At 52.8% G+C, this 121896-nt stretch overlaps 3 protein-coding genes across 9 annotated transcripts; 1 reads left to right on the top strand and 2 right to left on the bottom strand.

The window, feature by feature from the left end:
* Positions 1 to 322: 322 nt before the first annotated feature.
* Positions 323 to 45725, top strand: RAB17 (RAB17, member RAS oncogene family). Of its 6 annotated transcripts, none has more exons than XM_027538011.1 (6): positions 323 to 430; positions 23546 to 23705; positions 30397 to 30548; positions 30918 to 31043; positions 35110 to 35203; positions 35474 to 36361. In XM_027538011.1, exons 2-6 carry the CDS (start codon positions 23549 to 23551, stop codon positions 35584 to 35586), a joined length of 642 nt encoding a protein of 213 aa, XP_027393812.1. In that variant the 5' UTR covers positions 323 to 430; positions 23546 to 23548; the 3' UTR covers positions 35587 to 36361. The 6 variants fall into 6 exon arrangements, with proteins under 6 accessions (XP_027393812.1, XP_027393810.1, XP_027393809.1 ...); XM_027538009.1 differs by lacking the exon at positions 35474 to 36361 and adding an exon at positions 45612 to 45725 and having other exon boundaries at positions 342 to 440; XM_027538008.1 differs by lacking the exon at positions 35474 to 36361 and adding an exon at positions 36807 to 37498 and having other exon boundaries at positions 342 to 440.
* PRLH (prolactin releasing hormone) lies at positions 42323 to 43726 on the bottom strand. The gene is made up of 2 exons (XM_027538012.1): positions 42994 to 43726; positions 42323 to 42522 (listed from the first exon to the last, which is right to left on the bottom strand). The coding sequence occupies exons 1-2, from the start codon at positions 43091 to 43093 to the stop codon at positions 42326 to 42328; spliced, it is 297 nt and encodes a 98-aa protein (XP_027393813.1). The 5' UTR covers positions 43094 to 43726; the 3' UTR covers positions 42323 to 42325.
* Positions 45726 to 51253: 5528 nt separating the features above from the next.
* Positions 51254 to 97505, bottom strand: MLPH (melanophilin). Of its 2 annotated transcripts, none has more exons than XM_027538005.1 (16): positions 97354 to 97505; positions 90391 to 90524; positions 75786 to 76007; positions 75536 to 75648; positions 73423 to 73461; positions 72676 to 72779; positions 70754 to 70873; positions 69613 to 69817; positions 67383 to 67522; positions 59722 to 59910; positions 59343 to 59498; positions 57604 to 57696; positions 56815 to 56892; positions 55016 to 55073; positions 54259 to 54359; positions 51254 to 52780 (listed from the first exon to the last, which is right to left on the bottom strand). In XM_027538005.1, the coding sequence occupies exons 2-16, from the start codon at positions 90498 to 90500 to the stop codon at positions 52754 to 52756; spliced, it is 1755 nt and encodes a 584-aa protein (XP_027393806.1). In that variant the 5' UTR covers positions 90501 to 90524; positions 97354 to 97505; the 3' UTR covers positions 51254 to 52753. The 2 variants fall into 2 exon arrangements, with proteins under 2 accessions (XP_027393806.1, XP_027393805.1); XM_027538004.1 differs by having other exon boundaries at positions 51265 to 52780; positions 72676 to 72800.
* Positions 97506 to 121896: the final 24391 nt, after the last annotated feature.

Here is a 121896-nt window from a genome sequence, read left to right as displayed (position 1 = left end):
AAACTTCAGTTTGCTTTTCTCTTGTTACTCTGTCTTTTATTTCAGAGATTTTAGCCAAGAACTGGGAAGGGTAGAGAGAAAACTGTGTTTTCTCTCCTGCAGCCATCTGTCTCTCTCCAGGGAAACCCTCATCCTATTACACTGAGAAGGGGACTCAGGACCTTTGCTTGGCCCCAGACCTTAACTGTTGACCAAAGCCACTGTCTGTCCTGACAGGACAGAGATGAGCTGCCCACTCCCAGGAGGAGGGCCTCTGGCCTTGAGGAAGAGGAGGACGTGGGAGGCAGGGACAGGGCTGAGGTTGGGCTGGGGCCAGTCCCAGAAGGACGGACGGACAGCCTCCAGAACAAGCCCAGATAAGGGGACAAAGACATGTCTGTGCGCGGCTGAGAGGGAGCAAAGACGAGGCCGACAGGGCCACCATGTACAGGTCTGCTCGTGTGAGTATAAGTGTGTATATGTTTGTGCGTGTGTTCGTGTAAAGTACATTCCTAACTCTCCGCTTCCCAGTCTTGAGCAAGACCTTGCTTTTGTCTGATGGTTGATAAATGTAGGGAAACCATCCATTCAGATTGCTGCAACATATTCAATGCTCGGATGATTCCGTTCCTAAAGGAAACGGGGTGTTCATCACTCACTGATTCCTTCATTCACGTGGCCCTTTCGTTCTGTGCGAGGCCTCGCCTCAGATGAAAAGCCGGACTTTGTTTTTGTGGTTTTCGTTCACCCGCTGGTCACTCGCTCACTCACCAGTTCAGTGAGTATTCCTGAGAGTCCCCTGGGAACAAGGCGAGTGGGCCTCCTCCACGCTTTGGAAGCGTCTGGGGTGAAGCCTTTTCTGGTGTCCTCGAGATGTCCTCTCTCACGTTCGATAGCAGCATTTCCTGTGCTTATTGCGGCTTCCCAGTTTCCTTTCTTGCTGCAAAGAATTTCCCTGCAGACTTGCCCCCCCTTTCAGGTCCTGGGAAGGCGACTTGCACTCTGCTGTGCTTGAGGAGGACCGCTGTGTCCTCAGGCCATAGGACTTAGGGAGAAGGGTCCCCTACAGCACACCTGGAGAAGGGAGCCAGGGTCCAATCAGACGCGTCTTCACGAGCGTGACCCTCCAGGCTGGCGGCTCCTCAGTGCACCAGGTGCACGCTTCTGGGTGGGTGAGGGTGGGCGCCGCGTGTTTCTGATGATTCTGAGTGTCTTTCGTACTCCCGGGCGCTGACCCGTATACTCTTACTGTGCAGCTGACACGAATCTTTTAATGTTTATATTGGTACTGAGTTTGTGAAGTTTTCTTTGGCATTCCTCATTCCGCAGTAAGCTCCCTGAGGGCATTTCTAGGGGCCCTTGTAGGTCTTGGCACAGTTCTGGGGACATGGGATGGGTTCTGAGAGGCGCCGAGTGGAGGATAAGTTTTGAGATCTATTGTGTAAGAGAAAGGATGTGTCTGCTCCATCTCGTGCTGGTCAGACTGCTCTCGGGAGTGTGGTCTGGCTCCGGGAGGAAATGTGGATTGGACACAGACACAGCATCCAGAAGGGCAACCGGGAGGCCTGGGCGCTGCTGGGGAGCTGAGCAGAGTGGACCGTGGCGGCGCTGAGGGCCAGGGGGCAGGCGTGGGTGCAGGTCACAGGGCAAGCGGAGGAAGAGGCTTCTCGGCGTCAGGTCCCAAGAGAGGCTGGGGACCTCGTGGCAGATGCAGAGAGCCTCAGACTAACCTCCTGCCAGAGAGACCCCTGAGGAGGGCTAGCTTCAAGCTGGGCAGGTTTCCCCCCACGTCCATTTCCTGGACCACTAATTCCAGAACATGCTAACAAGTAGTCTGTGAAAATGTGTCTGGGCTCCAGCAAATGGGGAGCTGAGTTCAATAAACCTGAACAGCTTGCAATGTGGGGGCTTCTGTGTACAAATGCGCCTTGACTCTCCGAGAAGGGATCACAAGGAACCATCACTTCAGACCCATCTGACCTCAGACCTTGTCTTGGAAACACATCACACATCGAGAATCCACAGAGCCCACTTTGGAGATAACAGAGAACAGTGTGTCTGATAAGACCAAGGCCAAGGGCCCTTCCGGCTGTGAGATTGCAACAGGGAGGATCATCCACTGAGCTTTGTGCTTTACTGGAGCTTTGCGTGGCTGCCGTGTCCACTCGGGCTGTCACAGAACACCGCAGATTGGGTAACTTATGAATAATAGCGATTTACTCCTCACTGTCCTGGTTGGCTGAGAAGGCCAAGATCACGGGCAGTTTCAGTGTCTGGTGGGGTCTGCTTCCTGGTTCACTGTGCGCTCTCAGGGTGGAGGCGATGGGAGATCTCTCTGCAGTCCCTTTTACAAGAACCCGAATCCTATTTGTAAGGGCTCTGCCCTCATCACCTATTCCCTTCCCAAAGACCCCACTCCTAAAACGATCACATTGAGGGTTAGGCTTCAACATGTGAATTTTTTGGGGGTACAAATATTTTAAAAACTTAACATATGGCATCCAGTCCCATCATTTCATGGCAAGTAGAAGGGGAAAAGGTGGAAGCAGTGAGAGACTTTATTTTCATGGGCTCCAAAATCACTGCGAATGGTGACTGCAGCCATGAAACTAAAAGACACTTGCTCCTTGGAAGGAAAGCTGTAACAAATGTAGACAGCATATTAAAAAGCAGAGACATCACTTTGCCAACAAAGTTGCATATAGTCAAAGCTATGGTTTTTCCAGCAGTCATGTAGGGATGTGGGAGTTGGACCATTAAGAAGACTGAACACTGAAGAACTGATGCTTTTGAACTGTGGTGCTGGAGAAGATTCTTGAGAGTCCCTTGGACTGCAAGGAGATCAAACCAGTCAATCCTCAAGGAAATCAACTCTGAATATTCATTGGAAGGACTGATGCTGAAGCTGAAGTTCCAATTCTTTGGCCACCTGAAGTGAAGAACTGACTTGTTTGAAAAGACCCTGATGCTGGGAAAGATTGAAGGCAGGAGGAACGGGGGACAACAGAGGATGACATGGTTGGATGGCATCACCAACTCAGTGGACATGAACTTGGGCAAACGCTGGGAGATGGTGATGGACAGGGAAGCCTGTTGTGCCGCAGTCCACGGGGCTGCAACGAGTAGGACAGGACTGAACGTCTGAACAACAGCAAGGAGCATTCAGTCCATCAAAGTGGCTTTCTGAACAACCTGGAATCAGGATGCATTTTAGGTATATCTACCCTGAGGAACTGAAACAATACAAGACAGATTGGTTTTGAGTTCTGGAGTTTGTAGACAGTTTAATGATAATTATTAAAGTAACAGGCATCGCTCTACAGGGAACCCACGTGGCTCAGGATGCTCCCTTCTGCTCAGAGCTTCCTCTTTCCACCATGTTTGTCATGGTCCCCCCACCTCCTCCCACCTCCCCCCACCTCCTCCAGCTTCCTCAGCAGCTGATGGGCTGTGGGTGACTGTATGGGAAGTCAGGGTTGGGGCAGGGGCGGGACTGATGGTCAGGCAGGACTGCTCCCTTGTCAGTTCCAGAACCATGGGCTGCTGTGAGTGCTGAGAGGCAGAGCAGCAAACAAGAGATGGGGGACACACAGAGGACCCCTGAAGCGGACAGCTCGTCCCTTCCAGGGCTGGCTGCCCTCTGTTTTGTCAGACATGAGTAGATGTCTAACAAAATCCTTTTTACTCCAGTAAGCTTGAGTTGGTTTGGTGACTTGCAACCAAAAGAATGTTTTCAAAGTCTCCTTGTGAGTGCCTGCCATTTCAGGCTCCGTTCTGGGTCTTGTCCACACCTGACATTTTTGTACTCACAACTTCACGTGGCTAAGGCCCAAATTTATTCATCGTTTACAGATGAAGTGGGGTTCAGAGAGGCCATGTGACCTGCGAAGGTCACACAGCCAGCAAAGCTCAGAGCAATCTCCAAAACCCAGTCCGTCTGACACCACGGCCATGGCTCAGCCTCTCTCTGCACTTGCCAGCTGTACTCTTCTCTGCAGTGGGGAGGGCAGGGTAGGGGCCCGGTGGGCCCCAGAATGGCCCCTAGGGGGAGCAGGTGATGGGGGTTCCAGCTTCAGGCAAGAGCCCCATTGCTCTGAGGGTTCCCCGGGATGGCATCCTGTCTGCAGAGTGGGTGGAGGGGGCTGGGTGGCCGTGAGGAGCCCCACCCCGGCTGGGGGGTGGGAAGCTGATCTCCAGGTGAGGACTCCTGCCTGGTCTCCGGGCTCTGCACCCACAGGTGACTGCCGAGGTCCAGCCCCGGCTGATCCAGGGTATTCAAAGGGGAGACGGCGTTGGCGACTATTTAAATATTCATCAAAGATAGAAAGAGTAATAGAATGAGGATAGCTCAGTAGAAAAATTCAGTGGAGAAAAGAGGCTGAGTAGCTTGGTTTACGCGGAAAATCAATATAACCTGTGACACCAGGTTAGCTCTGACCACGGAGGCCGCAGGCGACCTCTCGAATAGCGGAAGGTGCCCCACCTTAGACACCTTCTCAAGTGGGTCTTAGAAGCCCAGGCAAATAAATGGTCACAGAGGACCTCCGCACTCCAGATGGAGACTCAGCTGGAAATTGAGGAGAAGAATGACATGGGGAGACCAAGCTTTGGTGAGCAAGGCCCGTAGCTTTATTTTCAACAGGGGCTTTTATACCCTAAGTTACACATAGAGGATAATAGGGGATGTGAAATTATGCAAAGTCAGCAGTCTTTGATCCTTATCAAAAACCAGGGTTTCTTTCCTGCAAATTTATTGCATACAAATGATTTAGGTGATTTACATCATCTTCTGGCCAGAAGGCCTATTAACATTTTATGACTCTTGACAAAGGTTTGTCAACCGTAAGACTTATTTTCTCTAAGAGTAATTATTCTAAGGTTTGGCGCCATCCTCCGAAGGTGTTAGATAAAATTTCATTCCTATAGGGCAGAGGTGTAATGGGTTTACAACAAAGGAAAGAATTTATTACCTTAAGGGTCTAAAGTTGCTAGCACCAAGGCCACTACTTATTTTTTCTACATACCAACTATATTAATTAATACACATTCAAGGATACAATACAGGGGATGTGGAAACTTGGCAGCAAGCATTGGCTCATCAATGAAATCTTTTACTAGTTTTATTCTGACAGTTTCTAACTCTCTGAGAGGCTCTAAGCTATTTGAGTATCTTAAGCTTCCCGTGCCTCTCGAGGCTGGGAGACTGTAAACAATCGTATGCATAGCTGTAGGAGTCCGGGTAAACTTGTCAGGCGAGTTAGAGAGCTATCTGAGGGGTCTGGATTTAAACACTCCTAATTGCCCAGGAACTTTATTAATTGGAGCTGTAAGTTAACTCTTTGTCAGAGAGAGCGAGATGGTGGTGGGGGACAGCCCCCAGTAAAGTCAGAGATGAGAGCACAAAGCAATAAAGTAGGCAGACTCTGGTTTTTTTTGGGGGGGTAGATGCTCGAGAATATCCAGGGGGACTCCTGAGGCTCGATCCGCCTTTGCATATGCCGGGCCTCCTTCCTCATGACCTTTGTCATGAGTGGAGTGCCTCTCGCAGGCTCCCGGCAGGTGACTACACTCTCTCAGCCCCTCGTTCCTGGGCTGCACCTCCCCCATCGCCACTGCCCCGCCTCTCCCCCGCCCCCTCCCCGCCTCCACCCCCTTCCTACCACCCCCACTTCCACCCCCCACCCCCTCTCACCCCCGCCCAGGCCCAGTCCAGCAGGGCAGGGACACTGTGTTGCCAATCCTTCAGTTGTGAAGCGTGACAAGCACGCCAGCCACAGGGAATTCTGACCACACAGCAGGTCTCACAGGAGCTAGACTGAAGCGATTCAAGACTCTGCAGTCCTGGGGACCAGATTGTAATCCACCACCCCTCTAGAGGGCCACCGCTGTCACAGCCCCACGGGCCCGTTCCGTCTCTGTCTGCCTTCTTGGTTCCCGCTGTCGTGGCCAAATGCTTAACCAGAGAAGGTAACTGTCCCAGTCCCTTGGAACTAACAGGCGACATGCGCATGTCCCCAGCATCACCTCTGCTGGGGAGACCCTGTGCACAGCGCCTGCCGCCTGGAGCCCAGGCGGGGCTCCAGAGTGTGCCCTGTGCAGACATTCAGGGCCGTGCCCAGGAGGGCCCCGGACTCGGGCTGGTGCTCTGTGTGGGTCTACTAACCTCCCGAAGGGCATAGGTTGGTCTAAGTTCTGTACTAGTGTCCTGGGAGAGATGTGACAAGTCACCACAGCCTGGAGGGCTTAAACCAACAGGCGTGTGTAGTCTCGTGGTCCTGGAGGCTTGGAAGTCAAGGTGTGGGTGGAGTTGGTCCCTTCTCGAAGCTCTGAGGGCATCCATGCCTCTGTCCTGGCTTCCAGGGGTTACTGGAAGCCCGTGGTGTTTCTTGGATGTGAATCTGGGGGACACTCTTCAGTCATGTGGAGTCCAAAGGTCTCCTCTTGGTTCAGGAACCCCCAAATGACCAGACCTGAGACAAATGCCCTAGCTGCTCCTCAGAGAGACAGATCTACACAGAAGCAAGTGGGTTGACCTTCTCATGAGTATTTATGACATCCATGGTATCATGAGTTGAATTGTGTCCCCCCAGAACTTGCATGTTGAAGTCCTAAGCTCCAGCCCCCAAAATGTGACTGTATTTGGAGTTCAGTTCAGTCACTCAGTGATGTCTGACTTTTTGTGACCCCACAGACTGCAGCATGCCAGGCTTCCCTGTCCATCACCAACTCCCAGAGCTTGTTCAAACCCATGTCCATTGAGTCGGTGATGCCATCCAACCATCTCATCCTCTGTCGTCCCTTTCTCCTCCCGCCTTCAATCTTTACCAGCATAGAGTCTTTTCAATGAGTCTGTTCTTTGCATCAGGTGGCCAAAGTATTGGAGTTTCAGCTTCAGCATCAGCCCTTCCAAATTGGAGAGAGGGTCTTTACAGAGGTCGTCAAATTGCAGTGAGGCCATTAGGGTGGGGCCTGGTCCCATATGACTGGTGCGCTTATCAAAAGGGAAGGGTGGACACAGACACACTCTCACGGGGAGAACCCTTGTGAAGATAAAGGCAGAGGTGGAGGTGGTGCTTTTATGAGGTGAAGAGTGGCGAAGGCTACAGCAAACCCCGCAAAGCAGGGCAGAGGTTTCAAGCAGCTTCTTTCTCTCAGCCGCAGAGGGAACCAACATGCCCACACAATGTCTGGGGGGAGAAAGTGCTGTTTCTCCACTTTTTAAGGAGATGGGTTTTCCATACATCTGGATCTTCCCATAGTCCTGCCTGGCTCCCTCTGAACATCACCGAGAGCACCCCTGGCTGGGTCCCCCTCGCCACCTACTCCCTTGTCCCGGCTGAGGATGTGGACACAGTGGTCTGCAGCCTCTGTGGTGGTCATGCCACCCAAGGCTTCTCTGGTGTGGACCGTGATCCCTGCAATGAGCCTCGGGGCTTGGGAGGGTCCGGGTGTGTGGTTGCTGGGGGAGGTCTACTCCACAGCTTCTTCCTTAGGGAGGGCAGCCAGGGAATCTCAGCGGAAGCTGAGGAACCACTGGGAAAGGAGGAAATCCAATGGTCTGTGGCTCAGACAACTCTTAGATTTAAGTACCCCACGTCTCAGTCTCAGAAGTTTATCTAAATCGAGCTGAAGTCCCCCCTCCTGCCCTTGTCCCAGTTTCACATTTCCCCAAGGCTGCCTCTTGTGCCCCACGGCCGGCCAGGCAGGAGGCTGAGTAATTTCACTGTCAGCATGAAGTGTAGCTAAAAGTAGCCGATGAGCTCAAGAACTGAATCATTTCCTCAGTTCTGCCCTCTGGATTCTAGGTGCTTTCTGCATGTGGAACTGCAGCTGAGACAAAGGCCGCATTATCATCAAGCCCATTGAGAAGCATTCCCAGTTTGTCTTCCAGAAAAACAAACATTCTCAGTAGCAGTTTCTAGAAGTGTCTCGACTCTCCTTAAGTGAAGGAGCCTGTGTGTGGAGCCAAGCTCCCAACTGATAAATTGATGTTGAAACCAGCTTTGCATATCTGGGGATAAATCCCACTTGGTCATGGTGTACAATTCTTTCTATACTTTGTTGGAGGATTTGATTTGAGAATATTTTGTTGAAGATTTTTGCATCCATGTTCAAAAGAGTTATTGGTCTGTAGTTTTCTTTTTTAAAAAAAATTAATTTATTTATTTTAATTGGAGGCTAATTACTTTACAATATTGTAGTGGTTTTTGCCATACATTGACATGAATCAGCCATGGGTGTACATGTAGTTTTCTTATAATGTCTTTGGTTTTGGTATTAGGATAATGCTGGCCCCATAGAATGCATTAGGAAGTATTTCCTCTGATTCTATCCTCTGAAAGAGACTGTAGAAAACTGGTGTAATTTATTTCTTAAATGTTTGGTAGAATTTACAAGTGAACCCATTTGGGCCTGGAGCTTTCTGTTTTGGAAGATTATTAATTATGGATGCAATTTTTAAAATAATAAATATAGGTCTATTCAGATTGTCTATTTCTTCTTGTGTGAGTTTTGGCAAATCATGTCTTTCAAGGAATTGGTCCTTTTCATCTAGGTTACCAAATCTGTGGGCAAAGAGTTGTTCATAGCAGCATTTTATTATTGTTTAATGCCCATGGGATCTGAACTATGTCCTTATTTTCATTTCCAATATTAGTAATTTGTTTCTTCTTTCCATTTTTCTTAGCCCAGCTAGAAGTTTATTAATTTTATCAATCTTTTCAAAAAACCAGCTTTTGGTTTCTTTGACTTTTTCTATTGAATTCTTATTTTTAATTGCATTGACTTCTATTCTAATTCTTGTCAATTTTTCTTCTATCTTTGGATTTAATTTGTTCTTTTTCTAGTTTCCTAAGGAGGAGACTTAAGGTTATTGATTTTAGATCTTCTTTTCTAATATATATATTCAATACTATAAATTTTCCTCTAAGCACTGCTTTTACCACATCCCACAATTTTGATAAGTTGTGTTTTCATTTTTAGTTAAAAATATTTTCAAATTTCTCTTGAGGGTTCTTCTTTGACTCGTGTTTTTTACAAGTGTGTTGTTTAATCTTCATAAATTCAGGGATTTTCCAGTTGTCTTTCTGTTATTGATTTCTAGTGTAATTCCACTGTGGTCAGAGAGCAGACATTGTATAATTTCTATCATTTTAAATCTGTTAAGGTGTGTCTTATGGCCAAGAAAGTGGTCTGTCTCAGTGAATGTTCCACGTGAGCTTGAGAAATGTGTGTTTGCTGTCGTTGAATGGAGAGATGAAATCTTGAAAAACAAGGGAGCCCCCAAACATTGTACCCTAATGCTCCTCAAATCCATAGCGGTCCCCTCAAGAGCTCATGCACAGGTGAGGTTGCCAGAAGCCCAGAGGAAGGCAATGCCTGAAGGTTTAAAGAGCTGAGCAGTGATTTTCACTGCCACCCACTCACTTCAGGGAACAGTGAGTTTGAAGTCTAATTTCTGCTGTGTAGAGGGGCCTGGTGGACCCTTCAGACTTTCCACTGAAGTCTCAAAAGGTCTTGAGCTTAGGAGCAAAGACTGTGTCCCAGGACTAAGGTTCACCTTAGGACTGAAGGCAAACAAAAGCAGTTTCCACCCCAAAAAAGTGTAAAGCACACTTTCCGAAATTTAAAGAGGACCCACCAGTAATTTAACTGCCTTCTAGAATCAACTCAACACTTTTCACAGGGAAAGAATCCAGAGTCTCAGCAACACACCGTTCACAATGTCTGACACACAGTGATTCCCAGACATACGGAGAATCAGGAAAATGTGACCTGTGGTGAAGAAAAACACAGAAAAGTCAGTCAACAGACCCACAAACCAGAACTGGTGAATAAGGAGCTTAAAATGCTACGATAAATGAAATAGACAATCTATAGGGAAAGGTGCACATCATGAGGAGAGAAGTGGCAAATTTCAGGAGAGATTTAGAGATGCTAAAACAGAACCAAATGGAAATCATAGAACTGAAACATACAATAAGCTACTTAAAAAAACAGTAAAGAAGAGAGACTTTAAAGGTACTTCATTAAATCAAAAGGAGAAGGACAGAGGAACAGAGAGAACAAATAGAAAACAAACAAGATGGTAGAAAAGAGAAAGCGAAAGCTGGTTGGATGTGTCTGACTCTTTGTGACCCCAAGGACTATGTAGTCCATGGATTCTCCAGGCCAGAATACTGGAATGGGTAGCCTTTCCCTTCTCCAGGGCATCTTCCTAACCCAGGGATCAAACCCAGGTTTCCCACATTGCGGGCAGATTCTAACTGTATCAACAATTGTATTAATGGTAAATAGGGCAGAGACTAAATTGGAAGGCAGACAGGATGAAAAAGTTAACACTCAACTCTGTATACTGTTTACAAGAGACACACAATAAGCATAAAGGCAGGCTGAAAATTAAAGTGTGGAAGAGATAATATTGGCTCATTTGGCTTGGTGGTGGCGGCGGGGGTCCTTACCCATTTCCTTCGTGTCCAGTCGCAGACCTTGCAGCCAAGAGAAGGAAGGGCTTTCTGAGCTCCAGGAATACTGTGTGCACATTGTGAGGGCCTGGAACTGTGCCCTGGGGGGCGCCAGTGAGTGCAGGTCACCGTGAGGGCCTGGAACTGTGCCCTGGGGGGCACCAGTGAGTGCAGGGCCTGCAGTGGGTGGCCCCATGAGGCTGGCCTGGAGAGATGCCCCGTGGATGAAGACAGTTCTTCATTTATCAAGCCTTTTTGTGTCTCCGCCTTCCCTGGTGACTCAGCTGATAAAGAATCTTCCTACAGTGTGGGAGACCTGGGTTCGATCCCTGGATTGGGAAGATCCCTTGGAGAAGGGAAAGGCTACCCACTCCAGTATTCTGGCCTGGAGAATTCTATGGACCATATAGTCCATGGGGTCGAAGAGAGTTGGACACAACTCAGCAACTTTCACTTTCACTTTCTTGCGTCTCCAACCACACTGCCTCCTGGCCTGGGTGCACACACTGGTTCGCTTTGCTGGGGGGTAGGGGTACAGGCCAGCTCAGAGGCCTGCGGGGAGGTAGGCTTGGGGCTACTGGGGAATTCTCAGGATCTAGAAGTCGGGGGTGACACAGGTTTTAAGTAGGTGCGTCCCTTGGCCCCATGGACTCTTCCTCTGTGACAGCAGGCTGGAAGAAGGCCAGCAGAAGGCCCTTGGGGAGTGACCCACAAGCTGGGGTTGCTGAGGATAGGGGTGAAATCAAAGATTTCAAGTTAAGGGCTTAGCAGAGGGCCTGGTGAATAGTAGGTGCTCAGTAAAAAGAAGCTACGTTGGTTTGTGGTCTTCTAGTCTTTGTGGAATTGGACAAGGCTTCTCCCCACTCACCCTGCAGGCCCTGCACTCACTAGCGCCCCCTAGGGCACAGTTCCAGGCCCTCACGATGTGCGCACAGTACTCCTGGAGCTCAGAAAGCACTTCCTTCTCTCGGCTGCAAGTTTCTCATCCATCTGTCCATCCATGTGTCCATATTTCCTCCTGCAGATACCCTTTCCGCTTCACTCTGGTCAAGCGAGGGGCTCTCCTCTGCCTGCGCCCTCTGCCCCTCTTGGACCTGGTCTGAGCCAGGGCGGCCTCTCTCTGGATGCCTCCCTCCTCCCGTCCTGCAGTCCCGGGCGCCCCGGGGCAGCACTTTGCTTCATCTGCACCTCTCCCCTCTGCTCTGCCCAGCCTGGCAGGCGGCCACGCGCCGAACTGATTGTTGAGCTGAGGAATGTAACTTAGTGCTCAGAAACCCCTGTTGGAATTTTCCATTGAGATAAGCAAGGGTGAAGGTTTCAAGGTGAGGCTGGAGGTCATGCCTGCTTATCTCAAGGTCCTTAGGAGGTAAGAACAGCCTGGAAGATCTGTGTCTCAGATCTCTATCACACTATGAGGTTGATTCTTGCCTAGAGTCCTCCCAGGAGGCTCCACGGAAGAATGGGAGCCTCGTCTCCCCTGCAGATGTCTAGAGCAGGTCACTAGGCACGTCTACCAGAAAGCAGTGTGGATGATCTGGGCCCCGGGGTCCTTTTGCAAGGAGCAGGGGCTGGGGCGGGCAGTTGGCAGTGTTTGCTACAAGCCCTGAAAACTTCAAAAATCTCAGAAATGTTTATTCAGAAGAGGGTCAGGCATTTGCCAAGTGACCCCAGGAGGACACGAAGGCAGAAAGTTACAAAAAGCTGATGTTTGAACCATCTCAGGATGTCGAATCCTAAAATCTAGAATCCACATGGATATTTGAGCAGAGACTGGAAAATCAGTGGGCAGTGCTAATGGTGTGTTCTTCAGCCAGTGGGTGCTTAGGCCAGATGGTCCCCAGGGCCCCTTCAACTCCAAAATCCTGTAGTTTTGCATATTTTTTGAAAGGGGAATGTGCCCATGCATGCCTGTATCTGTGGCCTGATTAATCGGCATGGCAGAAAATTTTCCCTGGTTAATGTCCATACAGGAAAGTTGATAAATGCAAAGAGAGAAAGTTAAAAGTTTGTATGGCCATATAAAAATAACATTAATTAAAAAAAATAACATTAATTATGGTCACATAAGTAAATTTGTTGGGCTTCCCAGGTGGGATAAGAATCCACCTTCAATGCAGGAGATGAGAGTTCAATCCCTGGGTCAGGAAGATCCCCTGGAGACAGGCATGGCAACCCACTCTAGAATTCTTGCCTGGAGAATCCCATGGACAGAGGGGCCTGGAGGGCTATAGTCCATGGGGTCGCATAGAGTCAGACATGACAAGCAACTGAAAACACATGTGTACAATTGCTTATGTACAAGTTTTGACTAATTTCCACCACAAGCAGTGATGACTGGCCTACAGGTCTCAGCGAGGTTAGCGGTCAGAAGGTCTGTGTTCTAAGTCTCCACCTGCCCACCAAGGACTTTACTTGTGCCCAGGCCTGACTCCCCACACCCTCACCGGAAGCCCTCCCCCGGTTTAAGTGTGGCTTCTGGGGGCTGAGATCAAGTCACAGAGGCCAGAGGTGAAGGGAGATCTGGAGCCGTCTGATCCAACGCCTCACCTTAGAGATGAGGAATCGGCCGTCGAGAGGGGGAGTGACTTGCCGAGGTCTATGTGTGAGGAACCTACAGATTTCAGGGAAAAGACCCACTGAGATGACAGCCGTGCAGGGTGACCCCAAGACCACAGAAGCGATGAGCCCCCAGGCCCTCCTGAGCATGTGAGTCTTGGCCTCTCATGGCCTTTTGAGGTGAGAACAGGTCAGTTGTTTGGGGCTAGCCTGAGTCCAGGCCCCGGGGGTGGTTCTCCGACACCCGCCAGTGGTCACTCAGCATCACCTGGGGAGTAGGGGTGCCCCACCCCCGTGTGCTTTGGCTCAAGTCCTGAGACAGCCAGGACTCTAAGTGGTTCCTGAGATTCCCACCCCAGGTGTCCACACCCCAGATACCCCCTCCCCTTGAGGGTGCCCAGGGCCTGGCCGCAATGATGGCACCCTTGAGATCAGGTTGCACTACATGGCAAGGTGAAGGCATTTTCACCGATGGAACTAGGGCCCTCATCAACTGACTCCGAGTTAAGGAAAGGGAGATTGTGTCTGGTGGGCCTGGCCTGATCAGATGAGATGGGACGGGCGTCTGGAAGTCAGAGAGAGGTCCTGATGGCCTTGAGAAAGCAGTCATGTGTGAGAGGGCCTGGGGGTTCTGGCCAGGAGCCTTCTGTGGGGGCTTCTGAGAGGTGAGACTGGCCCTGACAGGGAGCTAGTAGCAAAAGGGGACCCCAGTTCTGCACTGGGAAAGACTGGATTCCACCAAGACTACATGAGCATGGGGGGACCTTGAGTTTCAGAAAGGACGGAACCTGGCGGGCATCTTAACTGCAGCCTGTGAGACCCTGGGCAGAGGACCCCGGAGGCGCCCAGGCTCCGCTCCTGACCCTTGGAAGCTGTGAGGCTATAAATGTGTTCTGTGAGCCTCCGAGTTGAGAGTTGCTTGTTACACAGAGACAGACGGACACACAGGCCCTGAGCCCCCGTCCACCCAGAGGTGCTGTGTTGGCCCCACTCCAGGCTGCAGTGGGAGCACCATGGATTTGGGGCTGTTCCCTCTGCTCCTGAGCCAGTCACTGGGGGCTCTGGGGCCATAGGTCACAGAATTCTAAATGCAGTTTTATTTTATGTTGATCATTCGTGAGGCTTCCTCTGCTGGGAAACGGAAGCAGGGATTCTCCACGACTTCAGTCCCGTCCAGGAACTTGCTCCCCGCGGGCCTGGAAAGACACAGAGCCCCCCCCCACCCCACCCCCTCCCCTGGCGCTGGCTCCTGGCTGTTGGTGGCAGCCGTGAATTCTTCTGACCCAAATACTTCCTGCTCTTCTGGGCTACTAGTTTCATGCACAACAAAGAGCCCCACAGCTTGAGGAAGGCGCGGAGGGAAATAAATCTGCAGCGCAAAAATGAGACTCACAACAAAGCTGAGAAACTAGGCGGGAGCCGGCGGCTGGGGAGGAGCGGGACTTCCGGCAGGGGCAGGTGCTCCGGCAGGTGCTCAGAGGCTCCCGCAGCCCCCACGCTAAGGGCCAGGCCCCCTGCCCCAGGTGATCACGTGACCACGGCGCACCTTGCCCCGGGAGCTTCTCTGGAAGGGAGGAGGCCTGACCTTGGGGAGGCTGCCTCTCACCTGTTTTCTGTCGGAGCCGAGCCTCTGCCCTCCTCTGCCCGGCCCGGCAAACAGCCACGCCCAGCCTGTCCGTGGAGGGAGCAGGCCTTCCCCGTGACCAGAAGTGGAGGGAAAGGGGGACCCAGGTCGGGGCCCTGGGGGACCCAGTGATGACCGGCTGTGAGGCTTGCTGGAAGTGACCGGGCCTGGGGAGCACGTGAGTCAGGGTTTAAACTCCTGAGTGGTTTGTAGTGTGTGTGTGTGTGTGTGTGTGTGTGAGTCTGTGTGCACATGTGTGTGTGTCTGTCGTGTGTATCAGTGTCTGGGTGCATGTGTGTGGATGTGTGTATATCTGTGTGTCATGTGGGTTTGCACCTCTGTGTCTCTGTGTCTGTGCCTGAGCCCCCGTATACGGAATCAGAAGTGGAAACTGCGGGGCCAGGAGTGTGTACTCCTGAGCGCCAGAGGTGTCCTTGCTCGTCCCTGTGGTTTGCTGGGTCAGGGTTCCGGCAGGAGATTCCAGTGGAAAGAATCTCCTTTAATCTCTCTGTTGTTGTTTAGCCACTGAATCCTGTCTAATTCTCTTGCGACCGCCATGGACTGTAGCCCGCCGAGCTCCTCTGTCCATGGGATTCTCCAGGCAAGAATACTGGAGTGGGTTGCTCTTTCCTTCTCCAGGGGATCTTGCCAACCCAGGGATGGAACCCATGTCTCCGCTTGGGAGGTGGGCCAGCAGGGCAGCTGGTTTAAAGAGTGGCCTCCGGGAAAATTCAGTTCAAATCTTGAATCCATTTCCAACGGATTTCGGATCAGGACACCGACTGTCCTCAGGGTAGACAGCTGCGCTGTAATCCTTGCGCGCTGGGCGGGGCCAGCCAGGGAGTAGGCCTTGGGCAGACTGCAGACCGACCCTCCCTGGGGTGGCTCCTCCCCAGGAAGGCTGGTTTGGATTTCCCACCCTCTCCTTTCTCCCTCGGTGGAGGGATGTGAGCTTGTAAGAAAGAAAAGCCCCAAACTGCAAGGTTTGAGAGGGTGTCCCTATTGGCCTCAAGCATGAAAATGTCTCTGCATTTAGAGACTTCAGTCACCCCAGTTCAGTTCAGTTTCTCAGTCGTGTCCGACTCTCTGCGACCCCACGGACTGCAGCACGCCAGGCTTCCCTGTCCATCACCCCATCTTCATGAAATTCCAGAGGCCGAGTCAGCAGTCACATTTTTGATTCTCTCCCTGAACAAAGGGCTCCAACCTTTGATTATCAAATGCTTATGACATGTAATCACACAAAAAAATCATACAGGAAAATGCTGACTGCAGTCTTATTTATTACAGAAAAAAAAAAAAAAAAAGAAGAAGAAAGCCAAGTAAACATCCGGTAACGGAAATAGTTCAGCAAACTGGAATCGTAGGGATGTTATGTGGTCATTAAACACACACATGTCAAATGCATCTGTAACATATATAGCAATGTGGAAAACTACTCTTGATACAGCTTTTTTTTTTTTTTAATGTTAAAACGATTGTAAGATTCTGAGAAACAAACTAGAAGAAAGTAGGCAACATCTTGTCCCTCGTGTAAAGGGAATGGGATTATGGGTAAAGAGATTTTTTCATGTTGACAATTATGTGTTTATGTTTATAGCAAAATAATATTTGTAGATAAAGAGGTGGGTTACCTGTATGTTTATTTATACTCCACCGAGTTTGGTTAATTCACAGGTTTTGGACTAAAGATTTTCTTGACTTGAGTTTTATTAGTTTGTGCACATAAATAGAAAAGAAAACTCAAAGCGGTGTCTTTAAATACTTGAGAATGCCTTGTTGTCAGTGTGTTAGAAAGTTCTCTTTATGTAGAATTATAGCACAGATCAGTGGAATACCTGCTTCTCAGCAGGTGCCTTAGGTACTTAGCAAGAAGCAGGGCATTAGTGCGGGTGTCACAGAAGCTAGGGAGTCCATTCTCAAAAGCGTTGCTTTTTCTGAGCTTTATTGAGACACAGTCGACATAATAACATTGTCTATCTTTAAGGTTTGTTATGTGCTGACCGGATATATTTGCATATTGCAAAATGATAACCATCATAGCTGAGCCAACACCCCTACCACCTCACATAATGACTGTGTCTTTTTAAAAATTTCTTCTTTATTTATTTTAACTGGAGTATAATTGCTTCACGATGTGATACTGGTTTCTGATGTTGGTTTCAGCTATGTGTGTGCGTATATGCCCTCCCTGTAGAGCCTCCCTCCCACTCACCCCCGTCCTGGCCCTCTCGTCATCACAGAGCTGAGCTCCCTGTGCTGGATAGCAGGTTCCCGCTAGCTGTCTGGCTCACACATGGTGTCAATATGTCGGGGCTACTTTCCCCGTTCATCTTCTCCTCTCCTTCCCTCACTCTTTCCATGTGTCTATTCTCTCCAGGGGGGTCTCTATTCCTGCCTTGGAAATAGCTTCATCCGTACCATTTTTCTAGACTTCACATATATGTGTTAATATATATTTGTTTTTCTCTTTTTGACTTACTTCACTCACTCTGTGTAACAGGTGCTGCTGCTGCTAAGTCGCTTCAGTCGTGTCTGACTCTGTGCGACCCCACAGACAGTAGCCCACCAGGCTCCCCCGTTCTTGGGATTCTCCAGGCAAGAACACTGGAGTGGGTTGCCATTTCCTTCTCAGATAACAGGCACTAGGTCCATCCCTATCTCTACAAATGACCCTCTTTAGTTTCTTTTAATGGCCGAGTAATGTTCCATTGCATAGACGTACCAGGTGGGAACATTTAAGATCTCTCTCTCGGCAGTTTTCAAGTGTGTGATCAGTATCAGCTCTAATCATTATGCTATACTCGAGGTCCGCCCAAATTCGCGAATCTTACAGCTGAAGCTTGCACCCTTTGACCCTTATCTCTCTGTTTCTCCCACCCCAGCCACTGGTCACCACTGCGCTACAGTTTCCCCACATTTAGCCAAAGAACAGGTGGTTAATAAGCGAGGGCTTGCTACTGAGCTGACCGTCTTTAGGGTGGTGAGCTCAGGCTGGCGGCTCCCTGGCAGGCTCCTCGCACCAGCGGTTCTAGACGTGGACGGAACACAGGACCTGCTGCCTCTGTAAGTGGTTGAAATGATGCTCGTGCCTGGTGAATATGGTGTGGACATGAAGGCAGCCTGCTTTGGCTTTAAAAAATTTTTTTTCTTTTGAAAACAACTTTGTTTTATTGAAGCTGATCTACAATGTTGCATTCATTTCTTCTTTATAGTAGAGTACTTTAATTATATATGTGTGTGTATCTATCTATATATAGATATATATATATAGATAGATATATTCTTTCTCATACTCTTTCCATCATGGTTTGTCCCAGGATAGCGAATATAATTCCCTGTGCTATACGGTAGGACCTTGTTGTTTATCCATCCTATATATACCAGTTGGCATCTGCTAATCCCAAACTCCCAGTCCATCCCTCCCCCTTGAGCCTGCTCTGACTTTGAATCCCAAATCTTTGTCTTAGGAAAGCTTCTAATCTCTCTGTAAGGTGAGGTAACACCGGCCCTGGAGGCTTCTTGCTTGGCTTCAACAGAAGCCTGTGTGCAGCTGAGCCGTGCAGGGCCCCAAGCCTGCCGCCCCTGCTCCTCGGTGGACACGGCCTGTCCCTTAGCCTTGGTGTCCTCCTCCCCTGCTGTCTTGTAGGGTAAGGGCTCCCTGCCCCACACAGAGAAGCTAACACTATGGCACTGGCTTTTGAGAAAAGACAGAGTTTTAATTCGAGGTTGACCAGAGAGGAGATAGGAGACAAGGCCCCCTTTCTGCAGTCCAGGGTTGGGGCCACATTTAAGGGGCTCGGGGAATTTTAAACTCAGAAGCTAACTAGTTTATCTTAGATCAGTCCATTTAAGTGTTCATTGGAAGGACTGATGTTGAAGCTGAAACTCCAATACTTTGGCCACCTGATGCGAAGAGCTGACTCATTGGAAAAGATCCTGATGCTGGTAAAGACTGATGGCAGGAGGAGAAGGGGACGACAGAGGATGAGATGGTTGGATGGCATCACCGACTCGATGGACATGAGTTTGAGCAAACACCAAACTCTGTTGGTGATGGACAGGGAGGCCTGGCATGCTGCGGCTCATGGGGTCACAAAGAGTCGGACACGACTGAGTGACTGAACTGAACTGAAACCAGTCTATATAAGTGACTTGCACAGCTGGAAGTTGTGTTTTCCTTATTAAAGAGCTTTTCACATGGTAAAGGGCTCTGATGCCAGCACTTCCGTCCTTTGCTTTCCGTAGTCTGAAACTTCTTGGTCCGGAGTCATCCTGGAGGCGTGGCTTCTGCCTCCATGTACAGCACTGTCTCTGCACCGTGACTCCAGGTTTGATTAGTCAACCAATCTGTTTGAGGAGGCAAGAGCTGTTCAAGTTGGTCAAGGTTTTACGTGCTGTTTTAGCAGCTTCATCTGAATGTAGGGTGATCCTAAAGGCAGTTCAGTTCAGTTCAGTCGCTCAGTCGTGTCTGACTCTTTGGAACCCCATGGACTGTAACACGCCAGGCCTCCCTGTCCATCACCAACTCCCGGAGCCTACTCAAACTCATGTCCCTCGAGTCGTTGATCCAACTTTCAGTAACTTTCTGCTTTCCTTGGTCTCTCAGGCTGAGCTGCCTGGCAGAAGCTGGTCTCAGGGCCTGCTGGAGGCCCCCTCCTCTGGTTCTCTTTCTGCAGAGACCCCAGCCCACTGCTTGACAAGCTACCTGGCGTAGGGCTGGCTACACAAACGATGTCTGACATGCTGGCTTCTTGCTAAGCCAGCCCCACGTTCACTCATGAGATCTTAATTGAGCACCTACTGTAGTCTCAGTGGTTAGATGGCATCACCAACTCAGTGGACATGAGTTTGAGCAAACTCCAGGAGATAGTGGAGGACAGGGAAGCCTGGTGTGCTGCAGTCCATGGGGTCACAAAGAGTTGGACATGATTTAGCAACTGAACAACAGCAGCAGTCTCAGTGAACCCTTGGCTTTCATGAGAGGTTAAAGCCCAGCGAGAGAGATAAACAATTACCATCAAAGTAACTGAATTAAGATAGAATTAGACACCGAGATCATTTCAATCAAGAAGAGGAATAAGGGGATGTAGGCCGGGCGATGGCAGGGAGCGTTGTCTCTTTTTTGAGCTGCTATTTACGGGGACTGGACACAGGATGGGATGGGGCGGTGGGTACCAGGGTCGGGGTGATGTAGGAGTGGCAGCTGTGAGAACAGACGGGAAGGTGCGGCTGGAGAGGGATTTGCATCAGCGTGAGCAGAGAGCAGATGTAGCTGCTGCACTGTAAGGCAAATTCCCCAGCTTATTTGGCAATGTGGTTGACAGATAAGCAGCTCTAGCAACCCCTGACCTTTGAGCCTGTGTGTGTTTGTTATCTCTCCTGGGGCTTCAGGCTGCTTTCCGGACTCTGGTTTGCCCTTTGACCTGCAGAGGGGAGTTACAGGCGTCATTTTATCCGTGGAGGGCCAGCCGCTTCCGGGGCTTCCCGTTTGTCCTTACTGTTTATTTTACTGTGTCTTTTTTTGAAAAAGTGTTTTAACTTTTTATTTTTTTGGCTGTGGCGCTCGGCATGTGGGATCTTAGTTCCCCAACCAGGGATTGAACCCATGTTCCTGCCACGGTAGCTCAGAGTGTTAACCCCTGGACCACCAGGGAAGTCCCTATTTTACTTTGCCTTTGAGTTTCATTTCTATCCGTGGGTCAGGAATCTGCAGCAGGACAGCTTTGAGTTCTTGCATGGGTGGTGGGTTCTGGAGAGAGGGCTGGCCCTTGTAGAACCCATCCCCCAACCCCAGGCAGCTGTGAGTCTGGGGGCTGCAGAAGAAGCTGCAGCGGGATGTCACCCACTGACACCGTTAAGTGTCCTGAGGAATATGGGGTTCCAGACGCGGTCTCCGGGAACCACTCAGCTCTGCTGAGTCCCTGTCCCCGGGGAGCAATGGGCCTGTGAGCATCACCAACTCGATGGAGATGAGTTTGAGCTGTCCGCATCGAGTTGGTGATGCCGTCCAACCATCTCATCCTCTCTCATCCCCTTCTCCTCCTGCCTTAAATCTTTCCCAGCACCAGGGTTCTTTCCAGTGAGCTGGCTGTTCACATCAGGTGGGCAAAGTATTGAAGTTTCCGCTTTAGCATCAGTCCTTCTAATGAATATTCAGGACTGATTTCCTTTAGGATGGACTGGTTGGATCTCCTTACAGTCCAAGGGACTCTCAAGAGTCTTCTCTAACACCACAGTTCAAAGGCATCAATTCTTCGGCTTTCTTTATAGTCCAACTCTCACATCCATACATGACTACTGGAAAAATCATAGCTTTGACTATACGGATCTTTGTTGGCAAAGTGATGTCTCTACTTTTAAATATGCTGTCTAGCTTTTTCATAGCTTTTCTTCCAAGGAGCAAGTGTCTTTGGATTTCATGGCTGCAGTCACAATCCACAGTAATTTTGGAGCCCAAGAAAATGAAGTTTGTCACTGTTTCCATTGTTTTCCCATCTATTCGCTGTGAAGTGATGGAACTGTATGCCATGATCTTTGTGTTTTGAATGTTGAGTTTTAAGCCAGCTTTTTCACTCTCATCTTTCACTTTCATCAAGAGGCTCTTTAGTTTTTCTTCACGTTCTGCCATAAGGATGGTGCCATCTGCGTATCTGAGGTTATTGATATTTTTCCCGGCAATCTTGATTCCAGCTTGTGCTTCATCCAGCCTGGCACTTTGCATGATGTACTCTGCATATAAGTTAAATAAGCAGGGTGACAATATACAGCCTTGACGTACACCTTTCCCAATTTGGAACCAGTCTATTGTTCCATGTCCAGTTCTAACTGTTGCTTTTTGAGCTGCATACAGATTTCTCAAGAGGCAGGTCAGGTGGTCTGGTATTCCCATCTCTTTAAGAATTTCCCACAGTTTGTTGTGATCTACACAGTCAAAGGCTTCGGCATAATCAATAAAGCAGAAGTAGATGTTTTTTCTGAAACTCTTTTGCTTTTTCTATAATCCAACAGATGATGGCAATTTGATCTCTGTTTCCTCTGCCTTTTCTAAATCCAGCTTGAACATCTGGAAGTTCACAGTTCACATACTGTTGAAGCCTGACTTGGAGAATTTTGAGCATTACTTTGCTAGTGTGTGAGATGAGTGCAACTAACTGTGGGGTAGTTTGAGCATTCTTTGGCATTGCCCTTCTTTCAGATTGGAATGAAAACGGACCTTTTCCAGTCCTGTGTCCACTGCTGAGCTTTCCAAATTCGCTGGCATATTGAGTGCATCACTTTCACAGCATCATCTTTTAGGCTTTTAAATAGCTCAACTGGAATTCCATCACCTCCACTAGCTTTGTTCGCAGTGATGCTTCCTAAGGCTCAGTTGACTTCACATTCCAGGATGTCTGGCTCTAGGTGAGTGATCACACCATTGTGGTTATCTGTGTCATGAAGATTTTTTGGGATAGTTCTTCTGTGTATTCTTGCCACCTCTTCTTAATACATTCAGCTTCTGTTAGGTCCATACCATTTCTGTCCTTTATTGTGCCCATCTTTGCATGAAATATTCCCCAGGTATCTCTAATTTTCTTGAAGAGATCTCTAATCTTTCCCATTCAATTGTTTTCCTCTATTTCTTTGCATTGATCTCTGAGGAAGGCTTTCTTATCTCTCCTTGCTATTCTTTGGAACTCTGCATTCAAATGGGTATATATATTTCCTTTTCTCCTTTGCCTTACACTTCTCTTCTTTTCTCAGCTGTTTGTAAGACCTCCTCAGACAATCATTTTGTGTTTTTGCATTTCTTTTTCTTGGGGATGGTCTTGATCCCTGCTTCCTGTACAATGTCACAAACTTCCATCCATAGTTCTTCAGGCACTCTATCAGATCTGATCCCTTGAATCTATTTGTTACTTCCACTGTATAATCATAAGGGATTTGATTTAGGTCATATCTGAATGCTCTAATGGTTTTCCCTACTTTCTTCAATTTAAGTCTGAATTTGGCAATAAGGAGTTCATGATCTGAGCCACAATCAGCTCCTAGTCTTGTTTTTGCTGACTGTATAGAGCTTCTCCATCTTTGACTGCAAAGAATATAATCCATCTGATTTCGGTGTTGACCGTCTGGTGATATCCATGTGTAGAGTCATCTCTTGTGTTGTTGGAAGAGGATGCTTGTTATGACTGTATGTTTTAAGGCTTTCAGTACAGTGGGAAATACTAAAATGTTTTGAGATCCTTGAAACACTAACCATTTTTGTAAATAGGTTTTCTGGAACCTATTTACCAGCCAGTTTTAATCCAGGACTTCCCTGGTGGCTCAGATGGTAAAGCATCTGCCTATAACGCGGGAGACCTGGGTTCAATCCCTGGGTTGGGAAGATCTCCTGGAGAAGGAAATGGCAACCCACTCCAGTATTCTTGCCTGGAAAATCCCATGAATGGAGGAGCCTGTTAGGCTACAGTCCATGGGGTCGCAAAGAATCGGACGCAGCTTGAGCGACTTCACTTCTTTAATCCAGGAACCACAACTGAGAGAATGCCATGCCTCTCGGGCTTTTCAGAACATTTTTGAAATAGCTACGGATTGTTCAAAAGTGAGAGGTGACAGGAGGAGGAAGCGAGCCGGTCGGATGGCTGGCATTCAACGGCTACCCTGCAGGGCTTGAAGATGTTCATATGCGTTGGCCCTGCAGGGCCCTGGGGACATGCTTTCCAAGCACATCACAACAGACCTATGTCATAGCTATCGTTACCCCGATTTCCAGATGGCAAGATGGGGTGCATAGTGGCCCAGGACTGGCAAGCCAGGCGCCTCTGACTTAGAACTCCATTCCGTTCAGGGCTGTCTGTGTTTGGTCAGTGTCCCGGGGGTGAGCTTGCTGAGATCATTTGGCATCATTCAGCCTCCTTGCATCGCTGTCTCTCTGCAGGGCATGGCGCAGGTGAATGGGGTCCCTCGTCCCGGAGCCGCCCCGGGCCAGCCCTGCATCTTCAAGCTGGTTCTGCTGGGCAGTGGCTCTGTGGGCAAGTCCAGCTTGGCTCTCCGGTATGTGAAGAACGACTTCAAGAGTATCCTGCCGACCGTGGGATGTAAGTGATGGGACAGGGCACCGCTTCCTTAGTCTCCTAGTGGGGAAGCCAGAGCTGCTGACCCGGGTGTGGGGCACTGGGAACCAGCCACCTGGGAATTCTCATGCCCTCCTGGAGCCTCAGGTGTGCTGGGGGCACAAGGTCCTCCATGGGCCAGCAGGCACGCACACGGAATCCAGAACTCAACCAGGCTTCAGCTCAGCTGGAAGATTCTAGGGCCGAGTCTGGCACCAAAGGGTTGGGTATGTGAGAGATTTTGTTGGTGAAGGGGGAGCCCAGAAGAAGCACCTGCCCCCACGCTCTGGCACCTGGCCCCCTAGACAAGCCAGCCTCTCACTCTGGATGGTTTCCCTCCTACTAAAGCTATTCCTTTTCTGCCCGGACTCAGTTTACCCTCCTGGCTTGGGTTGGAGGGGGGATGGGTGCTGTTGGAAAGGTTGTCAGGGAGGGAGGCCCCTCTCACTGGGCTGGTTAAAGAGGCTAATGGATCACAGCCTTCAGAGGGGAAAGACTTTGGAGCATCTGTGGGCAATCAGCCTCCTTTACATCCTGTCCAGGGGTGAAACCCCCCATTTCCCACCCAAAATAGGGAAACCCAACCTGTATTTTGTGTCAGTTTGCTTGGGAGGCAGCCCAACGTGCTGGAAAGACACCTAATTTGGAATGAAAGCTTTGGTTTCAAATTTGGACTCGGTTATGCAGAGTCCCTTGGACTGCAAAGAGATCCAACCAGTCCATCCTAAAGGAAATCAGTCCTGAATATTCATTGAAAGGACTGATGCTGAAGCTGAAACTCCAATACTTTGGCCACCTGATGCGAAGAACTGACTTATTTGCAAAGACCCTGATGCTGGGAAAGATTGAAGGTGGGAGGAGAAGGGGATGACAGAGGATGAGATAGTTGGATGGCATCACCCAAGCAATGGCCATGAGTTTGAGCAAGCTCCGGGAGTTGGTGATGGACAGGGAGGCCTGGTGTGCTGCAGTCCATGGGGTCGCAAAAAGTGGACATGACTGAGCAGCTGAACTGATACTGATGGATAAACCTTCCATTTCTCTGCATCCATTCATTCATTCGCTCATCTGTCCACTCCCTCTCTCACTTAGTAAGTACCTGCTGGGTGTGGCCTCTGTCCCAGGTCTCTAATAGGTATGGAGGATTTTCTAAATGCCAAGCAGGCACACCGACATAGAAACAAAAATTCAATGAACAGCCTTTGGGGGCCCTCAGTCTTCTCAGGACGGTGGTTCCTGAGTCCCTGAAGCATGCAGGGTCAAAGGGACTGGCCAGGGCCAGGCTCCTGGAGTCAGTGGTGGGAAGGGCGGAGCAGGGCCAGGGGCTGGCCATGGAATGGAGCCATGGGGAGAGGACTGTGGATTCAGGCCTGCCGAGGGTGCACAGGGAAACCTCTTCTCCTTCAGCGGGAAAGCTGACCCCACTCACCTGTGATACTGGACTGGGCCTTAAAAGAAAAAATACAACGAAGTGCTAAGTCTGGCCTCCAGGTGGGTTTGAGTCCAGAGCAGAGACCATAGAAGGGGCCAGGCTGAGCTGAGATGTGAGGGGTCATGTGCCGGGGTGTGACCTAGATCTGGACAAGCCTTCTACGCTGGTCTTTGCTGTCTCCTTGCCCTGAATCCGGATCCAGGTTCACACCCAGGCACACAGCCCTCCATATCCCAGCCCAGCCAGAGGGTTGAGATCCCACCTGTGAGCTCACAGGGCTCTGCCTGTTTTTGTGAATAAGGTTATCTGGGAATACCTGCCCATACCTGTGTATTCTCAGTGGCCCACAAACCTCTGGCTGAGGGTGTGTGTGTGTGTGTGTGTGTGTGTGTGAAGTTGCTTTAGTTGTGTCTGACTCTTTGCAACCCTACGAACTGTAGCCCACCAGGCTCCTTTGTCCAAGGGATTCTCCAGGCGAGAATACTGGAGTGGGTTGCCATTTCCTCCTCCAGGGGATCTTCCCGACCCTGGAATTAAACCCGTCTCTTTAATATCTCCTGCCCTGGCAGGTGGGTTCTTCAGGGACGTCTCTGGAGGGGTGGTGACATCTAGCGCTTGTGTGCGGATTTGCCGGTGGAACCAGTTTGGACCAGCTGGGGCTTGTGTGAAGCAGGGGAGTCGCCAAGGGTGCGGGGTTTCTCCCCCCTCTGCCCCCTCCCTGCTGAAGGAAACGTTGCTGGAGCCCAGGCGTCCCTGAGGAGTCACCCAGGTCCTGTTCCCTTCAACCCGGAGGCAGTTCATGACTTTTACAAAAAAAGGGAAGGCTGCAGAGAGGGCTTGAGTGAGCTGGAGCGGCTGTTTAATTAAATTAAAAGGTCAAAAAGCAAAACCTTTCCTTGTGTTAACGTTTAGCCGAGAGTCCTTCGTATTGGGGGCCACAATATGCAAGTTGAAGGAAAAACCCCAGTGAGTTCTTCGGTCATTCAGTGTCCGCAGGGGGTCCATTCAGCTCAGCGAGTGGAAGCCACACCTGCTTCCAGAGGCTGGGGAGGGGGCCGGGAGTGTCCCCAGGGGTCCCTGCCACTGGGGCCCCCTTGTTGAATCTGCAGGGGGCCAGCGGGGGTCGGGGCCCTGCTTTGCGTCACCAAGGAGAGCGGCGTGCCACGTGGCCCGGTTCAGACTATCGGCCGATGAAAACATGAAAACGCGCCAACGTGTCGTCTCCCCCAGCACAGTCCAGAAACGTGAGAGGCTCCTGGCTCTTGGTCTGATCCTGCCCCCACACCCCGGCTTGCTGCCAATAGCATTTTAGGCAAAATCTCCGAGTCTGTTTGCAGATCTTGGAAGTTTATCTCTTAATCACTCTTCCTCTTTACCTGTGAACAGGTAGAAAATGTGGTCAGTAGTTTTCTGAACAAGGTACATGTGGGGTGTTTTCTGGAGCCAGAGAGTGCAGGGCAGGGGGTGGAAGTTGGCATCAGTTACCAGCCCAGAGGGCCCCCTGGGGGCCTGTCTCTCTCTCTCTCTCTCCCGGGAGACGAGGTGCTGTGGTCTGTAAACAGCCAGCAGCCTCTTGCACCACATCATTGCTCCAACTGAAAACCCTGCCCTCCTTGGAAATTTGTTAGGATTTTATTAAATACTTTGATTTACACTCAACCATGACTTGTCATTTTCAGAGTATGAAAGGAAAATCTCAGAAGCTAAGACAGCTAAACAGAGGAAACAAACCTGAGTTTTATGCCCACCTGTCAGCCGGCAGTGAGGGTTTTTAGGATGAAACCAAAATTGAACTCAGAAGTGTGGTGTGACCTGACAGCAAACAGGTGAAGCATGTGGGCAAAAGGCTGCTGCTCCCGGCTGAGGAGCCAAGGAGCCAGGGACAGGGGAGAGGGAGGCCGGGGAAGGGATGTCGGGTGTCAGACAGGCGCCTCCTCTCTTTTCTCATGGGTTTGACAACATGCTGGGAAGAGGGCAGTGTTGACTCGTGGTAAGGAAGGAAGCTGGGCTTTCGAAGGTTTAAGGAAATCAGCAAATTTCTTGCAGCGGGTAGGCCTCTTTCCAAGGCCTGTGTGAGGCCATCACCCTTGTGACATCAACAGTCCTAGTGTGACTTCATCCTGCTCAGGCTTCCCTGGTGGCTCAGAGGGTAAAGCATCTGCCTACAATGCGGGAGACCCGGGTTTGATCCCTGGGTCGGGAAGATCCCCTGGAGAAGGAAATGGCAACCCACTCCAGTACTCTTGCCTGGAGAATCCTATGGACGGAGGAGCCTGGTGGGCTACAGTCCACGGAGTCGCAAAGAGTGGGACACGACTGAGCAACTTCACTTACACTTTTCTCTCAGGCCCCACAGTAGCCTCTTAGGAGCCGGGAGCTGTCAATCCTGCTGTTGATCTGCAGACGGCAGCTTTGTTTGACCTGGTGTCGTGGTCTGCTGGGCTGTCACAGCAGAACAGCACAGACTGGGTGCCTTAAGCAACAGAGACTTATTCTCAGGTCTGGAGGCTGGAAGTCCAAGCATGAGGGGCTGGCAAAGTAGGTTTCACTCGGAGCCCTCTTTTCTTGGCTTATGGGTAGCTGCCATCCTGGTAACTGGCTGTGTATCTGCACGGCCTCTTCTTTGTGTTTGCAAGGGATGGAAGAGAGAGAGACAGACAGACAGGGAGAGAGACAGAGAGACGCACAGAGAAACAGAGCAAGATGGGGGTGCATTCTTACAAAGACACCAACCCCGTTTTGGGGGCCCCACCCTCGCTCGACTTCCCTTGTAGCTCAGTTGTTACAAAGAATCTGACTGCAGTGCAGGAGACCCAGGTTCAATCCCTGGGTCAGGAAGATCCCTTGGAGAAGGAAATGGCAACCCACTCCAGTATTCTTGCCTGGAGAATCCCATGGACAGAGGAGCCTGGCGGGCTACATAGTCCATGGGGTTGCAAGAGTCGGACGTGACTGAGCAACTAATGCACCACCCTCAGGACCTCATCTAAGACTCATCACACTGCAAAGCCTCCATCTCCAAATACCATCACGCTGAGGGTTAGGGCTTCAACCCACTGACTTTGGGAGGACACAGGCATTCAGTGCATAGCACCTAACAAGTGTATATGACTCCAGGCCTGTGGATGAGCAGAAAAATGCAGGCCATGCAGGCAGAGGCCCCGTCGGCAGCTTCCATTTAAGAGTTGCCCCGGACCAGGTTCTCGTGAGAGAGAGTGGTGATCTTCCCCTTTCTGTGCTAGAATCTCAGCCCAGATGTGTCTCTTACCCTCCATCTGTAGTGGATTGAATCGTGTCCGCAGTGATACATCCACATCCTAATCCCCAGTACCTATGGCTTTACTGGGGGAGAGGGTGTTTGCAGACATAACTAGTTAAGGCTATTCCCGGGTTTCGGGTGCACCTGAAACCCATGACCAGTGTCCCTGGAATAGGAGAATGCAGAGGTGCAGAGGGGACAGCCCTGTGAAGACAGCGGCAGAGAGGGGAGCGCCTTCAAGCCAGGGCCACCCATCACTGCCGCCCCTACCGGGAGCCGGGAGGGGGCGTGGGACAGAGTCCCTCCCAGAACTTCTGGAAGGAACCAGCCCTGGCGACACCTTGATTTTGAACCCCTGACCCCCAGAACAGAAATAATACATTTCTGCTGTTTTAAGCCACGCATCTTGTGGTTATTTGTTCTGGCAACCCAAGGACACTCACATGCTGCCCTTGGAGTGAAAGTTTTCATTTCAAGCCCGAAGCCACCTCTGCAGAACCTCCCAACAAGCCCCCAGCCCAGCCCGGGTCTGAGCAGGGCAGCAGCTTTACCTGGAGCACCCCACAGGCTCCTCCGCAGTCTCTGGTTCAGTTCTGTATGTGACACACCCCATATGCTACGGGGCCAGAACACCTTTTTTTAAAATAACATTTATTTTATTGAAGTACGGTTGATTCTCAGTGTTGTCTTAATTTCTTCTGTACAGAAAAGTGACTCAGTCGTGCCTGCGCCTCCCCTTGGCAGCCACAGGCTGCTCTGTGTGTCCTTGTTTCCTAGATGAGCTCATTTGTGTCGTAGTTTCGGTTCTGCATTATGATGTCATGTAATGTTGGTCTTTCTCCGTCTGACTTGCTTTGCTTAGGATGATCATCTCTAGGTCCATGTTGCTGCAGATGGTATTATCCCATTCTTTTCTATGGCTGAGTAATATTCCATTGTGTGTATGTACCACATCTTCTTTATCCATTCGTCTGTTGATGGACATCTAGGTTGCTTCCAGGCCCTGACTATTGTAAATAATGCTGCTATGAACATGGGATGCACATATCTTTTCTAATTAGAGCTTTTTTCTTTTCTGGATACATGCCCAGGAGTGGGATTGCTGGATCATATGGTAGCTCTATTTTTACTTTTTTGAGGAACCTCCACACTGTTTTCCACAGTGGCTGCACCAATTTACATTCTGGGGACAAAACGTCTTGGTGTTACTAATTAGCTCCCTAAGTCACGTCACTTGGGAAAGCTCTGTGAAGGGGAAAAGCAATCTTCACGTGAAAGGTGGGTTGCCCAGGATGTCAAATGGAAGGTTTGGGGTAGCTCTTTCATTGTGTGTGATCATTAAGCAGAGACATGGATGCATAAAAGTCCAGGTGCTCACTGCCCCCAGGGGTGACAGGTAAGAGCACAGACGTCTCCCTGCAGTGAGTGTGTGCAGAGCACAGGATAGGCTGCCATAGACTGCCTCCTGGGGAAGCGGGGCCCAGCGGCACCCCGAGGGCCGACACTCAAAGACCCCAGTGGGCTTGTCGGGAGGTGGGGAAGAAAGGATTCTAAGCAGAGTTGTCAGTGGCGATGGGAGGTCGGGAGGCAGAGGTGTGGATGAGGCTGGGAGGTTAGCAGGAGGCCAGGAAGGATTCAGGGGAGGAGATGGGTGACCATCACTTGCATTGCTGGACACCCACGGGGACGTGCGGAGCCCTGGTTGCCAGAGACCCTTCCATGCCACACGTGGTCCAGAGGATTTGAGTAGGACCCTAGAGTCCATCTTCCCACACAAAGCCTCTGTGGACTCTACGAGCAAGTTCCTTGTAACTCTGCTTCTTCTGGAAGCTGCCACCTTCCAGAAGAGGTGTTTGCTGAGCCTCGCCCACAGAGGTTGCCAGGGAGCATGGGCTGTCTGTCTCCCACTGGTGAGCTGAGCCCCGGCTGAGCTGTGGATAGGACCTCGTTCTGCAGGTGAAGGTCGCTCTGGGCCTGTGTTTCAGGTGCGTTCTTCACCAAGGTGGTGGACCTGGGGGCCGCGTGTCTGAAGTTTGAGATCTGGGACACGGCTGGTCAGGAGAAGTACCACAGCGTCTGCCGCCTCTACTTCAGGGGTGCCAACGCTGCGCTTTTGGTATATGACATCACCAGGAAGGTGAGGCTCACCTGGGCGTGTCCCCGCCCTCCCAGGCATGGGGAGGCTACCTTCGGAGGCATCATGTGACTGGCCTGGGCTGGTCCTTTATATTAAAATCGTGACAACCAGTGGAGAACCCTTCAGTGAAAGTTGGTCACCTCCTCCAGGAAGCCCTTCCTGACCACCCCTCTTCCTGCTGCACAGTTGGGTTTGTGCCGCTCCGTGGTCCTCTTTCTGGAGCATCACTATCCATCATTCATGATTCTTTGGGGGGGGTCAGTTGGACCGTGTTTTACACGGGGTGGCCACTGACACCTGCCTTGTCTTTTCTGGGACGGCTGAGGAAGAACACCAAATCTTCCTGACAGTCCCGTTTTCCTTTTTCAGGATTCCTTCTGCAAAGCGCAGCAGTGGCTGAAGGACCTGGAGGAGGAGCTCCACCCTGGAGAGGTCGTGGTGATGCTGGTCGGCAACAAGACAGACCTGGAAGAGGAGCGGGAGGTGACCTTTGAGGTGGGTCTGGAGACTGTCATCAAGTCTCAGTAGGGGAGATGGGAGGGACCTCAAACACGCGTGACCACCCACTCGCACAGCCACATGCGCACACACAATTCCCAGTTCAGTTTCCTTCCTGGGCCAAGGTTTCTGATCTCTCCTAGGAAGGTCAGACCCAGAGATGGTGGCTTCCAGTGTGGGGAGAGCCCTGAGCATAACCTAGACCCCACACCCCCCTGGGCACTGAGGCTTGGCAGGGGCAGGCAGCACCAGGAATGAGGAAACCATGGCCCTCCCCACCCTTCCCCTGTGAGTGATGTGGGTTTCAGGTCTTCATCTTTGTGTTCAACAACCGTTCAAGAAGTACGTGCTAAAAGAAAAAAAAAAGGAAGTATGTGCTAAGTTGCTCAGTCACGTCCGACTCTGTGAGACCCCACGGACTGTACCCAGCAGGCTCCTCTGTCCGTGGGATTCTCCAGGCAAGAACACTGGGCTGGGTTGCCATTTCCTCCTCCAGGTTCAAGGGGCAAACCCAAATTTATTTGCTAGGAAATTAGCAAGGAACAGAGGACCCAGAAGCTGTAGTTCTTCTGTAAAATGACCAAGAGCAGAAAAAGTGCCCAGGGAGGTGAGCCTGTGAAGTGTTGGGAGCCTGGAGCAGGATGCACGGGTCTGTGTGTGTGTCTCTGTGTGTCCAGGTGTCTCTTTGTGTGTACAGGTGTGTGTGTCTCTGTGTGTGTGTATAGGTGGTATCTGTGTGTGTATGGGAGAGTGTGTGTGTATAGGAGGTACAGGTGGTATCTGTGTGTATAGGTGTGTGTGTCTGTGTGTGAACAGGTGTGTGTCTCTGTGTGAACAGGTGTGTATGTCTCTGTGTGTGTACAGGTGTGTGTGTGTCTAGGAGGTAGGGTGGTGTCTGTATAGGTGTGTGTCTCTTTGTGTGTACAAGTGTGTGTGTCTCTGTGTGCATGTATAGGTGTGTGTGTGTAGGAGGTAAGGTGGTGTCTGTGTCTACGGGTGTGTGTCTCTGTGTATGTACAGGTGTGTGTGTGTGTGTGTGTGTGTGTAGGAGGTAAGGTGGTATCTGTGTATAGGTGTGTGTCTCTGTGTGTACAAGTGTGTGTGTCTCTCTGGGTGTGTGTATAGGTGTATGTGTGTAGGAGGTAAGGTGGTGTCTGTGTATAGGTGTGTATCTCTCTTTGTGTACAGGTGTGTGTGTGTCTCTGTGTGTGTACAGGTGTGTGTGTGTAGGAGGTAAGGTGGTGTCTGTGTACAGGTGTGAGTGTCTGTGAACAGGTATGTGTGTCTCTGTGCACAGTTGTGTGTGTCTGTGTGTGTAGGAGGTAAGGTGATGTCTGTATGAACAGGTGTGTGTGTCTGTGTGTGTGCAGGTGTGTGTGTGTAGAAGGTAAGGTGGTGTCTGTGTGTACAGGTGTGTCTCTCTGTGTGAACAGATATGTGTCTCTGTGTGAACAGGTGTGTGTCTCTTTGTGTGCACAGGTGTGTGTGTACAGGTGTGTGTCTCTCTGTGTGTGAACAGGTGTGTGTGTCTGTGTGTGCACAGCTGTGTGTGTGTAGGAGGTAAGGTGGTGTCTGTGTGTGTGGGGTGTGTGGGGTGGGTTTAGGAGAGGTGGAGGAGCAGATGAGGGGTGGCAAGGGGTAGGGAGGGGAGGGAGGCTGGAGGCAGGGGGCTGCCAGAGAAGCCTCATGCTGCCCTGGGGCTCAGTGGCACAGCCCCCCGCAGTGGTGGTGGGCTCAGGGGCGGGGATCTGATGGATGACTTAGGAAGAACATGCGGAGGACAGGTCAGGCTGTGGGGGAGATGGGACCCGGGTGGGGAGACCCTCAGGGAGGCCAGGGGTCCAGTTCTGGTGCGGACGGGGTCTCCTCTCTGCTCCCCCAGGACTGCTGCCCTGGGCTCGGCCTGCCTGTGGGTGGGGGACCCCATGGCTTAGACTGCATGGGAGCCGCCACCCCAGGGCTGTTGACCCTGGGACCCCAGACCCCACCCTGGCCTCTTCTTCACTCCGAGCTCCCACCAGGCTGGGCCTTGGGGTGGGGGTGGGGGGACAGAGTGCACAGACCCCAGAGCTGCAGGTGCCTCATCTGGGCAGAGGCCAGGCTGACCAGCGGGCGGTGAAGTTTTCACAGTAATTTGGGGGCTTTTCATCTTAAAATAATTGCAGCATTACAAAACTTGTTGCAGAAATAGTACAGATCCTGTCTGCCCTTCTCCCAGCTTTCCCAGGTACGAACGACTTACTTACGTAAGCACAGAAAGTGAAAGTGAAAGTCGTGCCGACTCTTTGCGACCCCATGGACTATACAGTCCGTGGAATTCTCCAAGCCAGAATACTGGAGTGGGTAGCCTTTCCCTTTTCCAGGGGATCTTCCCAACCCAGGGATCGAACCCAGGTCTCCCACATTACAGGCAGATTCTTTATCAGCTGAGCCACATGGGAAGCCCGAGAATACTGGAGTGCTCCAGCAGATCTTCCCAACCCAGGAATTGAACCGGGATCTCCTGCACTGCAGGCGGATTCTTCACCAGCTGAGCTCTCAGGGAAGCCCTTAAGCACAGAATGACGAGCAAATCAGGAAACGAACAGCCACCCAGTGCTCTTAGCTCAGATTGGATCACTTTCCCACTATGGTCCTCTCCCTGGTTCAGGGAGCTCTGCTCCTGGATCTGGCCACTGAGAAGTCCCCCACCCCAGTGGGCCTGGTCGCTCCTGCCTCTTTGAGGTCTTTCTTCCTTCCTGGCTGGCCAGGAATGGCTGGCCAAGTTATTCCTGGTTCATCTTGCCCTTTCCCAGCCCCAGCCCTGGAAATCATCTCCCTGAGGAGCACTGGTTCCTTGTGTGGGGGAATGAATTTAGGAGCCAAGATCTCTGCACTGGATGTTCTCATTCCACGGGCAGTGAGATAACCATTAACCCCATCCTGGGGGACCTCAAGGACAAACTGGCAGACGGGAGGCTGGGGACCTGCAATTTACAGGCTAGAGGCCCATTGCACTGAGAACAAACCCTTAGAGTGACCCCACCTGGAACCCTCAAGCTAGTGGGGGAAAGGCAGATATTTGGGTTTCGTTCAGATGACCAGGGGCTTCCCAGGTGGCGCAGTGCTAAAGAATCCCCCTGACAATGCAGGTGATGCAGGAAAAGAGGGTTCGATCCCTGTTGGGAAGATCCCCTGGAGGAGGAAATGGCAACACACTCCAGTATTCTTGCCTGGGAAATTCCATGGACAGAGGAGCCTGGCGGGCCACAGTCCATGAGATTGCAAAGATTTGGACATGACTGAGTGACTGAGCATGCATGCAGATGTGACCAGATGTGAGCTACCTGAAGTCACCAAGTCTTCCTCTGTACCAGGTCACGTTGTCCTTTAAAACACAGATGATAATGGGCCATCTCTGTGTCTGGGCGGGGCTGAGAAGCTTGTGGGGGGCGGGGGTGGAGTGCAGCTCTGTGGGCCAGGTGAGGAGGGTGGACGCTGCTGGGTGCGATGCTGCAGGCCTAGCTGGCCCAGCCCCCGGGGCCCGCTCAGCCTCAGGCAGGACCATCTGGGGCCCAAGCTCCTCCTGGGAGGGTCCGGAAGTGAGGGGCCTGCCCAGGTCCTCCTTCGTGGACCCTTTTCCCCTTCTCGGCCACACAAGCAGCCCTGGAGTTTCCCAGCCTCCCTTGCTTCACACACCATCACTCCATGCAGGCCTGACCCCTGTGACCAGCAAGGAGGGGGAGCAGAAAAGGGCCCAGGGGGGCTCCCACCAGGCTGGCCTCATCCCCCTTCCATGTCTCCTCTGTTCTTGCTTGCTTTCGGAGCAACCCCGTCCCCAGATTCCACGGTGGGAGGGAAGCCTCCCCACAGACCCCACTGGGGGTGCTAGGCTCCCCTTCCAGTGAGCGCCACACGCCCCTCCTGGCCCCGCTGCCCAGTCCTGACCACCTCCCCCAGGAGTCCCAGTAACAGGACATGAGGAATGAGGTTCTCCACTGGTGCAACTGTCCCATGGTCTTTCTGGGTCTTCTCAGTACATTTCTGATGATTAATGTGGACTTTCCACGGTCACTTCCTCCAGGAAGGGAAGGAGTTTGCAGAGAGCAAGGGGCTGCTGTTCATGGAAACCTCGGCCAAATGCAACTACCAGGTGGCCGACGTCTTCAACGCCGTCGGTGAGTGACCAGCCCCCCGCCCCGGAGCCAGAGGTGGGGTGGGGTGTGTGGGAGGGTGCGCCTTCTTCAAGTGGGTCTTCTCTGGCCTCCTGAGGCCCAGCCGAATGTTGCCAGGGGCCTGGAAGGTGGACATGAGTCAAGGGCGCCTGTTTCCTGGTTCCCGGAGAGCATGAGGCAGGGGGCGTCTCCAGGGGCTGCCAAGGGTGCAGGGTCTGCGCTGGGCTGGGGGGCTTCCCTCCCAGCTGGGCTTCCCCCTCCTGTCGTCCGCAGCCCGGGAGCTTTCGTGGAGAGAAGAGAGCAAGGAGGGCCAGAGGCAGCGGAGAGACGCTCCGCTGACTCTGAGCGAGCGGCCCTCGTGGCGGGGCCGATGCTGTGCCCACTAGAAGCGGCTGCTGCGCGGGCAGCTGCGGGGACCGGGACTCCCAGCCTGCGCCCTGGCGGTCCTCCGAGCGAGCTACGGCCAGCTCCGTGGTGACGGCGGTGCTGACCCCGATCCACCGTCGAGTCCGGCGCGTGCCTGAGTCCTCGAGGTGCAGGAAGCCGGCATTCCTTAGAATAATCGCCTCCCTACCCACTCCAGTGTTCTTGCCTGGAGAATCCCAGGGACGGGGAAGCCTGGTGGGCTGCCGTCTATGGGGTCGCACAGAGTTGGACATGACTGAAGCGACTTAGCAGCAGCAGCAGCAAGCTCGTGGGAATCCTTTGGGAGACGTTTGTGTGTCCAGGGGCTCCACGTCCCCAGATGTCAGATTCCGCCTAAATCCCGGATGTCCTGGGGGTGGGCACGCCAGACCCTGCCTGGAGGTGCCCCCCTCAGCTGCCTGGCCACCAGGCACCGAAGGAGGGGAAGTCAGCCGGCAGGCACTTGGTTCTGGGCAGGAGGCTGCCCGGGGTGGGCTGGGGGGTTTCACCTGCTCCCGGGACGGGGGAGAGGGGTCAGCAAGCCCCGCTGGAGTGGACCACGTCATCCCTGGACCTCTGTGAGGGTCCCTGAGGGGGGTACCTGGGGGCGGGGCCGGGCCCCACAGTCCACTTCTCGGGGTGACTATGAGGACAAGACGCTTGGGCCCATAGGCTTGAGGACTCGGATTTCGAGCGGAGGGATACCTTGTTCTGCTCCAGTGAGTTTTTCGCCTAAAAGTAAACCCCTTTCTCGCACGTGCTCTCCGGTGAGTTTGTAGGTGGGGGTTGTTATGCACATCTCCGGAGGGGCCCCAGGCGGGGCGGCGATGGCTGCGGTGGGCACAGGGCATCTTTCGGGTGGAGAGAGATCATGAGCTTGCCTGGTTCCTCCCTTTAGAGAGGCCCCCCAAGACCCTTCTGGGAGGTGAGCCAGCGGCCACATGAAGGTAGTTCAAAGGCGGCTACTTGGGGGGGAGGTGGTGATGCTGGTTCCCCTCTGGGACTGTGATAAGCAGGTGTGAAATTTTAAATAAGATGCCACTGTCATCCTCTCCCCGCACCCCCCCCCCCCCCCCCCCCCCCCCGCATAAGTGGCTTCACTTTGCCAACTGTAAGGATCAACAGAAGGACAAACGTAAAGCGGCCCTCCTTATTGATGCTGAGCCCCTTGACGTCCCCCAAACGCGTGTTTCTTTCCTAGACAATTTCCGGGTGAAACCTGCGGCTTACTGCTGCGAGCCCTGCAGATTCTGGCTGCAGTGAAGTGTCTTATACGGCTGTTCCCTTGAAGATGGAGCGTGTGGGACGCGAGCCCTTGCTGGGTCAGACCGTTTCCTGTGCGCTGTCTCCTCACTCAGGGTAGCAGGGCTGGGTGGCTTAGTCGCTATGTCCTGTCCGACTCTGGAGATCCGGTGGACTGTAGCCCACCAGGCTCCTCTGTTCCTGGGATTTCCCAGGCAAGAACACAGGAGGGGGTTGCCATTTCCTTCTCCAGGGGATCCTCCGGATTCAGGGATTGAACCGGGGTCTCCTGCGCTGCAGGTAGTCTCCTGCATTGCAGGCGGACGCTTTACTGATCGAGCCACCAGGGAAGCCAGCTGGGCTGGTTTGGACTCCCCCAGCAAAGGAGGAGACCACTTTGGAGGTAGCTGGAGGCTGAGGTTGCCTCTGGCCACTAGATGGCACTCCAGCCTCGCTGAAGCAAACCCCACTGCTCCAGGTCCGGAGAGTTGCTTTGCTGAACGATAGATGTCTTTCAGAGGAGTATCGACCCATCCATGATGAAATAGGAAGTGGGGAAATCATGCTAGCAGTAGGATGCCTATATATGTGATTGCTTTCCTCCTGTCTTCTCAGGCCAGAATTTATTATTAAAGCATATTCTTTGACTCATTGCCACCTCCCTCCTTCATGCCTCCCTCCCTCCCCGCAGGATGGGATGGGGTGCATGGTGACCCTGGAGCCTAGGGTCCCCATTGCCGGGTGTGATTGCCCCTTTCCCTCACCTTCTCCCCCACGAGGCAGGTGGGGCTCAGCCCTGGAATCACCTGGAAGCCTCTGTAGGCAGTATCCCTGAGCCCACCAGCTCCGTGTTAGATCTGCCTGCAGGGCGGCATGGGCCCTGGGAGGTCTAGACCCACTCAGTGATCTAATATTCAGACACGGGGGAGCTTTGCGGTAAGGGCAGGGGTTCTGTCTGTCTGTCCTCACATGGGGCTCCCAGTGCCTGGTATGACTCTGGCATATGCCAAGCACTCAGCAAATGTGTCCCAGGAGAGGACTGAAGCTATTTTCCCCAGCATTGTAAAGAAAAGCCAGGTTTTTGCTTAGAAACAGCCTCCGCCACACCCAGGGACAGGTGTTTCCGGAGCCTCTCTGTGTCTGCTGCACACACCTGAGCTCAGCCCTCCCTGGACCGTGAGGTCGTGGTGGGTGTGGAGCCTGGAGGGAGATGAGTCCCTGGGATTGCGGGTGTTCTGGGCACAGATTCTCCAGGGTAAATGGTCCTGGGGGAGGCCAGTATGTGAGCTCTCTCCTGTCTGCAGCTGAGGAAGCCGCTCCAGCCCTTTTCACGAGCCAGAGACTGTGTGTGTGTGTGTGTGTGTGTGTGTGTGTGTGTGTGTGTGCACGCACGTGTGTGTGCTCGTGGTGGAGGCAGGAGGCACAGCAGAGCTGAGAAGCAGCCTCCGGGAGCAACCCTGCTTCCTGCCTGTGGTCCTGACCTTTCCCCTCCCACTCTGTTTCTAGCTCCTCCTCCGTCTCCCCTGGAAGAGCCCCCTGTGCCTGGAGGGGCTGACTCAGGAATCCATTCTTTTCCTTTTAAAATAATCCCTTTTTGGAGGTCACATTTAGAACAACTTGAAATCATCTTACCATTTGTAAGATGTTGAATGAAAAGAAAAGAAAAAAGGAAGAAAGGGAAAAAAGGAGAAATACCTCCTTTAGAAGAATCTGCTCAGGAGGAAAGAATCAGAGAATCAGCATCCTGCAGCCCACGAAGGACAGCTGGTCTCAGCAAGGGTACCTGGGGGCCCGAGTCCCTGGCCGGGAGCTCTTTGGGAGACAGGCTGCTGTCACAGGGCCCCAGGACTTCTGAAGGTCGTTTCTGAGCAGACGGGAAACCGAGAGGGTCTTACAGTCTGCAAAGGGTCAGGCTCGGCTTCTATCGGAGTGGGACCTGGAGCCCACCATCAGATACCATGTTGTAGGACAGACACGGAGTGTCCGTGCCTCAGCGATGGCTGAGCCCCACTCTGCCCTTGGACCCAGCTGCTCAGATGACAGGAAATACAGGGCAGGACGGAAGGAGGAGGTCAGAGCACTTGGGGGAGCAGGCGCCACGTGCTGTGCGTGGATCATCCTACCAGGTAACGCATCTAGGCTCTTGTAAGAGTCGGTGTCATGACAAAATCAGATGATGGGGGATGAACGGGAAATAACTAACCGTGACCCTGAATCTAGACTGGAGTCTGGCTTCCAAAAAAAGAAAAAAAGGCAGCTAAGAGTTCCTTGCCTTATTTGGGGAGTGTTGAGTATGGATGAAAAACTATGATATTATGGAATTCTTACAAAATGTTTGAGGCATGATAATTTTGTGGTTATAGTGGAGATTGCCCTTTGTTTGAGGAGAAAGACACGGAAATGTCTAGGGGAAATATGATATCTATAACTCACTTCCAAGGGGTAGAGAGAAGAGGGGAGAGTGCGGGAGAGAAAGTAAATGCAGTGATAATCGTGGATGCTATTAGTATTTTTATTGAGATGGCACCCCACTCCAGTACTCTTGCCTGGAAAATCCCATGGACAGAGGAGCCTGATGGGCTGCAGTCCATGGGGTCTCGAAGAATTGGACACGACTGGGCAACTTCACTTTCACTTTTCACTTTCATGCATTGGAGAAGGAAATGGCAACCCACTCCAGTGTTCTTGCCTGGAGAATCCCAGGGACGGGGGAGCCTGGTGGGCCGCCGTCTCTGGGGTCGCACAGAGTTGGACACGACTGACGCGACTCAGCAGCAGCAGCAGCAGCAGCAGCAGCAGTAATTTTCTGGTGGAACCTTTAGGATTTTCTACGTATAGTGTCATGTCATCTGCAAACAGTGCGAGTTTTACTTCTTCTTTTCCGGTCTTGAATCCTTGCCCTTCCATCTTAAACAAGCGGAACCAAGCCCTTTCCTCTTCCCTCCCCTTCACTGCTATCTCCCTCTCCTTTCCCTTCACAGACAAGCCTTTGAAACAATCGTCTTTACGGACTCACTTGCGATGCGATTCTCAGGGTGCTGGAATCGCCCACCACGATCCAACATTGGATCGTTTTGATCTCCTTATCAGATTTTTACTCTTGACCCATTTCCTCCTTTTTATATGTTCTTTAAGGACTGTGGGCTTCCCTGGAGGCTCAGTTGGAAAAGAATCCACCTGCAATGCAGGAGACCTGGGTTTGATCCCTGGGTTGGGAAGATCCGCTGGAGAAGGGATAGGCTACCCACTCCAGTGTTCTTGGGCTTCCCCTGTGGCTCAGCTGGTAAAGAATATGCCCGCAATGTGGGAGACCTGGGTTCCATCCCTGGGTTGGGAAGATCCCCTGGAGAAGGGAAAGGCCCCAGTATTCTGGCCTGGAGAATCCCATGGGCTGTATAGTCCATGGGGTCACAAAGAGTTGGATACAACTGAGCCACTTTTCACTTTCACTTCTAAGGGCTTGTTACATTTTCTCAGACTCCAGCTATTATAATGGAGGGTAGGGACTTCCCTGGGAGTCCAGTGGTTAAGACTCTGTGCTTCCAATGAGCCAGTTCGATTCCTGGTCAGGAAACTAAGAGCCCACATGCCTTGCAGCCAAAAAAAAAAAAAAATTAAGTGGAGTATATTAGTTATCATCATAATATTTTTGAACTTTCTTGTGTGTTTAAAACTTCCATAGTAGGAGTTTGGAGAATACATAAAATCTCCCGTCTCCCCGACTCTCTGGGCTCGGGAGGTGTGTTGCAGGGGCTGCCCTGACTGGGTACCAGGTGCTGCGTGGCTGGCATCCGGAGCCCTTTGCCACACTGCTGTTTCCACGTCTGCAGCACACGGGGCTGTGAGTGCTTCTAAAGTGTGCAGCTGAGTGGCGTTTAGCCTGGTTACCACCTTGGCCAAGTTCCCAGACACTTTCAACCCCTAAAGGAAGCCCTGCATCCATGAACAGCCCCCGGCAGCCGCCAGACCACTTTCTGCCTGTGGACTTGCCTCCCTGGACCTTTGTAAATGGAATCATGCGCGAGGGGCCTTTGGTGCCTGGCTTCTGTCATGCTGTGTCCTGTGTTCACGATTCCCCCACGTGGCAGCATCAGGCAGAGCGTCACTCCTTTCCGTGGCTGAGTAATAAGCCATGGTACGTGTGCGTAGACCGCGTTTTGATATCCATTCATCTGTTGATGGGGGTTGGGGTTGTTTCTACCTTTTTTGGCCGTTGTGCTGCTGGGAACTGTCCTATATAAGTGTTTGTTTGAACAGCGGTTCTCAGCTCTTGGGGTGTGTCCCCACGGGTGGGAGGGGACCATGTGGTCGCTTTGGGTTCTGGGCCGGGCCAGCACCTGCCTGCCCTGGGAGGGGACTGGCCGCACTCCTGTTCCTACTTGCGCGTCCAGCCTGGGGTGGTGCTGACCGAGCAGGAGCTCTCCTTGGGAGGGGACTGGCCCCTGCCCTCCCTCCAGCCTCCCTGGGGCTGGGGAGGGGGCAGCCCTGACCCAGCCCCATCTGGGCGGTCTGGGCCAGTTCAGCCTCCTCCAGCTGGTCAGTGAGCATGGACCCCCGCCTTCCTCTATCTGGGCAGGGCAGCCGGGCCGGGGTCCTGCAGGCTGGCCCTGTGTTCCTGCCCCTGCTGAGTGTGGACGGAAGGAGTCCCGAGGCCTAGGGGTTCCTGAGATCCTGCAGGCAGGGTGCAGGCAGATGCCTGACGGGCCTGAGCTCTGGGTTCAGAAGCAACTGGTTAAACCTGCCCGCCTGCTCCTGGCCCCAGCGCTGGAGGGGTGGGCACACCTTGGGGAAGGGGGTTTATGCTCACAGAGCATCCACAGCTGTTGGCAGGTATACAGGGGCCACGCCACCCAAGCTCAGGACTGAGGTGGATGTCCCCAGGCCCAGGTTCATGTGGGAACTGGGGCCTCCAGAAGGTGGGGATGGAGCTCAGTTGTCCCATCAGTGGCCATGTGCCCCCAACACCAAAGAGAGCTCTGCCTGAAACAGGACGCAGGGGCATCCCCATGCGATTTGAAAGGGACACAGGTGGGGTTGAAATACTCGAACCCAAGAGTACTGGAGACAAACACCCCTGTTTCTTTCTCTTCCACAAGTACCAACAGGGAGGCAAAAAGAACGGCAGCAGAGAGCAGGGCAGGTGAGGCCGAGGGGCCGTGATGCCCTCCCTGGGGCCCCTGCACAGCGGCCTCGTGCAGTGCGCAGCCTGAGCAGCTGGTCAGGGCGGCTTAGGGGCGGCACAGGCTGAAGGTGGCCAAGGCCGCCCCAGCCCCCTGCTCAGTGCCGGCTGCCCCTGGGCGAGTCCCGGAGCCTCTGGGCTGCTGGGCTCTGAGGGTCCTTCCAGGCTAACGTCCTGTGAGGGAGAGTACCGTGTGCTCTGTCACCACGCAGACACGTGTGAACAAGCCAGCTGCTTTTATTAGGACTGGAGGGAAGGTGGCTGGTGGAGGAGGAGGGGTGGGGGGCAGGCTCCCGCTGTTATTCCTGGACCAGCTGGGCCGTCAGCCGCCCCGGGAGGGCTCGGGAGGGCTCAGCGCCGCCTTCCAGGTGGAAGCAGGCCGGCACGCGCCGGGGGCCAGGCCTGGGTCCGTCCCCCGGGGCAGCTCTTCGCCGGCCGAAGCGGCCCACGGGCCGGATCCCACGGCCCGCGTACCAGGCAGGGTTGATGTCGGGGGCTGGAAAGAGCGAGAAGAGCGCATGGAGGCCTGTGCCCTGGAGCATACAGCCCTGGTGGCCGGGCCGGGTGTGTGTTCAGCTCATGGCTGCCTGTCGCCCAGGCCATGCCAGGACCACCCACCCGCACAGGAGGTTCACCCGGAGCGCCCATTTCTGGTGCTGGGGTGGCTTTGGGAAGTAGGATTTCAGACTCACACCAGGACACACTCCCCTTCCTTTCCTGTCCCCACAGCCCTGTTCTCATGGGTGACGTGCACTCAGCCCCAGGCCACCCGTGTGGTGAGGAGTGACCCTCCCCCGTGTGCTGGGCCGGGACCCTTGGGAGCACCTGTCCGGGCCACCTGGGGGAAGGGTCTGGGGAACAGGAGGCCAAACCCCAACCCCGGGATGCTTAGCAAGGATGCCCCAGCCCAGGAAGTAGCCAGGCCCCCCTGTGACCCCTGGGGGCGGGGGCGGGGCTGGACACTCACTGCGGATCTCCATGGAGTGCTGGTGGGCTCTGCTGGCAGCCCCCTGCAGGGCCAGGCCCAGCAGCAGCAGGCAGAGGAGCCAGGCCCCCACCGCCTTCATTCCACTCACTCCTCGAAGAGGCCCCGCTTGGGAGGGTGCAGCCTAGGGGCAAAGGTGAGCGCACATGAGGGCGTGTGTGGGCAAAGCGGGGCGCCTCGGATAACGCCTCACACACTCTGTGTGTGTCAGAATGGGTGTGCGTGAGTGTGTGCACACATGCATGTACACGGACATGGGTGTGCACAGGTGTACGGCAGGTGTGCGTGGGGTTACACGCGTGTGCACACCCAGTCGGGCTCCAGTGTGCACTTCTCTGCTGGGATGGCAGTGAGCCTGGAACAGCAGGTGTGCCTGGCTGTGTGCACAGTCCCTTGCTCCCCCGGGGACCCCAGTCTCTGCTCTGTACAGTGAGCGTTCGATGAGGTGACCACGTGTGTATTGGCCTCTCATGGGCTCAGTCGTGTTTACAAGGACCGTCTGTCGTCAGAAGGAACCCTGGGGGAATATGAGCTGTGGCTGCAGAGAGCTGGGCTGTCTTGGATGTGCTTCAGTCTGTCTGTCTGTCCATCTGTGTCAGGGAGCCAGGAGTGTGGGAGGCCTCTGCTCCACTGGGTGTGCACACTTGGCCTCGGCAGGGTGGTGGTGGGGGACAACAGAGGCGAGCAGGTTGGTGGGGACCTGCCAGGAGGAGCCAGGTGGCTGCTGAGGTGGAGGGGGTGGCCTAACCTCAGCCATCAGCCAGGGGTGGGGGCCTGGGGGGTGCTGAGCCCGGACCTCGCTCAGGGTGGGGGACCCCGCTGCAGGGCTCTTTCCCTCCCTCAGCCCAGTTCCATCCTGCCCCCTGCCCACTGACCCTGTAGAAGGGTCGTCATTCACCATCCCTGCCAGGAGAGCTCACCAGCCCCCGTGACCCCAGATCCAAGCCGCTGAGTCTCCAAGATCAACCGGCAGCCCGTGGGGACCTGCCCTCATGCAGCAGGACAGCCTTGTACAGGTGGGGGAGAGCTGTGGGTGACAGATGCACCCAGAAATCTGCCTCTCACCCTGCTGGGCTGAGCCCGAAACAGCGTCCACCTTGCAAACCTGGCAACTCCTTCCGCAGGCGCCCTCATCTCTTAGGGCTGGCTCCTTCCCCTGCTCCCCCTCCCCCAGCACTCAAGGAACCAGCAGAAGACGCCAGAGAGCTTGTCTGTTTCAGGGAAGACCCTTCTGCTGACCTTGGCTTTCCAGCCTGTCCCTGAGCCCAGTGGAAAGTGAAAGCATTAGTCCCTCAGTCGTGTCCGACTCTTTACAGCACCGTGGACTGTATCCCGCCAGGCTCCTTTGTCCCTGGGATTCTCCAGGCAAGAATACTGGAGTGTATTCTTAGGGTTAGGTTAGGGTAGGTAGCCATTTCCTCCTCTGGGGGATCTTCCCTACCCAGGGATTGAACCTGTGTCTCCTGCAATGCAGGTAGATTCTTTACCGTCTGAGCCACCAGGGAAGCCCTAGCCCCAAGGAACATGCTCTCCAACTGAGATTTAAAATGTCCACCTCTTCCTTTTTTAGAGACCTGTTGGCAGGGGGACTCCACCTTAGAGGAAATGGAGGTACCATCATGAAAGTAGACTGATAAAGAGGTGCTCCCAGACCGGCTGGGCTGTTCGCTGTCCCCTGGCTGGGACCCCCGCTGGGTGCAGGGCGCCTTAGGAGAGCCCTGGCGGAGCTTGTCTCCTGACCCTCAAGGTCCGGCCTCCTGAGAGCCGGGGGCTCGCTGTCTCCTGGCTGGTGGGACTCCTGGTCTGTGTTCCCAGCGGAGTTGCCTGGACGGCTCCGCCTTTCGTTTCCACCACAACAGCCGACTGGACGGGGGTCCGGACAGGCAGGGGTGGCCCCTGGATGCACAAACGGGGTGGGGTCCCCACCAGAGCTGGTCCTGGCTGCCAGGACAGAGCCCTGCCCGCATAGGGAGGGAAGGGTGGCAGGGGAGGAGACTGGAGCGTCAGGGACCCCTGCCCTCTCCAGCGCCCCGCAAGTTACTCACCGAGGTTCCCAGCGGCTGGCGAGTGCTGTGGACAGGAGCGGGGACCCAGGTGGGGCGCGCTCGCCCCTTTTATGCGCCCCGGGAGGAAGCAGCTGACCCAACCCCCTCCCTCCCTCTCCGCCTGCCTCCCTCACTGGGCCACATCGGAAGAGTCATTTCTTTTTTCTTTTCTTCTAATTTTTTTTTTTTTTTTAACTCTCATCACCGATGTGATGTGTCCTTTCCTGGGTTATATAATTTCATTTGGGCTGAGTGGTTTAAACACATTAGCTTTCCTTCTGCTCGCTTTGGGAAGACTGCAGAGCCAGGCATCACTAGCCTGGGTGCTCCGAGCCACAAGACGGCTGACACAGAGCTGACCCTCCAGCCACCTCCCTGCTCCTTTAAGTCCCGCTTCCCGTGCAGAGTCACCCGAAGAGGCCATCACAGCTGAACGACACCCTCCTAACCCTTCCCTGACCGGTCCGTCACCCACTTGCCTTTTCACAGCTGCATTTATTACATACAAACCACTTTAGTCCTGTTTCTACCACTGAAAAATTATGTTTATTCCAGCCCTTTCCAGAGTCATCATAATTACAGCTGAAAGAAGTTTATTATGATTATCTGGTGAAGGGAATGGCAATCCACTCCAGTATTCTCGCCTGGAAAATCCCATGGACAGAGGAGCCTGCTGCATTACAGTCCATGGGGTTGCAAAGAATCAGACACGACTGAGCAATGAACACACACACACGTTATGATTATAAAATGAATGAGTACATTTCTATTATAAAATAAATAACATATGCTAAGCTGCTTCAGTGGTGTCTGACTCTTTGCGATCCTATGGACCATAGCCCGCCAGGCTTCTCTGCCCATGAGATTCTCTAGGCAAGAACACTGTAGGCAGTTGCTGTGCCCTTCTCTGGGGGATCTTCCCAGCCCAGGGATCGAACCTGTGTCTCCTATGTCTCCTGCATTGGCAGCAGGGTTCTTTACCACTAGCACCACCTGGGAAGCTCTGATTATAAAACAAATACCTGTATTTCTATTATGAAATAAATAATGAAGAGGCTTATTTTTATTATAAAAGCAATTTACATACACTTGGATAGAATTTAGCACATACAGAAAAATAGGAATCAAAGAACACCCATGTATCAGAGAAGTCAACCATTGATCCCGTATGACGCACTTCCTGTTCATAGGCTTTTCACCTATATTCTGGGTAGGTTCATCAGATTCATGCATTTTTGAATCTCATTATTTCCATTTAACCATCATATCCTCAAGTTGTGAAAAAATCTGTACACTCAGGCCATTTTCAATAACTACACCCTGTTCCCCATTTCACTTGGGCCTCATATTCTGAATAATGATAGGAGGCCAGCCAGTCCGTCCTAAAGGAAATCAGCCCTGAATGTTCATTGGAAGGACTGATGCTGAAGCTCCAATCCTCTGACCTCCTGATGCGAAGAGCTGACCCATTGGAAAAGATCCTGATGCTGGGAAAGATTGAAGGCAGGAGGAGAAGGGGATGACAAAGGATGAGATGGTTGGACAGCATCACCAACTCAACAGACATGAGTCTGCGTAAACTCTGGGAGTTGGTGATGGACAGGGAGGCCTGGTGTGCTGCAGTCCATGGGGTTGCAAAGAGTCGGACACGACTGAGAGCCTGAACAGCAACATAGCAAAGGTCATTTACACCCCCCTGAACATCAACCCGAGGAGCCCATCCTGGGGGACCCCTCCTGGCTGTTCCCCCCAGACACGTGCAGGGGCCCTGCGGTCCTTCCCCAGCCTCCATCAGACTTTGAGGAAAGTTCCAGAGCAGCTCCCAGCCCTCAGAGGGTCACGTGTGCTTCTCTTTCCTCCCACGGCTGCCCATTCCCGGTGAAGAAGGTTTTGCGGGGGGCAGGTGGGCTCCCTGGGGGTCTGGAGTGGAGGTCGGGGGGAGGGGTGCTGGTGAGGGGGGTGTCCACGGAGCGTGAGGGGCAGAGGAGGGGCCCAGCCCACACCCCGGCTGCAAGCTGAGGCCCCTGGGATGGAGTCCGTCCGGATCCCTGGGGAGCACCGGGTGAGCGGGGGTCAGAGTGGCTCTGCTGAGGAGTGCTGCTGGAAGCAGCACTGAGGCCAGCCCCCGTCTGGAGGGTCCTCTCCTCCTCTCCCTGCAGGGCTGCCCACTGAGGCCAGCCCCCGTCTGGAGGGTCCTCTCCTCCTCTCCCTGCAGGGCTGCCCACTGAGGCCAGCCCCCGTCTGGAGGGTCCTCTCCTCCTCTCCCTGCAGGGCTGCCCAGCACCAGGCCCTCAGGGGAGCAGACTTCGTGAGACCAGGGCAGCTGGAGGCAGCTTCCTGGGCAGACCGTTGGGGGAGCATGTGCTTGTGTGCGTGTGTGAGTGTGTATGTGTGCATGAGTGTGTGGGGTAGCAAACCCTCCCCTTTCAGCCAAGCATCTTCGCCACAGTGCAGGGTTGGTGTTGATGAAAGAAATGTCCACATACTGAGGCCTGGGGAAGTCATGCTGGCTTATAGGGGAAAGGGAAAGTCGCTCAGTCGTGTCCGACTCTTTCCGACCCTGTGGACTGTAAGGAATTCTCCAGGCCAGAATACTGGAGTGGGTAGCTGTTCCTGTCTCCAGGAGATCTTCCCAACCCAGGGATGGAACCCAGAACTGGGATCTCCTGCATTTCAGGTGGGTTCTTTACCAACTGAGCCATCAGGGAAGCCCCACTTGTATGTGAGTTACCCTGAATTTGATACCAACTAGAACAGCCTGTTTGTGGCCCATCAAACATACTTTGTGCAGCTGCTTAAACTCAAACAGGAAAAGGCTCACCGCCCACAAGGAAAGAACGCCACTGTTGCGCATGCTCAGCCGTGTCCCACTGTGCGACCCCAGGGACTGTGGCCTGCCCGGCTCCTCTGTGCGTGGGATTTCTCAGACAAGAATACTGGGGTGGATTGCCATTTCCTCCTCCAGGGGATCTTCCCGGCTCAGGGACTGAACCCGTGACTCTGTGCCTCCTGCATTGTTGGGGGCTGGGGGTGTTCTTTACCACTGAGTCGCCTGGGAAGCCGCCCAACTAAGAATGTCCATGTTCAAAATAAAGATGAGATGCCTCCCGTCCTGGGACCCCAAGGCTGGTCCTCCTTTGATAAGACTCCCCTCCCAGGGGCCAAGGCCTGCTGACCCCCGGTGCACGGGCTGATCTGTTCTGCTTTTGAAACCTTGAAGGGATGTATCCCTGACTTGTTTAATGTTTTTTTGTTCTGGCGAGACATGAAACTGCTGAAAGCCTGCTTCTCTGGAGCGGATTCTGAGTGATCTGAGAGGCCATGTCTCGGGCCGTAGCCCTCAGCTTGGCTCAGATAAAGCCCTTTCCCATTCCCGCCGTAGACTTGACTTCACTTTCCTGTTGCTCGCTTTACTCGGGGCTCCACCAGCCCTGCCCCCTCATCGCAGAGCAGAGAGCTCGGCCCAGCTGACAGAGCGGAATGATGCCCCCCACCCTGTGGTCTCTGGGGGCAGTCATCAGAGGACCCAGAGTGACTGAGGGGCCCTTGGGGAGCTGAAGATGTCATGGCAGCTGGTGGGGCAAACGCAGGTGAGATGCTCTGCTGCTCTTGCCAGGACCCCTGAGCCCTAGGGAGTGCCTGCAAGATGTGGTTTTTTTTTTTTTTTTTGGCAGGGGGTGTTCACATGGCACGTGGGATCTTAGTTCCCCAACCAGAGATCGAACCTGCGCTCCCTGTATTGGAAGCATGGAGTCTTAGCCACTAGGCTGCCAGGGAAGTCCACACGTGACCTTTTCCAGAACAGGGTCTTTGCTTGTGCGATTGGGGTAAAGATCTTGAGATGAGGGGACTGTCCTGGAGAATGCAGATGGGCCCTAAATCTAACAATGAGGGTCCTTGTGAGAGGCGGGCAGAGGGAGGTTTGGGGCAGACAGACAGGAGACACAGGGATGGAGCCTGGGTGGCAGTGCAGTCGCAGACTGGAGGGAGGAGGCGGCCGGCCGGGGACAGCGGGGGCCGCCAGAGCCGGGCAGGGCCGCGGGCGCCTCTCCTGGGGCCTCCGCAGGGAGCACGGCCCTGCACGCACCTCGCTTCTGGACTTCCGGCCTCTGCCAGAGAATACGCTTCTGTCGTTCTAAGCTGCCCAGTTTGTAGCAATCTGTTCAAGCAGCTGGGGGCCCATGGAGGTCAGGCTGTGTGTGGTGTGTTTTCCAAGACACAACATATTCGGTTTTTTTGCTGAGATGGTGAGTGAATGGGAGATGCTGGCTCCTTCCTCCTCTCCTCATTCTGGCTCCTTTGGGGTTTCCTGGTGGCTCAGATGGTAAAGAATCTGCCTGGCAAAGGGTTCAGAGGGTCCTCTGGAGAAGGAAATGGCACAACCCACTCCAGTATTCTTGCCTGGAGAATTCCAAGGACAGAGGAGCCTGGTGGGCTACAGTCCATGGGGTTGCAAAGAGTCAGACCAACTGAGTGACTAACTCATCACTTATTCCTCGCTTCTGGCTTCTTAACCAAACAAAACTTGCTGTAATTATAAAACAAGAGAGCAAACAAGGCCGGACTTTGAGAAGAGCCTCAGGGGGGCAGACAGGCACCTGGGAGGGAAGGTTTGGGCGGTGGTGGCAGAAGCCGGGGTGCGGGGAGGCTGGGGTGAAGATGCAGGAGGTAAGCATGGTCTGGTCCTTCCTCCCTGCTTGGCGCTGCCTGGGACGATGCTTGCCAGCCCCTGCTGCCCAGGTCAATGCCACGGGCCCGGACCAGGGGTCAGCACAGATTTCCCGTATGCACTCAGCTCTGATTTTGTAGCACAGAAGCAACCACAGACACAAGGAAACACAGGGACGTGGCCAGATCTGCTGACTCGACGCAGGCTGCTGGGGTGGGCGGCCTCAGCGGGGAACAGGAGCAGAGGGGCTCTGGAGAAAAGGGAAGGGCTGATCTGCCTTGGATGTCGTCCCTCCAAACCGACAGGACCGTGGGGCCCAGGCCAGGGGGCTGCCTCCTCTCAAGGCTCCCCGGGGCTGCAAAGGCAAGGTGCAGAGGGCTGGCAGTGGGGTTCTGGTGACCTTTCTGACGCCCCAAGTGTGGCAGGCAGCAGCCAGTGGTCCCGGGAAACCCAGGTCCACAAGACACAAGGATGCTCTCGAGAGGACAATCACACACTGGACCACAGGTCGCCCTGGAAACAAAAGCACAGCATCCATGCAACACAAGCTGGTATAAAACAAGCACAGGAAGGCACTGCGGGCAGAGGCCAGGGGGCTCGTGAGACCAGGCCTGGCATCCTGGAAACAGCGGCGTGCACGTCTTTGGCATAAAAATGTATCCCAGGGATGTCCCTGGAGGCTCCACTTTCCAATGCGGGGGGAGCAGGTTTGATCCCTGGTCAGGGAACTAACATCCCACATGTCTCGTGGCCAAAAAAAACCAAAACATAAAACAGAAGCAATAGTGTAACAAATCCAATAAACACTTTAAAAGTGGTCCACATCAAAAATAAATCTGAAAGAAAAATCCCGAATCAGTGACACAGCTGCTGAGGGAGTGGGAGGGCGGAGGTGTATGCAGAAGGCAGAGGCCAGCTTTCCCGACAGAACGTGAGGTTGAAGAGAGGGCAGAGCCTTGGCCGGGGAGGATGGAGCTGATGTGAGTGGGTGCAGCAGGGTGTGGGAGATGAGATCCGAGGTCAGCAGGACGGGCTGACGTTGAGATGCTGGAGGAAGGGGTGGCTGGTCTGTGCAGGGGACCTTGGGGCGTCTGGGCGGCAGACCAGCCACGGGCACCTAAAGCCATGGTCCTAACAGGGAAGGAGAGGAGGCAGGAGGGGCCGGGGAGCCAGCACAGGACCGGGAGAACTCACATCCCTGACGACCCGGCCACGGCCACGGATGAACACAGATTCCTGGGCTGTGCCACCGTCAGGTGATTGAGTGAATGAGTGAGAACAGCTCTGGACCTAATCGGAGACCCCTGCGAGGGGGCTTTGGAAAGAAGGACCAGTGTGTTTCCAGGCTGGAAGCTCTCTGCACTTAAGTTAGCCGTGGAGCGAAGTGGCCACTCTGGTCCTCGGTGGGCCTGTTACCCTCACCTCCAGGGAGGGCTCCAGGCCAGCCAGGACCGCCTCCCCCCAAGGCTAGGAACTCACAGCGACCTCCCGTTTACTTTGTGAATAAGGAGGACTGCACATCACAAAGGACCGACCCTCTTCCACGTACAGGCGTCTTTAATCATTTCCAGCACTGAATTGAGGAGCTGCCTATTTGAAGCAGCTTTCATTCGGAGAAGGAGGATCGCCTCCATCGTTTCCACAAACCCCAGCACGCTGCCAAAGCCCAAGTCATCTGGATCAACGCAGAAGCCAATTCTGAAAGTCCCCCTGGAGCAGCCATGGGCCAGCTTGTGGGCAACGTGACCCCTGCGGGGACTGAGACCCTGTGGGGTCAGTGGGGATGGGATCAGAGCTCGTGGTGCAGAATCCGTAAGCCGTGGTGAGACAGTCAGGTTGGAAGAAAATCTTAGCGGGCAAGGCTCTTGGGCATCACAGATTCACCATCTCCTTTCAGTTGCCACTGAACACAAGCACCAAGCATTTGCGAGAGGAAAGTGAAAGCTGACCTGAAGTCACCTCGAAAAGCATTACAGGGTCACGAGGTGACTTCCAGCCCAGAGGGAGGCTGCTTTACCCTCGGGGCTCCACTCTGCAAAATGGGCTGCTCTGATGGTCAAACAAACAGGTCCCCGTGAGGCCCCCAGCCACACCTGGGAGGGGGCGATGCGGTTACTGTGCCCAAGGCAGCTGCAGAGGGTCCCAGGGGGCTCCCCTTAAAGCTGGACCTCACTCTGACTTCCAGATTGTCCGAGGTGGAGGAGGACTCGGAGCTCGTCTACGGACAAACGGCAGGTGGCCGGCGGGTGTCACCAGCTGGTCCTTTGCCCCAGTGGATCCCACCACAGTGAGCGGCAGTGCCAGGCTGGAGCCCAGCCTTCTGCCCGCCCGTCCAGAGCGCCTGACACCTGGGCTGTGAGTAGACACCACCTGCTCCCCCTGCACGCTCTGTCCTCAAGCACAGGGTCGTGTCTCCCAGCTTGCGAAGCACAGGTGTACTTGAAGACAGGGTGTGTGTGTAAGGAGATCTGACAGCCTGCCCCCCTTCTCGTTCAGAGAGACAAGAGTCCAGTCACTGTAAGGAGATCTGACAGCCTGTCCCCCTTCTCGCTCAGAACTTGTCCCGACGTCCAGGAGCGCTCACACATCCGGCAACGCTCAGGCAGACACACTCAGGAGTACACAGACAGCCGGGGCGGTCACTGCATCCTCTCCTGTCCATGCCGGTCATGAAAGCAGCCTTAGGAAGCCAGCAGGGAGGGGGTAAAAAATCACACTGAGAAAGATTTTTGTGCTCTTCAGAAAGCTTAAACCACAGCGCCCTGGAGGAAAGACGTACAGCCTAGATGCCTCTTACGAATCAGAGCAGCCTCGGACCAGGGGGCCCTGGAGGCGGTCTGTGAACTTGGGTGAAGAGCTGACGATCTGAGGATGGCTGTCAGCTCGTGGGCGGGTTTCCAGCACGGGCCGAGGTCTCTTCTTCCTCCACTGGGCTGTGTGCAGCGGAAAGCGTGGGGCAGGAGCGGGGACGCGGTGACCGAGGCGGAGGGGAAGAGGGTGGGTGTCCCGTTCAGGCGAACCTCTCCTCTTAGGGCTGGTGGGTCATCACGGGTTTCTGTGAAGCACAAACACACATGGACACACCATATGCACAAGTGGGTGTGAGATACACAGCCATACACGTAGGCACACACAGGCACAGAAACTCACAGGCGAGGACAGAGGATCATGGAGACACACAGGTGTGCACACGAGTAAAGACGCGCTTAGCTATATGAGTGTGTGCACATAAAAACACACGGGCATGAGCACAGACGCACACACGCACACACGCAGGAGGGCACACAGCTGCACACAAACCCATGGACCTGCGGTCAGAAGGCATCGGTCAACCCCCTGCCGGTTTTTCACTCAACCCCTCTCTGCCTCCGTCTCCCCAGCTATGAATTTGGGTCCGTGACACTGGCCCTCATCAAATGGGCTGTGAAGATGCAAAGTATTTTGACAACTGGAAGCGCTGAAACACAGGAAGGTGTGTTCTCATTTGGAAGCACTTAGATTTTCAAGGCCCCATTGGCGATTTCATTATCAGTCTCCTGCAGTGAATGGCCCTGCTCTGGCCACGGCCCAGGCGGCCTTTGCCCGGCTCACGTGGGGCCAGGCGGGGAGCCTTGTCTGGGCTGGGGCTGACGCTGGCTGTGTCGGACCTGTGGGCCCCACCTGCCTGCCCGTCTCCCAGCCCCAGGCATCAGCAGTGAGTGTTGTGAAATCCTTTGAAATCCGTTTAAAGATGGAGTCCGTGGAAATAACAGAGAGGGCACTTCGTCTTCTCGGATAGCCAAGGCATCGGCTCAGACTTGCGTAACCAGGATGAAGTCAGAATTGTTGCTGGGTGGTTGCAGCTGGCAGGTGTGGTGTGGGTGTGGACAGCGGTGGGGATCCAGGGTGTTGGGACCCTGATGGTGGCCACTGAGGCCTCCTGCCCATCCCTGGGCTGTGGGCGTGACTCTGGTCCCTCAAGGTCGGCTGTCTCACACTGTGACAGCACCGTGTGTGTGTGTGGGCCGCTGTGGGGGCTCCAGGAAGGCAGCACCTCCATCAGAGAACCCGGCGGGATCTCGTGTGGCTGGAAACACCAGGGACCGTGGTGTAGGAGAAGGCCTGACAGAGGTGCTCCTGCAGGCGTCAAGGCCACAGCCGCTCCCGGGCCAGCCTGATGCTCCCTGGGCTTGGGGAGGAACCCCAGGCTCCTTCTGCATGGAGGTCCCTCCCAGAGAAGGAGGGGCACAGCGCCTACCCTAGCATCTGCACTGGTGGCTCAGCTGCACGACCTTTAGGCATGCGGGGCTGGGCGGGGAGTCCCCACTGCCTCGTGGGCTGTCCTGGATCCCAAGCCCAGACCCCCAGGGGAGTGACGCCCCTCAATCAGCCTGACACTGGGGTACCTTTAGATATGTTTTCCATTTTCCTATAGATCTTTTGTTGATCTTACTTTGCTTGTGAGTTTATCCCAGTTCTTTACTTGGAAGACTTCACGTGTCAGCCGGACAGGTCACAGAATTTTAAAAGCCCCAGTGAACAGAGAACACTCACTGCAAAGCTGTGGTTGGCGGCTCTCTTCCTGCCGTTGGGGTTTCTCTGGGTCAGGGACCCACGGTACATGGACTTCCGACTGAAGGAGTCATCATCTTTGTCTTTGGGGAAGACAGAAGGGGGCTTGTTTACTAATCACACGCTTACCTCAAACAAGCGTCTTTGCCTCCTAAGAAATTTTAAAAGGAGCATGAAAACAAATGCACCATCCAGGACGAATGCCGTCCTTGTCACCACCAAGACATCAAGAAACTTTGTCCCACGCTCTGTGGAGGTCTGGAGCTGAGCACCGTGCGAGCGCGTGCCTGCTCAGTGATGTCTGACTCTTTGACACTCTGTGGGCTGTAGCCCCCCAGGCTCTTCTGTCCATGGGACTTTCCAGGCAAGAAATACTGGAGTGGCTTGCCATTTCCTTCTCCAGGGGATCTTCCCAACCCAGGAATCGAACCTGCGTCTCCTGTGACTCCTGCACCGGCAGGCCGATTCTTTACCAGTGGTGCCACACCGTGTCGGTACAAATCGTATCACAGACACAGACACCACACCTCCACTTCTACGTGCTTAAAGTAGCAAATTCCAGGGGTCCAGGCGTCAGCTCCCTGCAACAGTCCCGGGGGGTGGCCAGGGACACTGGGGTGTCCTGTGGGTGTCAGGGCATGAGACGCTGGGTCCCCTGGCTTACTTAGAAATCTGGGGCCCTGATCGGTCATTTTCACGCTCTCTTAGGCCTGGGGAATGAGGGGAGCAAGTGACTTACCTTGGCTTTTGGGGTAATTGCTGAGCTCCCTCCTCACGAGACAGGGCACAGCCTCCACCTAGGAGAATGACAGTCTCTGGGTGTCACTATGTCACTGCGATTGTAGGGGCACCAGAAGCTAAACGCAAAGTTCTCATCATTCAAGCAAATTCTGACAAGTGAGGGTAACTGTCTTCTGTTCTTTGGCAATATTAGAACTTTAAAGTACTAAAATGCATGTTATCAATAAATCACCAAATACCAGAATATAAAAGAGATGTATGCCTTTTGGAGAACTGCACATTTTGGGAAGGGATTCTTAAGAGTCTGTGGTCTTGGAGAAGACTCTTGAGAGTCCTTTGGACTGCAAGAAGATCCAATCAGTCCATCCTAAGGGAAATCAATTCTGAATGTTCATTGGAAGGACTGATGCTGAAGCTGAAACTCCAATACTTTGGCCACCTGATGCAAAGAACTGACTCACTGGAAAAGACCGTGATGCTGGGAAAGACTGAAGGCGGGAGGAGAAGGGGACGACAGAGGATGAGATGGTTGGATGGCATCACCAACTCAATGGACATGAGTTTGAGTAAACCCCGGGAGATGGTGAAGGACAGGGAGGCCTGGTGTGCTGCAGTCCATGCGGTTGCAGAGTCGGACACGACTGAGCGACCGAACAACAATGATACATGCCCAGCACCCACGGTTGCTGACTCACACCTTCCCTTCCCTCGCCCTTTCCTGTCGCTCAACTCTCTACTCTGGGACAATTCTTTCCCCCTCGTCAGGGGGAAGTGAGAGCCAAACAGCCTGACTTCCCCGGAAGTCCTGCCAACGCCGGCCCCCTGGGATTCAGCCCAGCTGCTCTGGGGCTGTACCGGGGGCCTGGCCGTGGACGCCTCCAGGGCCGGGCATCCCGGGACACGTCAGGGAGGTCTGGCCCCAGGAGAGGCTGGGGTTGGGGCCAGGGGTCCTGCCTGAGACCCTCTAGTTTGGTGGTCTGTGTGGTCTCCTCCCTGACCCCCAGTCTCCCCATCACTTTAACAGGGGTGGCGTCCGCCCCGGCTCACCAGGTGTTGTAAACCTCAGACGAAGGGATGGAAAAAATACTGTGTTTATTGGAAAGAGCGACCCAGTGCTGCTGTCATGAGAAGCAGAAGCGACTAGATGGTCACTCGAGATCCCCAGAAGCTGGCAGGACATGGGGCAGATGCCGCTCTCCATGGGGCCCTGGGAGGCGCTGCCTCCTCCCTCCCACGCCACCCCGTGTCTTCCTGACGGGCAGGCTGAGGGGTGTCGCCCCCCTGCCCCCGACCCTGTCTACCCTTGTGCTGCTGCCTGCACGGAGGCTCTGTGCTCCCTCCTACGGGCTGGACGCGCGGCTCCCAGAGCAGGGCCATCCCCAGACCCTGTGCCAGTGGACACGCGTCCCCCGTGACCGGTGAGCACGCAGGGGGCACACGTCCAGCACGTGGTCCAGATACAGGACGGCTCTCCTGTGACCTGCAGTGTCTCCGGGGCTCTGGGTTACCCTGAGCCGGGTGCCCTGCCCGGGGGTCTGCCCGCCTCCTCCCCAGCCCCTACCCCAGCCCTGCCCTCTGTCCCACCCTCCCACTCCCCTGCTGGGTTTTCCAAGCTCCCCCCTCCCCGCCCCCGATAGACACCCTACCCCAAGCCGTGCCTCTGGGGGAAGCCAGCCTGGGAGGCTCGCCAGGCTTATTTCAGCTCCACCGCCCACCAGCTTGTCCTGCTGCTAGAAAAGTCAGGCCAGTCGTTTACCCTCTCCCACCCCGTCGAGCCTGGGTGCAGTGAACACATACCTCGGCCTCATCCGAAGAGTCTGCGTTTGGATCCTTCAGACTCTGGCCAGATTTCCTGACAAGCCGGGGGAGAAAGATCTGGAGAACAAGGAAGGCGTCTGGGCATCAGGATAGCCTGTCTGACCTCCAGCCGCAGGGCAGGTGAGCGGAACTAAGGACGGACGTGCTCTCTGATACTCGGCCTGTAAGGCTGGGATGGCCTGTCAGCCCTCCAAACACACCACTGCAGTGCTGTGGGGTTCAGCAGGTTAAAGTACGGAATGCCCAGCTGGCTCTGACTTGCAGATCAGTCATGAGTGAACACTGTAGTATACGCAGGCCCCGAAGAGCGCACAGGGTGTACTTATACGAGGAAATGACTTGTTGCACATCTGAAGTTCAGGTTCAACTGGGGTGTCCTAGGGCTGCCCCTGGGGCTCTCCTGGGAGCACCTGTCATTCTTCTGCCAGATTCCCTCACAGTGTGGTCTGCCTGGAGATTCCCGACTTGCATCGGGGAGGAGGATGCCACTCTCAGGTCTCTGCTGTGGGCGGATCTCCACCCTGACCCTCCATCGCACCCGCTGTGAAGTGGAGCTCTGTTAAGCCTGTCCAGGCCCCCTCACTCTGCCTCCCCTGGGTAAAGTGCTCTTTATGTTAGAATCGGCAGTAACAGATGAAAAAGAATCCCATCCAGGTCACTGACATCAGGGGAGGCGGCTGGTGGGGGCCATTGCTGCCCCAGGCCGCTCCGTGCCCCTCCCAGGGCTCTGGGCACGACCCCCCAGGGCCCCGAAGTCCCTCCACTCACTGGGAGGTTAGACTTCCTCTGGGGCGTTCCCGAGGGCCGCACCGTGAGCCCCGCTGCCTGCAAGGCTGCAATCCTGGACTTGATATTCGAAACCTGGAGGAACGACAGATAGACATCACTCGGAAGTCCCTTCTCAATGTCGCGGACCAGGAAGAGCAGCTGCTCTGGCTTCATCAAATTTGCTAACATGATACTCCCCCTAAGATGGGTGTCGCGACCAGGGGCGCTTCCTGGGGACCTCATTTTCACCCATCTTCCATGGTCATTGGAAGGGTCACCCATCCCCAGGGGTGAGGAGAGGGGTTCCAGACATTGTCTGGAGGCTCATCCTTGAGGGTTGGAAGGAAGACGGTAGTGACTAGGGGGAGAGTGGGAGGAGGAAGCTTCCAGGAACAGGAACCAGGGCCCATCAGCTCCATTCAGATGCCTCCTGAGGCTCGCCATCATTCCTGAGGTCCCCAGGGTTCTCTGGAATCGGCCCGCCCCTCACACCTCAGGGTTTCACTGTTGATCCCTGAACATGCCTCGTTCACACCCATGCAGGGCCTTTGCACACGCTGCCTTCTTCTTCTTTTTAATCTTTGCTTATTTGTCTGCACCAGGTCCTAGTTGCAGCGTGCAGGACCTGTAGTTGCAGCATGTGGGAGCTAGTTCCCTGACCAGGGATCGAACCCAGGCCCCCTGCATTGGGAGAGCGGAGTCTTAGCCACTGAACCACCAGGGAAGCCCCATGCCTTCTTCCAGTGTTATCCCTTCCTGACCACCCTTCTAAGCGGCCTATCCGAGTACTCCCTTGGGCTCTCCTCTCCTCGTGAACCGAGATGACCTCCTTGGTCATGGACTTGCTCTCTGTCTCCTCCCACTAAGGATGTGAGCTCCACGAAGGCAGGGGCTTGGTCTGAGGTGTTCACTGCTGCATCTGTGTGTCTACATGACACCGGCTACACTCGGGAGGTTGAGGATTGTCTGCCCCACAAGAAGGAATAAGTGAACCCAGAGTTCCCAGGCTAGCTTGCTCCCCATAGCCTGCCCAGCCTGGCAACACACTCCTCTTCCTGGGGATGGAAGGGCACGTGCTGGAGAGAACAGAAGCAGGAATGAATGGGCAGTGGGGGCTGGGTTCCCCCAACTCTGAGGGCTGAACCCCTATTCTCCAGGGTCCCCTGGAGGGGGCAGGCAGAGTAGAGCCCAGGCTCCTTCACTGTCTCTGGAAGCCCCTGCTCCATCCTTTGATCTTTGCACACCACTGACCCACCCCCACCCCCAAACTCAGGCCCTGGACCCAAGCACACAGGGTGACCCTCGGTCAGAATTTGAGCCCTGGGGCCGTCCTAAAATCTAAGCCTCCTTCTGGACAGCCCTCCCAGGACAGGGAGGGAAAAGGTCAGCCTCTTCCTCCCACACTGCCTGTCTCTTGCCGACCTGAAGGGGAACAGGCAGGGCTGGGGTGCTGGGGGTGGATGGAGGGTGGCTCCCACAGACACCCCCAAAGTCCTGCTCTGGAGCTGACAGCGTGGGCTCCGCTATGCGAGCTCTTCAGGGCCCTTCCCAGGCCTTCAGGGCCCCCACCACCTGTCTGGGGCACCCTTCGGTCCCCGAGGAGAAGGGCGTGTCTCTAGGCCATGCACGTTCCAGGCGGCAGGCCAGCCTGGGGACTCCGGCTTCACTTATTCCTTCTCGTGAAGCGAACAGTGCTCCATCTCCTGAGCGGGGCAGGCATCGCGCGGCCAGCCGCCTACCTGGCTCTCCGTCCGCCGCACCTCGCAAGTTGTGGCGGCCACTCGGCCCTCCAGCTCTGCCAGCTCTGCCTCCGTGGTCCTGCTGGGCTGCTCGGGGTCCCCAGGACTCAGCGGGTCCTTTCCCCGGCTGGGCGTTTGGCCTGCAGCCGTGAGGACCTAGGACAGGGAAGCCCCAAGTGTGACCACGAGGCAGAGAGGCCGCAGGGCTCTCACTGACGCACCTCCCGTCCTGACGATGCTTCTCTCTGCACTCCAGGGGCGGCCGGGCACCCGGGGCCCTCAGGACCCACCAACGGTTGTGTCTGGTGGCTTAGTCACAAACTGCTGATCCCTGGCCCTGCCTCCCCGTCTCCTGCTGAGACCGCTCGGGGGACCTCACCTCCCGGGTGGCCCCAGGGTGGTCCTCGACGGTCTTGCTTCTGCCCATCTCAGCCCCTGCATCCGTGCCCTCCTCCTCCTCCGCGGATGAGGCCCCTTGGTCACTGATGTGGCTGGTCAACTCCTCCAGCTTTCTCTTGAGAGCTGCCTCTTCTGCGTCGGCATCTGTGGGCTCGTCACCACCTGGATGCTGAAATGGACAAGCGGGTGGGTCTCACTCAGCAGGTCATGTGGAATCACCGTGCTCAGAGGCAGGGCTCCGGGAGGCGCCCTGTCCTCCGCCCCCCTGGGACTCGGCTGGAGCTGTGGTCTCATCCACCCTCCACACGAGCATGGCCAAGGTGCTGCCCACCCCAGCCTCCAAAACCAGGCAGGGTGGGGCGTCCTGAAGATCCTAACAGCATCCAGGCCATTGGAGAGGCACCATTTTGAATAGCTCTCTGTCCCCAAACTGGGTCCCCAAGCTATTTCCCAGGGCTTAGCATCATTGTTAAGGTGCCAAACCAAGATCTCGGCCTGGACTGTTTGGAAGTGGTTGGCTGAGGCCCAGCGAGTTGACACGTTCTCTGGGTTTTCCTCTGTCCGCTTCATGTTTATACTGAAGTAGGGCTCAGGGGTGGGTCCTGAACTTGCATAAGAACAGTGGCATTCACGTGCACTGACCGCGGCGTGTCTCTGCCTGCCAGGCTCTGTGCCCACGCCTCCTGTCGGCTTTGCAAGGGGAGTCAGAGTCGCAGATGCCTGCCTGGAGCTGAGACGTGTCCACAGCATATCTGTGACTCTTGTGTGAACATTGCAGGCGTGTTTTCTGTGACACCGTGAGCAGCACCTTTGCCTCGAGTCCCTTCTTGAATCTAGAGCCAGGGAAGTTTGTCATCTGGCTTGGATGAGATTCATACAACCCAGAATGTCTACTTATCTGCCTCAGCTGCTGAGAAACACGGAGGAAAATAGTGCTTGTATCTGGCAATCTCTGCTCCAGGCTCTTATCTGTGTATGTGCTTCTCAAAACTAATTTTCAGGGTGAGATTATTTGGTCAAAATTGTTAAAATCTCTGTTATAAATGCAGTTGCGATTGCAGCATAAACAGGGGCTGGAATAGAAGGGAACCAACATGTATGGATGTGAGAGTTGGATCATAAAGAAGGCTGAGCCCTGAAGAATTGATGCTTTCAAACTGTGGTGCTGGAGAAGACTCTTGAGAGTCCCTTGGACTGCAAGGAGATCCATCCAGCCCATCCTAAAGGAGATCAGCCCTGAATATTCATTGGAAGGACTGATGCTGAAGCTGAAACTCCAGTACTTTGGCCACCTGGTGCGAAGAGCTGACTCATTTGAAAAGACCCTGATGCTGGGAAAGATTGAAGGTAGAGGAGAAGGGGACGACAGAGGATGAGATGGTTGGATGGCATCATTGACTCAACGGACATGAGTTTGAGTAAACTCTGGGAATTGGTGATGGACAGGGAGGCCTGGCGTGCTGCAGTCTGTGGGGTTGCAAAGAGTCAGACGGGACTGAACTGAAATGACTGAGACTGCACCCCTGCACGCCTCTGAGTTTCCTGCACCTTCTGCTGGGCCCACTGAGGCACAGGCTCTAGGTACAGCTGATGGCAGGGGGCCTGATGGGGCAGGGGACCCCACTCGCACCACCACCGCCCCCACCCCAGCTCTCTAAGCACCAAGCATAAGCTCACAACCCAGGAAATCTCAAGAGATCTGGGTGGGTGCCTCAACCTCCCTTAACAAAGGGGCTTCAGCTCTCTCTCCTTACTTGGCTGGGACCTTCCTGGCCCCTGCCTGGCCCCTGGGGGTCACCTGGCTCCAGACGCATGACTGTATCAGCAGGAAATCCACAGCTGACACCTGCATATCCGCTCACAGATCTGGAGCAGAGGGTGGGACTCAGTGGTTGGAAGATGGAGCCGCACCCGCCATCAGGACACTGACACCCACCACCCTGGGAGCTCCAGACGCCAGTCGGTGGAAGGAGAGCTAAGCGCGCCATCGGGGACATGGGCTGGGAAGGGAACTGGGAGGCCTCTGTTCTGACCAGAGGGCTCTGGGGCGCCAAGCTGCAGCAGGAGCAGGCAGCAGGGCCTGGGGAACATGACTAAAGCAGGAAAGGTGACACGTTCGGCGTCACTGCCGTGGGCAGTGGACACGTCACCACTGATCGTGAGCCATACAGGAAGGTGGGAATTGATCGCGCCAGCCTGATGGAACGAAACGGCCAGTGCCCCGGGTCACCGTGGGCCAGGAGGCACCAAGGTAACGACCTGAAGTGACTCAGTGTACGGCTTCCTCGTCCCTGAGTCACCAGCTCTTGAATCTTGAGTCACAGTCTATTAGCTCCCAGGCTGGGACAGAGGAAATCAATTCTTCCATTTTCCTGCGAGCCCAGCAGATGTATCTTTCCTGCCATTATCTTGTCCGTGGGCCGCCTTGTCTTAAGAGGCAAATGGCGCCAGCGGGCTGGGAAGACTCTTCCGCGTAGTTTCGTAGGTAATTAATTAGTTTGATCTTCACAGCAGCAAGGGCCCTGAGTGGGCAAGTCTGCCCAGAGAAGAACACGAGCTGAGAAACTTAAGCATGAAGGTTTCAGGCAGGAGGGGCCCTGCCGTCACCTCAAGTGGCTGCTGGCAACTGGAACCAGCTCTGGTCGCACGCTGTGTCATCTGAGAAGCAACAATCAATCCCTGGCGGGGCGGGGCGGGGTGCTCAGGGGACAGCCTTGTGTCCCCAGGGAGCATGGCTGGCCTGGAACACGTGGCCAGAGGGTAAGAGCTGAACCAACCAGAGCCCAACACAGGCACAGTGAAATGTCACATCCAGAGTGAAACAGAAGGAAGCACACCCATGATGAGAATCAGGAAGTTCTCATCCTGACAGAGAGGGGCTGGGGGGCAGCGTGGAGCCACAGGGAGGCCACAGTCCTCAGTCCAGGAGGTGAGCTTCAGGCTCCACGCTGCTCTCTGGGCGAGGACTCGGCCATCCGCCTCCTGGACGGCACGGACACGATGCACAGAGCACTGTCCTGCTTTTCCACCTGGGATCAAGAGCTGCTGGCCCCATGTGGACTCCCCCCTCCCCCAAGGCACACCTGCCTCTCAGGTGCTCAGGAACTCAACGCTCTTGGCCCTCCCTTCTGCAAGAGCGGGAGTCACTCTGCTCCGTGTGAGCTCTGTGTCGAGGTAAATCACACGCTCCCGGGACACACGGGTGGCAACTCGGAATAAACTCCTAGTGTTCTCAGCTCCTTTGCAGCAAAACGTAAACGAACAACTTACAAATACAGTCCAGACAGACACAGGCCGTGGAGGAAAACAACCACTGTCGCTTGCTGCTGGTGAGGCCCTTTGTGGGGAAACTGAGTCAGGTCCCCAGCGCTCACCACCCACCACTCGGGGTGGGGTGCGTGCCATGGCGTGCCATCTCAGGGCCTTGGAGCATCCATCCTCGGTACCACTGCACCATCTTCGGCTGCCTCTCGGCATGAACGATTGTTTATACAAAGTCTTTGCTGAGTCCCTCACCCAGAAAGTCCCGACCATGAGTACAGACTCAGACAGACAATAGGTCACAGGAGGACCATTCAGATGGACCCCAACAAAAGATTATTCTTGAGAACTCTTGCCCTCCCACAGGCATGTCTGTGAGACCTGGTTTAGAAGAGCTGCTCTGAGAGGTGGGCGGAGGCAGAGACCTTCCTCCAGGGCCCTGCAGCAGCTCCTCCACGAAGACCCTGTAAGGGTCGGCCCTGGGTCTTCACTGACACTTGGGGATGCTGCTGCCTTGGGAGGTCACTCGTCGTCCTGCCCAACTCCCTGTTCATAAAGATGTGGAGGACACCCTGCAGGCGAAATGTTAGTCGGAGTAAATAAAGTCAAGAGAAAGAAATGGAGAAGAATTCCAGAGACAAGGTACAAGCATGAAATTCAAGGAGGCAAGAAGGATTGGTGTCAGTAGGGCAAATACCGGGATCTGTGTTTTCCTGAAAGTCACTGAAGTTGCTAAATTTAAAACTTGCTGAAAATAGACAGTTTAATTCTAGTCTTCATCCCCTTGTCCCTGGGAACTGGGAACTGCTCTACCAGATGTATTCTGCAACCCACGGAGGTCTCTGTCCTGGGGAGGTCTCTGTCTGGGGAGGTCTCTGTACGGGGGAAATCTCTGTCTTGCAGTGGCCTTTCCCTCCACCACCATCCTCCCCCACCCTCCTCTGCCTGGGGAGGTCTCTGCCTAGAGAGGTCTCTGCCTGGGGAGGTCTCTGTCCTGGAGAGGTCTCTGTCTGGGGAGGTCTCTGTCTTGGGGAGGTCTCTGTCCTGGAGAGGTCTCTGTCTGGGGAGGTCTCTGTCCTGGGGAGGTCTCTGCCTGGGGAGGTCTCTGTCTGGGGAGGTCTGTGTACGGGGGAGATCTCTGTCTTGGAGTGGCCTTTCCCTCCACCACCATCCTCCCCCACCCTCCCCCACCCTCCTCTGCCTGGGGAGGTCTCTGCTTAGAGAGGTCTCTGCCGGGGGAGGTCTCTGCCTGGGGAGGTCTCTGTCTGGGGAGGTCTCTGTCCTGGAGAGATCTCTGCCTGGGGAGGTCTGTCTGGGGAGGTCTCTGCTTAGAGAGGTCTCTGCCGGGGGAGGTCTCTGCTTAGAGAGGTCTCTGCCAGGGGAGGTCTCTGTCTGGGGAGGTCTCTGCCTGGGGAGGTCTCTGCTTAGAGAGGTCTCTGTCTGGGGAGGTCTCTGCCTGGGGAGGTCTCTGCCGGGGGAGGTCTCTGTCTTGGAGTGGCCTTTCCCTCCACCACCATCCTCCCCCACCCTCCCCCACCCTCCTCTGCCTGGGGAGGTCTCTGCTTAGAGAGGTCTCTGCCGGGGGAGGTCTCTGCCTGGGGAGGTCTCTGTCTGGGGAGGTCTCTGTCCTGGAGAGGTCTCTGCCTGGGGAGGTCTGTCTGGGGAGGTCTCTGCTTAGAGAGGTCTCTGCCGGGGGAGGTCTCTGCTTAGAGAGGTCTCTGCCAGGGGAGGTCTCTGTCTGGGGAGGTCTCTGCCTGGGGAGGTCTCTGCTTAGAGAGGTCTCTGTCTGGGGAGGTCTCTGCCTGGGGAGGTCTCTGCCGGGGGAGGTCTCTGTCTGGGGAGGTCTCTGCCTGGGGAGGTCTCTGCCTGGGGAGGTCTCTCTCCTGGGGAGGTCTCTGTCTGGGGAGATCTCTGTCTTGGAGTGGCCTTTCTCTCCCCCACCATCCTCCCCCACCCCCCAGGGGCCAGCCAGTGACCCCCGGTCTGAATCAAAGCATGCTTCCTTTGTGTCAGCATCTACCCAGCTGTTCCCCAAAGGAAGTGAGACCCCCCTGGGTCGCACGGCAGAGAGAGACCGCTCTTCCCTGCAGGCCTTCTCAGGGCCTCTCATGCCCTGCTGAGCTCAGGGCAAAGGGTTAGTGACACCTCTCAGGGATGGAGGTGGGAGCAGGAGGAATGCCCGGCCCCGGGTCGGACGACACCTCCAGGTGGTGTTACAGGAACGAGGGCCAGCGGGCTGAGGGCACGGACTCCGGAGAGGGAGACACGCAGAGCTGAAGCCGCGCATCTGCCCCACTGATGCTTTAGCCCAAACCTGACACTGATTCACCAAAGAGCCAAGCAAAGACAGGCTCCTCCTACAAGTCAGGAGCTCCACAGGCCACCTTCCAGAGTGCAGTCACGAAGGGCCTGAGGCTGGAAAGGCCCCTCGCCCGTTCCAGGCCGGCTTGGACGGAGGACAGGCCGGCACCCCACGCTCCCTGCTGGAGAAGGGCAGATCTCCTGCTGTCAGCGCTGGGGCAGGGGGCTCAGCGAAGGCCCTACCTGCTGGGCAGCCCTACTTCTCATCCCCAAGGCCCTGGGGAGCAGTTGGTAGCCTGTGACGCCAGGCTGGATGAAGTACAAGCTGGAATCAAGACTGCCGGGAGAAATATCAATAAGCTCAGTTATACAGATGACATCACCCTCATGGCAGAAAGCGAAGAAGAACTAAAGAGCCTCTTGATGAAAGTGAAAGAGGAGAGTGAAAAAGTTGGCTTAAAACTCAGCATTCAGAAAATGAAGATCATGGCATCTGGTCCCATCACTTCATGGCAAATAGATGGAGAAATAATGGAAATAGTGAGAGACTTTATTTTTTAGGGCTCCAAAATCACTGCAGATGGTGATTGCAGCCATGAAATTAAAAGATGTTTGCTCCTTGGAAGAAAAGCTATGACCAACATAGATAGCATATTTAAAAGCAGAGAATTACTTTGCCAACAAAGGTCCCTCTAGTCAAAACTATGGTTTTTCCAGTAGTCATGTATGGATGTGAGAGTTGGACTATAAAAAAAGCTGAGAGCCGAAGAACCAATGCTTTTGAACTGTGGTATTGGAGAAGACTCTTGAGAGTCCCTTGGACTGCAAGGAGATCCAACCAGTCCATCCTAAAGGAAATCAGTCCTGAATAATCATTGGAAGGACTGATGCTGAAGCTGAAACTCCAATCCTTTGGTCACCTGATTCGAAGAGCTGACTCACTGGAAAAGACCCTAATGCTGGACAAAATTGAAGGCAGGAGGAGAAGGGGATGACAGGCTGAGATGGTTGTATGGCATCACCGACTTAATGGACATGAGTTTGAGCAAGCTCCAGGCCAACTCCTGATGGAAAGGGAAGCCTGGCGTGCTGCAGTCCATGGGTTTCAAACAGTTGGGCATGACTGAGAGACTGAACTGAACTGAAAGGCTTTGGAATAACAGGTTGCTTCTTCCTCTTGTGAAATATATATATATATGTCTTAAGATCCCCAACCACTGATCGAACCCGAGTCCCCTGCAGTGGAAGGTCAGAGTCCTAACCCCTGGACACCCAGGGAATTCCCTAAAGACACAATATTTGATAAAGTATAAAATAGATATTTTCATTACAGGGGATCAAGTACTGATACCTGCTATAACGTGATCAACCTCAAGAACACTGCTCTCAGTGAGAGAAGCCAGGAACAAAACGTCACAGATTGTACGATCGCATTTATGTGGACTGTCCAGAAGAGGCAAACCCGCAGAGACAGGAAGCAGGCCGGTGTTTGTGGGGCGGGAGGGTACAAGCTTCCCTTTGTCGTGACAAAGACGGATTGGAGCTGACAGAGGTGGTGTTTGCACCACCTTGTGAATCTGCTAGATGCAGATTGGTTATTTTGCTAAATGTTCATTCTGCTAAATGCGTCGTTTATTTTATTTTTAGAATTTTATTTATTTATTTGGCTGTGCCGGGTCTTCACTGCTGCACGGGCTTTTCTCTAGTTGCAGTTCCCGGGCTCCAGAGCACAGGCTCAGTATTTGTGGCCCATGGGCTTAGTAGCTCCGTAGCACGTGGAATCCTCCCAGACCAGGGATGGAACCCGTGTCTCCTGCACTGGCAGGCGGATTCTTCACTACCGAGCCACCAGGAAAGCTCTGGACTGCTCACTTTAAAATGGTTAATTGTGTGCTATGTGAATTTCATGTCAATAAAAAATATATTTTGAAGACACTGCATCTCTGTTATGTGGGCTTGCCAATCTTGTAGTTTAAAAGTTCTGAAAGCTTTAAGCTCTCAGAGGTGAACTGACGTTAAGGTAAAAAGACCTCAGACCCAAAGAAGCAACCAGAATGTGTTCTTTCCGTCCCCCTTTACCTGGCTCTCAGAGGCAGTCCAGCCTTTCTGTCTGGGATGGTGAGAGGCCACTCTCTGAATCCAGATGCTTTCTTCATCCGAGGTGTCCACGTCGGCCAGATACTGGGAGGGCAGCTGCTCATTCCTGAGGATGTTTGTCCCTTTGGAGTGAGAATGGGGTTGTGTTATGTGGGGTGAAAAACTGAAGGTCAGTGGGCATTTTATCCAATGAAGAAAAATGAGAGATCAAAGACAATGGAGACATGGTTCTACTCCACTGACGATACGGGGCTGAAGATCCCTCAACTGAGATAAGAAGGGAGCGGAGTCCTTGTCCCCCTACGAGGAACTTTGGGGACAGAAGCCCCTGGCCCGGCCGGGACTCACTGGGGGCTCCAAGCATTGGAAGCTAGGTGGTGCCTGGTGTGACAGACGTGGGTCCCGGCAAGTTTCCACGCGTGGGCATGACTTTTGGAAGTCTTTCCACCTTAGTCTCTGGGGCTGGCTTTCCTGCCAGACTAGTGATTCCCAGACTCATGGGCATGGGTCACCGATGGTGTCACTTCAGAGGCTTATTCCTGGGCCCTGGTGGTGGCAGATCCCCCAAGTCCTCACCAGAAAGTACCCTCCAAGCTCTGGGTTGGCCTGGAGTGCACCATACACAGCCATGCTGGGACAGGGAGGGGGCGAGCTTGCATGGGAGGACACATAGGAGCCCATGTCCCGGGAGTCAGCGTCCACAAGCTGCTCTTGTGTCTGACCTGCCACAGGGCTCTGCTGACACCTTGCATGGCCTGGGGGCGGGGCTCTGAGCTCGGATGAGGCTCCGGCCCTAATGACCCTGTGGTTGCAGCCCAGGAGACCTGTGCTGAGGACCTGGGGAAGCCGTGCCAGACACCTGGCCCCTGTGGGCTTGTCAATGTGTGTAGCTTTAAGCCAGTACGTTTGTGATAAGTTGTTACTCAGCAATAGCTAACAGATACAACCATCCCATTTAAAGTCCCCAACAGTGTGGTGAGTTAGGTGCTGGCCCTGGTTTACAATGAGGACACTGAGCCCGGTGGTTAAGGGGTTTGATCAAGCACACACCGTACTCCTTTAAAGCTCAGACCTTGTGACTTGTCTGATACATTTATTGAGACGGCACTAAGGATCAATCTCCCACACTTGCTGTAAGATGCTCCCGATTTAAGAGGCGAGGTGACAGAATGTGTCTTAGAGTCCAGGAGATAGGGTGGTGAGTTGGTCAGCAGAGCTGGGCTTGGTACTCAGAGCTGCCTGGCCCCCCAGGCACCTGCCCCAGCTCCACAGAGTCTGTCTTCCCCTCCCCTCCCACTGCCCCCGCCATCCACGTGCTGGGGGTGATCAGGGATCCCGGGAGGAAACGTGCTGATCTACGTCTTCATCCAAAGACTCAGTCAATGTAGATTCACTTACCCATTGTTTATGGGGAAATAAAAGTCCCCTCCCCACCCCCCAAATGCCTCCAGCATCTTAATGGGCGTGTGGATCATGAGATTAGAGTCCCTATAATACAATGAAAAGGGAAAATGGAAAGAAGGCCCATTTCCTGGCAGACACTGTCTTAACTACATTTCCCCGGGAGCTGGCCCCACTGTGGTCAGGTCAGGTGGGAGCACATTGTGGCGGGCAGCCTGGGCTGTCTGTGGTCTCATTGGCTTCTACATCACTCGGACACCTGACCCCCCCGGACCCCGGAGCCCACTCCCACAGGGCACAGAGACAGACAGTGGTTCGAGATTTCATCTCTAAGCCACTGATAACAAAATCAAACTGAGCGAACCCAGGGTCTCAGCACGAGCAGACCTCCCGGGTCACAGCAGGCAGGCAGGCAGCCCAGATGGACCTGCGCCCTATCTCGGTCCCAGGTTTGGAACTGCCTGGTCCTGCGGCCAGGAAGGTTGGTCCAGGTGACCGGTGACCCTAGTCATTTCAGGGACACCTGCGTGTCTCTATCCCACTCCCACTCGACATCCCCCGTCACGGGTGGCAGTGAGGTGTGACCAGCCAGGGGGTTGAGCTGGTACCTCTGAGGGTTACGGGGAGGCACCCCGCCCCAGGGAGCTCCACTGACAGCGGCGTCTGCCAGGACTGCACACGCTGGACAATCCCAGGAAGGAAGGGGCTCCTGGCAATCAGCCAGTGTCCCAGCGTTGCGAGGTGCCGGGTTCCAGCCACCCCCGACTCCCATGTGGAGCCTGTGTGGAAGACCACGGTCAAGCGCACTCACCAGGAGTGGCAGTGACCCCTGGGCCTGCAGTGCAGGACTCTCCCGGCAGGCACAGCTCCGAGAGCTCGTCTGGTCCGGCAGGTGAGAGGCTGATCCTCTGCTCTTCTGGACGGGGGTGGCACCCAGGGGCCCTGGCATCAGCCTGGTCCAGGATCCCGGCCTCCTGGGAGGTGGTCTCCTCCGCGCAGGGGTCATCTGTGAGGGCCTGAACACACGGGAATGGTCAGCAGGTTTCACTAGGAACAGGCAGCTCCTTGGAATGTCTTTCCAGTCCAAGGACTGAGAATTTTCAGGTATCATTTGACCGACCAAACACAAGTCACCCCTCCTCTCCACCCCAGCAATTCAACTCCCTTTCATTTCAAAGGGCTGGACTTGCCACCAGAGCAGGACCGTGGACCAAAGACCTGATGGGTGCTGGGTCCCAGCTCTCTTCCCTTTTGGACCCTGCACCCAGGGGTCCATAGATCGCCCTGGGTGGACCCCATCCTGGGCTGGCACCACCAGAGCCAGGGCACTGAGATGTCAGGGCTCCAGCTGGGGCGCCGTCACTCTGGGGATGGGGTGCGCCAGGCTCAGTCTCCAGTCCCTCGTGGAAGGGATTCCGTGAGGCAGAGATCACTCCTTTTCCAGATGAGGTGGGAGGCAGGGAGCCTCACACAGGTTGCCCAGACCAAGGGCACAGAGCCAAGGAGCCGAGGGACCACATGGCCGGGCTCTCCCTGGCAGCCCTGCGGAGGCCCCGTGTCCTGGTGTGATTACTAACAGCCTCTTCCACCACAAGACCATCCTAGCTTGGGCAATAAGGTACAGGAGCCCTGCGGATCAGACAAGGGGTGTGGGACTCGGGGACCGTCCGACTCCTCTACCCTGCACTCCTGAGTCACGGGGGGTTTGCCTTCATTAGAGGACAGACAACCCAGGCCCCCGACTCATTGGCCCTGCACCCCTCTTCTCAAAGCAGCCCACCCAGGCTCTCCAGGACAGGAGGGTGTGAGGCCTCTGTACCCCGACTCCAGTTGCCTCCCCCCGATGCTATGCCCACAAGCATAGCAGACTGTCCCCCAGAATGCTGTCCTTTCCTGGGGCCCAAAAACCTGTCCCCCAGGTTAACTCAGGGGCGAAAAGAGAGCCCACTGACCTGCAGGCCGTCTGTGGCCCCTGAGACCGAGGACAGGCTTGGCGGGTGACCACAGAATGGATCGGAGTCGTCTGAGTCGGCCTCAAAGTCCCAGCCGTGGATGGGGAGGAGGCGCTTTTTCTGAGCAGGTAGGGATTTCAGGGAGAGAGGAGGGAGGGTCAGCCTGATGGTGGGGGCCAGACATCCCAACCCCAGGCAGCAGGGGGTCGGGAGGGAGGGCTCCTTCACGGGCCCATCTGCCTTCTGTGCTAGACACGAGCAGACTCCAAGGAGGCTCCAAGGGCTGCCCAGAGCCCACCCCCATCACAGGATCCGCACCCCCATCCCCTCTTAGAAGAGCAGGGGGAAACACCCGCTGGGCCTCCGATGGGCACCTGGCTGCTCAGAGGCACTGAGGTCACAGGCCTGGGCCGCAGCCTTGGGGGGGCAGGCAGGATTTCTTGGGCTAAGGGGGGGGGCCTCCCGGCCCTCCCCCTTTGGTGAAGGAGGGGAGCCCAGCATGGGGAGAAGGTAGGGAACGGGGCCCCCAAGAGCTCCTTCACCTCTAGATGCTAGAGCAGAGCTGAGTTCCAAATCCTTCCTTCATAACGGTTTCCACCTTTTGAATGTATTTGCAGGGAATATTTCAGACACTAGAGAGTGATTCGGGAGCCCAGTAAATAGCACGAGTACAGTTCTATTTTCATAAGAAGATGCATGTGCTCCCCAGGGAGCAGCTGGCAGAACTGCCAGTGTGGCTCTCAGAGACTCCCTGACTCTCCAAGGGTCTCCATCCAGCACCACCCACCCTGCCCCGCCCCTGCCCCCATCCCCTTGTCGTCCCGCCCAGACCCCCAGAGGCTCTCTCTCCTGCCTTTATCTCCAAAAATAAGTTGAAAACTACGTGAAAACAGACTAAGGGAAAACGGGGCTTCCCTGGTGGCTCAGTGGCAGAATCCACCTGTCAATGCAGGAGACACGGGTTTGATCCCTGGTGGGAAGACCCCACATGCCAAGGAGCAACTAAACCCAAGCACCAGAATCACTGAGCCTGTGTTCTAGAGCCCGGGAGCCACAGCTACTGAGCCCATGTGCTGAAGGTCCTGAAGCCCGTGTAGCCCAGAGCACGTGCTTTGTAACAGCAGTGAGTGAAGTCGCTCAGTCGTGTCTGACTCTTTGCAACTCCGTGGACTGTAGCCCACCATGCTCCTCTGTCTGTGGGATTTTTCAGGCAAGAAGACTGGAGTGGGTTGCCATTTCCTTCTCCAGGGGATCTTCCCAACCCAGGGATCGAACCTAGGTCTTCCGCATTGCAGGCAGACGTTTTACCGTCTGAATCACCAGGGAAGCCCTTGCAACAGCAGAGGCCCCTCCAGTGAGAAAGATGAGCACTGCAACTAGAGAGAAAGCCCCGCTCGCTGCAACTAGAGAAGGCCAACACGCAGCCGCAAAGCCTGGGCAGGGCCAAAAATAACTAATAAATAAAATAAAGAACACAGCCTTGAAAAAACAGGTGAAAACAGGCATAAACCAATAAAAGCAAGACTCATGGTTGGCTATAAACAAAAGCAAGAAAGTTGACAGAGGAGAGCTGGAGGGGGCTGCTTCCCTGAAAGGTACAAAGGCTCACTCGGGGACACTGGTGCCCTCAGGACAAGCCCCAGGACTCTTGGCTGGATGGGCCAGGCTGGAGGTCCAGGCAGGCCCTGCCCTCCGCTGTGTGCTCTGGGTTCCCACCGGGATACTGATGCTGAGAGCTGAGAGGACATCTGGATTTGGTACCCAGCCATCTCAGAGACCCCGGAGCATGGCGGAGGTGGCTGGATCTCCGGGCTCCTGCCAGGTTAGCTAGTGGAGGCACGCAGAGCCTGAGGTTTCTCCGGAATTCAGAACAGAGGCTCCAGCTTCCGGGGGGAAGTGGGCGAGGTTGGCGGAAGACCTACTTGGCTACCAAGGGGCTGGGCCTGGGCCGCTGTGTCCCCTTCTCCATCCTCATCAGTCTGCTCTTCCTCTCCACTTGGGTGTCCGGGCATCTGCTCAGGCCCACCTGCAGTGGATGCCTGCGTGACTCCACCAGGAAGAGAGACCGGGACAAACCATTCATCCACCCACCCACCCACGCATCCGTCCATCCCCCCACCTCCACCTGCTGTGAAGCTACCGGACCAGGCCCTTTGCTGGCCTCCAGAGCCCTGTCAGAGCATCGCATAGGGCTGGCCTGAATCCACAGCAGGAAACCAACGCCCCGCATCACTTTCACCAACAGTCGCCTTCACTGACTGCCTCCTAGGGATCTGAAGACACTGCGGTGCGGTGGTCGAAGGGGCCCTGGAGCTGTCATGCTCAGCCCAACAAACCTCTTCACCTGCAGTCCATTCACCTCCTTCTCAGCAGCCCCCGAGACTGGGGGGTGAGGCTCAGCCCCTGGCGTCCCTCCCCGCCTCTCTCCTGACCCCGGTGTTTCCTCACCTGCGTCCCCAGGCCTGGACCCCCATCCCCTGTTATCCCCACTGCAGCCTCATTTTTCCCTCTTTTCTCCTGTTCGCCCTGGCCTGGCCTGGATTCTTCTCTTAAGACACTACCAGGATGACCCCGTGAATTCTGGGGTTCAGTCAGGCAGCCTCGGGGATCATCCCCCCTGCTCAGGGGCAGAGGGCACCCTGGCACCTGTGTGAGCAGGAAGGACTTACTGTGGACGTCGGGCGCGCTCCGCACTCCATCAGGTAAACCTACGATGGAGGAAAAGGCGCTGAGGGGACCGGCATTCTCCAGGAGCCACCTGCCCGAGCCGGGCTTCCTTTCCTGCCCCCCGACACTGCCTGCCCGTCCTGTTTCGGGGGCGGAGGAGGGAGGCGTGGGGAACGCGCCCACCGCTCTGAAGCCTCCCACGCAGGGAAGACCCCAGCGGGCCCCCCACCTGCTACCCTGCCTGGGCCAGGTTTCAAAACATTCACTTTGATCCTTTCTTCTCTGTAAGTTTGAATACTTTTTTTAAAGGCAAGACTTCCCCATTTCGCGCTCGCTCCCGGCGCGCTTTCTTGTCTGCTGCACTGACAGGGGCCAGCAGGGAGAAGGCAGCCCCCCGGACCATTACCCGGCCTGGGCCCGCCGCACTGCCCGCCGCCCCCCACCGGCAGCGGCCGGAACCAGGACTTTGATTGCTCCGCAGCGCCACCTCATGGCCGGCAGCGTTGACAGTTCGGAAACGGGAGGTTCCGGGTGGTACCGGCTCCCGCAGCTTTGGGCCCTGGCTGGGCCGTCAGAATCCTCCTGGCTTTTTACCTAAGGCGGATTCCTGAGCCCACTCGGGTCTCTAGAAATAAGCGCCCCCCACACCGGGGCGAGGCCCAGGTCCTCAGGGTTGTGATGTGGCTGTGGTTTCCCACCACGAGCGGGGACTTGAGATTCTCAGATGCTCCGCAGGATGGCTTTTCCCACGTTGCCTGTGGTTCCCACGCCTGAGCCCTGCGCAGAGGGGCCCCTAGGCTGGCCGACCGAGCCGGCATGGGGATTTACTGATAAGCTCCAGCCGAGATAGAGAGATGGGTCGTGGAGAAGCAGCCCAGGGAGGAGGTGGGGAACCCCCCCCAAGAATAGGGTGACGGCGCCTCCCTGCGTCCCCAGGGCACACTTAGTGATGCTGGCTGTCTCAGCGTGGTTCTCAGGAGGACTGCTCTACTCTTAAAAATGTCCTGAGCGTGGTTCTCAGGAGGACTGCTCTACTCTTAAAAATGTCCTGGTTTCAATGATTTACCACATGCCCCCACAGCCCCGCCCAGGGAAGGTCCCTCACCCCACGGTGGTCTGCTCCTCCAGGTGCTAAGAGCTATTCCAGGTGAGGGTGCCTCTGGGTGGTCTGTGCTAAATTCAACAGTGCCCTAAGGGACTGCCCTAGTGGTCTAGTTGGCTAAGACTCCAAGCTACCAATGCAGGGGGCCTGGGTTCAATCCCTGGTCAGGGAACTATATCCCTCATGCTGCAAGGGTTCAGATGGTGCAACGATCCCGTGTACTACAAAGACCTAGGACCCCAAGTACCACAACTAAGACCCTGGGAAGCCGAAGAAATATGAACAAATACAATAAAAACACACGAGTGTGCTGAGACCCCTCTGAAACCTGTGCCAGGCCCAGTGCGTGTGCAAGTGCCCTGGGGGTGGCCATGCCCCACTTCTGCATCCTCCCATTAACCTGGGGCTTTAAGGGGCACAAGACACAAGGCGGCACCTCCCCAGAAGGCCCAGGGCAGACGGCCAGGCTGGGCGCAGTGAGGACACCGTCCGTCTCAGGAGCATGGCACCTTTTCTGGACCTGCAGGGGATCCAGACCCGAGGGAACTGGCCTTGGTCCCCCAGGTAGAGACAGTCAAGATGCTGAGCCCCCAGACAGCGGCCTAATAGCTCTCGTAGCCTGGATGCCTGGCCAGGTGTAACGGCAGAGCCTGGGGCTCAGGTGACAGGGTGACAGGCTAGTGCTTCCTGAAAACACTGCTCAGTTCTCCCCATCCAAGTTTAAGAGGAACTTTCAAGTTCAGGCAACCTCAGAGCCTTCCCTGAAATATTCATCTACCCAAATGGCTTCAAGGTGCACAACACAGGTGAACACACGTGGAGTGTAAGAGCACAGTCTGAATTTCAAGTTCTTCATGGAATAAATACTTAGATTCAAAATATGAAAGCCACTGACTGAGTTATAATCCATCTCTTCAAGTCTTGATTATCATCAGACTCAACGGGAAATGTTTGTTGAAAAGACAGGGTCTAGGTGCCAAATCAGACACCTAGGGAGGAGGCCCACTCCTTACCTGCTCCCTGCAGCCGCCCGCAGAGGGACCGGACCACCTGGGCGCTCCCGAAGCTCTTGAAGCGGGCTCTCACGTGGCTGTAGTACCACTCCAGTGAGCCCATCTTCACGACCCTGCAGGCGGGGACACGGAGCTCAGGCCCACGCCTTGCCCTGGGGGGTGCACACACACACACACACACACGAGTCCCTGGAAGGGACAGGCCAAGCCCCTCATCTGCAGGACCCTCCGACCTCGAGGTCCCACTCACCTGGCCAGGTGGCAGGGGTCACAGAGCCAGCCTTGCTCCTCTGGGTGGGGGTGGCCGCAGCCTCTGCAGGTGAAGAGGTGGCAGTCCAGGCATTGCCTCTTGGGGGTCTCAAGGAGCCGGTAGGGCTGCAGGCAGCGGGCGCAGTGGGTGTTGTTCAGGTGGGCCGTGTCTGAAAGCAGCTCCCTCTTGGAGTTTTCCTTCTTAATCTTGCCCTTCAACCCCCTTTATTGGAAACAAGAAAATATTGCACCCCTTGTTTTTGCAACAAGCTTTAAATGTGTACACACACAGAGAGCTATCAAATTCAGAGATTCAGACAATAGCGACCCCAAAGTCAGGTAATGGCGCCACAGGCAGGCCTTACTGTCCACAGCACCGCCCTATCCCACTCCAGGGAAGACCAGCAGGCTGGGTTCAAACACGTGCCGTCCAGGTAGGCTGGAATCGAAACCCGCTACGTTCATAAATGTGAAACTGCATTCCAGCACTTCTGTGACTCTCTATGAGGTTATGTTTCCCCAGGCACTATGCCCATGACTTTCTTTCATTGCCAAAGGGGTGCAAACCATACAGATTCAGCCTCGTGGGAGGGGCTCCCCACCACGGCCCGCACAATCTCACGTGACTCAGTGTAACGTGAGGGGGATGGCAGAGGTCCTGGAGCCCGGGTTCATTCCCCAGCTCTGACCCTGAGCCCAGAGATTTTCTGATGCAAAGCCCACAGCCTGCAGGCTCCACCCAGGCACCCTGTGCAGCTGGACGAGCGTGCACCAGTGGCCACTAGGACCCAGGGTCCAAGCTCCCTCAGACCAGGTGGGGTCGGTGGCTCCAGGAAACTAGCAGAGATGGAGCCAGGGGGGATCCTGGAGGGGTGCACCCTGGTCAGGCCACCCTGGTCAGGTTATCTAGAGTAAATCTGTTGCCCAGTTTCATTGTTTAAGAGGAAATTAGATCCCATAGGCCGCAACTAAGATTTTACATGCTCTAACTAAAGATTCCGAGTGCTGCAAACGAAGATCCCTCGTGCTGCAACTAAGACCCAGCACAGCCAAATAAATAAACAGAAGAGGAGGTTAGAGAAGACAGAAAATCCAGGAGGTCCTGGTCTGGTCGGAACAGCAGCAGGAGTCAGAGAGGACGATGTGAGAAGCCTCATCCAGATGTCTGGGTGATGCTGCCTTCTCCAGGGCCCGGCCGGCCACACCCGCTCTGCCTCCCTGGCCTGAGTGAATGGTGCAGAGCTGGGGACAATACTAGGTAAGTGGAGGTCAGGTCGGGACCTGATTGTGAGAGTTGAGAAGCTCAACCCAGACCAGGTTAAGGGAGCCATAAAGGTTCAGAGTCACAGTGGTCCCACTGCTGCCTGAATGTGCTCAGTCCCTCAGTCGTGTCTGACTCTTTGCGATCCCACGGACTGTAGCCCGCCAGGCTCCTCTGTCCATGGGATTCTCCGGGTGAGGATACTGGAGTGGGTTGCCATTCCCTTCTCCGGGGATCTTCCCAACCCAGAGATCGAACCCTGGTCTCCTGCATTGTAGGCAGATTCTTTACTGTCTGAGCTGCCCGAATAACCTCCTTAAAAAGGCGACACAGAAGAGTCCTAAGGGCAAAGTCAGACAGTATTTCCTCCTGGAGCAGGTTGAGTTGACTCCCCAAGTTGGTTCTCCTGAATAAGACTGAAGAGTCCCGGGCAAACCAGTTCTTCACACCAGCAAGCGTTCAGTCGCAGCTTCCCGGTGAACTTGCCAAGTGGAACCGACTGGAAAATGTGCCCCCAACAATGAACACACTGCTCTTGTTCTGGCTGCAGAGAATGTGTGCCAAACGTAATATTTTTAGTTTTAGATGAGATAAAATTAATCCATTCTTAGCGACAGAGATTAGCCAGACACTAGATGCCATTGTCTCCAGAGAACTCCGCAGAAACTGTGGTTTCTGATGGGGACGCCCCAGAGCAGGGTGGGGGCCTAAGACAAGGCAGTGATTCTACGGAGCTCTGGGAACCTCCTGATCGAGCTAAGCGTTGGCTGCGCTGCGCTGACTTCCCTCTCCCCACTGTGCACTAAAGTACGCATGAAGACAGACACAAAATAAGACTCTTGGCCCCCCAAGCCAAGAAACACAGTCTAGAGGTAGCAGGAACCTAAAAATACTATCATTCACTGCCAGTCTAGATAAAACTGCATTGACAAGGCAAAGAAAGTGTCTGCCTCAGGCTTCCCACCTGGCCCAGCGGAGCACCTGGGCCCGGGGAAAGGGCCTAGTCTTCAGGTCCACTCTTGCTGTCTCTACTTCAGCCAGAGAACCTAGAGGCCACGCCTTGGCTCGGCAGGGCCGTGTCCAGCTTCTCTCCATAAGTGTCCTCGTTCTCCATCCAGGTAGAGTCAGACCCCCTGGGAAGAAAGATCAGGATATGGGGAGGTAGGGGGAGCTCAGGATGTGAAAGTGCAAGTGCAGGGCGTGAGGTCCTCTTAAATAAGAGCTCATAGAGTCCACAGGAGGTGGATGCATTTCAGGTGTTGAATTTTGGGGGGAACAGATAAAGATACTCTGCTTTAGACTCTTTAAAACATAACTTCTCTTCTTCACAGCTGGAGAACAGGAGGGCGGGAAGAGGGGGACCCCGTGTTGGTCCATAAGAGTAACACCAGATGCTGGCCCGCCACAGAGCATATCCACCAACCTGGAGAATCCGAGGGGCCAGAGATATCTACAAGCTGCTGACAGCAAACATGGGGTTGACCAGATGTCCCTGCACTACAGGCGCTTCAGTGGGCAAAAGCCCAACATGAAGCTGCAGCTCAAGGTCACCTTCAGGAATATAGATGCCTGAATGAGATGTACCACCAGAAACAGAGGAAGGCTTGAAGCCATCTGTGTGCTGTGCTGAGTGGGCATAAGAGGGAGGAGCAGGAGGTAAGAAGAAGCCAGGCTGAGATGGAAAGACCACAGACCACATCCACTGAGATGGAGAAGACTAGGCTAAAGTGAAGATGGAAAGGAACCAAAGTTGGCGACGAGGAGGGGAACGGGCAGAACATCAAGTCCAGTGATTCAGAATAGTGGTTCTCAAAGTGTGGTCCAGGGGCCACCAGGGGTACCCCAGACCCCTCGACAGGGGCCATGATGTCAAAAGTCTTTTCATAATAACACTAAAGTTTGTCTTTTCTGCTCTTGGGCCCCTGCACTGGCAGTGCGAAAGTGGTGGTGGGTGAAAGTTCTGGGCTCAGAACACATCAAGCCAGAGGAGCAGACTGTCCCTCTGCTCTCAGAAAGAAAAGCAAAGCGTGTCTTATGAAGTGTGTCTTTGATTGACAGCATGCTAAGTGGGACTTCCCTGGTGCCAGGGGTTAGGAATCCGCCTGCCAACAGGGGACACGGGTTCTTCCTGGGCCTGTGACGATCCCAGATGCTGCCAGGCCATATGGAAGCCCGCCTGCCCTGTTCAGTCACTCAGTCGTGTCTGACTCTTTGCAACCCCATGGGCTGCAGCATGTCAGGCTTCCCTGCCCTTCACCATTTTCCAGAGCTTGCTCAAACTCATGTCCATTGAGTCGATGATGCCATCCAACCATCTCATCCTCTGTCACCCCCTTCTGCTCATGCCCTCCATGTGCCCCAACATCAGAGTCTTTTCCAATGAGTCGGGTCTTTGCATCAGGTGGCCAAAGTATTGTTGGAGCTTCAGCTTCAACATCAGTCCTTCCCATGAATATTCACGGATGATTTCCTTTAGGATGGACTGGCCCTAGAGTTCTACAAGAGAAGCCATCGCAATGAGAGGCCCTCATACGGCAATGAAGAGTAGCCGCTGCTCACTGCACCTGGAAAAAGCCTGCATGCAGCAACAAAGACCCAGCAGTAGCCGCTGCTCACTGCAACTGGAAAGAGCCTGCATGCAGCAACAAAGACCCAGCACAGCCAAAAATAAACTAATTAATTAATTAAAGAGTACGTCAAGTGATGGTATTAGTTGCTGGTGACAAAATCCAGGCTTTCAAGCTCAGAGAAGCCTTTTGGAAAACTTATATGTCTCTGCTGCCCTGAGCTTCAGAGTTTTCTGTCGCAGAGAGGTTTCTGATGAGATCACAGCGATAATGATAAATGTGATTGCTTTGGTTATGTATAATGTAACGTACTGACATCGGCAAAGTCTGCACAGGTGTCAGCAAAGCACATGTGGATAGAAGAACCATTCCATGTGCAACACGGACCAGTGGATTTTAATGTAACAGGGAAGTTCATTGACATGGCTTCAGATTCCACATTACAACTTTAAGAAACTACCAGTCACAGGGTTTTCATGTATTGTCAGAACATAACACCCACAATCATCTGGAAAGGCTCCTCCTTCTTTTTCCTACTACATCTGTATGAAGTCCAATTTTCTTCAACAACACATTAGAACAGCCTGAGTGCAGAGGAAATATCAGAATTCAGTCATCTCCAATCAAGCCAGACATGGAAGGGGTTTTCAAAAAACACAGAACAATGCCATTGTCTTCATTTATGTTTTTGTTTTGGAAAAATTTATTTTTCATAGCATTTTTATTATGTTATAAGGGGGCTACTATACTTTAAATAAATGAACAACTACTTTTTAAATGCCCAGTTTCAATTTTTGATGAGTAAGTATACACAGATATAACCCAGGTAAGCAAAACCTCTTTGGAGTTTTCAAAAATTTAAGAATCTATCAGGTCCCTCAGGGCAAAATGCTTGAGAACCACTTATTTTGAAGCCACACGTTTACTCTCCTGAATGCAGAGGAAAGGGCTGAAGAGACAGGAGTGCGGAGAGAAGACGATGGCCAGGGCAGAGAAGGGCAAACACCTGGCAGGTAATTCAGGCACACCTCGGAGTCACTGTGGGTTTGCACCAGACCACCACAATAAAGCGAGTATTGCAATAAAGTGAGTCACAGGAATTTCTTGGTTTCCCAGTGCAAATAAAAGTTATGTTTGCACTATACTGAGGTCTAGTAGGTACGCAACAGCATTATGTTTGAAAAAACAATGCACATACTTTAAAGTACTTAAGCATTATAAATTGTTAACCATCTTCTGAGTCATGTTCTGTTTGATGGTGGGGGGACAGCTCTGTGCTGATGGCTGCTGACTGATCAGGGAAGTAGTTGCTGAAGGCTGGGGTGGCTGTGGCAACTTCTTAAAATAAGACAATGAAGTCTGCTGTGTGGATGGACTCTTCCTTTCACGAACAGATTTTTTGTAGCATGCAATGCTATTTGACAGCACTTTACCCGCAGTAGAACTTCTTTCAAAATTGGAGTTAATTCTCTCAAATTCTGTTTTTGCTTTGCCAATCAAGTTTATGAATATTCTAAATGCTTTTTTTTTGTCATTTCAATAACCTTCACACCATCTTCACCAGGATAGACCCATCTCAAGAAACCACTTTCTTTGCTCATTTGTAAGAAGCAACTCCTCATCTGTTTAAGTTGGACCATGAGATTGCATCAATTCCCTCACATCTTAGGCTCCACCTCTCATTCTAGTTCTCTTGATACTTCCATCACATCTGCAGTGATTTCCTTCATTGAAGTCTTGAACTCCTTAAAGCCACCTGTGAGGGCTGGAATCAACTTCTTCCACACTCCTGCTAATGTTGGTACTTTGACCTCTTCCCATGAATCACGGGTGTTCTTTAAAGCATCCAGAATGACAAGTCTCTTCCAAAAGGTTTTCCATTTATTTTCCCCAGATTTATCCGAGGAATCACTACCTACAGCAGCTATAGCCTCCTGAAAGAGATTTCTTAAAGAATAAGACTTGAAAGTCAACATTCCTCCTTGAACCATGGGCTGCAGGGTGGACATGTGTTATAAAGTATGAAAACTCTATTAATATCACTATTCATCTCCATAAGAGCTCTTGGGGGATGTTTCCCATTGTCACTGAGTAGTAATATTTTGAAAGGAATCTTTTTCTGAGCAGTGGGTCTCATCAGTGAGCTTAAAATATCCAGTGAACCATATTGTACACAGATGCGCTGTTCATCCAGGCTCTGTTGCTCCGTTTACAGAGCACAGGCACAGTGGATCTGGCAGCTCTTCAGGGCCTTGGGATTTTCACAATGGTAAACGAGCACTGGCTTCAACTTAAAGTCATCGGCTGCATTAGCCCCTAAAAGAGGGTCAGCCTGACCTTTGGCACTTTGAAGCCAGGCATTGACTTCTCCTCTCTAGCTATGAAAGTTCTAGATGGCACCTAAAATCAAGGTGTTGGCAGGAGTGTGATCCTTCCTGGAGGCTCTGGGGGAAGGTCTGGTCCCTGAATTTTTTCCAGCTTCTAGAAGGCACCTGCATTCCCTGGCTCACGGCTCTTCTTCCATCTTCAGAGTCAGCAGTGGTGGGTTGAGTCCTTCTCACAATAAATGACACTTACACGTTGTCCTGTCTCCCCCTTCGTTTATTTATCAGGCTCCTTGTGATCACACTGACCTACCTGGTTAGCCCGATTGTGCCCCTGCATCCAGGCCCCTGACTAGCAGGTTTTATTGCATCTGCAGTTTTTATTCCCCTTTGCCACATAGCCCAACATACTCATAGATTGGGGGATTAGGAAATGGGCATGTTTTGGGGTTTGTTATTCTGCCAGGATTCAGAGGGGAAAGTGTGTGAGCAGAGATCTTACTCCCAACCGAGAGATTTCAAGTATGAACTTCCTACCCCCGTCCTTCCTGAGAAAACAACTTGAAGATGTGCTCCAGAGGACTGAAAATCGAATCTCTAGTATGACCCTTAAGAATGAGTGCGAAAGAACCAATGGGGCACAGAACTGAGGGACAATAGTATTAAAAGTATGTCAACCAGATGAAACATAAGTGTCAGAGAGAATTGCTGAAAGAGGACAAGCATCAAGTAGTAAGGATCAAAAGAAAGTACATGATCTAAGGTCCTGACTATACGAATAAGTATCAGGAATTTTAATGAGGGAAACGGAAACTTGCTGAAGTTCAGTGGTTTTTCCAGCAGTCATGTATGGATGTGAGAGTTGGACCATAAAGAAGGTTGAGCCCTGAAGAGCTGATGCTTTCAAACTGCGGTGCTAAAGACTCTTGAGAGGCCCTTGGACAGCAAGGAGATTACACCAGTTAATCCTAAAGGAAATCTACCCTGAATATTCATTGAAGGACTGATGCTGAAGCTGAAGCGCCAGCACTTTGGCCACCCAGTGCGAAGAGTTGACTCATTGGAAAGGAGCTTGATGCTGAAAAAGATTGAAGGCAGGAGGAGAAGGGGCAGCAGTCGATGAGATGGTTAGATAGCATCACCGACTCGATGCACATGAGTTTGAGCAAGCTCTGGGAGATGTGGAGGCCAGAGGAGCCTGGAGTGCTGCAGTCCATAAGCTGCAAAGAGTCGGACACGACTTGGGGACTGAACAACAACAGCAAAGTTCTTCGAAGTCTTCTGAACAGAGTGAGCAAATGATGAAAAAAAGATAAAGAGGAATTATATAGTGATGTGTGAACGACAGACCGCTGAGAGGGAGCCTCACCGAAATCTCGTAAGTGATCTCAGACCAAAGTTAATCTCCAGGCTTTGCTGGCAGCTGACTTCCTGGTTCAGCTTCTGTGTTTCCAACCCTGGAGCTGTCTGTCAGTGGTGCTAAGTGGCCCAGCAAAGGGCGACTTCAAATTCCTTATTATTGATTTATTTTTAGAGCAAGTCATGGTTTGCAAGCCATGCCTCACACCAGAAGCTCTTTCACGGATAATCTCAGGCATTTGGGTTTGTTTGCAAAGATTACAAATCCACATCACCACCTGTTTGCCTTTCTGGGGATGGTTCACAGCCTAATATTTGACTTGTGGGCTGTGCCCTTGAAAACAGTGTTCTATGTAGGAAAATTCGGGTCCTCACCCAGCGACATGAGTCACCCATGCATTCTCATTTACCCCTTTCCTTTTTGAACATGGGGGTTTCTGTGTTTTTCTAATTTGGAGACTTCTTTATCATTCTAATTTTAAGACTTTCTTTATAGGTCAAAGATGTAACTCATTGCCATTTCTGTTAAAATTTTCTTCTAATTTTTAAACATTAAACACTGTCTTTTAAAATTCAGATGTACATGTTTAGTCAATACTTATCGATATGCTGTGATTTCCACCTGTCTTGTCACAGGTAGGTTTCCCACCTCAAGATTAGGTACATGTTCATCTATATTTTCTTCCAGTAATTTTCATAGTTTCATGCTTTACATTTTTAATATATCAATTAGAAATTGAACTTAGGTCACACTCCCTCCCCAAGTCTTGTACTCACGGTCAACTGTCCCGACACTCTGCTTTAATTAATCCTTCCCTTTCTCACTGATATGAAATGCTGCCACTGTACTGGAAACTGTTACACACGCTTGGTCGCATTTTAGAACGTACAGGCTGGTTCACTGATTACTTACATGTGTGAAAGGCCCATGTTATGCTAATTAATGTGGCACCAAATACGTTTTGTTATCTCCTGGAATACGGCCCTGCTTATTAGTCTTATTTAAATTGCTGTGTCTTACGTCTTCATTTGCTATAATGTTTTTTTCATATTCCCCAAATGCCTTAGGAATTTGACACTAATTCCTCAAGAGCCAACATCATTGCAGCATTCTTCCCATACAGAGGATGGGATACCATCTGTTACAATTGACAGTTTTGGTATGTTGTTTAGTGATGCTTTATACTATTCTTTATTGGCTATTACATATTTCTTTTTTTATTGGAGTATAATTTCTTTACAGTGTTCTGTTGGTTTCTGCTGTACAATGAAGTGAGTCAGCCGTACGTCTACATATAGCGTCTCCCTCTTGGACGTCCCGCCCACTCCCCCATCTAGGTTATCACAGAACATCGAATTGAACTGCCTGTGCTATTCAGCAGGATCCCACTAGCTAGCTATTTTATACATGGGAGTGTACTTATGTCAAAGCTACTCTCCCAATCCACCTCACCTTCCCCTTCCTCCTTACGTACTTCATATTTTCTTTTTATAAATAGGATTTTTCTATGTACATTATGATTTGTTACCTCTGATGTCTACAAAGGGGACACTGATTTTATTTTATATTCTTGTATCTTATATAGCTAGACTACTAAATTCTCTCTCTTTTTTTTTTAATTTTGTAGGTAACTATCTTAGTTTTTACCTTCTGCAGGTAATAGTTTTGGCTTTCCCTGTCCATTGGTAACTATGTATTTTGTTACTTTCTCTAAGTGCATTGGCTAGCACTAATAGACGGAGAAGGCGATGGCACCCCACTCTAGTACTCTCGCCTGGAAAATCCCACGGACGGAGGAGCCTGGTAGGCTGCAGTCCATGGGGTCGCTAGAGTCAGACACGACTGAGCGACTTCACTTTCACTTTTCACTTTCATGCATTGGAGAAGGAAATGGCAACCCACTCCAGTGTTGTTGCCTGGAGAATCCCAGGGACGGGGAAGCCTGGTGGGCTGCCGTCTATGGGGTCACACAGAATTGGACACGACTGAAGCGACTTAGCAGCAGCAGCACTAATAAAACATTCTAAATTGGTCATGATAAGTGGCAATGAAAGAAATTCTTTTCTTGTTTCTAGCATTAATGTATCATGATGGCTATTGTTTGAAGCATTTTTTCGTCATGTTAAAAAAGTATCCTTTAATTTCAATTTTATTACTTAAAAAATCATCAAAAATAGTGTGCTACCAAACACTCTTCCACAGTACTGAGATAAGCATAAGTTTTGTCTCCTTAGCCGGTGACGTCCGATACAATTTCAGTGATGATGGAAACGTTCTATATTTGCTAGTCCAGTGTGGCAGCCACTATCCATGTGTGTGGCTACTGAAAACTTGACATCTGACTGATGAGACAGAAGAACTGATTTTTAAGTTGCGTTCAATTAATTTAAATAGACACACGTGGCTAGTGGCCTCCATGACAGCCTTAGGCATATTAAAATGGTGATTTAACTGAGCTGTATTTTTCCTCCTTTATCTTTGTTAATATAGGCTATCAGAGTGAGCCTAATGAACTTTTTTTTCCTGGTCTGAAGCGGTTTAAACAGCGTAGGAATTCTTTGTCCTTTGGGTACGTGAAAGATTAAAGATCTGAAGGGGTCCAGATGCTTTCATGGACTTTGAGAAGACATGTCTTAGGCACCTTGTCCCTTTAATGCGCCAGAAGAAGGAAGAGGGGCCTTCAGAGTAACCACAGAGAAAAGCAGGAAGGTGTGGGAAAAGAAACACCAGTTACAGACACGGGATCGGTGAGGAGGGCAGAGTCCAAGGTCAGGGAAGACTAGGGGCTGAGAAGGGGCTGAGAAGGGGCTGAGAATGGGCTTCGACTGGGCCCCGAGGCGTAGCTGCCAAGACAGACCAATGGGCCGTGAGGCAGATGGAAGGATGTGCAGCACTTGGATCATCTGAAATGAAGGGAGCAAGACGTGCCAGCATTTAGCAGGGCGCTGGGGCCAAAGGAAAGGCTTTCCGTGTTTTTTGTTTGTTCTTGGTTTTGCTTTGTTTGTTTCAATGTGGTGCTAGACCCTACTGACAGTCCAAGCAGAAGCCAGAGGACAGAAAGGGAGTAGCTGAGGCAGCTCCAGGAGCGGGGAGCAGAGGAAAGGTCCAGAGTGCCGGTGAGGACCCGGAGAGGGAAGACAGGGTGGATGTGAATATGGTAAGTGCAGGGGTCGGGGAGGTGGTGCCTGGCAGCCTTGAGCCTTCTGTGAGGAAGCAGGCGAGCTCATTCCAAGGCCCGGGGTCTTGGAGGGGAGTGAAGGCTTGATGAGGGGCCTAAAGGTTTCTGTGCATTTTGGGGTTTGGGGTCCTCTGGAGTGCAGCCCTGTGTTCTGAGGGGAAGCCAAGAATAACATCGCACTCCGCCCAGTAAATATCCCACTCCCCAGTCTCTGGTTGCACAAGTCAACTTCAGGGAGACATTATATCTGCCTGGGGCTAAATCAGAGGCTATATGGCCTCCCCCTTCCTCCTTAAATTCCCAAAATAGTCTGCAGGGAAAGCTGTTTGGAAGCTCCACAAGGCCTCCGTCACTCAGGAGCTAGCCTCCCAGGGACATCCTCCTGGTCAGTTTGGAGGGGAGCTGTCTGAGAGGTCTACCAGCAGGCCTGGTGGTCCCTGGAACAAATGTGTTCTATGCAGGACATCTCGTTAGGAGGCTCGCAGCGAACACAGACCAAGATGCTCCAGCCTGTGCCCTTCAACACTGGCTGGCATCCGTCTTCCCCACGGGGCCGCAAGTGTCCCCCACAAACGGCAGGAGGTCAGGCCTGGCCGAGGGGTCAGAGGCTTTCATGTTGTGGGGATGGTCTACGGGGCATTAGGCATTAGGGTCAGGGCCTGGGCCAGCTCGCTGGTCACTCACTTTGGCAGGAGAAGTCAAAGTGCTGGCCCTGCCACGTGGGAGAGGGTGCTGGAACCTTCGCCCAGGCCCTGCCCCAGTATCCTTTACAGGGGGATGCTCCCACTTGGGGAGAAAAACGGAGCAGCAACCCATCTAACACACACTTCTGTTCACTTTGTAAATATGAAATGAAACGCATTTTTGTTTGATTGTTTCCTAATGGGTATATTTGGTGCATCGTCTCTCAGTAAATCGACCTTGCTGGTGGTGAACCGACGTTGAGCGCACACACTGTGTCCATCTGATGTGATGGGAAAGTTCTTTCCGAGTAATGAATATGTTTGGTTCTTGGTTTCACAGTTTTTACCCCCCTATTGACTTTGTTCTCTCAATGACCTTGGTAAGGCTTTGAGCTGGCCCATCCATTTGGCCTCTCTTTTGGAGTGTGTCAAAGACATCAGAAACTCATCTGATTGCTGTACATTTGAAACTAACACAGCCTTGTAAATCAACTATATTTCAATAACAATTAAAAAAAACCCTGCTCATCTGAACAACCCCCGAGCCACTCAGTTTGTTACAGGCCCCGCTCAGTGCTCAGCTGAGGGCCAGTGCCTGCATTCAGGCCGTTGTTGATTCAGAGATTAGAGACCCAGGAACTGGGAGCACCATGAGGACCCCAAGGGACCATGCAGAAACCGCAGTGTGCTACAGAGACTGGGATATTGTGGTTGCAGGAAATGGATGGTTAACATGGAAATTGGTTAAATGCGGAGATTAACATTGAGATAAGGCCAGGAAGAAGGAGGTTTATGATTTTTTAAATGTCTTCAGTTTCGTAACAGACTGCTGGTATTTTAGCCGATGCACTCACTCTACAGGACCAGCGTCAGTGTCCACACGCCGAATGCCCTTCACTCAGCCCCGCGGTTTATCTTTCCAAGCGCATCACCAGCGGGCCGGTGCGCACAGGAGGAGCTAACAGAGGAGCACTCCCGGGGCGCCAGCATCCTCGCCTTGGCTCTGGCGTGGATTCTCCCAACCACCACCTCTCCGCACGCGGACACTTCCAGGGACCACGTCCTGCGCTGTTGTATTTAACAAGCTCACCCCTGATTGTCACATGTCTGGCCGAGAAGACGCTAAATTCTGAGCAGGAGGCTTCGGGGCCTTCTGAACAAGGACGTCACCCTGACCTTAAACGACTGACCAGGGACCTGACCTGATCCACCGGCCCCCCCAGGAGAGGGGTGTCACCAGCGGGATCCTTTGGAGACTTCCTTTCTAGCAGTAACTGGAGGCTACCAGGTTGTGTCTCCCCTTTGCAACCTGAAATGGCTACAAGAAATATGGAAAATAGGGTGATGGGGGTCAGCAGGGTGTGGTGCTCCCTATAGGCAGGAAACAGGAATTTCTGCAAAACTACCTGGGTTCTGCCTGGACAGAGGGAGGGGCTGACGCCCTCAAAGGTCTCCCTGGAGAACTGGGATCCCCCGCCCTCCGATCGATCTGTGCTTCTATAAAGGCATGGAATGGGAGGGTCTGAGCTGCCATTAAAAATAAGAGTGACAAGAGCTGGGCTTCCTGGGGGGCTGTGATCCCCAGACAGGAAGGACCAGGCGGGCTCGGTCACTAACAGCGTGTGGCCGTGGTCCCAGGCTCAGCTTCCAGGTTGAGGCAAAGACAGGAGACACGAGGCAAGGCGGGCGCCTGCCCCAGTCAGGACCGGGACGACGCCTGAGGCTGGCTCTGGGCCCTGGTCCTGGGGTTGTGGCCACTGATGGGAGTCAGGGCTCCAGACACCAGTGGGGTGAAAGCTGCTTCGTAATGAAAACCCTGGGGGTGACCTGCAGCCCAGGACAGAGCAGAGGGGAGGGGGGCTGTGCAGAGAGGCAGCAAGAAGCCTCCTGGTGCTGCCCCAGACCCTTCCCCACCATCACCAAGGGGTGCTGGGCTCCACTGAACTTGTTTCACTGGACAGCTTGTCAACACCTTGACTCCTAAGCTCCAGGCCCAGAAGAGAGTTGTGTGCTTGCTTTAGGCCACGGGATTTGGCTTGATTACAGTAGCCATGGCCTCTGTAGGTGGATACTCCCACAGTCCTGTCTTGCTGGGCTCCCGTCTGGTATGTGGGGGGCCGCCCTGTCCACCTCACATCTAATGGGCCACCCAGCGTCCACAGATCTGTGTCCTGGTTCCCTCCATACCTGTTCCGTCCTCAGCTTTCCCGGGTGAGGTGAGGACCCCTCCACAGCCACAGTTACTCAGGCCCTGACTCTGGAGTCATCCGTGACCTCAACGTTGCCCCTAAAATCAAGACCCCACAGCCAGCCCTTCAGCAAACTTGCTGGCTCCCCCTTGACAGCTCACCTGACCGCTTCTCAGTAGCCCGCCGGCTGCAGAGCAGAATCTGGGTCTTGTTACTCCCTCGCCTAAAGGCCTGCGGCCACGCAGAGAACAGCCAGTCCACGTCCCTGCTGGACCCTCGGCCCCCACCCCAGCTCTGACCTCCTCTCTGCCCTCCACCGCCAGGAGCCTTTCAGGCCTTTCCCTTGGCCACTTCCCACCTGCCTTGAGTCTTCACTTAACTTCTCCTTTGCAATAGGCCTGCAACCCACAAAATACCCCAAGGCAACAAGGGAGCCCAGGAGACAGCTAAGCCTTGGAGGTTTGGTGGAGGAAGAAGCAAAGCAGAGGAAGAACATTTAACACCAAGGGGGCTTTAGTTCAGCCCACGGGAGAGACCTGCAAGATGGTGCTGGGCCTCCACAGTGAGGATGGAGTGCCCCCAGTTCTGCTGGGAAGACGTAAAAGCCCGCCTTTGTCCTGAAAACCCTTGATCCTGGCTTCTGGGTGTTGCAGATCAGCATCAAGACTTTCCCTCTTCATCACCTTTACTCATGCAAGGCCGTGGTCTTAGCATTAGCAGAGAATGTCACCCTGGCGCTGGATCAAGTTGAAATAAAACTATTCAGGGAACGTCTGACCATCAGGAGGGAAGTCAGAGCTCCTGGTTTTAATTAAGGGGGAACTGAGGCCAGAAAGCACGTGACTTTCATCCAGTGTCCTCCACCGAGTTACTGCTGTCTGCCTGCCCAGAGGCCCCCAGGGATCCCCTCCAGAGATGCTAGGGCCAGCTGCACGGGCCCCAGCTGCATGGGTCCCAGGTGTGAGGGTCCCAGCTGCAAGGGCCCCAGCTGCACAGGTCCCAGCTGCACGGGTCCCAGCTGCGAGGGCCCCGCCACACACTCACTCTAGTCTTTCCTCTTCTTTCCTCCGAAGGTTGAAGTCCCGTTGAACCACCTCCCAGACATGCTTGGCCTCTTCATCCGTGAGCTTGGAAAGATCCAGTGTCTTCCCCATCTCTGCTGCTCGTCAAGGTCACACCTGGAGTAACACAGGGCCCAGCAGTCAGCCCAGGAAGCCTGTGCGGGTGCCGGGCGAGTCACAAAGGAAGAGACAACGCAGAAAACACCAATTTCCCAGGAGCTGGAACCTGGGTTAGGTCGTTTTTGAAAACAGGCAAACATGTGTCTGGAAACACACACAGTCAAAATAAGGGAACCCACGTGTAGAGTCCCCACAGCTCAGAGTCAGAATTCAGATGACACTGCCCTTTCTGGACACTGAAGATCTCAATTCACACCAAGAGGACAAAGGAAGGAAAACCCAGCTGTCACAAACCAAGAGAAGCAGAAGCAGAACCACCTTTCTCGCTACTCAGGGTGCGCTCCGTGGACCAGCAGCATCTCCCGGAGCCTGTGAGAAATGCAGACTCCCAGGCCCGGGCCCTCCTGATTCAGGATCTGCGTTCTGACAAGGTCCTCGAGGGGTCCTCCACCTGTCTCCACCCCCCACCCCCAGCACGCCCACCCCTTGAGCGTGTCTTCACACCTCCTAACAGCTGGTGGAGCATCATTTCATATATCGTGATGACCGTGACCTCCCCCTGGCACTCGGGGACACATTCTGGTGCCCCCACCTCTCTGGTCTGTGGCAGGTGGACAGCTGACCCTTGGCCAGAGACCACGATTGCTGCACTCAGTCCAGCTCTGTTCTGGCAGGAGGGGGCTGGGGGGCAGATTCTGTTTGGGTGATGGGATCCTGGTGGGAACTGAAAGCTCAAGAATCTCTGTGCGACTTCAGCGAGTCTTCATGAAGGACCGAAACCCGCTTTTCAGGAATATCAGAGAAGGGACCCAGTCTGTCTGGTCTCACTGGGAAGCCTCAAACACCAACCAAAGACGCAAATCTGCTTCTGAATTCTGAGCAGCATCTCCATTCACTGACGCTGACCTCCTGAAAGTGATCTCTGTGCAAATGCAAGCAACACTTGCTCTGTGCTAGAAAGCAAGTTTGCTCTACAAGAGGTTAATTATGAAGAGTGTCATTTTCTGAATAACACTCTGATACCACTTGAAATGAAAGTGGCCACAGAGATCCGGTGGCTGTCAAACTATGCCTTAAAATAGGTGAAAAATAATTTCTAATTTTTTTTTTGCACTGACCCTCTCAATATTTCCAAACTCAAGCACTGCACTATGCATGTTGTATTAATAGGATGCCCTGATGGGTCAGAATCATTCAAATTATTTTCTTTACACTTGAACTGAGATTTTTGGACATGAAAAACATTAAACCCAAACTGACTCTTGATGCTTCCCCAGAGCATATAGCTTCTGTTTGTCTTTAAAAAATGGAACAAAAAGTCATTTGATGGATGCCTGGGGTTTATTCCTCTTTGCTTTTTACTGTCGTTGAGGAAATTCTATCATAAGAAGAACATTCATTTGAAATTCTATTTTCAGAGCAGATGAAAGCTGTGACTATCAGCTGAGTAGTCAGCATTCTCTCTCCTCTCCTAAAGGAAAAGTCACAATTTCAGGCTTCATTTCAAGAAACTTAACTTGTGAGGTGTGAGGGAGAAAAACAAAACAAAAAGAAACCAGTATATTTTCCTTGCCATGCAAGCTTAACTGTCTTAGAGTGGGTCAGTGACTGATGACCCATGGATGAAGGACCCACTGGGGGTCAGAACGCCTGCCTGGAGGCTTCGCACCCAGAGGACGCACCCCGTGCCCCTCTCAAGCCTGTCTCTTCTGTTTGATGCTTCTTTCTAACGAGGATGGCAACTGGCTTCCCTGCGCAGACAGCAAAGTCGATCGCAGCCTAGGGACTGGCGATACTGGGCCAGGGAGTCACCTCCAGAGAGCAGGGTGCCTGCCAGGGACGGGGTGGGGAAGACACCCAGGCTGGCTGCCCGCTGCCTGGAGTGAGGCCGGGCAGAAGCTGCTGAGACGTGAACAGAGAGATGGCCAGGGCACAGTGCTTCAAGGGAACCAGGGCATCATGACTTAGCACCAACTCAGAGGTGCCAGGGTTGACCCTGAGTTATTAAGTGAAAGTGTTCATCTCTCAGTCGTGTCCGACAGCTTGTGACCACCCCCCACCCCCTACACCCCATGGACTGTAGCCTGCCTATGTCCATGGGATTCTCCAGGCAAGAATACCGGAGTGTGTAGTTATTCCCCTCTCCAGGGGATCTTCCTGACCCAGGGATCAAACTCAGGTCTCAAACACTGCAGGCAGATTCTTCACAGTCTAAGCCACCAGGGAAACGGATGTGTGTTCATGATGCTGTTTGGTGAAGCCAGGAATGAGGTGATACAGAGTTTGAAGAACAAGCATCCCACGTAGCTAACCCAAGAGCGGACTGTCGGTACTTCATGGGGTAGACATAATCTGAAAACTTTTACTCTGGTGCCTGTTTTTAGCTCTGGCCCAACTTCTGGGTGAGCAGGCGGTGCTGGGAGAGGAGGGGAGGAGAGTGATTGCAAACTTCAGACCCACCCCATCCATCGGACCCTATGCCATGCAGCCGGGAGGTGATGCCTCCCAGGGAAGCAGGTTCCCAGGGCAGCCAGGGGTCAGCAGCCTGTGGTCCCCGACACGGGGCTTTATTACGGTGACCAACCTTCCCATTCAGTGAGTTGATGAAGTGCAGAGGCTTAAAGGTTTTAATTATTTTTGTTAGTTTACTTTGGTGGTGGTGGTGGTGGTGATGGGTGGGTGGAGGTGGTAGTTTTAAAGCTTTTTTTTTCCATCTTGGACCCAGTTGGTTCTAGCTAGTTTTTTTTTTTTTTAACTTTTAATTTTTCATTAGGGTGCAGCCAATTAACCGACAGTGTGATAGTTTCACGTGAACCGCCGAGACTCAGCCATACATACACATGTATCCCTTTCTCCCCCAAACTCCCCTCCCATCCAGGCTGCCACATAACATTGAGCAGAGTTCCCTGTGCTATACAGTAGGTCCTTGATGGTTATCCATTTAAAATATAGCAGCGTGTACATGTCCGTCCCAAACTCCCTATCCATCCCATTCTCCTATCTTTCCAAGGGCAGTGGTAAGTTCATTCTCTTTGAGTCTGCTTCTGTTTTATAAATTCATTTGTATAATTTCTTTTTAGATTACACATATAAGGAATGTCAAACCATATTTCTTCTTCTCTGACAGACTTTGCTCAGTATGACAATCTCTAGATCATCCATGTTGCTGCAAATGGCATTTCAGTTTTAACGGCAGAGTAATATTCCATTACTTAACCAACAAAGTTCTGTCTAGTCAAAGTTATGGTTTTTTTCCAGTAGTCATGTATGGATATGAGAATTGGACTATAAAGAAAGCTGAACACTGAAGAATTGATGCCTTTGAACTGTGGTGTTGGAGAAGACTCTTGAGAGTCCCTTGGACTGCAAGGAGATTCAACCAGTCCATCCTAAAGGAGATCAGTCCTGAATATTCATTGGAAGGACAGATGCTAAAGCTGAAACTCCAATACTTGGCCACCTGACGTGAAGAACTGACTCCTTGGAAAAGAGCCTGATGCTGGGAAAGAGTGAGGGCAGGAGGAGAAGGGGATGATAGAGGATGAGATGGTTGGATGGCATCACGGACAAAATGGACATGAATTTGAGCAAGCTCCGGGAGTTGGTGATGGACAGGGAAGCCTGGTAATGCAGTCCATGGAGTCGCAAAGAGTTGGACATGACGGAGTGACTGAACTGAACTGAATATTCCATTGTATATATGTACCACATTTTCTTTATCCATTTCTCTGTTGGTAGACATTTAGGTTGCTAAAGCTTTTTAAAAACTATCTTTAGAAAATAACCTTAAACTGAATGGAGAATATGCTTGATTTCAGAAACCAAAGGGCATAAACTGAAAGACACTGGCAATTGGGCCATGAGCTGTTAGCACCCTTCCGGCTTGTGTCAGGCTGGTATGTTGATGGGGCACTTGGGATGTGGTAGAAGGGCCTGCCAGATGCTCTGTCAGGTATGGCCACACGTAAGGACCCTGGATTCATGGAGGGGGCAGCCTTTCAGCCATGGTCATCTCTCCTACCACTCCCCTCTTTGCTCACCAAGACCCTGGTCTCCACCAGGTATCCCTCCAACCACCACAGTCAGGGGGGAAATGTGGGAGCAGAGCCTGACCTGGGTCTGCCTAAGTGCCCTGCTAACACAGGTCATTCCAGACCCACAGAGCGGACAGGGTTCTGACCTGCCCTGGCCCGGGGGAACCTCCCAGGGTGTGCGTGCTGGGGAGGGCAGACTCCCCAGGCTCTATCTGCCCCTGGTTCCACTCGGGTGTAGATAACACCTAGTCATGAGCTTCCTGAACAAAACACTTTCAATTTGTGCCTGGTCCAGGGCTCAGATTTAATCACATTGTTAATCTTTGAGACTGTTAGCCCTCCCCAGTCATTTGTAAGTTGTAATGGAGGAAAAAGAACCTTACATGGAAGTTAATGAGTTGGAAAGAGACAGTGGAACTGGTTTTACAAAGCGGGTAGCCTAAACCCGGATCACTGCATCTCAGTCGTGGCTCATCTGTGTCTGTTAAAGATTTGAGTTCATATTTTGACCCCATTAAGGGGAAATATGGGTGGGGGTTCTTCCTACACACAACTTGGGCTGGAGGGGCCCCCTGAGCCTGGGAACAAACGCAAGAATGAGTCCTCACGGCCATCACCGCCTGAGCTGATAAACTTTCCAGCAAGCCCAAGTTCCTCTTCAACACCCTACTAACAATGGCAGGAATGCGCTCTGACTCAGAACCAGGTGGGTGACCCTTACCGATAAAAGTACAGGCACATTCAGGGGAAAGGCTCAGGTGCTAGCTGGGGGCAGGGGGGCTGTGCATTAACCCTTTGTGGCTGCTTCCCAAATGCTGTCCTCAGAGTGGGGCTGTGAGGTTACTTCTGCAGGCAGGGCTGGCTTCCCAGACACGCAACCAACCCCTCAACCTTCCTCAGCAGCAACATGAGCACGTTTCCATCCTGCCCCTGCAGGTGCTCTGAAATCACCCCAGCAGCTCGGGCCCTGCTGCTTGCCTCCCTCTTGCTCCATCTCTCCACTCTCTCAGCTCCCTGGGGAGCTGCTGGAAACCTTGTTTCTACACGGACATCCTTCCACACTTGCACGAATCCTCAGCTACAGACTCCAGAGCAAGGATGGAGCCCCAGGTGATGCTGCAGGACAAGGATGCCCTGAGGGTCAGGGGCTGGGCTCCAATCCTGGTTCAGGCACCAGCCAGTCCCCATGACTGAGGACCAGTCCCCTTCCTCTGCAGTCTCAGCGTTTACAGCTGTGCCATGACTTCTCCAGCTCTCTCTAGCTTTGGGTGACACCAGGATGTCAGAATTAGAGGGAGAGGTCATAGGGTGGGTGCAGGGGAGGGGGCCTCATCCTCCAGAGATTGCTTCTGCAGAGACCTAATGGCAGGGGCGGGGGCCCCCATAGGCCATCACCATGCTGCCATCCGAGGGCCCCAAAGCCACCCTTCCGAGTAGCCTGCAGGGCTCTGGCTCCTCTTCACCAATCCCCAAGCCTCCCCCTGAGCTGGCCTTAACGTTTCAGTCACTAATGCCTTAATCAATAAGGTCCCTTGCCTGCTAGTCTGTGTGCCTGGACCAGTCCTCAGTCACTCCTGCGGGGCACCTACCACTGCGTCCAGAGTTTGGACGTAGGGGGAGCGCAGGGACCTATGACTGGTGCTTGGATTCTAAGGCATGAGGCCCTGGAGGCCCAGGTACGGGGCTTTTGCCCAAGAAAGCTGGGTCTTGCTGAGGCCTAGTGGAGTGGCCAACAGAGGGCTAGATGGTAAAAGATGGACGTGAGTGGCTGAACCCAGGTGCCAATGTCACTGCTCCCCCACCATGGTCTTTAAGCCTGACCATCTCCCTGGGCTTCATGCCGATGGGCATTGCTGCCTTCGCACCCAGTGGGCCAGTGGGGCCTCGCCACCCCCTCAATCACTCCAGCCTCTCAGAAAGCAATATGGAACTAAGACGGAAAAAATCAAACACAGAAAAATGTAAAGGTCCCAGCCCAGCTGAAAATGGAGTGGGGTTCTCAACACGTGGTTAAGGTGTGCAGGACATAGGTGTCTGAGCTCGGGAGACTGGAGGGCCTTCGTAGGCAGGGCTGGCTCGGGCTTCCCAGGAGGTGCTCGTGTAAAGAGGAGATGCCAGAGACAAGTGTTTGATCCCTGGTGGGTTGGGAAGGTCCCCTGGAGGAGGGCATGGCAACCCCCTCCAGTATTCCTGCCTGGAGCACCCCATGGACAGAGGAGCCTGGCAGGCCACAGCTGAAGCGTGCCTCACTTTCTGGCTTGGGCAGGGGCCTGGGGCCAGTGGCCACTACCTGACTCCCTTCACCTGCAGACCCGTCCCCTGGGCCCTGTGGGCTGGTCTGCGGGCCTGTCAGCAAACACAATTCCAATACGAGTGGGGCTTTCAGGGGCCCCAAGTCCAGGACACCTCCTCCCATGCCAGGACGCCCTAGGGCTCTCTTTCTGGCAGGACTCGCTCCCCAAACAGCCTCCGCCCGAGGAGTGACCTGCCCCCACTTAGTCTCGGAGCGGCAGGCTCAGCCCTGTCTGCAGAGCCATCGCCAACAGGACTTCTGATGGAAACCATCGATTTGCCCAAAATGGGCTCCTGAGGACCCAGACCTCCGGTTAGGCTTTCCAGGTGAAGCTTGGCTTTGGGGTTCGGGGAGGGGGGATGGGTGGGGGGCTAGGAGCGTCCTCCTCACCAGTCAGGAGGGACCGAGGCCTGGGGGGCTGTTGGGGGCGTTTTCACACCGGCGGGGCTGCAGCCAGCACCGCGGACCCGCCCCACGCCCGGGTTCTCCCTGAACTCACCGACTCCGTTCCCAGGGGTGTCGGCCCTGACCGCCGGGACTCCGGGGTTGCCCGCTCCGGTCCTGCCAGGGAGAGCGAGGCGACCGGGCGGCGTCGGGGCTCAGGGCTCTGAGGCCAGGCGGGCCGATCGGGCCGGGCAGGGCGCAGGGCGGCGGGAGGGCGAGGTCCGGGCGCCCGCGGGGATCACGAGGGCCGCGCCCGCCCCGCCCAGCTCCGGGAGCAGCTAGCACCTCCGGGTGCGGGCGGCGAGTGGGGCGGGCACCCGGGCGCCCGCGCGGGAGGCGCCCGCGCCAGGCAGAGACCATCGCTCCTCGCCCACAGGCCGCTTGGCGGAGGAAGGCGGCGGCGGCGGCGGGGAGGGCAGGCCCGGGCCCGCACCTGGGGAGTCGGGCCGGTAACGCGGCCGCCGCGGTAGCCCTCGGCGCGGAGGGACCGGGGGGCCTTTCGCGCCCTCGGACCGCACGCTTTCTGACTTAATTCCCATCCCAGCTCTGCAGTTTACTCTGCTATTCACTCCGGCTTCACAGAAGGGATACCGAGGCTCAAGAAGGCGCCTTCCCTAAAGCCTCCGACTAACGCGTGGGAAAGCCGGCGGGTAAGGGGGACTTTGGGCGAGAAGCCTCAGCCCCAGGATCGCCGCCGCGGGAAGGGTCCCGAGACCTCGCCCATCAAGAAAAGTCGGCGTAGTCAGCATCCGCACGCAGACCGGGCGGGAATAGACCGGAGGGTGCCCTCGGCGGGGAGAGCGGAGGGCAGCCGGGGAACCTCCTCCGAGCCTGCCGCCGCTTCTCTCTCCACGAGCTCAGTTCAGTCGCTCAGTCGTGTCCAACTCTGCGACCCAATGAACTGCAGCAGGCCAGGCCTCCCTGTCCATCACCAACTCCCGGAGTTTGCTTAAACTCATGCCCATTGAGTTGGTGATGCCATCCAACCGTCTCATCCTCTGTCGCTCACTTCTCCCGCCTTCAATCTTTCCCACGATCAGGGTCTTTTCCAGTGAGTCGGTTCTTCACATCAGGTGGCTCAGTTCAGTTCAGTTCAGTTCAGTCGCTCAGTCTTGTCCGACTCGTTGAGACCCCATGAATCGCAGCAGGCCAGGCCTCCCTGTCCATCACCAACTCCCTGAGTTCACTCAAACTCAGGTCCATCCAGTCGGTGATGCCATCCAGCCATCTCATCCTGTCGTCCCCTTCTCCTGCCCCCAATCCCTCCCAGCATCCAAGTCTTTTCCAATGAGTCAACTTTTCTCATGAGGTGGCCAAAGTACTGGACTTTCAGCTTTAGCATCATTCTTCCAAAGAACACCCAGGACTGATCTCCTTCAGAATGGACTGGTTGGATCTCCTTGGAGTCCAGGGGACTCTCAAGAGTCTTCTCCAACACCACAGTTCAAAAGCATCAATTCTTCGGCACTCAGCTTTCTTCACAGTCCAACTCTCACATCCATACATGACCACTGGGAAAACCATAGCCTTGACTAGACGGACTTTGTTGGCAAAGTACTGTCTCTGCTTTTGAATATGCTATCTAGGTTGGTCATAACTTTTCTTCCAAGGAGTAAGCGTCTTTTAATTTCATGGCTGAAGTCACCATCTGCAGTGATTTGGGAGCCCCCAAAAATGAAGTCTGACACTGTTTCCACTGTTCCCATCTATTTCCCATGAAGTGATGGGACCAGATGTCATGATCTTCTTTTTCTGACTGTTGAGCTTTAAGCCAACTTTTTCACTCTCCTCTTTCACTTTCATCAAGAGGCTTTTGAATTCCTCTTCACTTTCTGCCATAAGGGTGGTGTCATCTGCATATCTGAGGTTATTGATATTTCTCCTAGCAATCTTGATTCCAGTTTGTGCTTCTTCCAGCCCAGCGTTTCTCATAATGTACTCTGCATATAAGTTAAATAAGCAGGGTGACAATATACAGCCTTGATGTACTCCTTTTCCTATTTGGAACCAGTCTGTTGTTTCATGTCCAGTCTAACTGTTGCTTCCTGACCTGCATACAGGTTTCTCAAGAGGCAGGTCAGGTGGTCTGGTATTCCCATCTCTTGAAGAATTTTCCACAGTTTATTGTGATCCACACAGTCAAAGGCTTTGGCATAATCAATAAAGCAGAAATAGATGTTTTTCTGGAACTCTCTTGCTTTTTCCATGATCCAGCGCATGTTGGCAATTTGATGTCTGGTTCCTCTGCCTTTTCTAAAACCAGCTTGAACATCTGGAAGTTCACGGTTCACGTATTGCTGAAGCCTGGCTTGGAGAATTTTGGGCATTACTTTACTAGCGTGTGAGATGAGTGCAATTGTGCAGTAGTTTGAGCATTCTTTGGCATTACCTTTCTTTGGGATTGGACTGAAAACTGACCTTTTCCAGTCCTGTGGCCACTGCTGAGTTTTCCAAATTTGCTGGCATACTGAGTGCAGCACTTTCACAACATCATCTTTCAGGATTTGAAATAGCTCAACTGGAATTCCATCACCTCCACTAGCTTTGTTCATAGTGATGCTTTCTAAGGCCCACTTGACTTCACATTCCAGGATATCTGGCTCTAGGTGAGTGATCACACCATCATGATTATCTGGTCGTGAAGATCTTTTTTGTACAGTTCTTCTGTGTATTCTTGCCACCTCTTCTTAATGTCTTCTGCTTCTGTTAGGTCCATACCATTTCAGGAGCACCTCAAATCCACAGGGCCCCAAGTACCACCAGCAGCTCCAGCCCACCGTGCCCGCTTGTCCTTCCCAAATCCCCTGGACATTAAGGGCGTCACCACCTTCCCTCTCCTTTCCGGACTAGGGCGCATGAGAGCCATGCTCGCCTTCTCCCTCTCCCTTACCGAAAGAAGATCGAACAAGAAGTACATTCTTACCCTCAGAAACTAGTTTTCCATATCTGTGAAATGGGAATACGAACATAAAGAAATACATAAATGATCAGGGTTATTAGGTGAATGGACACGAATATCTCCATTTTGCAGAAGAGGAAATTATACCTTACAGGATTTTTGTGACCTCACATTGGATAATTTATAAGGCGTTTTCAAAAGCCACACATTTCTGCTCTGGTTAGAGTGTTGGTTGTCTGCTGTGTGAAGCACTGTAAGTGCATTTGGGTTATTTCAGGCCCCCAGGGTGGTAGCAGCTCTGGCCAAACACCATCCGCTGTGTGTGCGAACCCAGAAATAGGGACATTTAACCCAGAGTTTCCAGAAACCCTATGAACAATTCTTGTGTTTTTCACTTCCTTACTATAAACTTTACAATTGCTTATAAATTAACAGATCCCTTAAAAGTTGCTATCAGAACTGTAAATTGCTTAAGGCAAAAGTTAATTTTTTTTAATCTTTCACCGATTTTTTGTTTTTAAATTGAATATAGTTGGTTTACAACACTGTGTTAGTTTCAGGTGTTAGTTTCACAGCAAAGTGATTGACACACACATATTGCTTTTCAGATTCCCTTTGCATTATAAATTATTACAAGATTTTGAATATGTTCCACATATTATACAGTACGTCCTTGTTTATTATTTCATATATGCTATGCTATGCTAAGTCACTTCAGTCGTGTCCGACTCCCACCAGGCTCCCCCGTCCCTGGGATTCTCCAGGCAAGAACACTGGAGTGGGTTGCCATTTCCTTCTCCAGTGCATGAAAGTGAAAAGTGAAAGTGAAGTCGCTCAGTCATGTCCAACTCTTAGCGACCCCATGGATTGCAGCCTACCAGGCTTCTCTGTCCATGGGATTTTCCAAGCAAGAGTACTGGAGTGGGGTGCCATTGCCTTCTCCATATTTCATATATAGTAGTGTGTATATATTAATCCCAAACCTCTAATTTATCTCTCTCCTCCTCTCCTCTTTGGGAACCATAAGTTTGTTTTCTGTGTCTGTGAGTCTTTCTGTTTTATAAAAATAAGTTCATTTGTATCCTCCTTTTAAATTCCATATATAAGTGATATCATATGATATTTGTCTCTATCTGATTTACTTCACTTGGTATGATAATCTCTAGGTCCATTCATGTTGCTGTGCATGGCAATATTTCATTCTTTTTTATGGCTGAGTAAGCCTTTGACTGTGTGGATCACAATAAACTGGAAAATTCTGAGAGAGATGGGAATACCAGACCACCTGACCTGCCTCTTGAGAAACCTGTATGCAGGTCAGGAAGCAACAGTTAGAACTGGACATGGAACAACAGACTGGTTCCACATAGGAAAAGGAGTACATCAAGGCTGTATTGTCACCCTGCTTATTTAACTTATATGCAGAGTACATTATGAGAAACGCTGGGCTGGAAGAAGCACAAACTGGAATCAAGATTGCCAGGAGAAATATCAATAACCTCAGATATGCAGATGACACCACCCTTATGGCAGAAAGTGAAGAGGAACTCAAAAGCCTCTTGAAGAAAGTGAAAGAGGAGAGTGAAAAAGTTGGCTTAAAGCTCAACATTCAGAAAACGAAGATTATGACATCTGGTCCCATCACTTCATGGGAAATAGATGGGGAAACAGTGGAAACAGTGTCAGACTTTATTTTTTTGGGCTCCAAAATCACTGCAGATGGTGATTTCAGCCATGAAATTAAAAGACGCTTACTCCTTGGAAGAAAAGTTATGACCAACCTAGATAGTATATTGAAAAGCAGAGACATTACTTTGCCAACAAAGGTCCGTCTAGTCAAGGCTATGGTTTTTTCAGTGGTCACGTATGGATGTGAAAGTTGGACTGTGAAGAAAGCTGAGTGCCGAAGAATTGATGCTTTTGAACTGTGGTGCTGGAGAAGACTCTTGAGAGTCCCTTGGACTGCAACTAGATTCAACCAGTCCATTTTGAAGGAGATCAGCCCTGGGTGTTCTTTGGAAGGACAGATGCTAAAGCTGAAAGTCCAGTACTTTGGCCATCTCATGAGAAAAGTTGACTCATTGGAAAAGACTCGGATGCTGGGAAGGATTGGGGGCAGGAGGAGAAAGGGACAACAGAGGATGAGATGGCTGGATGGCATCACCGACTGGATGGACGTGAGTTTGAGTGAACTCAGGGAGTTGGTGATCGACAGGGAGGCCTGGTGTGCTGAGATTCACGGAGTCTCAAAGAGTCTGACACGACTGAGCGACTGAACTGAACTGACTGAATATTCCGTTGCATATAATACCACTTCTTTTTTTTTTTTGTAAATTTATTTCTTTTAATTGGAGGCTAATTACTTTACAATATTGTAGTGGTTTTGCCATACATTGACATGAATCAGCCACGAGTGTACATGTGTCCCTCATCCTGAAACCCCTCCTACCTCCCTCCCCATCCCATCCCTCAGGGTCATCCCAGTACACCAGCCTTGAGCTCCCTGTCTCATGCATCGAACCTGGACTGGCGATCTGTTTCACATATGGTAATATACATGTTTCAGTGCTATTCTCTCAAATCACCCCACCCTTGCCTTCTCCCACAGAGTCCAAAGGTCTGTTCTTTCCATCTATGTCTCTTTCACTATCTCTCATATAGGGTTATCGTTACCATCTTTCTAAATTCCATATATATGCATTAATATATGCAATATATGCACTGTATTGCTGTTTTTCTTTCTGACTTACTTCACTCTGTATAATAGGCTCCAGCTTCATTCACCTCACCAGAACTGATTCAAATACATTATTTTTAATGGCTGAGTAATACTCCATTGTGTATATGTACCACAGCTTTCTTATCATTCATCTAGGACATCTAGGTTGCTTCCATGTCCTGGCTATTATAAACAGTGCTGTGATGAACATTGGGGTACACGTGTCTCGTTCAATTCTGGTTTCCTCGGGGTGTATGCCCAGCAGTGGGATCACTGGGTCATATGGCAGTTCTATTTCCAGTTTTTTAAGGAATCTCCACACTGTTCTCCATAGTGGCTGTACTTGTTTGCATTCCTATCAACAGTGTAAGAGGGTTCCCTTTTCTCTGCACCTTCTCCAGCATCCATTGTTTGTAGACGTTTTGAATACCACTTCTTCTTTATCCATTCATCTATTGATGGACACTTACGTTAATTCCAAGTCTTTGCTATTGTGAACTCTGCTACTATGAACACTGGGGCACGTGTATCTTTGTGAATTAGAATTTTCATCTTTTCCAGATATACACTCAATGGTTGGATTGCTGGATCATGTGGTAGCTCTATTTTTACTTTTTAAAGTAACTTCCATATTGTTTTCCATGGTCTTTAAATGTTTTTTTTTTTTTTTTTTTTTAATGCGTTTGTGCTTATTTATTTGAATTAGTGGGTTTTTTTAAATGTGCAAAGCTGACATGTGGTGATATATGATAAATATATGTGGTAAAGAATATAAACAGTATAAAATGACAAGTCAAGCTCAAGCTTATCCCCCCTCCCAAGCCCATTTCCCCAGAGCAATCATTAGCAGGGGTGTGTGTGCGCTCTTCCCGATTACTGTGTGTGGGTAAGCATGTGGACTCTGGAACCAGCTGCAGGAGTTGGACCCCGGCTGAGGACATCATCGCTGGGCTGCTACTTAGCCTCCCCCGGCTCAGTTCTCCCTTCTACATGGTGCGGAATAGCAATAGGATCTACAGAGCAGGCTTGTTCTGAATCAATATACACAAAGCGCTCAGATTAGACCTGCCACGGGCTGAATGCTTGGTGAATATTAACTGCTATTTGGAAAAGACCCTGATGCTGGGCAAGATTGAGGGCAGGAGGAGAAGGGGACAACAGAGGATGAGCTGCTTGGATGGCATCACCAATTCAACAGACGTGAATTTGAGCAAACTCCAGGAGGGGAGATAGTGAAGGACAGGGGAGGCTCGTGTGCCGCAGTCCATGGGGTTGCATGACTTAGCGACGAACAACGTTTAGTATAGACCCGATTCATTCTTTTTAATGGTTGCAGAGTAGCCACTGCCGTGAGTTTACTGTCATTATTTCACTACTGTCCTATTGATGGACTGTTAACTTTGGGGTTTTTTGCTATTTAAATTATTTCTGCCATAAATATATTACAGATAATACTTAATATTACTGACATATACATGTTTAAAGTGATGTATGTGTGTGTTAGTCGCTCAGTCATGTCCAACTCTTTGCAACCCCATGGACTGTAGCACACCAGGCTCCTTTGTCCATGGGATTCTCCAGGCAAGAATAGTGGAGTGGGTTGCCATTTCCTTCTCCAAAAAGGCTGATGAAAGTATGTAAAATCAAGATGATAACCGTACTTAGCGCAGTCTCAATAAAGCATCACTGAGATCTGAGGAAGTATTGTCTTAGGAATTCCTGCTTTCGACTGAGTTAGCTTGAGACAGTGAATCACCCCAGTGTCCTAAATCCATCAACAGGAACACAGATGCTCTATTTGTTATAAGTATCTATTAAATCTTTTATGACAGCTAGCCATGCTGAATTAAGAAGAATCTTGTGATATATAAATATAATTATATGTGATATATAAATATAATTATACATACATATGTATCATTCTACACACAAATGAAAACAATTATATCTATCCAACAAAGTCCTAAAATTGAATTGCTGAGCCAAAGGACGTATGCAATTCTTAAGAGAAACTTCTAGACTAGAATTTAAAAAGTTTAAGTTATTGAAACAATCTCAAAATAACAAAAATGTACAAGTATTATACAAAGAACTCCTCCCTCCAGTGTGTAAGTTGCTGACCTGATGCTTCAGTGTGGGTTGTGCGAACAAGGACAATCAACAAAATTTCAATCCACCCATCCAACTCAGTAAATGATATGTTGCTGTGTATAATCGTGAGAACCCTTTCCAGTTTTGTCATTTGTCTCAACAATAGCCTTTATTTTGAAGGATTCGGTTCCGAATGACTTCTTAATGTAGCTTTGGGTGGGGCAGAGGACAGGGGAGCGGGGAGGCGAGCCTGGTGGCCGCTGGCCAGGACCTCGGGGTGGGTTGCTGCTCCTCCTCCTGGCACTCTTGCCCCGCCCTTATCTTTGGGGCCCTGGCCCCGTCCTCCACTTCCGAGCTTCTCAGGGGCCCCCGTGGGCCCTGGTGGTGCTCTCTGGCTCCCTGACTTTTTGCCTCTGCCCTGTGTCTGTCCTTCCTGTTCACTTGCTTGGAGCTGGCTTTCTTTTTCTAGACTATGTGGTCCAATCCTGTCTCTTAGAGAAAACTGATGCTTGGAGAGGAGCATCAGTTACACCCAAGGTCATACAGGGAGTCAGGGAGGCTCACCTCCGCAACAGGAGACTTGCGTAAAGCCATTGCAGGCCTTCAAGAAGTCGGCCTGGTGGGTGGACACCAGAGGGCAGTAGAGGGCCCCTCCTCACCTCGTTGTCTCAAAGTGGCTGGAGACGCTGGTTTCTCTGAGATTTGAAGTGGACAGGACAAGCAAGGCGGGATGGCTGTCTCGTCCATGACTTCAGGAAGATCAGCATGGAAGGTGGGTCCCATGGGAGGGCCCTTTAATATCCCTGTCTCTTGGGGTAGCTGGGCAGGCAAGTCCCTTTGAGGGCTGGGCTGGGACTCTCCTTATCTCTGGCGGTGAAGAGGGCACCCCGGGGAGAGGAGGACCCTGGCCTGCTGGAGAGCATCCTATAGTGTCTGGAAGTGCCAGCTTCCCCGAGAAGGCAGGTGCAGGGTTCGTGCTGAAAGGCCTGTGGTCCCCTGTCCACCACCTTCCCTGGGTCCTCTTCAACTGACCAGCAGGCAGCAGTTCAGTCCACCCTGCCTTCTCCCCTGTCTGAATCCGCTGGGCTAGTGTGCCTTTGGGCCTCCCGGAACATCTGGATTTTTGAGATGAACACCCAGAAAGTTGAACACATGTGGAGTATCACCGTCAATCCCAGTCATGTTCTGAAAACTATAAGTGAAGTTGCTCAGTGTCCGACTCCGTGACGCCATGGACCATAGCCCACCAGGCTCCTCCGTCCTTGGGATTTTCCAGGCAAGAGTACTGGAGTACTCTTGCCTTCTCCAGGGGATCTTCCCGACCCAGGGATAGAACCCGGGTCTCCCGCATTGCGGGCAGATGCTTTACCCTCTGAGCCACTAGGGAAGCCACTCTGTAAACTATAATTTAAAAGAAAATACATTTAAATGGCACAGTTCTGTCGCTCAGTTGTGTCCGACTCTTTGTGGCCCCATGGACTGCAGCACGCCAGGCTTCCCCGTCCTTCACCAATTCCTGGAGCTTGCTCAAACTTGTGTTGGTCGAGTCAGTAATGCCATCCAACCATCTCATCCTCTGTTGTCCCCTTCTCCTCCTGCCTTCAATATTTCCCAGCATCAGGGTCTTTTCCACTGAATCAGTTCTTCTCATCAGGTGGCCAAAGTATTGGAATTTCAGCTTCAGCATCAGTCCTTCCAATGAACACCCAGGACTGATTTCCTTTAGGATGGACTGGTTGGATCTCCTTGCAGTCCAAGGGACTCTCAAGAGTCTTTCCAACACCACAGTTCAAAAGCATCAATTATTCGGTGTTCAGCTATAAATGGTGCAAATGAACTTATTTGCAAAACAGAAATAGAGTCACAGATGTAGAAAACAAACTTACGGTTACCAGGGGAGAAAGCAGGGAGTGGGGAGGGATAAGGGGAGACCGGGATCGACACGTACGCAATACTATGTATAACATAGGTGACTATGAGGACCTTCTGTAGAGCACGGGGAACTCTGCTCCATACTCTGTAATGACCTATATGGGAAAAGACTCTAAAAAAGAGTGGATATGTGTACATGTTTAACTCATTCACTTGCTGTATACTGGAGACTAATGTGACCTTGTAAATCAACTATACACCAAGACAAATTTTTACAGAAGAAAATGCATTTACATCAGATACTGAATAATTTTCTTTCTTTTATAAATCTGAAAAACTGAGGAGAGTCCTGCTTTGGAAAGCGTTCCCCTGGCCTTGTGCTCGTTCTTCTGGGCGGGGAACCCTTGGGCCTTGGAGGAGGTGTCGCCTGACCTGCTGCCCGCCAGCTCTTCAGTACACAGGGCCCCGTGACTGCCCTCCACTCGGTGCAGTGCACACAGTGACCCCTGAGCTGTGTGTCTTGGGTCAGAACCACGCCAGGAAAGCGCCCGGCTGCTCTCCCAGCCCCCGCCCTCCTTCCCTCGAGCTCTGGGCTCCAGTCCTTTTTGAAATGATGTCCCTGCCCCACTTGCTTGCTCGTGTAAGCCCCACTGCATTAGGGTCTCAGCTCAGCTGTCCTTCCCTCCGAAAAGCATTTCCTGATGGTCCACCCCTCCCCACTATGAGACTCCCCATTTTCCCCTGCATGTTCTTGCAGAACCTGTCTCCTGGCTTACCCACCACATTTGTGAGAAGGTCTGGTAACGTCTTTGCTCCCCTGCTCTAAGCTCTGGAGCTCCAGGTCTGGGATGTTCACTTTCTGTAACTGAGGCCGTACATGGGGCTACCTTCCTTTTCGGAAGGCTGTGTGGTTCAGTCCTGTCTCTTACAGGTGAGAAAACTGGTGATCAGAGAGGGTGTGGCATGCACCCAAGGTCACACAGCTCTGGGAGTCCCAGGACTGTGGGATATTCTTGCTGCAGTACACGGTGCTTGGCACATGGTTGGCCTTTGAGAACTACTTGTTGAATAAATGCTGCTTGATAATCATAATTGCAGATTTTGAGGATGCTCTTGATTTTAACTTTGACTGATGAGTATTTTCCAAACAGAGCCCTGCCCCCACTGCCCTGGTGGACTGAGCTCATAGCATCTTCCCAGGGAGAAGGATCAGTTGAGAAGAAGGATGGTGGGAAGGCGGGTGGCAGGGATGGAAGAGGGAGACCTTCTGGGGCTGTCCTTCCCCTCTTTCCCTCACCCTCCACAGCCCAATGCCCAGCTCAGCTCAGCCCCTCCCCGTCTCGGTCTGAGATCCTTGCATTTTCTCCCTGGAAGGGTGTGTTGGAGGGCGCGAACAGCCCCTGTCTACTCAAACCTGCAGGGGATTTATTTGCCTGTTTCTACCCCATGTACAAGTGCTCGTTTTGGCAAATTGCTTCCCCCTCATCTGAACACATGAGGGATTGATTTTGATAAGTGCTGAGAAGGAGCTCTAATTAGCCAGCCAAGCCAGCCAAGAAGAGGGGGAAATCTCCTGAGGAATGAAACCCTTGACTCTAAAGCCATCAGACCATGCAGATTTTTGGGGTTTTGGAAGCGTCAGGTCATGTGAGGCTGGTGGGCCCTTGCTTTTCCCTACAATAGCTGAACTAGGAGTTTTCACTGTCAGGGATTCAGAAACTGAGCAGAAAAGGTTCAAACTGAAGGAGAGGAACTGAGGCGATTAAGTTTTATGTTCTGTTCTCAGAAGACCTCCCTTCTGAAAATCGCAGTCATGCTTATGAAGGGGAGGAGCATGGAGGAAACTGGCCTGAAGACCTACTGCGTGCCCAGTGAGCACCGTCTGGGTGCCTGACTTACATAATCTTGATTGCGTTGGGTATCTGACCTTTACACTCTGTATTGTATTACAGCTAGTTCAAGTTCATGCAGTTAGAGACAGGAGATCAGATTCAAGCCCAGGTCTGAGTGTCTCAAAGCCTAGGCTTCCACCTGGCCAGGGGGCAGACTTTCCCTGCAGAGGAAGTGACCTGCTCAGTTCGCGCCCCAGAGCCAGGAGCGGAGAAGCTGTGACGAGCAGACCTGGAAACGCAAACCCGGAGCCCCTCTGGGGGTTACCTGCCAGGGCCCACGGAGGGCAGCGGCCAGGCGAGCCCCCAAGGGCCTCCTGCCCTCGTCATCCCCAGGCCTGGGTCCCCGCATCACGGTGTGACCGTGTCAGTTCCTTCCCGTGAACCCGGCACTCAGGCCCGTGAGTCCCAGAACGACCTGATTTCAGCTTCAACAGCGTATGAGTGGCACTTCACATTCAACTCTTGGACGAATGTTCTGGAATATTTGCAGTGTTGCTGATGACCTTCCCTGCGGGGAAGTCGGTCACAAGACCTCTCACTGGAGCCGCCGCCACCCTCACTCTCTCTGTCTGGTGCCAGCACAGGGCTTGGGGGTCAGTGCCAGCTGGAACACGACCCAGAACAGGAGTGCCTTGCAGCAGTGTCTCGCCCCGCGGCCAAAGCCCGCTGCCAGCTGAGAAATGCGCCCCCACCCCACCCAGCCCATGGAGCCTCCTGCCCTCTCGCCCAGCCCCCTCCTCTCTGCCACACTCGTGATAACTGTCCAGTTCCCCACATCCTCCCTGAACCCCACACCCACTTACAGTTCCCAGCTTCCTGACCCCACGAAGCCTCACGGGCTTGCTTGTTTCCTAAAGTATAAGCTACGCCCTCCACTCGGGGTGGAAACTTGATGTCAAACTGGGCTTTCATGCCTTTCCTTTTTTTCTCCTTCACCTTCCAAACTGGCTCAAATTCTACCTGCTTTAGGGGCCAAGCTAGGACACTGGTTTTGAAATTAGCTTTGTAAGTGTTATTTCGGGTTTCTGGAGACACTTGATTAGAGTGTTCAGGTTCGAAGTCATTTAAAAACTGTAATAAAAACCCAACATCCTTGTGAACCAGAGCAGCAGGCTTGGGTCTCTGTCCTCAGGGCTTGACATGAAAGCTGGAATGTTGATCATGGCAGTGTTTGCAGAAACCCATGTTTCCAGCCACCTATGGGCAGACTGTGCTGATAATCAGGCAGAATTTACCATGGAGTCGCACTAGACGGTTTCCAGATAAAACATAGGATGCCCAGCTAAATTTGAATTTTAGATAAACAATGAACAATTTCTTTTGCATCAGCTTGTTCTAAGTGTTTCATGGAGCATACACACTTATACTAAAATATTATTTGCTGTTTATGTGAAATTCGAATTTAACCAGGCATCTTGGACTGGCATCTGGCAGATATGTGCCAGTGCTACAGAGGGAACACCCTGAGTATGTTTTCTCTGCTAACGTCGGGACCTTGGGAGGAAAGTGCTGGCGTCCTGTGGCCTTAGGATGGGAACATTTGGGTGGGGAGTTTAAACTTGAACACCTAGATTTCCCAGAATGCTCTGAGCATAGAGAAGCAGGTCTTTTAGATGCTGGTACCCAGAGATGGGAGACTTTACTGGAGGTGGATGTCTTACAATGGGATGCTTGTCCTCAACATATGTCCTCATCTCACCTTATTTCCTCTAGATTACGAACTGGGGCCAGGTCTCAGCAGAGCCTAAGCGGGAAAATAAAACTGGGAACAAATATACTCCTCACCAACACAGTGACAGATTGTGGCCAGCAGGTCTCACCCAGTGACAGAGCGAAATGTGTGGGTGTGAACCTTGGAGATGCTGAATTGACTTTATTAGTTTGCAAGAATGCTCCCACGCGCCAGGATTGGACTTCCTGGCAAGGACGCTTAGAAATTATTATTATTATTATTTTTTAAATTTTATTTTATTTTTAAACTTTACATAATTGTATTAGTTTAACACACTGCTTTGTGTCTTTTTTGTGAACCCGCTAACCCACCCCAGTCTCCCCAAGTTTTCAAGGGGGTGGGAAGGGCTCTGCAAGTCTTGAGCATGATGTAAATGAGATGTAGGCACTGCGATTGTCTTGCTAGAGTATGAAGTAAGAGCGTAGAGGGCCTAGGGAAGTAAGAACGTGAGACTGGCTCTATTATGTAAGGTTGTGTTAAGTCTCTGCTACCTGTCACGGTATCATCCTCAGGAACCTTGGCCATGCTTGTTCGGCACACGGGTGAACCTTTCCTAGTTAGACCCAGTGTACGGGAAGTGGCAATCCCTCTGGTTGTCCAGGTAAGACTTACAGGCTCCAGAAGTTGGAAGCAGATCCTATAAAGATTCAGGGGGATGCAGCTTTGGTGAAGTTTTAGGGGTCTAGTGATCTAGAGTAGGCTGGAAGGTATCCTCTAAGGTAAAGGCAACTTATTCACTTTGGGGTCCCTACCACAGAGACAGAGCCACCCGCTGGATGAAACTCCGGATTTTGGAGGTGACATACGCCTCGCTTGGGAATACCCCTACAATCCATTCAGCAAATTTTTTGGAAGGCTGGCAGGTTTGAGCGGGGCTAGAGGATAGGAGAATTCCACTGCAGGTTTAGGCATTAAAGCAAGCCTCTCTGATTGATCAGGGAACTGGAGGAAATAAGACAGGAAGACTGGAGACAGAGGGGCGTGCGTGTGAATCTCGGGAGTACCATGGGTGACTCCCGCATCTCAAGTTGGTGCCCAGCAGAGGCTGTCTCCAGCAGAACGGACACTAAATGGATAGATATATTGGGACCCCTTCCTGAGGAGGGCAGCCTCTGTGCTTGGCCACCTTAATGTCTACGTGGGTCCAGCTGTACAGTGTCCCTCTCACCACGGCTGATCTAGCTGCTTCTGTTGCCCAATATCTGATGCTAAACCCTTTATATGGTACCCTGCCTTGAGACATTAGGAGTCCCTGGGATTGGTGTGTACTAGGGGTTCTTTCCTTGAGAACCCCATGAACAGTATGAAAAGGCAAAATGATAGGATACTGAAAGAGGAACTCCCCAGGTCAGTAAGTGCCCAATATGCTACTGGAGATCAGTGGAGAAATAACTCCAGAAAGAATGAAGAGATGGAGCCAAAGCAAAAACAATACCCAGCTGTGGATGTGACTGGTGATAGAAGCAAGGTCCAATGCTGTAAAGAGCAACATTGCATAGGAACCTGGAATGTCAGGTCCATGAATCAAGGCAAATTGGAACTACTCAAACAAGAGATGGCAAGAGTGAACGTCGACATTCTAGGAATCAGCGAACTAAAATGGACTGGAATGGGTGAATTTAACTCAGATGACCATTATATCTACTACTGCGGGCAGGAATCTCTTAGAAGAAATGGAGTAGCCATCATGGTCAACAAAAGAGTCTGAAATGCAGTACTTGGATGCAATCTCAAAAACGATAGAATGATCTCTGTTCGTTTCCACGGCAAACCATTCAATATCACAGTAATCCAAGCCTATGCCCCAACCAGTAACGCTGAAGAAGCTGAAGTTGAATGGTTCTATGAAGACCTCCAGGACATTTTAGAACTAACACCCCAAAAAGATGTCCTTTTCATTATAGGGGACTGGAATGCAGAAGTAGGAAGTCAAGAAACACCTGGGGCAACAGGCAAATTTGGCCTTGGAATATGGAATGAAGCAGGGCAAAGGCTAATAGAGTTTTGCCAAGGGAATGCACTGGTCTTAGCAAACACCCTCTTCCAACAACACAAGAGAAGACTCTACACATGGACATCACCAGATGGTCAACACTGAAATCAGATTGATTATATTCTTTGCAGCCAAAGATGGAGAAGCTCTATACAGTCAGCAGAAACAAGACTGGGAGCTGACTGTGGCTCAGATCATGAACTCCTTATTGCCAAATTCAGACTTAAGTTGAAGAAAGTAGGGAAAACCACTAGACCATTCAGTTATGACCTAAATCAAATCCCTTATGATTATACAGTGGAAGTGAGAAATAGATTGAAGGGACTAGATTTGAAAGATAGAGTGCCTGATGAACTATGGATGGAGGTTTGTGACATTGTACCGGAGACAGGGATCAAGACCATCCCCATGGAAAAGAAATGCAAAAAAGCAAAATGGCTGTCTGGGGAGGCCTTACAAATAGCTGTGAAAAGAAGGGAAGTGAAAAGCAAAGGAGAAAAGAATACACAGAAGAATTGTACAAAAAAGATCTTCACGACCCAGATGATCACGATGGTGTGATCACTCACCTAGAGCCAGACATCCTGGAATGTGAAGTCAAGTGAGCCTTAGAAAGCATCACTATGAACAAAGCTAGTGGAAGTGATGGAATTCTAGTTGAGCTATTTCAAATCCTGAAAGATGATGCTGTGAAAGTGCTGCACTCAATATGCCAGCAAATTTGGAAAACTCAGCAGTGGCCACAGGACTGGAAAAGGTCAGTTTTCATTCCAATCCCAAAGAAAGGCAATGCCAAAGAATGCTCAAACTACCGCACAATTGCACTCATCTCACATGCTAGTAAAGTAATGCTCAAAATTCTCCAAGCAAGGCTTCAGCAATACGTGAACTGTGAACTTCCAGATGTCCAAGCTGGTTTTAGAAAAGGCAGAGGAACCAGACATCAAATTGCCAACATCTGCTGGATCATGGAAAAAGCAAGAGAATTCCAGAAAAACATCTATTTCTGTTTTATTGACTATGCCAAAGCCTTTGACTGTGTGGATCACAATAAACTGTGGAAAATTCTTCAAGAGATGGGAATACCAGACCACTTGACCTGCCTCTTGAGAAACCTGTATGCAGGTCAGGAAGAAACAGTTAGAACTGGACATGGAACAACAGACTGGTTCCAAATAGGAAAAGGAGTATGTCAAGGCTGTATATTGTCACCCTGCTTATTTAACTTCTATACAGAGTACATCATGAGAAACGCTGGGCTGGAAGAAGCACAAGCTGGAATCAAGATTGCCAGGAGAAATATCAATAACCTCAGATATGCAGATGATATCACCCTTATGGCAGAAAGTGAAGAGGAACTCAAAAGCCTCTTGATGAGAGTGAAAGAGGAGAGTGAAAAAGTTGGCTTAAAGCTCAACATTCAGAAAACGAAGATCATGACATCTGGTCCCATCACTTCATGGGAAATAGATGGGGAAACAGTGGAAACAGTGGCTGACTTTATTTTTTTGGGCTCCAAAATCACTGCAGATGGTTATTGCAGCCATAAAATTAAAAGACTCCTTGGAAGAAAAGTTATGACCAACCTAGATAGCATATTCAAAAGCAGAGACATTACTTTGCCAACAAAAGTCCATCTAGTCAAGGCTATGGTTTTTTCAGTGGTCATGTATGGATGTGAAAGTTGGACTGTGAAGAAAGCTGAGTGCCGAAGAATTGATCCTTTTGAACTGTGGTGTTGGAGAAGACTCTTGAGAGTCCCTTGGACTGCAAGGAGATCCAACCAGTCCATCCTAAAGCAGATCATTCCTGGGTGTTCATTGGAAGGACAGATGCTAAAGCTGAAAGTCCAGTACTTTGGCCACCTCATGTGAAGAGTTGACTCACTGGAAAAGACTCTGATGCTGGGAGGGATTGGGGGCAGGAGGAGGAGGGGACGACAGAGGATGAGATGGCTGGATGGCACCACCAACTCGATGGACATGAGTTTAAGTAAACTCAGGGAGTTGGTGATGGACAGGGAGGCCTGGCATGCTGCGATTTATGGGGTCACAAAGGGTTGGACACGACTGAGTGACTAAACTGAACTGAACTGAACTGAGGGGTTGCCAGGCATTTAGAATGTTCAATTGAAAAGGATTTAGGATTTTGGTCCTGGAATAAGTTGCATAAACTCAACTTTCCCTGCTCATCTATCCTAAAAGCAAATAAATATCCTGGAAATTATTCAACAAATGAGACAAGGACTCTGAAAGGTGGGTGGAAGAGGGTGGATGGGCCAGAGACCTCATGACTGGAGGAAGGACCACATGGTGAGTTCCCTGTAGTTTCCTCTGGTCTTCTGCACGGCCCTGGGATGGGTGCCAGAGAAATCTGCAACCAGAACCTCCAACAGGCATAGATTTTAAAAAAGCCCACATCTAAAGAAGTCTGCCTCTCTGGTTAAAGTACTGGGGAAGGGGAAGTCCAATAGAAACTTGATGAGGGGCTGCCCTCCCCGCTCAACAACCGCGATCCCAGCAGGCATTCTGATCTGTGAGCAGCAGTGACAGCATCCAGGTCACCCCAGCTCCTCCACAGCTGGGCCCCTGGGCAATCCATCTGCCCACAGCTGTGCAGCTGTTACCGAGCCAATCTTGGGTCCACTCACTCATGCTCAGTAAAGCCAGTCTACTGACAGGATTGTGGTGAAGGAAAGTGCAATGTTTATTGCAAGAACCAAGCAAAGAGTCCAGGTAGCTAGTGCTCAAAAGGCTGAAATGCCCGATGGGTTTCAGAAAAACAGTTTTAAAGACCAGATGAGGGAGGGGTTTCCCAGGGTGTGTGATTGGCTCATGCACAATTCTCTGATTGGTTGATGGTGCGATAACAGGGTTACCTCACAGGGGTAAACATTATCCATCCTTCGGCACCGATAGGTCTGGGGCTGCAAGGTCATGATCAGCAAGTAGTCAATTTCTTCTCTTTGGTGGAGGCTTTAGCATCTGTAAAACAGGTAATGTGCACCAGATACTATTACCTAGGTACTTCTTTTTTGTGCTTGTATGCTTAGTCTTGTCCGACTCTTTGCAACCCCATGGACTGTAGCCAACCAGGCTTCTCTGTCCATGGGATTTCCTAGATAAGAATACTGGAGTGCATTGCCATTTCCTTCTGTAGGGAGTCTTCCCGCCCCAGGGAGTGAAATCGCGTCTCCTGTGTCTCCTGCATTGCAGGTGGATTCTTTACCCACTGAGCCATAGGGGAAGCTTTACTTCTTTTAAAAAAATTATTATTTATTTATTTGGCCACACTGGGACTTAGTTGTGGCTTGTGGGATCTAGTTTCCTGACTAGGGATCAAACCCAGGGGCTCCTGAATTGGGAGCATGGAGCCTTAGCCACTGGACCATCAGGGAGGTGTCCAGAGGTGTACCATCAGTAGGTACCTCTCAGAGGAGCCACAGCAGAGGATATGGGGTCTGTCCTAGGAAGACAACATAGGGTCCTGCTCTGTTATAAGGCCTTGGGTCTCCTTGCCCTCCACCCAGTGGCATAAGGAGACCCAGGCCAGTGGTTTCTTCCCCACCACACTGAGGTCCGTCCAGTGATGGCAAGTGGCCCAGAGCAGTGCCTCCTGGCCCCAGAGACACCGCCAGCAGAGACCAAGTGGACTGAGTGGGACCCCCAGCAGCACAGGAAGAATGAAGACCCATGTGACTCAGTGAGGACTCAGGACACTAAAAGGTCTTGAACTGATGCCCCCCAAAGTAGGCCAGGACTTACACCTCAACTAAACAGATGACTGTTGCCAAAACCGAAGATTTTATTAGGACGGGGTATCTCAACATAATAGCCAAAATGTCTCGGATATAATAGAAAATCACTGGTGCTGCCAAGAACCAGGAAAACCACTGGCTGAGAAAAGACAGTGAACAGAGGCCGGTACTTAGATGAGTCAGATGCTGGACTCACCTGGCACAGATTTCAGAGCAGCTGTCACATATCAGGGGGTGGGCCCAGCTTCACTGGGGGTGGGTCCAGCTTCATTAGGATGGACCCATAGTTACCCCTGGAGAAGGAAATGGCAACCCACTCCAGTATTCTTGCCTGGAGAATCCCAGGGACGGAGGAGCCTGGTGGGCTGCCGTCTATGGGGTCGCACAGAGTTGGACACGACTGAAGTGACTTAGCAGCAGCAGCAGTCATATATCAATGTCACTGCTTTAAAATCAATGTCAGAAAGGCCTCAATAATCAATTATAAGTCATGGCTTTATGAAACATTAGTACTTAGAATCAAAAGACAGGGTGTTATCTACTTTCTGTGTGATCGTGGGGGCCATTTTCAACCTTACTGAGCTTTGATTTCTCTGCCTGCAAGACAGAAGTAGTGTATTTTATCTGGCAGTGAGATGAATCATACAACACGCTGGCAACACTTTTGGTGCCCGCTCAGCAACCATATCCCTTCTACACTGTTCTCAGGGAGAGAAGAGGTGCTCCCGGCTGAGAATACGCAGCTTTCCAGCCTCCCTTGCAGCTAGGATGGACAAGGCACAGTTCCGGATGACAGAGATGTGGGAGTTCCTGGAGAGAGAGTCCTTTCCGGAACAAAGCAGGTAAACCTCACTGGGGTAAACCTGTGCAAATTGTGCTTTCCCTTTCTTTCCACCTGGAACTTGGATGTGGGGTCTGGAGCTGCAGCAGGTATCTGGCTGCAGGTAGTAGAGGGTAAGGGTAGAAAGCCTCCCTGCTAAGGCTCCTGGGGTGGAAAGATGAGCCTGGACCCCTGAGGGCATTGCTGGTGCTCCTGGCAGGCAGTCACCTCTGAACTCCTTGTTATGGGGAGAAAACAAACACCCACTATTGAGGCCAGCATACGTTGGGTTTTCTGAGATTGTAGCAGAATGTGCTGCTGATTTAATGAGGAAGGTGAGGAAGGGAGCGTTAGTGACAATTCATTCAGAGCCAGGAACTATTCTGAAGGTGAGAGTTAGTCACCTTTAATCCTGGGAGGTCGGGGCCAGTTCTGTCCCCATTTCAGGGGGTGTGAGCGCCTGACAAAGATCCGCAGTAAGTAGAAGGAGGGGCAGGAAGGCGTCTGCCCCACCCGCTGTGTGGCTCAGTGAACGTGAGTGGTTAGTATTTCTTTGACTTTGGTGTGTTTGTGTGAGACGCACTGACCTTCCTCCTGCTCGGCCTCTCTTCCTGCCTCCTTCCCACATCCTAACCTTCGGCCTCGTGGGTTCCACACGGTGCACAGCCTCCTGTTCTAAAGGAGGCCGCAGGGCGGAGGTGGTCAACCCTCTAAGGTCCGCTGAGGCTGGCCTGGGCTCTTGCCTGTGAGTCCTGCTTTCCCACCTTTAACACTGGACACCTTCCTGCGCTCAGAGAGCATGAGGAGGCTCTGGGAAAGTGCTGGCAGCTGGAGGGGGCACCCACGCAGCTGGAGGGGGTGCCCATGCAGCGGGATTCCCACAGTGGGAATGAGGTCCTGTCTCACCCTCACTAGCCAGGCTCCCTCCTTCCCACCCCACATCCCCCCTGAGTCCACCCACGTCTCCATCTGGGCCTGGCTGAGGCCTCAGAGGCGTTCCATTTGTGGCCAAAGAGATTAATTCAAACGCATAATTAAAGACAGGGAAGCGGCTTCTGCTGGAGGGTGGGCCCTGCCCAAGCATGCAGGCGCCCTGCCCACCCTCTCACGTCTGTCCCCTGGGGTGGGGCCCATGGGAGACCCTCCATCCCAGCCCAGCAGGGGCCAGTTGGCAGCAGGGAAGCCCAGAGCTCTCCAGGGCCTCCTGCGACCCTGGGGGGTGCCCCTCTCCAGTGTACTCACTCCCTCTGGGACACGGAGCCCCCACCTTCCTCCTGCCCTTTGACTAGGAGACCCTCATCAAAACCTCACAATTACAGCGCATCAGTGATGACTAGGGCCTTCCAGCCTAGAACATGGGGTATATTACGCCCTGCCCACAGTGTGATTCGAGATAAAGCCAGCCCAGGCCAGGGAGTGGTCCTGACAATTCAGGAACAGACCCCCCTCTGCTTGCACCCGTCCCAGCCAAGGTTTTCACCTACAGTCATTACTTGAATATATTTTATTGTTTTGTTTTTAGTACTGAGTTTAAGGGAAATCTCATCTCTTGGTGCACCTGCCCTGCTTTGTGGGGGCCCAGGCCCCCTAGTGCTGGGCTCCTGGGGAAGTCCGCTCCCAGAGGGCTGTCATTCACGACTGCGGGGACCCCGACTGGCATCACTTTGCCCCCCACCCTCCCCGCCCCATGTTTCCGGTACAGCTGAGGGAGCCCCGAGTCCTCCCGGGCTGGGAGAGGGTGGGGTGGCGCCAGAGCCGGGATTTCCCTCCACCCACACATCCGGGGTTGAGATCCTTGGCCTGGTGCCCATCACAGCCCCTGGACCTCAGGGCCAGCAGAGGCTTCCAGGGACCCCCACCTCCCACCCCCATGACGCCTGGGGCTCTCCAGCCAGGCTGCCCTTGCTCTCCACCCCCAACTGGCAGCTCCTGCTAGGAAGTTGCTCCTGGAAACTCCCTTCTGTCTGGAACCACCCAAGGAGCCCCAGTCCCTGCCCCTCCTCCAACAGGGCAGACCCAAGGGGGCATCGCTTCTGGCCACTGCTGCAGGGCAGGGGGGCAGCAGGTGGGTGGGCCTGAAGGCTGGGTGAGAGAAGGGGCCAGAGTTATCCTAACTCTTGGGAGGCGGACGGGTGGGACCTTGGTCGACCATTTCCCAGGAAACAGTGGGAGCCTATCCGGGACTGTTGGCGGCTCAGTCGTGTCACGGGTTCTGTGGTTCCTGGCGTGGGGCCGGCCGCTGAGGCTGTGGGAATATGTGTCCTGGGTTGCAGGGTGCTGAGTCAGTGCTCTGCAGAGGTGCCGGAAAGCCTCCTTCTCGCGGTCTGCACGCACCACCCACTACCCAAGGAGCTTCCCCGGAGGGTGGGGTCCTTCCGCTTGTCACTTCTGTAATGGCCTCTGGGGCAGGCGGCCCTGACCACTGCTCCCTCAGCCCGGGGTTTGCTCCACTGCTCTGTCTTACAACTGCTCTCCTACCAGCCTGGCTGTGCACCCCACAGGTGACCCTGAGTGCCTGCTCCCTACAGCCAGGGTCTGGGCAGGAAACAGCCAGAAGGGTTGCTGCCCAGGGGCCCTGGGCAGAGGAGTGGGCAGAGTTGAGGGAACTAGTACAGGAGGCAGACTTGGCCCTGGAGCTGGTCACAGCGGAGGCCACTGCAGAGGTCATAGCAGAGGCCATGGAGGAGGCCACAGCGGGGGCCATGCGGGAGGTCAGAGCGGAGACCACAGACGGCACAGCGGGGGCCATAGGGGAGGCCAGAACGGAGGCCACGGGGGAGGCCACAGGAAGGCCACAGCCGAGGCCACGGGGGAGGCCACAGCAGGGGCCACGGGGGAGGCCACAGCGGGGGCCACAGCTGAGGCCATTGCCAAGGTGGGTTTTAAGGGGGAGGTGAGGGTGTGTTTTCAGGCCTGTGGAGTGTGGAGCTGTAAGAGGCCGTGTCACCAGCACTGTGGGGGCAGCACACCCAGGGCCGCTGTGGGCAGGGAGGGGGCACGGAGCGTGCTCTCCAGGCCTGGTGGCACCCCTCACTGGCTGAGTCTGCCGGGAAGCCAGAAGCAGGCAGGCCTGCAGTTGATGCTGGCCACAGAGGTCAGGGCCTGGGACCCAGAGCGGGGTGGGGAGCCTCTGAAGGGGCAAACATCTCCCCCGCCGCTGACCGTGGGCTGGCCCTGCATGTCCCTGAGTCCCCGGAAGCCCTTTCTGCCCAGGCTTCTGGGTCCCTCAGAGCAGCAGCTGGTGGTGTGAGAGGCTGCTGACCCCACCCAAGTCTGCCGGCCCTCTGGTCCCGGGATCCCTCCCAGGCAGGCGATGTGAGGGGAGGCTCCAGGGAGGACAGAGCCTCCCCGCCCCTCTGTCTCCCGCATCCCACCTGATTTTGTTCCCATCTGTGGGCCGGGCACCCACCATGGTGTCTGCAGAGCTGGCGCTCAACACACAGCTGTGGGGCCAGTGAGTAAGTGGGTGCTGAGTCCCACCGTGCATTCACAAAGAAACCACCGCTTGGGAGCGGGGGAGGTGACCTCGGGCTTCACGGGGGCTGGGGTGCAGTGCTGGTGTCCCCAGGGCCCTGTGAACGGGGCGGTGCCCTGGGCACTGTGCCTGGGCCCAGGTGGCAGTCAACTGCTCCCGCTGCCCGTCAAGTGGTGACCACCAATCTAAGACTGGCTCCTGGACATGGGGCCCTGGTGCCACGTGCAGCCCTGTTCTGGGTCACTTAGATAACGTCACTCAGTCCCCAGGGCGCTCCTGTGGGATAAACACTGCTGCAAACACCCCCGCTTTACTGATCAGGAGACCGGGGCTCAGGCAGGGCGAGTGTCAGCGGAGTGAATCTCCAAAGGTCGCTGGACAGCGCGGTGGGGCTGGTTCCCTCTCAGGTCTGAACCGCTCCACCAGGAAGGCCCCCTGGGCCACTGGTGCCCCCGTGCTGGTCCTGGGGAGATTGACAGCTGAGGCCAGACTCTGCTGACCCCCAGTCTGGTGACTGCTGGGCTGGCCCTTGGGTGGAGGTCAGGCACCAGCATGTGTCTCTCCAACCTCTCCATCACCTTTCCCTCCAGACACTCCTCCGACCCCTCACCACAGACCTGCCCCCTGCACCCTAGCCTGGAGGGTACCCCGTGCTTAGTTGGGTCCTACTAAGTCAAGACAGAGCCTAAGACTAAGACAGAGGGCTGGGGGGCTTTGTCCTCCCTGGAGGGTTCTTTCACACCACCTGCCTGTGGAGAGGGGGCCCAGGCAGCTCAGTGGTGTCCAACTCTGCCATCCCATGGACTGTAGCCCACCAGGCTCCTCTGTCCATGGGATTCTCCAGGCAAGAATACTGGAGTGGGCTGCCATGCCCTCTTCCAGGGGATCTTCCCAATCCAGGGATCGAACCCAGGTCTCCCACATTTCAGGAAACATTCTTTACCATCTGAGCCACCAGGGAAGCCCGGAGGTTACACTGGTACCCTCTAAAAAGCCCCAGAGCTGTTCTCCTAGTGAACAAGAAATTGAGTGTTAGTAGCTCAGTCGTGTCTGACTCTTTGTGACCCCATGGACTGTAGCCTGCCAGGCTGCTCTGTCCGTGGAATTCTCCAGGCAAGAATACCAGAGTGTGTAGCCATTCCCTTCTCCTGGGGATCTTCCTGACCCAGGGATCGAACCTGGGCCTCCTGCATTACAGGCAGATTCTTTAGCATCTGAGCCACCCTCATCTCACCCAGTAAATGCCCCACCTCTCTGCAGAGGGAGCTTCTAGCGTGGACATCTCCCCTGCCCACTTGCTAGGTTTCCCCTGGTCTCTCTCCCACAGCTCCCTTGGCCTTGGAGTATA

The sequence above is a fragment of the Bos indicus x Bos taurus genome, chromosome 3 (assembly GCF_003369695.1).
Source record: "Bos indicus x Bos taurus breed Angus x Brahman F1 hybrid chromosome 3, Bos_hybrid_MaternalHap_v2.0, whole genome shotgun sequence".
Lineage (NCBI taxonomy): Eukaryota > Metazoa > Chordata > Mammalia > Artiodactyla > Bovidae > Bos > Bos indicus x Bos taurus.
Note: the sequence above shows the minus strand (reverse complement) of the source record. Positions and strands in the feature narration are given on the sequence as shown.

What these genes read in the sequence shown, in the direction of transcription:
- RAB17 (XM_027538006.1), top strand. An exon ending in AGCGGGAGGTGACCTTTGAG is followed by an intron (nt 31,044 to 35,109) that starts GTGGGTCTGGAG and finishes CACTTCCTCCAG; the next exon opens with GAAGGGAAGGAGTTTGCAGA. An exon ending in CGACGTCTTCAACGCCGTCG is followed by an intron (nt 35,204 to 35,473) that starts GTGAGTGACCAG and finishes TGTCGTCCGCAG; the next exon opens with CCCGGGAGCTTTCGTGGAGA.
- MLPH (XM_027538004.1), bottom strand. Translation starts at nt 90,500, where the DNA reads ATGGGGAAGACACTGGATCTTTCCAAGCTCACGGATGAAGAGGCCAAG. An exon ending in AGAGGAAGTCTAACCTCCCA is followed by an intron (nt 56,893 to 57,603) that starts GTGAGTGGAGGG and finishes CTTGTTCTCCAG; the next exon opens with ATCTTTCTCCCCCGGCTTGT. An exon ending in CAATTACCCCAAAAGCCAAG is followed by an intron (nt 54,360 to 55,015) that starts GTAAGTCACTTG and finishes TCTTCCCCAAAG; the next exon opens with ACAAAGATGATGACTCCTTC.
- PRLH (XM_027538012.1), bottom strand. Translation starts at nt 43,093, where the DNA reads ATGAAGGCGGTGGGGGCCTGGCTCCTCTGCCTGCTGCTGCTGGGCCTG. An exon ending in GCACTCCATGGAGATCCGCA is followed by an intron (nt 42,523 to 42,993) that starts GTGAGTGTCCAG and finishes CGCTCTTTCCAG; the next exon opens with CCCCCGACATCAACCCTGCC.